This window comes from Anabrus simplex, chromosome 1, assembly GCF_040414725.1.
Source record: "Anabrus simplex isolate iqAnaSimp1 chromosome 1, ASM4041472v1, whole genome shotgun sequence".
NCBI lineage: Eukaryota > Metazoa > Arthropoda > Insecta > Orthoptera > Tettigoniidae > Anabrus > Anabrus simplex.
In genome coordinates, this window is record NC_090265.1 from 958890359 (window position 1) to 959034537 (window position 144179).

General features: G+C 39.7%; 1 protein-coding gene across 1 annotated transcript; it reads right to left on the reverse strand.

Moving 5' to 3' along the window:
- Positions 1 to 63939: 63939 nt before the first annotated feature.
- On the reverse strand, positions 63940 to 120962 carry viaf (viral IAP-associated factor). Its single transcript, XM_067136743.1, has 5 exons — positions 120801 to 120962; positions 106154 to 106283; positions 93862 to 94090; positions 93233 to 93441; positions 63940 to 64205 (listed from the first exon to the last, which is right to left on the reverse strand). The coding sequence occupies exons 1-5, from the start codon at positions 120804 to 120806 to the stop codon at positions 64069 to 64071; spliced, it is 711 nt and encodes a 236-aa protein (XP_066992844.1). The 5' UTR covers positions 120807 to 120962; the 3' UTR covers positions 63940 to 64068.
- Positions 120963 to 144179: the final 23217 nt, after the last annotated feature.

The following is a 144179-nucleotide window of genomic DNA, read 5'->3' on the forward strand; positions in this document are numbered from 1 at the left end:
GTCCCTGCCTCTTACCTGGAAGCCCTGGGTTTGATTCCTGGCCAGGTCAGGGATTTTTACCTGGATCTGAGGGCTGGTTCAAGGTCCACTCCATCTACATGGTTACAATTGAGGAGCTATGTGATGATAAGATGGCGGCCCTGGTCTAGAAAGCCAAGAATAATGGCTGAGAGGATTCGTTGTGCTGACCACACCACACCTCATAATCTGCAGGCCTTTGGGCTGAACAGTGGTTGCTTGGTAGACCAAGGCCCTTCAGGGCTGTTGTGCCATGGTTTTTTTCTTTCTTGTTTTGATGGGAGGATGTTGCGTTCAGAATGATCTCTTTCCTTTTCTTTAAATATTTTGTCTTTTTCGATTTGTTTATTCTCTGTAACTCAGTGTTTGTGTATCTGTTCTGTGGACAATGTTATGAATGATGGTATCTAAGGATAAATGTGATATTTGATCGTTTCTTATTAATGTAATGAAACAAAACAGTTGGTTACACCCAAATCAGGTAGATTCTGGTCCGGAACAGCCCAGTTAGTGAATAAAGGGGAGAAAAATAAATCTTGATAATAAATACTGCTTGATAGAAAGCATTGAAATAAAGTACAAAATGCAACTCTTGGTTCACCTTTGGATTTATTACCACTACAAACATTCTGCAGGAAATTTCCTTTGATTATTCCAAAACAAATGAAATAATGGAAAATGACAAACAAGTGCAAATCAAGTCATATAAAGAAATGTAGGAACACATAATAGGATAATCACAATGACAGGTGTGGGAAGAGGGAGAAATAGAAAGAAAATAAAAAAGGACAAGGATAATTTCTTCAGATGCTCTCCCTTTCCACACTGACCTGCCATGTCTTCCTATTTTTCTTTGTATGATTCGCACTTTTCTCCATTACATGTATTGACCTGTTGGGTTCCTTTTCTCCTTTTATTTTTGTCCTGTGTTCCTTTTCTTTTACCACCTGTATTCTTTACCTTTTCCTGTGATTACTTGGCTTTCTTCTTTCCCAAATATGTCAAGATGGCCCTTCAATGAGTGTTGAATCCTACCCTCCTGATGAAGCTGGGAAGCAGAAATGAGATCATCAGGGACTGAGAAGAAATGAAAGTAGAAGAATTGGGATTGATGACAAGAGGACAAATCTATCTGAAGATGGCAGCATACGAAGATGTGGCGATTGTCCTTATCCTATTATGTTTTCTTTCTATTTCTCCCTCTTCCCACATTTCTGGCTGTGGGCGGTGGTGGTAGAATAACGTCCACAGTATCCCCTGCCTGTCATAACAGGTGACTAAAAGGGTCCCCAGGGGCTCTTAATTTGGGGGAATGGGATGGTGCCACAGGGCCCATAGCTGAGTCTTGGCATTACTTCCAGTTACTTGTGGCAGACTCATCACTTTCATCTATCCTATATGACCTCCCTTGCTCAACTTTTGTTCTTCCCCGACCCCGATGGTATTATGTAAGATAGGTAACCTAAAGGGTCCACCTTTTCAATACAAATAAATGTTATAATGTTTAAGTTACAACACATATTTACTTGGAACTAGTTTCAACGCTATTTAGCATCATCTTCAGCCAAAATGTGAGAAATAGACATGTACATTACACAAAATGTAACATTATGATTCAATAAGAGTAAAAGAGACATAAAATAGTGAATTACAAGTTCAGAAATTGTCAGTCATCAAAATAGTCCATGAAGGGTGAATCAAAACTGTACGAACATGAGTTAGGACTCAAAAACACAATCCCCCCCAAAAAACCCACAACAAAACCACGTGGAAGTTCGAGATGAACTTGGCAGTTAAAGATTCAAATTTTTGCAGACACTCTTCCATTAATTGTCGCCTGCCATGAATGTAGTACAAACATAAGTTAGGATTCAACAAACATAATCGTCTTAAAAATGCACATAACGTTTTTAAAAACTTAGGACTGAGATGATCTTGGCAGTTAAGGATTCAAATTTGTAGTCACTTTTCACTAGGAAGTCTTTCATTTTTACACCCTTCATTCCTCTCATCTTCCTTTGGCCAATATCTTCATATTTCAAAGTTTTGGACCCTGTCATTTTTTTCCCTTTGATTAGTTTTAATAGAGGATGGTTAGCCAGCTGTATTTCCTTTTAAAACAATAATCACCACCACCATCTTCCTACACTGTCTTTTCAATGTACTTATCCTATTTTGTGTTCCTTTTAATGTTCCTATCTTTCTTTTGTATCACTTAAAAACAAATGTTGATTCTTGTTCAGAAAAGTGTGTTAACATACCTGAAATCTTTTGAAACTACTGCAAAGTAGTTCCAGAGACATACATCGGAACTGTCTGGTTTGAACCATAAAGATTTCAGTGAAAGTTGGATGAATGATCAATTAACACATCCTTAAATTTAATAATAATAATCATTTTGCCATAAAAATCAATCAAAAAATTTCTCTCACTTGTATGGAACTCGAAAATTTGATGATTTGGGTCTTTTTTTTTTTTTTTTTTTTTTTTTTTTTTGGAGCAAAATGCTATTCTCAATTTCTTTAAAAAAATTTAACTTGTTGAACAAGAACTGATATGCATCTGTGAAGCCATCTTAGTAGACTATCAAAATCATCATTCGCCAGATATATACGGGACTTTAAGAAAACGTAATGTAAATTTGTGTCCTTGTCCTGAGGTGGTGCAGAACTTTTCAGGCACATCCCCAATGGAAGTGAGCTGCATGTACCATTTTAACCACATACCAGCCATCCTGCTACTTCTTAAATCTCTAACAGTACCAGGAATTGAACCTGAGCCTCAAGGATGACAGCTAACGGCGCTAACTGCTGCACAGCGGACGGGAATTAAAATCAACTCTAGAGATCAAATACACTGCCTATCAAAAAAAAAATTTGTAGCACCCAGAAGGGGAGGAAACGAAATGAAACTTCACGTGCTGAGGGGGTATGTGATGTTATTTCAGTGATTACAAAATCAAGTCAAATGTATAAAGAACTTGGCAGTCTGAGCCCAGTTATTAGTAAGACGTTGTACTCCTCTGGCCTGGATTCATGCACTGATTCGGTTGGGAGGGGTATCATAAAGCTGTTTTACCCTCTCCTGAAGCAAGCTGGCCTACAACTGTTGTAACTGGTCATAGATATCCTGGATACTGGCATTGGGATGGAGTTGACGTCTGAGTTGGTCCCACACGTTCTATCGGGGACACATCTGGAGATCTTGCTGGCCACGGGAGTTCCTCAACATCATGCAAACAATTGATAGAGACACGTGCTGTGTGTCTAGCTGCTGCTAGTCTCTGACCGATGGTGAGGGATGACACATAATGTTGCAGAGAGTCCATTACTTGTTCTTGGATGGTAGGCGCAAATATGAAGGGGTTACGATGGGCTTGGTGCACAATATGGCAATCCTCCCTTGTGGTGGTCAGACAAGGTTGACCAGAACCTTGACGATGAGTATGCCTGCCTTCATGTTTCCATGCTGTCCAACATTTGCATGCCCCACACATCTGGACATAGCACGATTTGACCAGCCGTCCAAATGGAGACACACAATGTTGCGTTGAAAAATGGCACCTCAGTACTGTCCCATAAGAGGTAACACATGATGATGCAGGATGTCCGCGACATACTGTTGTGCGAACAAAAGTTCCCTTAATCACTACCAGCCGTGACCTGAAGTCATATCTGATAACTCCCCATACCATGATGCCAGGAGTAACACCTCTGTGCCTCTCCAAAACATTGGAAGAATGGGACCTACTCACAGATGAGGGTCATCTGGAATAGTGCAGAATTGCGATTCATCGCTGAACACAATGTGATGCCAACAATCAGCAATCGATGCTTCCCAGTCACGACATCACTCCAAACACAGCCTGTAGTGATGTTAGCGGCAGCCTACACATGGGACAGTAATTCCCTAGTCTAGCTGCTGCTAGTTTCCGACCGATGATGCAGGATGACACATAATGTTGCAGGCAGTCCATTACTTGTTCTTGGATGGCAGGTGCAAATGTGAAGGGATTACGATGGGCTTGGTGCATAATATGGCAATCCTCCCTTGTGGTGGTCAGAGAAGGTTGACCAGAACCTTGATGATGAGTATGCCTGCCTTCATGTTTCCATGCTGTCCAACATCTGCATGCCTCACACATCTGCACATAGCACAATTTGACCAGCCAGCCAAATGGAGACACACAATGAGGCCTCTTTCAAACTCTGTCTGGTGCTGATAACATGGTCTCACATGATTATGTGGAATCTCTGTTTTCTTCACTGTGATCACTCAAAATCTGATGCTGTTCATGCCCCTTATGTACCCTACCAGGCCTGGTAACAACACTAATGCATTCTGGTGGCCGTTCTACGTATCATAGAGAATTGTAACTCTAATAATTTACATATCTGCCGATGATGTGTACATGTACGAAGTTCCATTGACATCCAACCATTTCTTCTGGAAGCTTCAATTTTTTTTGTCAGGCAGTGTATAAAACTATTTGTAGTTACAAACTGTAACAAATGTACATTTAATTTTAGTTTTCTCTTTATTGTTAAGATTTTTAACAGATCAATAAGCTGTGTAAGAGCCTCCATGGCTCAGGCAGCAGTGCACCGGCCTCTCACTGCTGGGTTCCGTAGTTCAAATCCCAGTCCCTCCGTGTGAGATTTGTGCTGGTCAATACAGAGGCGGGACAGGTTTTTCTCTGGGCACTCCAGTTTTCCCTGTCATCTTTCATTCCAGCAACAATGTCAAATATCATTTTATTTCACTGTTAGTCATTAATCATTGCCCCAGAGAAGTGCGACAGGCTTTGACAGCTGGCACAATTCCTATCTTCGCCGCTAGATGGAGGCTTCATTCGTTCCATTCCTGACCTGGTCAAATGACTGGAAACAGGATGCGTATTTTCATTTTCAGTATGCCATGTAACAATGCTTTCCCTGATTGGATCAGCTTCACTTTATTTCTGAATAAAGTTGTTTCTCATTACTCGAAAATAACGTGGCAGCTTTGAGCTGTCAGCTGATGATGACATAGGAAGACCTTGCATATGCACTGTAGAAATATACCGATAGTTCTGTTTTAAAGTTACACAAAACACTTTATACCGAAAATAGGAGTTTGATAACATGGATAGAATTTCATGCTCTACAAACCTATTTTACTAATATGCACAGCATATATCAAAATATTAAGGTTTTATCATTTATAATGAAAGCTAAAATATTATGTAGAATGAAATCTTGGACATCTTGGTATGGTTCCCACAATTCCTCTAGTTTAATGGCTTGTAATTTGTATTCTGAGAGAACTTTAAAAGATGTACAAAACAAAATCTGCACATATTACAGGGGAATAAAAAGCAACATTAGCTTTAAGATCACTTTCTTATCTTACAGGGAAATTACCAAACAACGAGTAGCTAAAATGCTCTCTTATTTTGGGGTAGCTTTCTTATCATTAACAAATAAAAATTCCCTATGAAGTAATTTCAAGACAGTTTGTTACTGATCAACAACAATCAGTAGTATGGTCATCAGAAGAAAATAAGCTGTAAGGTAATACCAAGTACAATGGAACCTCGTTATTTCAAGTTATCGAAAATTCGAGATATAGAGAATATCTTTTTTGAACATGTATAGCACATCATTGAATTGTATCTATGGGCTTATACTGAATACATTATTTTTAACAGTATTTAAAAATATAAAAACAACTCTATTTTACGGCATCTCTTTAATTATAACCCTTATTATAGTAACTTTTTAGAAGACAGGATACAGTACATACAGTAGTGAAACAAGGTTAACACTTTCGGAAAAAATCTGTTAGTCTCTTCTGTTTGTTACTGTTAACCTTTCCTCTCTTTACATTGAAACTTCTCGTCAATACAACGCAGCCGAGATTTGTAAATGGAGCTTGTCATCCGCAACTTCAGGGGTTGCTTTTGTACGTGACCACTAGTTAATTCACACCCGAGAAACAGTGAGGCTTGGCTTCGCCGATTTTCCAATCAGAAGTTTTAGTTTTTAGTTTCCCGTGATATTAGCTCCCAGCATCACTGTAAACCTTTCATTACTTGTTAACTGTTCCTCAAAAACCACAAATGCCATATTGCACAATTAATTTTGCACAAAATTCAAGTTAGAGAGTATTTTTTGCTTCAAGGGAGGAAATGTTTACTTCGAGAAATCGAGAAATTTGTGTAACCAAATTTTGAGTAATAGAGAAATAAATACACGTGAAGAATAAGACATACTTCGAGATACTGAAAATTTGAGTAATGGAGGTTCGACTGTATGTTATGTTTGGAAACAGAACTCATAGGACATGTGTGAATATTTTGTTCCAGGACATGGCCAGTATAGCACTGCAGATGACCAATTATACAAAGGAATGTGGGAGAATGATCGCTTAGTATATAACGCCAAGATTTGCTTTCCCGATGATAGTAGTTATGTGGGTCTAGTAGACGACGATCTCAAGTACACTGGAAAAGGAATGTACAAGTTTAATGACTCTTCCTCTATACACTGTGAATTTTTGCACAGCCGACCTAAAGGGTACATCTACTTAAAAGATCCACATAACAACACATGGGAAGGTTCAGCAGAAGATGGAGTAGCCTTCCTACTACCAGTCAACAGGTTTCTCCCTCCTCAGGATAAAATGTAACTTGCTGAGTTTATTAATTTAAAAAATACTGAAATTCTTTTCAAAGAAATTATTCTGATATTGAAAGAAATCATTTTTGCTATTCACTTATCAAACAACAGATTTTTCAACAAGGATCAATGAAGACATTTCAGGAGAGAACAAGAAATTATATATCTTTATCATTTAGAATTAAAAATAAATTGTGTAATAAACTCATCAATATTCATATGAATAAAGAATAAAAATGTAAGATGTGTACTCTTGTAGACTTTTACAGTTGGTGTCAAATATATACAGTATGTGGTGTGGAAAAATTATGGAAAAATGGGCTTTATAAATACTTCCATTGATCTTCAATGGCCCTAGTCAACACAAAAGCACATGAGCATGATGGGTGCCCAAACATCTGTAGCAATGAGAGGGCTGGATGCATCTCACATGCTCAACAGACGTCTCACTTACAGTATTATCAGTAACATGGTCCAATGCAAAATGTCTTTTACAAAACTGTCCAATGTACAACGAAGTCCAAGTTATTATAATGTCCTGTAGTACATTAGGTACAGAAATGTCCAGCCCAGATATAAACATAACAAAATGTAAAATTTTGAACATACATGTCTGTCATGCAAATATTGAATTTTTATGATATTTTATTCATCATCCTTCTGAAGATTAGGGTCGACTTTTAATTTCAAATCACCGAGCTCGATAGTTGCAGTCGCTTAAGTGTGGCCAGTATCCAGTATTCGGGAGATAGTAGGTTCGAACCCCACTGTCGGCAGCCCTGAAAATGGTTTTCCGTGGTTTCCCATTTTCACACCATATGTGAAATGGAGGTTCGACTGTATGTTATGTTTGGAAACAGAACTCATAGGACATATGTTTGTATTATTGAATACATTAAAAAACTTCCAAATCATATCAGGTACCTTGTATAAAATTGATCTAAAATCTACTACAAAATTGAATACACTATAAAACTTCACTCAAAAAAGCCATCATTATATGAGTAGCTTGATTTAGGTACAAGAGAGAATTAACAATATTGATGACCTAGAGCGAATGTTGAATATGAAATGAAAGTTTAAAGAAACTGTTACAATTAAGGCCACGGCCGCTTCCTTCCCACTCCTAGCCCTTTCCTGTCCCATCGTCGCCATAAGATGTATCTGTGTCGGTGCGACGTAAAGCAACTAGCAAAAAAAAAAATTTCAAATGGGAAGATAAAGCAAGGAGGTATTGTTTTGCTGAGTTTCTCTATTTGTAGTCATTATATTGACGGACAATTTCTTCAACCCTTCATTGGTTAGTAATATATAATTTTTGTTCACAGGGTGTCATGTTAATAGGCCCTGCTTAAATTTGCAATATCAAATTTTTGTTGTCATTTTGGTCTTGTCTATTGTTTTATAAGAACCTCCAAATACCAACATAGGACAAGATATGATTTGCTGTAATTTTGTGCAGAAACCTTCCACAACGTTATTTGATATACTGAATGATAAATGTAAGAAATTTATTACTCTTCCACCTGTTCAGTACAACTCAAAATGTTAAAGTTAGAGTTAAGTCCTCATTAAAATGAGAGTTGGGACATGTTTCGCCCTTTCCTATGGGGCATCATTAGTCGTATCATTATCTCAAACCATATCAGGTACCTGGTTAAAATTGATCTAAACTCTACTACAAAATTGAATACATTAAAAAACTTCCAAATCATATCAGGTACCTTGTATAAAATTGATCTAAAATCTACTACAAAATTGAATACACTATAAAACTTCACTCAAAAAAGCCATCATTATATGAGTAGCTTGATTTAGGTACAAGAGAGAATTAACAATATTGATGACCTAGAGCGAATGTTGAATATGAAATGAAAGTTTAAAGAAACTGTTACAAAATGATGAAAATGGGTATAGAACATCCAAAATAATAAGGAAATGCATTCCAACACCGTGCCAATTTTCGTAATATTGGACTTTGGCCTGTGTACTTGATATAGTCTTCTTCAAAAGTAATGAATAAGGTTTTTTTTTTTTAATAGCCCAGAATAACGTATTTATGTCATAGTTCTACTTGAGCACCTATGTTGAACAGTTTATCAGAGACCAACTAAATGGGGCTGTTGAAATGTCATTAGACCATCATCATCTGTTGAGCAATATTCTGTGTTGATAGTGTGCCTAGCACAGAAAGACGTTAATTTCATGTCGTAATTCTACTCGAGAACTTATGTTGAATAGTTAATTAAAGATTTAATGAGGACTGCTGAAATGTCATTGATTATCTTCTTCTGTTGAAGAATATTCTATGTTGATGGTGTGCTTCTGTTGTTAGAGTGTTCAGATGTTGGTTTACTAGTTGAACGGGGCATTCAAAATGTGGTGAAAGTTATTATGTTAAGTTGTCCAAAGTATACAAGCTCTTTAGTATTGTTGGACTGTTGTCTTGTTGTGTTTTTGAAATAATGTATTTTAGATCAATTTTATACAAGTTACCTGATATGGTTTGGAAGTTTTTAATGTATTCAATTTTGTAGTAGATTTTAGATCAATTTTAACCAGGTACCTGAAATGGTTTGAGGTAATGATATGGCTGATGATGCCCCATAAGAAAGAGCAAAACATGTCCCAACTCTCATTTTAATGAGGATTTAACTTTAACATTTTGAGTTGTATTGAATAGGTGGAAGAGTAATAAAATTCTTACATTTATCATAAGATACTTTTAATACAGATTCGCAATGATTTTCATTACTTGCAATACTGTATGATGTCAATGTAATGTGATTCATATGCATTCCAAACTGGTGGAAGAAAATTTGGCAGTCACTCTTCATTTCCACTAACATATGTTTGATGTGTATAATTTGCAAAATCCAGAACATTTTCATGGATTTCATTGTAAAGATCTCCAAAAACCATTATGTCATCATTAGTGAAAATATTTTAAGGTGCAGCACCTTTTTAAAAATATAGCTATATAAGTCAAAATAATGAATGTGCGGACATGAAATGGGAGCAAAATAAACACAATTTGTTGCACTTTTTTGTAAGGTTACTTAAAAAATTTTGTCACCTTTTTTGCTCCTATTTCATCTTTCAGCACCTTTTCATCCCAAATTTATCTGCGTTCTTAAAATATTAGACTTTTTTTCCCTTTCTTGAACAGATTTTTAACATTATGATTGAACATAAGTCAACACTAGTCAATAAATATTAAAATATAATTTATGGAAACCACCAGTAATTCATATCCCAGCAACAAAGGCCAATCTCAGCAAGAATGGCCAATCTGCAACTATGAAATCAAATTAAAATTTAAACAATGATGTTGCAACAGTTTAAACTAAGTTCAGTTAGTACTGGCACAAATTTAACGGTTCCACTTATCTACTGTGTACTCACTTGTTACCCGTGTTACAGTTTTACCAGTCTGGACCAGAGCGTATTTTTTACAACACAAAATCATGTTGAAGGTTAAAAAGGAGGTATGGAGAAGGAACAGTGGAAGAAGTTAGGGACAACCCCGATAAATTTGCTAAAGTCAAATTCAAATTAAATTTGAAGAACAATCCAGATGTGGAAACCGCTGCAACTTCGACTGAACTCTCTTTATGAGTGCCGACAAGATATTCTCCATTGGTTTCTGTAGGATGTTGAACGGAGTTTCTCGCTTTATAAGGATCTACTGAGCTCAAAGTGCCAGCGACTTAGTGTCAAAAACTTGAAATGTTGTGTATAATTCAATATAACACGTTGATTAATTATTAGAACCCAATAAATGTGATAAAGAAAGTTCATTTAACAGGTTTATACCATAATAAAATTATTTCATCAACACCCTTTTGTATTTTTTTTTTGCTTTACGTCGCACCGACACAGCTAAGTCTTATGGCGACGATGGGATGGGAAAGGCCTGGGAGTTGGAAGGAAGTGGCCATGGCCTTAATTAAGGTACAGCCCCAGCATTTGCCTGGTGTGAAAATGGGAAACCACGGAAAACCATCTTCAGGGCTGCCGACAGTGGGGCTCAAACCCACGATCTCCCGGATGCAAGCTTTGGATGTATTTTCAGAACCATTTTTGCCCCTTTTCTGACCATACCTTTCACCTTAAAATCCTCTCCCTAGTCATCATCTAGTGGAACAAATGTCAGAACAAGGATTTCTTGCATTTTTTGCCTCTTAGAAGGTTGCTTTAATTACAGGAAGGTATCTTGTAATAATTGGATTATTTTCCTGTATACAACCGTGGTACAATGAAAAAAAGGCAACCCGTTCACAATGCTGTTTGGAAAATGTCTATGCACTACATTCAACTCTCGATTTACTGTAATCGGATCAACCGTGGCACGTCTTAACCGCGGTATCAAAAACACTAAAAATGCAAGAAACTGGCGACATCGCTTCTGCGTGCCATCTAGCGGTTCAAGAGGCTAACTACTCTTGCTACTGCTGTCAGCTGTGTATGCCAGAAGTGTCTTATTTGTCCTTCAGATAGTTATGTGCTTGTTATGTATGATGATTTTGGAAATGGCAGGAAGAGGAGTTATTTGTGCTATGTATGGGTGTTTTAATTACAGAAGACAAAGTGATCGCAAGTCGTTTTACAGATTTCCTAACAACAAAGTGCTGTGATGATGGTGGTGGTGGTGATTATTGTTTTAAGAGGAAGTACACCTAGGCAACCATCCTCCAAAGTGCTGTGAGTGTAGACCTACCTATTAATGTTTACATGCCTGTACTCTTTTTCTATTTATGAGAACATACTTTCTTTAAAATATTGTTATGATTAAACCTATGCATTTAATCGATTTTTAGGTGTACTCAGTGGATTGTAAAAAGCAGAAGGGCAGATTTAGATGAAATTCTGAAGACCAAAGGACCAGAACATTTAAATAAGAGCTATGTAGTCTGCTCGGACCACTTCTCAGAAAAGGATTTCAGAAACAAAAATCTCTTAAGCCAAGGGTAGGTATATAATATTTTCTTCTGGTTTTGCTCATGAACTTGCTTGAAGTACAAACTTTGCTTTTTTCCATCATTATAACTTTTATCACTAGTGAATGCCTGATTATTAAATCTTTATGTTTGTCACAGAATTTGGCCAGGTGCAGTGCCATCACTGTTATGCCACAATGTCAAACAGACGAACTTGAGGAGTAGCCCGAAGAAAAGGAAACGAGAGCATGAATCTACCCCAGAAATTTCAGACGAGTTACCGGTACCAACAGAAAGTGCAGTCCAGGAAGATGATAAAGTGCCCGCAGAAGAGAGACTGAGTAAATGCTGTTCAAACTTGATGTTGAAATGTAGGAATTCTCAGAAGTTGCTATCCAAGTACAGATCAGTGAATAAAAGTTTGAGAAGAAAATTGTGTGTGCTGCAGAAAAATCAGTCAAAGTGTAACTGTGAGAAAAGTGTTATGGATAACAGTGTTGCTCAGAACTTTATACATTTTCAGCTAAATCAAAGGAACCATAAAGCTCAGGGTCAAAGATATTCAAGTAATGGCAAAAGTTTTGCCTTAGCTTTGCATTATTGTTCACCAAAGTCATACAAGTTCATGCAAAAGCATTTTTCTTTGCCAAGTACCAGGTCATTAAGAAGCTGGTTACAAAATGCTCAAGTGGAACCTGGAGTAAATAAAATGGTTCTATGCTTGCTGGAAGTAAAAACTAAGAAAATGAGAAGGGAGGAGAAGGTTATTTCACTGGTATTCGATGAAATTTCCATCAAGTCACCACTGTCATATGATCCTCAGAAGGATCAGCTGGAGGGCTATGAATATTTTGGTGTTGATACTCCTGTACAGCCACTCACAGCTCCCATGTGCCAATAATGCAACCAGGCTATGGTATTCATGATTAAAGGTTTGTACCTAAATTACAAACAAATAATTGGGTACTTCCTAACAAACAATGCTATGGCAGGACACTACATCAAAAAGCTGGTACTATTTATTGTCAGTCAACTTCAGGCAATAGGGTTAGTCCCTAAAGCAGTTGTGTGTGATCAAGGGAGTAATAATATGAATGTGAGGAAACTGTTAGGTGTTACTGCAGAGAAGCCATTCATTGAGGTAAATGATGGGAAAATTCATTTTTTTCATGATCCACCTCACTTAATCAAGTCAGTGAGAAACAATCTGAAAAAGTATGACTTTGTTTCTAGTGGTAAAATATGTAGTTGGTCTCGCGTAAGAGAATTTTACCACAAGGACTCAAAAATGATTCCAAGGTTAGCCCCAAAGTTAACAAAGAAATGTACCACACTTGCCCCCTTTTCAAATATGAGGGTATGTTTAGCCACCAGGGTCGTCAGCCATTCTGTAGCTTCTGGAATGCTAGTTCATGTGTCATTCATTTCTTTGCAATCAAGTGCTGCAAACACTGCAGAGTTTATAGAAATGTGTGATACTTTGTCTGATATTTTTCATTCTTCAGGTCTTAGTAGCCCCAAAGAGTACAGGAGACCCTTAAGCAACGATTCAGGGCATATAAAAAAGCTGGATGAAATTTGTGATTGTCTAAAACAACTCAAAGTTTTGAATAACCGCAAAGGCAACCCTCTCTGTATTCAGGGTTGGATAGACAATAATTCTGCACTGAAACTATTGTGGTCTGAATTATATACTGATTATAGGTTTCATTATTTGCTAACAAGGAGGCTCACACAGGACTGCATTGAAAACAATTTTTCCATTATCAGAGCAAGAGGAGGTAATAATGTAACCCCAGATGCAACAAAATTTTGCAGTGCCATAAGGAGTGTTATGATAAATCAATTGCTCTGTGCTTCTGATGACAGCAATTGTGAATCTGATGTTGCAGACTTTCTACTGACTCATAATGATGTGATGAAGTGCAATTTTGATGCTAATGTCACTCGACATTGTGAGTTAAGTGATCAGGTAACTGATTATGACCATGATATAATACAGGAAAATGCAAACCATTATGTCATGGGCTGGGCATGTAGCAAATTTCCGCATGCTGAGTGTAGGGATGTATTGTCATCTTATGATAATGATTATAGTATGGGAAACTTGCACATAGAAATGAAAAAGTATGACAATTCTGAAATTATGTTTCTGAATATTTGTGGGGGAAAGTTAGGTGCTAAAATATCAAGAATATTTGAAGATAGTTTTTATAAGTTTTTGTTAGAAATCACCGATGGAATTAGAAGAAAATTAACTGACAGGTTTTTGTCATTGAATGAATGTGGTGTAGGCATATGTAACAGCTGTGTTAAATTACTGACTGACAAGTACTGTATTTCAAAGTCCTTATAAAGGCATATGTGAATAGAACCAGTGACTCAACAGTGAAAAATATTGCCTGTAAAAATACCAAGTTTAAAAAGATACTGCATATGTGATTTGCTCTTGAAGACTGTAGGCGCTAGTCATAACATGATGATCTAATGTTTTAATTTGATAATACATTTGTTTTATTCTTATCACTGGTTCATTCAGATCAACATCCACCTTTTTCCTTCCTTATATTATGTTACAAGAACGACGCAAACGTCTTAAAATCTGTATTTCGTTGGGTTGGAAGTCGAAATGTGTAGTGTTTGAATAGCACGTTATGTTAGTGTTCCCTGCGAGCCGCTAGATGGCAGCACTACGTGCTGTCACCGCTGCTCTGTGTGCTAAGTGAGGAGAGTTTCCACTATTATCATATTAAACTATTTGGTTACAGTAATACAGAATTACAAAGGGTAGAGATGAGTCGTAATAGTAGCAAGGGTGGCGCGACCTTGAAGTTATTTGTAGCTGGTTTGTCACCAGCTGCGAGCACTTGCTCTACTCCACACCGCCCCACTCTCAGTCATTATCTTGTTTTTGTTCAGTGCAGTTCAGTTCACAAAGAATGGCAACCAAATAAAAGTGTGTCATTTTGACGATTCAACAGAAGTTGAATATTGTACAAAATATAGAACGAGCTTTTGCTGTTATACAGGAATGTCCAGTATAACATTGGTGATTCTACTGTGCGGGATATTCTACGCAACAAAGACAAACTTCTATCATTTGCTTGTTTGATGCAAACAGTGGTATGGAAACCGAAGAACTATGAAAAAATCTACGTTTGAGGAGCTTGACCAATGCATGTTGGAGTGGTTTTCACAGCAGTGAGCTCAAGGGTCTCCAGTATCGGGACCGATCTGTATGACTAAAGCAATGTTTTCCTTCGAAGCTCTTGGGATGGAGGGTGCTTTTGATGCGTCATCCGGATGGTTTACATGTTTTAAACAGCGATAAAGCATCCGTGGTGTCAGTGTAAAAGGCAAGTTGTTAGGTCGAAATACAGAAGTTGCTCAACAGTTCAATTTGGATTTTGAAAAATTTGTTCTGGGTGAGGGTTTGGTCTAAGAACAAATTTACAATGCGGATGAGTCTCACTTGTATTGGAAATGCCTACCAACTCGTACTCTTGCTTTCAAACAGGAGCGTTGTGCATCAAGCTACAAAGAATCTAAAGAAAGGATGACGATTATGACCTGCGTGAATGCAACGGGCACTCATAAATTACCTTTGCTTGTCATTGGAAAACCAAAAAATCCTTGCTCTTTCAAAGGTACAGAGGCCAAAAATTTGCCTGTTGTGTACAAGAACCAAAAGTCTGTTGAGATGAACTGTGGTTTGACAATAACTTCGTCCCCCAAAGTTTGTAAATATTTAAAGTCAAATGGACTCTCAGAAAAGGCTGTTCTATTGATAGATAATGCACCCTTCCACCCAAATCAAACTGTTTTAAAATCAGCTGCTGGCAACATTTATGCGAAATTTTTGCCTCTCAGTGTCTGCAATAATCCAGCCTGTGGATCAGGGCATAATATCTGCACTTAAAATAAGTTATCGGTCATCTCTTCATCAAAAAGAGGATTGAAGAAGGCAATGATCTCAAAACTTTTTGGAAAGAATTTACAATTCTTGATGCAATTTATGAGATTCATTTGGTTTGGGGAAAAAACAAACCGTCAACAATTGTGCAGTCTTGGAAAAAATCATCCCAGATATTTCCAAAGACAATGGATTTCTCGGATATATCAGCACTAACATTTTTATGTCATCCCTACTTGATTTCGAGTTCCCTGTTCACTTATCACCACTCACTAGGCCATCCCGTTTCCCTGAATGTACCTCCCTATTACCCTTCTAAACAAATTTCCTAACTTATAGGTACCACTGCGGTTTAAGTGAAGGCCATTTTTATCCTCCCCTGGATTTTCTGTTACCTCTCGTCAAGGTCAAATTCTTGCGTTTCGCAGTACTAATCTTCATTCTGAAATTTCTTATCTCCTCATTTTATAAGTCAACTTGTGTCTGTACTTCCTCTTCATTATCTTCCCAAACTACAATATCATCAGCAAAGAGCATAGACTTCACTCGCTCACCCATCATCTTCTCCTTGATATTATGTAGAATTCTATCCATGATGATAATGAAGAGTAAGGGAGACAATATACTTCCCTATTTTAAACCTGTCTCAACTCTGAACCTTTCAATTTGACCCACTTTGGTTCTGACACAGCTTTTGCAATGTTGATACAATGCTATTACCACCTGCATTGTTTCATTCCCAATCTGTGTCTCTGTCAATGTTTTCCATACCAAATTCCTTGGGACACTGTCATATGCCTTTTCACTATCTAGAAACATTACTATCATGTCCTTTCCATATTCCCAATACCTTTCCATCATTTGATGCAATGTAAATATTGGGTCAAATGTGGACCTGCTCTTCTGAATCCATACTGGTTTTTGCCAATTTTCCCTCTACTCTGTCTCTTATTTGTTTATCCAAGATTCTTTCAAGGATCTTAGCTGTATGAGGTATCAGTGTCACTCCTCTGTAATTTTCACATTGCTTCCAGTCTCCTTTCTTGAAAATTGGTGTAATGACCCCTTTTGTCCACTCTTTTGGAACAGTCTTTTCTCTCCATATCACTTTGAAGAGTCTATACACCCACTGTAGACCAACTGCTCCTGCTGCTATTATAATTTCTATAGTGACCTTGTCAATTCCAGCTACCTTGTCTTATTTCATTCTTTTAGTGGCCCACTCAATCTCTGCCATGGACACCTCATTTTCCTTATCTTCCCTCTGCACTAAATCTGATTCTTCTTGTACCAAGGTATTTTGCACATTGTAAAGCTGGTCAAAGTATTTTCCCCACCTCTGCAATATATCCTGCTTCTGTCTCATCACTTCTTCCTATTCATTTTTAATGAAGTTAGCACCTTCACCTGGGTTTTTCTTCTTTTTTACTCACTGGATAAGATCTTTTTGCTTCCGGTTGTATCTTCTGAAGAAATTCAGTGAATTTTTGCCAGCATTTCTTTTTCTCTTTTTGAACCACCTTGGAGCACCTTCTTGTAGTGCCTGTATTCTGTTTTGCGTTCTGTTACTCTGTTTCTCAGCCATCTTTTCCAAGCTTGTTTCTTCTGTTTAACTGTATCTTTTACCCTGTCATTCCACCAGGCATTTCTTGATCTTTCTTCCTTCCTGATACTCTTCCACAGGTCTTATACTATAAGGGGAGAGTAAAGAGATTAAGAAGGAAGTACAGATTAGAAAGAAATAGAGTTTGGAATGGTTGCAGAAGTAAGGAGAGAGTGAAGGAGCTTACTAGGAAACTGAATTCAGTAAAGAATCAGCTAAGGATAACATGATGTCAAACATAATTGGCAGCCATATGAATTTTAGGGAGTAAGAGAAGGATATGTATAAATACTTTAAGGCAGAAACAGGTTCCAGGAAGGACATTCCAGGGATTGTTTATGCGAGGACTAGGTAGTTGGATATAATGTCCTGATAGAGGAGGTGACTAATGCTGGTGAAATACTGAAATTTACCTTTGATAATAAAGACATTTATAAAAAGATACAAAAGTTGAAAGGTAGAAAGGCACCTGGGATTAATAGATTTCTGGGGATATATTAAAAGCTACAGGTTGGGATATAGTGCCATATCTTAAATACTTATTTGATTACTATTTTCATGAAGGAGCAATACCAAATGAATGGAGAGTTGCAATAGTAGCCCCAGTGTTCAAGGGAAAGAGTGACAAACAAAGAGGATCCCAGTAATTACAGGCCAGTTAGCTTGACATGTTGTTTGTAAGCTCTGGGAAAGCATTTATTCTGATTATATTACAGTACATATGTTTGCAAAATTACTAACTGCTTTGATCAAAGACAGTTTGGGTCTAAGGAAGGTTCCAGTGAAGCTCAACTTGTAGGATTCCAGGAAGATATCTTAGATTCAGAAGGTCAAATGGACTGTATCGCTATATTGACCTATCCAAGGCTTTTGATAGGGTGTCATGAGAGATTACTGACAAAAATGAGGGCTTCTGGACTAGACAAAAGAGTGGTTAAATAGGTGGCCAAAAGTTCTAGGAAAGAGAACTTGGAAAATTAGAACAGGTTAAGGGTTGTCTGATCCTGTAATGATTAAGAGAGGAGTCCTGCAGGGTAGAATTATTGGACCTTTTTGTTTTCTTATGTATATAAATGATATGAGGAGGAACCGGAATCACCGGTAAGACTATTTCCGGATGATGTTATACTGTATAGAGTAGTAAATTAGTTGCAGGATTGTGAGCGACTGCAGGGGGACTTAAAAAATGTTACATGGACAGCAGACAATGTTATGAATGTAAATGGGATGAAAAGCCAAGGTGTTTCACCAAGAGGAAAAGTTCTCTCAAGTTTTAATTATTGTGATGATGGGAAGATAGTAGCACATGGTGAACACTGTAAGTATCTAAGTGTTAATATGAGGAATGATCTCCATTGGGGTAATCATATTAACGAGGCTGTTAAAAAAGGTTACAGTTCTCTTCACATGGTTGCGAGAGTATTTAGGGATTGCAGTAAGGATATAAATGAGAGGGCGTTTAAGTCTCTGGTAAGACTGCGGTTAGACTATGGCTTCGGTGTGTGGGACTCTCACCAGGATTACTTGATATGAGAACTGGAAAAAATTCAAAGGGAAACAGCATGATTCGTTCCAGGTGAATTTTTTTTTCTTCTGCTATTTGCTTTATGTTGCACCAACATAGATAGGTCTTATGGCGATGATGAGGATAGGAAAGGCCTAGGAACGGGAAGGAAGCAGCCGTGGATTTCACTAAGGTACAGCCCCAGCATTTGCCTGGTATGAAAATGGGAAACCAGGGAAAACCATCTTCAGGGCTGCCGACAGTGGGGTTCGAACCCACTATCTCCCAGATGCAAGCTCACAGCTGGGTGACCCTAACCACATGGCTAACTCGCCCGGTTCTGGGTGAATTCTGACAAAGGTGAAGTGTTACCAGTTAGAAACTTCATCCTTGTTCTGTATTGACTCCAAAATTTAAAATTATAATGGTTGGGGAGATCCACCAAATCAGTACAGCCTTACAGTCACCCTTAGTGATCAATTATGTTCACAAAAATACAGTACATGTTTCAGCTCCTACGAGCCTATCTTCAGCTGTTACAAATAGTCTAAATTTAAATTCCCATAAATATGACATTGTATACATGATGGTGAGCACAAAGATAATAAACAATTACAACAAGGTCTGACACATTAAAAACACTGTACAGATCAAGTACATTCAACTTCAGTCTTAAAATTAATTCATAGTCCATATTAAAATCGAAGGACATCATTTCTTCAAATTACAAGAGTCCCATTTTTAAATACTTCTTAAAGTTAAAACATATGCCTCTGATGCAATGTTTGTTAAAAAACTTCTGTTGTCAGCACACGTTAATGGAAGAGGGAAATACTTCTAAAAGAAAAGAATCTAACTAATATGGTGACAACCAAATTCTTCTTCTTCTTCAACCACTTTTTCCCACATCTGTGCAGTTGCAAGTGCGAACTATGTCGCACATGTGGATTTGGTCCTGTTTTAAGGCCGGATGTCTTTCCTGACGCCAACCCTATATGGAGGGATGTAATCACTATTGCGTGTTTTGGTGGTGGTTGGTAGTGTAGTGTGTTGTTTGAATATGAAGAGGACAAATACAAACACCTAGTCCCCGGGCCAGAAGAATTAATCAGAGGCGGTTAAAATCTCTGACCCAGCCGGGAATCGAACCCAGGACCCTCTGAAACGAAGGCCTCAGTGCTGACCATTCAGCCAATGAGTCGGATGGTGACAACCAAATTATGGAGTGTATGTAATACATTCTGTACAAGAGCTTGGCTAGCTGTAAGTGGGAGGAAGAGATGGGGAAGATGGAGAGGGAGGGGTAGCTGTGTGGCTAGCAGTAAGTAGCGGAAGATAAGGGGAAAATAGAGGAGGAGGGGTCAGCTAGGAAGACGTCTGGTTATGCATGCGCTCTTTGGACGATCCAGCATAGTGCATCCACTCCTAACAGAGCTTCTGCTACAAGGACAGTTCAGTGCATAAGTTTACACTCAGCTGATGTGCACTGCTTTGTTATTTCTCATTGCGTAGTAAGTGTGGTTAGTGGTGGTGTACGTTAGGCCTATCTGTGACAGTATGGAAGGCGTTAAAAGTAGCCTGCATTGTAAGGTGCTAAAAAGTCAGACTCGTGCAGCAATCTCAAACGTTATAGACTTTATGGAACGAGAGGCAGTGGAAGAAAAGTTTGTGATAGATTGTAAGAAAGTACAGGAAAGAGTAGCAGCAGCTGTTGGAGTGTCAGAAAGTTCTGTGGCATGGATTAAGAGCGAAAAACAAAAAGCGATAGAATTAGGAAAACCTATGGATAGTCTGTTTGAAACACCAAACAAAAAAATAATATGCATAAAGAATGTTACTGGACTGGACGACTTTGACGAAGGTGCCGTACATGGTATTGTTCACAATTTTTATTTAGTTGAAAAATGTTTACCTACAGTTTCAAAAATTCGTGCAATGTTAGAGAAAATCTTAAAGTTCAAAGGATCCAATACTAGTGTCAAGCGAATCCTTCGATCATTAGGATATCGTTGGAAAAACTAACACTAAAAAGTGCATCCTAATGGAGAAACATTATATAAAATACAAAAGATTTGTTTATTTGAAAAAAAAAAAAGCCCTGTACCAGACGAAGGATAGGCCTATAGTGTACAAGGATGAAACCTATAAACATGCGTCCCATGTATCCAGCAAAGGCTGGTCTGATAATTCAATATCCGGTATATCAGCGTCAAAAGGAAAAAGACTAATAGTTGTACATGCTGGCGGGGAAATGGGCTTCATTGAGAACTGTCTGCTAATTTGGAAGTCTGACAGCAAGAGTGGGGACTACCATGATGACATGAATAGAGACAATTTTTTTAAGTGGGTGAAAGATATGCTTATTCCTAATCTTCAATCTTGCAGTGTTCTCGTGATTGACAACGCGTCATATCACAACAAGGAAATAGGTCGTGCTCCAACCTCCAGTTCACGGAAAGTGATGATGATCTCCTAGCTAGTGAATAGCAACATTCCACACTGTGAGACGATGTACAAACACGAGCTTTATGAGCTTATCAAATTGCACAAGCCGGCACACAAAACCTACGTTCTAGATGAACTCATGGAACAGCATGGACACTCCATCCTTCGACTGCCCCCATGTCACCCTGAATTAAACAGTACTGAAATCATGTAGGCAGAAGTGAAGAACTGGGTAGCTTCTCACAATGTCACCTTCACTATTGACGACGTAGAGAAACTCGCTAGACAGAAATTCGCGTCAATATCCGCCGAAGACTGGAAGCGTAAATGTGAACATACAAAGAAGGTGGAGAAAGATTTCATGAGGGATGACGAACCTCTTGAAGACATTATAGATTCCTTTGTGATCCAGTTGGGAGGCGAAAACACGTCATTCGGTGAGGACGACAGAAGTGATGACGGGGGACTCGGCAGAATTGAAGAGCTGTAGAAGACATTTAAAACAAGTATGTGCTCATTTTGTGAATATAGTGTCATTATTTTATTATTTATTATTTCAAGTGTCATTCAAGTTATCTTTGTATACATACGTTGTTGCCTTTTACTTAGCATATGTAGACACTTTACGATGTTTCTTTTTATGAATTATATTTTGTTTCTGTACCTGAGAACCATTATATCGTTATATATATCATGTCATATCGTTAGGTCACATTTCTTATTTTAAAAGAGCAACAAAATCTTGGCATTAAGGAGCTAGGGACAAATGATCATATAGTCGAACCCTGCTTTCTTGCCTTATAGCAAAAGTAATTATTATTATTATTTCGTTTCACCCTCTTTGGGGTACGTTGAATCAATCACTTCTTTATGTGTTGTTCTTTTCTTAGTGCCCAGTATTTCTTCATTCTTTCTGATCTTCGTTTCCTCCCATCTTCCGAGATAATAGATATGGCTTTTAATGTAGATTTGTCTTGGAACCTTATATTTTCTTCTTTAGTTATTACTTTAGCTGTTTGACTGAATAGTGAATTTTTGGTAATTTTTAATTCTACTAGGTCTTTTCCAGTTTCTTTAAACCAATTCAGTTTTGTTTCGCGGTTACGGAAGAAGTAAAAGATTTGTTCGGGTACTCGTGTTTTTTTTTTGCTAGTTGCTTTACGTCGCACCGACACTGATAGGTCTTACAGCGACGATGGGATAGGAAAGGCCTAGGAGTTGGAAGAAAGCGGCCTGGCCTTAATTAAGGTACACCCCAGCATTTGTCTGGTGTGAAAATGGGAAACCACGGAAAACCACCTTCAGGGCTGCCGACAGTGGGATTCATACCCACTATCTCCCAGATGCAAGCTCAAAGCCACGCGCCCCTGACCGCACGGCCAACTCGCCCGGTCGGGTACTCTATTAGAGTTCATTCTGAGGAGAAGATGACCGTAAAAAATTATCCTCCTTTTTTTTTTGCATAGTATCTGAGAGTTTTTCAATTTTCTTGTAGGGTGTTTCATTCTTGATGTATATTATCTTCTTCTTCTTATTATTATTATTATCAACTTATTTTCCATGATATGGCTCAGGTTATGAAGCCTACTTTTATAGCAAATCATATTCTACACTGTGCAGTACATCTACATCGTCGTAAAGTTAATTTTAAATTACATTATAATTTAAAATAATGACTACACAAATTGATACAGGAAAACGATTTTGAAAGCTACTATAATAAGAGGTTAAATTATGTTCTAACTCCTTAAATCTATCTAGCATCTGTAACACTTGTAAATGAATTCATTTTGGCTAGGTATGTCTGTAATTTACAGCTGGAAGAGAATTCCACTAACTAAAAATCTGCGGAGTGTTACATGTCAGTCAGAACAAATATTTCGGGTCAACGTTGCCACAACAGTGAGTGAGAAGGCGTTCTCGCTCCCACGGCTCTGCTTTCTCAGTCACACACTTCCCCTCATCGGCTGCCTTCCTAGCTGGCCTGATCTCTAGCTGCGTTTGTAAATGAAGTTACATGGGTGACCTTCTTAAATGATTGAGTTTTTACAATACCTAGTGTTTCCAATAAAGAGGGTATTTGAACAAATAAAGGTCCAATGCTTCCTGCCGCCTTAATCATATCAGCATTGAATTCGTCTTTTCCACTTGCTTTACCTTTAGTCAATGCTTTCACTGCCCTTTCAAGTTCCAACCATGTTATCAGGTTCCCTTCTTTTTCTCCATCTATTATTTCCATTTTCTTATCTCCTTCTTCCTCCGAGCAGTCATAACTATTATAAAGTTTTTCAAAATACTTTGCCATCACCTTCTGAAGGCCCTTGTCAACATGTACTATGATCCATCTTCCCTCTCTAATGGCTTGATTTTTTCTTGATTTATTCTTTTCAATTTTATTACTCTGTATAATAGTTTCTGATTACCTCGACTATCTTGCTCAATTTTGTTGGTAAACTCTCCCCGACATTTCTCCTTTTCTTCCTTGATAACTCCTCTTTACTTGTAGTTTCAATCTTTTGTATTCCAAATTTAACCTTTCTATCTTATTCTCATCCCTCTGATACGTTTTTTTGCTTTTCCTTATCCATTTTTTCCTTCACCTTGTTCCTATCTTTTTTTTTATTTTGTCTGCGCACCACCGTGTCTCCTTTTCCTTAACCTTTGCATTTGTTTTCCTGCATACCTCAATTGCTGCTTCCACAAATGTCTGTCTTAAATTGTCCCACTTTTCTTCTCCACTTCATATTTCCGTGTTAGGCAACTTCCTTTTTATACAATCTTGGAATGCCATTCTTTTATCCTCCTCCTCCAATTCCCAACTCCTGATCTTTGATTTCTTCTACAATTCAATATTAAGGATTTTTACTTGTTTTAATTTCACAATCAATAATCTATGATCACCTTCCATACTTTCACTGGGGATTATCTTCGTATTCATGACGTATCTTCCAGTGGCGGTTCATGACATTTTACTCTGGCAGGGCTGTGCCGTCATCTCCTCCCTCCCCCCCCCACCAACGACCCAGTTTTCACTGTCTAGCACCACGATAATTGTAGATGAAATATAATAATAATAATAATAATAATAATAATAATAATAATAATAATAATAATAATCCGATGACACTGGCTAAATACTGTATCTTCTTCCGAGGCAGAATGATCACATAGCAAAAATCAGATAATATTGCGAAGCGGAAAAAAGTAGAAACTTAAAGCATCGCAAATCCGGAAGCATTGCAATCTACATATCCTTAAAACATTGATAATAAACATATACTTATGTTCACAAAACCACTAAATTCATGACTCGATATACTTTTCAGGTTGAGGTTAAAAAAAAACATAGGCTAATATATTACAACACATGTAGGGAAGTAAAGTGAAGTGAAGTGAAGTGAAGTGAAGTGAAGTGAAGTGTGAAGACATCTAAGTGAACACCACTAACAAGAAAACTCAACAACTGTATCCGAATAACAGTTCTAGTAGATTACGAAATGTCAGTCAATTGTTATTATAAGTATACAGTTCGTACTTTGATGATGATGATAATGACGGGATGAAAATACACATGAAAATAATACAAGAAAGTAGGTAACGATACCTTAGCTGACTTGCTTGTATACAAAATCCATTCTCCTCTCCTTCTGCTCTGCGAAGTGGTTGACGACACGTTCGTTGAAGTTAGGAACTGCCAACAGCTGTTTCTCGATGGAGCACATAGCAAGCGCGTTAAGTCGGTCTTCCTCCATGGTATTCCTAGTGAACGACTTAATCCTTTTCAGCGTAGAGAAGCACCTTTCATTTTCTGACGTTGTCATGGGAATTGTACAAATAATTCGTAATAACTTAATTGACTCGGGAAGAAGTACTTCCACGTTGTTATCACAAATGCATGTCAGAAGAGTTAGGGCACCTGAAGCATTAGCAAAATCACTTCTGCCGTATAAAACTGAGAGTTCATGTCTTAGTTCAATTTGGTTAATAGAAAATAATCTAGCAGCAATTTCAAATTCAGTTTGCGGGAACAGTATCCTATACCTCGGAAATAAACTAGGCTGGAAAAGTTTAGCAACAGACAGATGGTCACTGAACAAAAAACGGTCCTCTATCCCGGATAAAATAACATCGCACACCTCTCTCGCTGCAATCTTTCTATTATCTTCAAACCATGCACGTTTCTGACTTGAGCCTGCTGGATTTCCATCGGTGGTGTCTGTGCCATTAAGCCAGTGATGGTCGTAATCAAGAGAGTTTCTGACTCGTTGCACCGATAACTTGAAATCAGATATACTTTTTTGAGCTTTTATACTATCAATTTCGCGGTGCTGAAGCTCGTTGAATAGAAAGTGACAGTGAGGCATAACTTTAGAGAATAGCTCTAGCCAGAATAGAAAATCGGGATCCTTCAGTAGATTCCTTAGGCCTACAGCTTTTCTCACTGTCGAATAGTCATTATTGTCATCGGCGATCTTCTCGAGACACTCCGATATTTCATTTCTGTACATAAAATCCGTACTTACACATCGTGCCTTGAAGTTCCACCTTGTGGCGGCATTTTTTGGGATGCGCCTTTTTACCACTTCGTCCAAAACAGCAGTTCGTTTCGCAGATTTTGAAAAAAATGATGAAAACCCTTCTAAATTACTAAAAAAGATCCTGACCTGCTTATTCTGAGTAGCACATCGCTCAACAATTAAATTTAATTGATGCGCATAGCAGTGCACAAAATGAGCATTTTTGTAAACGACCTTGACCCTTGCTTGAACGCCAGTCTGCCTTCCACTCATTACTGAATGGCCGTCGTACGTCTGCGCAATGACTTTGTCTGGAGTTTGGTCCAGCTTAAGTTTTTCCAACTCCTGGAATACTGCAGAGGTAATGCCTTCTGCTGAGTGATTATCAGGCGACACAAAACTTATGAATCTTTCATTTATTTTGCTACCCAGCTCATACCGTACAACAAAACCGAGTTGAGATAAGGTGGAACAATCGGTGGTTTCATCAACTTGAATTGCCACAAAATTTGTTTGAGAGATTTCTTCCAAAATCATTTGATGGCACACGGCATAGATTGAATTCAGAAGCTCGTTCTGTATGGTATTAGATAATCCAACAAATACTCTGTTATTTGCTCTTTCGATATGTTCTTTCAGTGTGCTGCCTAGCTCTGACATTAAATTGACTAAACCTCGAAAAATGCCTGGGTTATCAGACGTGTATGTCTCATCGTGGCCCCTGAGCCACAGAACTTAATAGCATCAATTAATTTACTAAGAATGTATCGATTCTTTGAAACCTGTTCATTTGATTGTTTAATTTTAAGTCTGTATGCACTGTCTAATTGGCATCGAGTATCTACTCTACCAAGCATAGCAAATTCAATACCAGCGTTTATATGTTTCTCGCTCATTTTATGCTTTTTCACTTTTTCACCTAGGTGTTTTATGTCTGATACCCCGACTGATGTCCATGGAGCGTCAACGACATTCATTGCTAAACAAGAGTAACAGAAGAACGCATTCCTTATCTCACATCCGCACAGCCAGTCAGCCTGCTTATAAAGTGACGGACTGAATTTTCTAGTATATGCATTTTTGTTCTTGTAATCCTTCTGTTCTTGTGCAATATTTAAATTCGGTCGAGGAGGCCCTAATTTCTTTAATTCTATCCTATGTTCAAAACTTAAATTCCCATCAGTACTAAAAATACTATTTACAGAATTCATCTTCCTTGTCTTCCTAAATTAAGACTGTAACATTTAGTTTTCAAACGGGCAGGTAAGTACTAAACACACGAATGAAGATATTAAAACGACACTTAAAACTGAAGGTAGAATTTACAATGTTATTTAAACTATTATGGTGCCGTAGTTTTATCTACTGAACACTTGCACAACAACACTACACTACAATGGCATTTAAACACACACACATTAGCCGGCTAACAGCTACTGCAATCATGGCTACTCCTGTTTCACTGATCACAAACGACAATGACATTCATGAGAACAAATAAACAATGCACGCCAGAATTCCTCTCGGCTTCCTCAAATCTCAAAGCAATGTGACTAACGTACAAATAGTGCTGTCACCTTATGATTAGATTTTAAATCTTTATTTTACTTTTTTTTAGAACTGAATTGTTTAAATAGCCAGTCTAATGGAATCCATTGTTTTGTAAACAGTTTTAGAATTAACCTCTAACAACAGTTAACGTAAGACGTGTGGGAAAAGGCCTAGGTACATTGTAAAGTGGTTGGCGACATTGCTACGGGCTCTGCTGGACAGACTAAGTATTAAATGCTCTAAGCATACACCCTGCCTGCACTCTTCCTTCCCCTAACAAGCCCATATCGTCTTCCAAGGCTCCTCCCGCACCCCTCACCCTTGTTAAACTCTAAGAGCTTACTGAGGGCTCTCCTGCCAGCACCCGACCGCCTAATGTCTAAAGAGAAAACATTGTGCTGGACTAAAGAGAAAACATCGTGCTTGCTGAACGTATGCCACGGTCAGACAGCCTTTAATACCAATATAAATGGTCCGTCATTGGACATTATAAATTTTCCAGCTAACTCATTCTTGGTTGCCAGCGTTTCGCCCTCGTGTGCTAGAGTGGGCTCATCACTTGGTACCTAGCACACCTACCAATACGCTGGCTAGTACATACCGTGGAGGCCACTGCGTAGGCTAACTGGAGCCACCGGCAGTGCCAATGCACTAAGAGACTTTGTCTCATTATAAAAAATTGATGCCTGCTTGGCCATCAGATGACATAGATGTTGATTCCCGTGGGGAATCTGAAATATTTGTCCTGAATGAGTAAATTTATAATACCAATATAAATGGTCCGTCATTGGACATTATACATTTTCCAGCTAACTCATTCTCGGTTGCCAGCGTTTCGCCCTCGTGTGCTAGGGTGGGCTCATCAGTTGGTACCTAGCACACCTACCTATACGCTGGCTAGTGCATACCGTGGAGGCCACTGCGTAGGCTAACTGGAGCCACCGGCAGTGCCAATGCACTAAGAGACTTTGTCTCATTATCAAAAATTGATGCCTGCTTGGCCATCAGATGACATAGATGTTGATTCCCATGGGGAATCTGAAATATTTGTACTGAATGACTAAATTTATAATACCAATATAAATGGTCCGTCATTGGACATTATAAATTTTCCAGCTAACTCATTCTTGGTTGCCAGCGTTTCGCCCTCGTGTGCTAGGGTGGGCTCATCAGTTGGTACCTAGCATCTGTCATCTGATGGCCAAGCAGGCATCAATTTTTGATAATGAGACAAAGTCTCTTAGTGCATTGGCACTGCCGGTGGCTCCAGTTAGCCTACGCAGTGGCATCCACGGTATGCACTAGCCAGCGTATTGGTAGGTGTGCTACGTACCAACTGATGAGCCCACCCTAGCACTCGAGGGCGAAACGCTGGCAACCAAGAATGAGTTAGCTGGAAAATTTATAACGTCCAATGACGGACCATTTATATTGGTATTATAAATTTACTCATTCAGGACAAATATTTCAGATTCCCCATGGGAATCAACATCTATGTCATCTGATGGCCAAGCAGGCATCAATTTTTGATAATGAGAAAAAAGTCTCTTAGTGCATTGGCACTGCTGGTGGCTCCAGTTAGCCTACGCAGTGGCCTCCACGGTATGCACTAGCCAGCGTATTGGTAGGTGTGCTACGTAGCAACTGATGAGCCCACCCTAGCACACGAGGGCGAAACGCTGGCAACCAAGAATGAGTTAGCTGGAAAATTTATAATGTCCAATGACGGACCATTTATATTGGTATTATAAATTTACTCATTCAGGAAAAATATTTCAGATTCCCCATGGGAATCAACATCTATGTCATCCGATGGCCAAGCAGGCATCAATTTTTGATAATGAGACAAAGTCTCTTAGTGCATTGGCACTGCCGGTGGCTCCAGTTAGCCTACGCAGTGGCCTCCACGGTATGCACTAGCCAGCGTATGGTAGGAGTGCTAGGTACCAACTGATGAGCCCACCCTAGCACACGAGGGCGAAACGCTGGCAACCAAGAATGAGTTAGCTGGAAAATTTATAATGTCCAATGACGGACCATTTATAATGGTATTATAAATTTACTCATTCAGGACAAATATTTCAGATTCCCCATGGGAATCAACATCTATGTCATCTGATGGCCAAGCAGGCATCAATTTTTGATAATGAGACAAAGTCTCTTAGTGCATTGGCACTGCCGGTGGCTCCAGTTAGCCTACGCAGTGGCCTCCACGGTATGCACTAGCCAGCGTATTGGTAGGTGTGCTAGGTACCAACTGATGAGCCCACCCTAGCACACGAGGGCGAAATGCTGTCAACCAAGAATGAGTTAGCTGGAAAATTTATAATGTCCAATGACGGACCATTTATATTGGTATTATAAATATACTCATTCAGGACAAATATTTCAGATTCCCCATGGGAATCAACATCTATGTCATCTGATGGCCAAGCAGGCATCAATTTTTGATAATGAGACAAAGTCTCTTAGTGCATTGGCACTGCCGGTGGCTCCAGTTAGCCTACGCAGTAGCCTCCACGGTATGCACTAGCCAGCGTATTGGTAGGTGTGCTAGGTACCAACTGATGAGCCCACCCTAGCACTCGAGGGCGAAACGCTGGCAACCAAGAATGAGTTAGCTGGAAAATTTATAATGTCCAATGACGGACCATTTATATTGGTATTATAACTTTACTCATTCAGGACAAATATTTCAGATTCCCCACGGGAATCAACATCTATGTCATCTGATGGCCAAGCAGGCATCAATTTTTGATAATGAGACAAAGTCTCTTAGTGCATTGGCACTGCCGGTGGCTCCAGTTAGCCTACGCAGTGGCCTCCACGGTATGCACTAGCCAGCGTATTGGTAGGTGTGCTAGGTACCAACTGATGAGCCCACCCTAGCACACGAGGGCGAAATGCTGGCAACCAAGAATGAGTTAGCTGGAAAATTTATAATGTCCAATGACGGACCATTTATATTGGTATTATAAATTTACTCATTCAGGACAAATATTTCAGATTCCCCATGGGAATCAACATCTATGTCATCTGATGGCCAAGCAGGCATCAATTTTTGATAATGAGACAAAGTCTCTTAGTGCATTGGCACTGCCGGTGGCTCCAGTTAGCCTACGCAGTGGCCTCCACGGTATGCACTAGCCAGCGTATGGTAGGTGTGCTAGGAACCAACTGATGAGCCCACCCTACCACACGAGGGCGAAACGCTGGCAACCAAGAATGAGTTAGCTGGAAAATTTATAATGTCCAATGACGGACCATTTATATTGGTATTATAAATTTACTCATTCAGGACAAATATTTCAGATTCCCCATGGGAATCAACATCTATGTCATCCGATGGCCAAGCAGGCATCAATTTTTGATAATGAGACAAAGTCTCTTAGTGCATTGGCACTGCCGGTGGCTCCAGTTAGCCTACAGTGGCCTCCACGGTATGCACTAGCCAGCGTATTGGTAGGTGTGCTACGTACCAACTGATGAGCCCACCCTAGCACACGAGGGCGAAACGCTGGCAACCAAGAATGAGTTAGCTGGAAAATTTATAATGTCCAATTGCGGACCATTTATATTGGTATTATTAATTTACTCATTCAGGACAAATATTTCAGATTCCCCATGGGAATCAACATCTATGTCATCTGATGGCCAAGCAGGCATCAATTTTTGATAATGAGACAAAGTCTCTTAGTGCATTGGCACTGCCGGTGGCTCCAGTTAGCCTACACAGTGGCCTCCACGGTAGGCACTAGCCAGCGTATGGTACGTGTGCTAGGTACCAACTGATGAGCCCACCCTAGCACACGAGGGCGAAACGCTGGCAACCAAGAATGAGTTAGCTGGAAAATTTATAATGTCCAATGACGGACCATTTATATTGGTATTATAAATTTACTCATTCAGGACAAATATTTCAGATTCCCCATGGGAATCAACATCTATGTCATCTGATGGCCAAGCAGGCATCAATTTTTGATAATGAGACAAAGTCTCTTAGTGCATTGGCACTGCCGGTGGCTCCAGTTAGCCTACGCAGTGGCCTCCACTGTATGCACTAGCCAGCGTATTGGTAGGTGTGCTAGGTACCAACTGATGAGCCCACCCTAGCACACGAGGGCGAAACGCTGGCAACCAAGAATGAGTTAGCTGGAAAATTTATAATGTCCAATGACGGACCATTTATATTGGTATTATAAATTTACTCATTCAGGACAAATATTTCAGATTCCCCATGGGAATCAACATCTATGTCATCTGATGGCCAAGCAGGCATCAATTTTTGATAATGAGACAAAGTCTCTTAGTGCATTGGCACTGCCGGTGGCTCCAGTTAGCCTACGCAGTGGCCTCCACGGTATGCACTAGCCAACGTATGGTAGGAGTGCTAGGAACCAACTGATGAGCCCACCCTAGCACACGAGGGCGAAACGCTGGCAACCAAGAATGAGTTAGCTGGAAAATTTATAATGTCCAATGACGGACCATTTATATTGGTATTATAAATTTACTCATTCAGGACAAATATTTCAGTTTCCCCATGGGAATCAACATCTATGTCATCCGATGGCCAAGCAGGCATCAATTTTTGATAATGAGACAAAGTCTCTTAGTGCATTGGCACTGCCGGTGGCTCCAGTTAGCCTACGCAGTGGCCTCCACGGTATGCACTAGCCAGCGTATTGGTAGGTGTGCTAGGTACCAACTGATGAGCCCACCCTAGCACACGAGGGCGAAATGCTGTCAACCAAGAATGAGTTAGCTGGAAAATTTATAATGTCCAAATACGGACCATTTATATTGGTATTATAAATATACTCATTCAGGACAAATATTTCAGATTCCCCATGGGAATCAACATCTATGTCATCTGATGGCCAAGCAGGCATCAATTTTTGATAATGAGACAAAGTCTCTTAGTGCATTGGCACTGCCGGTGGCTCCAGTTAGCCTACGCAGTGGCCTCCACGGTATGCACTAGCCAGCGTATTGGTAGGTGTGCTAGGTACCAACTGATGAGCCCACCCTAGCACTCGAGGGCGAAACGCTGGCAACCAAGAACGAGTTAGCTGGAAAATTTATAATGTCCAATGACGGACCATTTATATTGGTATTATAACTTTACTCATTCAGGACAAATATTTCAGATTCCCCATGGGAATCAACATCTATGTCATCTGATGGCCAAGCAGGCATCAATTTTTGATAATGAGACAAAGTCTCTTAGTGCATTGGCACTGCCGGTGGCTCCAGTTAGCCTACGCAGTGGCCTCCACGGTATGCACTAGCCAGCGTATTGGTAGGTGTGCTAGGTACCAACTGATGAGCCCACCCTAGCACACGAGGGCGAAACGCTGGCAACCAAGAATGAGTTAGCTGGAAAATTTATAATGTCCAATGACGGACCATTTATATTGGTATTATAAATTTACTCATTCAGGACAAATATTTCAGATTCCCCATGGGAATCAACATCTATGTCATCTGATGGCCATGCAGGCATCAATTTTTGATAATGAGACAAAGTCTCTTAGTGCATTGGCACTGCCGGTGGCTCCAGTTAGCCTACGCAGTGGCCTCCACGGTATGCACTAGCCAGCGTATGGTAGGTGTGCTAGGAACCAACTGATGAGCCCACCCTACCACACGAGGGCGAAACGCTGGCAACCAAGAATGAGTTAGCTGGAATTTTTTTTTTTTTTTTTTTTTTTTTTTTTTTTTTTTTTTTTTTTTTTTTTTTTCGTTCCGCCATCTGTGGCAAAGGTTGTAGTGAAGTTGTGCTGCATAATATATCGAACTAAATGCAAGAAGTATGCTTCTGTTGTGATTTCTGTTGGATGTTTATGGCTTATTTTGATGTGCTGACCTAGTGTTGGTGTTATTTAGTAGTTTTACGATCTCTATTTGCTGTTATTAGGTTTATATTTGTGAAAGTTTTACGCCCTAAGTGACAGCCATATTGGATTTCCCACAATCATTCCATAGATAACACTAGATAGAACGGCAATTTATTAAATCTATCTATAGTCTCTTGCCCTAAGTGTCAGCCATCTTGTCCGATTCAGCATAATTGCCATAGAAACCACGATTCACATAGGAACTTCACACTACATATCCGGTGTTACCTAGACCACAGAATCTGTTATGATATATGGAGTAGACCGTACAGCTAGTGTCTCAACGCCGAATGTTGGGCGGCGGGAAATAACCCGACCTTTAGGGAGGGATATGGCCCTCAGTGGAGGAAATGCCACTGGAATCCATAATGACGGAGGGCAGCAGCTTCGCCATTAGTGCACGTTGGCGTCAGCCAAGGTACCGGCTGATACGGTGATGTGACACACATTTGGGAGCGTAACCATAGTGGTGTAAGCGGTCTCAAAACTGCGCGAGGAAGGCAACGGGAAACCACCTCGTATTTAATCCCCAGGAAAATCTTTAGCATGACTGGAAAACATGAAACCAAGGCCCCCAGTCCCCGGCAGCCCTTCAGTGGGCAGGGGGTGCTAAGAATCTCCGGGCCAGTCATGAGAAGGATAGCAACGTGGAATGTTCGCAGCTTGTTTCAAAGTGGAAAGACTCATAACGCCATCAGAGAGATGGAGAGACTCAAGATCGACGTTCTTGGCATTAGCGAAATGCGTTGGCCTCATTCAGGAAAGTGTGTGGTCAGTGGTTATCAAGTATACTATTCTGGTAATGACGATCCTCGCCATCTTAATGGCGTGGGTTTCATTGTACATCGAGATATCAGTAAGTCTGTGAAAAATTTTATTCCAGTATCAGATAGGGTATGTTTAATACAGCTTAATGCACGACCAATTTTAGTGAATATCATCCAAGTATATGCTCCAACATGTGATGCGTCAGACGTTGATGTCGAAGATTTTTACACGAAAATCGAAGCAGCCCTGTCATATACCAAACCATCTGAGATAAACATTGTGATGGGCGATTTCAATGCTAAAGTCGGCCATGGTCGACGGGCTGATGTAGTCGGTGACTACGGATTAGGAACAAGCAATACTCGAGGTGATCGACTGGTCCAGATGTGCCAAGAGCAGAGCCTTATTATAGCAAACACGTATTTTCAGCTACCTCCACGTCGCTTCTATACGTGGACCTCTAATGCTGACAACAGTATTAGGAACCAGATTGATTACATCACAATTAACAAGCGATTCAGAAATTCCATCAAATGTGTGAAAACATATCCAGGTGCTGATATCAACTCAGACCATAGCCTACTGTTTGCTTCCATGAATCTCAGGCTGAAGAAATGTCATTTAAAGGGGAGTTTTAGTCGGATTGAGATTCAGAAGCTTCAAGATCAAGCACTGAAGGATGAAGTTCAGTCAGCTTTACGTGTAAAACTTGCGGAAGTTCAAAACAGCGTTAATATAAATGATGTTGAAGGCACTTGGAATCACATCAAATGTGCAATTAACGACGTAAGTCAAGTAAAATTAATGAATGCTGGAAGAAGGAAAAACAAGCCATGGATGACAGAAGAAATCCTGAAACTGATGGACCAGAGAAGGTCTTTTAAAAACAAAGATCCTGTAAAGTACAAAAGTTTGCAGAATTTAATACGACAAAGAATAAGGAACGCAAAAGAACAACAACTCTCTGAGGAATGCAACGAAATAGAATTAATGAATTCCAAACATGATTTTTTTAACATGTACAAGAAAGTGATACAAGTAACTGGTGCATATAACAGGAAGGGTAGTGGAGTCCTCCTTAATAAGAATGGTGACATCTTAGCGAGCACAGAAGAGAAACTTAAGGAATGGATGGAATATGTACAAAATCTCTTCTTGGATCGCAGAAATGTGGATCATGGTGTTTGGGCAGACGATGGTGTGGAAATCACACGTGCAGAAGTAGAATATGCCATAAGAACAGCGAAGAATGGGAAGGCTCCAGGCCCTGATGAGATGTATGCCGAGATACTGAAACTCCTTGAGAAAGAAAAATCCCTTTCATTATTAGTTGACCTATTCAACAGTATCCACCGCATTGGAACCATTCCTCGAGACTGGCTCAAATCGACTTTCGTAATATTGCCTAAGAGAGCCAATGCAAAATTCTGCAATGAATATAGAACAATTAGTTTGATGAGCCACGTTCTGAAAGTATTCCTAAAAGTCTTGCATGCGAGAATTTATCATAAATGTGAGGAGAATATCGGAACCTCGCAGTTTGGCTTCAGGCATGGTTTTGGTACTAGAGAGGCATTATTCAGTCTGCAGATATTAGTCCAACGGTGCCGAGATGTCAATGTCGATGTTTTTGCTTGTTTCATCGATTACGAGAAGGCTTTCGATACAGTCCGCCATGATGAACTTATGAACATTCTTCGGGAATTAGGACTTGATGGACGGGACATTCGTATTATTGGTAATCTCTACTGGAACCAGTGTGCTGGCATAAGAGTTGATGGTCGTGTCTCGGAAGAAGTCTCAATTATGAAAGGAGTTCGCCAAGGCTGTATTCTTTCCCCCATGCTTTTCAACATCTATTCAGAAAAGATTTTTCGAGATGCTCTTTACGGAAAGAGTCAAGGAATTGTGGTTAATGGTTTCATCATAAATAACATCAGGTACGCCGATGACACTGTGCTACTTGCAACCAATCTCCAGGATCTACAGGAACTACTTAATGCTGTCACTGAAGCCAGCAGCGCAATGGGCTTGAAGCTTAATGTAAAGAAGACCAAGTGGATGGTTATAAGTAGGAATGAAGATGGCATTCGAGGTAATCTCACAACAGCGAAGGAACAGATCGCGAGAGTGGCAACATTTAAATACCTGGGATGTCACATCAATGATGACTGGGACCTTACTCACGAGATCCGATGCAGAATTGAGCAGGCCAGAACTTCTTTTCAGAGACTTAGGAAACTTTTGACAAGCCGTGACCTTTCCATTTCACTACGGACACGACTACTCCGGTGCTACGTTTTCAGCATTCTGTTGTACGGCGTTGAGGCATGGACACTAACTGAGACCATGTGCAAGAGATTGCAAGCATTTGAAATGTGGACGTACCGAAGGATGCTTAAGATACCTTGGACAGCTAAAATGACCAATATAGACGTTTTGCACCGTATGAACAAAGAACCAGAAATTCTCACTACCATCAAGAGAAGGAAACTAGAATACTTTGGTCATATGATGCGGAACTCTAAATACCACCTTCTGCAAGTAATACTCCAAGGGAAAATTAATGGAAAACGTGGTCCGGGGAGAAGTAGGACATCATGGCTCGGCAACTTGAGCCAGTGGTTTGGGGTGACAAAGCTTACTCTGTTCAGAACAGCTATGAACAAACAACAGATCATGCTACTGATCGCCAACGTTCTGCGAGGACATGGCACATGAAGAAGAAGAAGAATGACGGACCATTTATATTGGTATTATAAATTTACTCATTCAGGACAAATATTTCAGATTCCCCATGGGAATCAACATCTATGTCATCTGATGGCCAAGCAGGCATCAATTTTTGATAATGAGACAAAGTCTCTTAGTGCATTGGCACTGCCGGTGGCTCCAGTTAGCCTACGCAGTGGCCTCCACGGTATGCACTAGCCAGCGTATTGGTAGGTGTGCTACGTACCAACTGATGAGCCCACCCTAGCACACGAGGGCGAAACGCTGGCAACCAAGAATGAGTTAGCTGGAAAATTTATAATGTCCAATTGCGGACCATTTATATTGGTATTATTAATTTACTCATTCAGGACAAATATTTCAGATTCCCCATGGGAATCAACATCTATGTCATCTGATGGCCAAGCAGGCATCAATTTTTGATAATGAGACAAAGTCTCTTAGTGCATTGGCACTGCCGGTGGCTCCAGTTAGCCTACACAGTGGCCTCCACGGTATGCACTAGCCAGCGTATGGTAGGTGTGCTAGGTACCAACTGATGAGCCCACCCTAGCACACGAGGGCGAAACTCTGGCAACCAAGAATGAGTTAGCTGGAAAATTTATAATGTCCAATGACGGACCATTTATATTGGTATTATAAATTTACTCATTCAGGACAAATATTTCAGATTCCCCATGGGAATCAACATCTATGTCATCTGATGGCCAAGCAGGCATCAATTTTTGATAATGAGACAAAGTCTCTTAGTGCATTGGCACTGCCGGTGGCTCCAGTTAGCCTACGCAGTGGCCTCCACTGTATGCACTAGCCAGCGTATTGGTAGGTGTGCTAGGTACCAACTGATGAGCCCACCCTAGCACACGAGGGCGAAACTCTGGCAACCAAGAATGAGTTAGCTGGAAAATTTATAATGTCCAATGACGGACCATTTATATTGGTATTATAAATTTACTCATTCAGGACAAATATTTCAGATTCCCCATGGGAATCAACATCTATGTCATCTGATGGCCAAGCAGGCATCAATTTTTGATAATGAGACAAAGTCTCTTAGTGCATTGGCACTGCCGGTGGCTCCAGTTAGCCTACGCAGTGGCCTCCACGGTATGCACTAGCCAACGTATGGTAGGTGTGCTAGGAACCAACTGATGAGCCCACCCTAGCACACGAGGGCGAAACGCTGGCAACCAAGAATGAGTTAGCTGGAAAATTTATAATGTCCAATGACGGACCATTTATATTGGTATTATAAATTTACTCATTCAGGACAAATATTTCAGATTCCCCATGGGAATCAACATCTATGTCATCTGATGGCCAAGCAGGCATCAATTTTTGATAATGAGACAAAGTCTCTTAGTGCATTGGCACTGCCGGTGGCTCCAGTTAGCCTACGCAGTGGCCTCCACGGTATGCACTAGCCAGCGTATTGGTAGGTGTGCTACGTACCAACTGATGAGCCCACCCTAGCACACGAGGGCGAAACGCTGGCAACCAAGAATGAGTTAGCTGGAAAATTTATAATGTCCAATTGCGGACCATTTATATTGGTATTATTAATTTACTCATTCAGGACAAATATTTCAGATTCCCCATGGGAATCAACATCTATGTCATCTGATGGCCAAGCAGGCATCAATTTTTGATAATGAGACAAAGTCTCTTAGTGCATTGGCACTGCCGGTGGCTCCAGTTAGCCTACGCAGTGGCCTCCACGGTATGCACTAGCCAGCGTATTGGTAGGTGTGCTAGGTACCAACTGATGAGCCCACCCTAGCACACGAGGGCGAAATGCTGGCAACCAAGAATGAGTTAGCTGGAAAATTTATAATGTCCAATGACGGACCATTTATATTGGTATTATAAATATACTCATTCAGGACAAATATTTCAGATTCCCCATGGGAATCAACATCTATGTCATCTGATGGCCAAGCAGGCATCAATTTTTGATAATGAGACAAAGTCTCTTAGTGCATTGGCACTGCCGGTGGCTCCAGTTAGCCTACGCAGTGGCATCCACGGTATGCACTAGCCAGCGTATTGGTAGGTGTGCTACGTACCAACTGATGAGCCCACCCTAGCACTCGAGGGCGAAACGCTGGCAACCAAGAATGAGTTAGCTGGAAAATTTATAACGTCCAATGACGGACCATTTATATTGGTATTATAAATTTACTCATTCAGGACAAATATTTCAGATTCCCCATGGGAATCAACATCTATGTCATCTGATGGCCAAGCAGGCATCAATTTTTGATAATGAGAAAAAAGTCTCTTAGTGCATTGGCACTGCTGGTGGCTCCAGTTAGCCTACGCAGTGGCCTCCACGGTATGCACTAGCCAGCGTATGGTAGGAGTGCTAGGTACCAACTGATGAGCCCACCCTAGCACACGAGGGCGAAACGCTGGCAACCAAGAATGAGTTAGCTGGAAAATTTATAATGTCCAATGACGGACCATTTATATTGGTATTATAACTTTACTCATTCAGGACAAATATTTCAGATTCCCCACGGGAATCAACATCTATGTCATCTGATGGCCAAGCAGGCATCAATTTTTGATAATGAGACAAAGTCTCTTAGTGCATTGGCACTGCCGGTGGCTCCAGTTAGCCTACGCAGTGGCCTCCACGGTATGCACTAGCCAGCGTATTGGTAGGTGTGCTAGGTACCAACTGATGAGCCCACCCTAGCACACGAGGGCGAAATGCTGGCAACCAAGAATGAGTTAGCTGGAAAATTTATAATGTCCAATGACGGACCATTTATATTGGTATTATAAATTTACTCATTCAGGACAAATATTTCAGATTCCCCATGGGAATCAACATCTATGTCATCTGATGGCCAAGCAGGCATCAATTTTTGATAATGAGACAAAGTCTCTTAGTGCATTGGCACTGCCGGTGGCTCCAGTTAGCCTACGCAGTGGCCTCCACGGTATGCACTAGCCAGCGTATGGTAGGTGTGCTAGGAACCAACTGATGAGCCCACCCTACCACACGAGGGCGAAACGCTGGCAACCAAGAATGAGTTAGCTGGAAAATTTATAATGTCCAATGACGGACCATTTATATTAGTATTATAAATTTACTCATTCAGGACAAATATTTCAGATTCCCCATGGGAATCAACATCTATGTCATCTGATGGCCAAGCAGGCATCAATTTTTGATAATGAGACAAAGTCTCTTAGTGCATTGGCACTGCCGGTGGCTCCAGTTAGCCTACAGTGGCCTCCACAGTATGCACTAGCCAGCGTATTGGTAGGTGTGCTACGTACCAACTGATGAGCCCACCCTAGCACACGAGGGCGAAACGCTGGCAACCAAGAATGAGTTAGCTGGAAAATTTATAATGTCCAATTGCGGACCATTTATATTGGTATTATTAATTTACTCATTCAGGACAAATATTTCAGATTCCCCATGGGATTCAACATCTATGTCATCTGATGGCCAAGCAGGCATCAATTTTTGATAATGAGACAAAGTCTCTTAGTGCATTGGCACTGCCGGTGGCTCCAGTTAGCCTACACAGTGGCCTCCACGGTATGCACTAGCCAGCGTATGGTACGTGTGCTAGGTACCAACTGATGAGCCCACCCTAGCACACGAGTGCGAAACGCTGGCAACCAAGAATGAGTTAGCTGGAAAATTTATAATGTCCAATGACGGACCATTTATATTGGTATTATAAATTTACTCATTCAGGACAAATATTTCAGATTCCCCATGGGAATCAACATCTATGTCATCTGATGGCCAAGCAGGCATCAATTTTTGATAATGAGACAAAGTCTCTTAGTGCATTGGCACTGCCGGTGGCTCCAGTTAGCCTACGCAGTGGCCTCCACTGTATGCACTAGCCAGCGTATTGGTAGGTGTGCTAGGTACCAACTGATGAGCCCACCCTAGCACACGAGGGTGAAACGCTGGCAACCAAGAATGAGTTAGCTGGAAAATTTATAATGTCCAATGACGGACCATTTATATTGGTATTATAAATTTACTCATTCAGGACAAATATTTCAGATTCCCCATGGGAATCAACATCTATGTCATCTGATGGCCAAGCAGGCATCAATTTTTGATAATGAGACAAAGTCTCTTAGTGCATTGGCACTGCCGGTGGCTCCAGTTAGCCTACGCAGTGGCCTCCACGGTATGCACTAGCCAACGTATGGTAGGTGTGCTAGGAACCAACTGATGAGCCCACCCTAGCACACGAGGGCGAAACGCTGGCAACCAAGAATGAGTTAGCTGGAAAATTTATAATGTCCAATGACGGACCATTTATATTGGTATTATAAATTTACTCATTCAGGACAAATATTTCAGTTTCCCCATGGGAATCAACATCTATGTCATCCGATGGCCAAGCAGGCATCAATTTTTGATAATGAGACAAAGTCTCTTAGTGCATTGGCACTGCCGGTGGCTCCAGTTAGCCTACGCAGTGGCCTCCACGGTATGCACTAGCCAGCGTATTGGTAGGTGTGCTAGGTACCAACTGATGAGCCCACCCTAGCACACGAGGGCGAAATGCTGTCAACCAAGAATGAGTTAGCTGGAAAATTTATAATGTCCAAATACGGACCATTTATATTGGTATTATAAATATACTCATTCAGGACAAATATTTCAGATTCCCCATGGGAATCAACATCTATGTCATCTGATGGCCAAGCAGGCATCAATTTTTGATAATGAGACAAAGTCTCTTAGTGCATTGGCACTGCCGGTGGCTCCAGTTAGCCTACACAGTGGCCTCCACGGTATGCACTAGCCAGCGTATTGGTAGGTGTGCTAGGTACCAACTGATGAGCCCACCCTAGCACTCGAGGGCGAAACGCTGGCAACCAAGAACGAGTTAGCTGGAAAATTTATAATGTCCAATGACGGACCATTTATATTGGTATTATAACTTTACTCATTCAGAACAAATATTTCAGATTCCCCATGGGAATCAACATCTATGTCATCTGATGGCCAAGCAGGCATCAATTTTTGATAATGAGACAAAGTCTCTTAGTGCATTGGCACTGCCGGTGGCTCCAGTTAGCCTACGCAGTGGCCTCCACGGTATGCACTAGCCAGCGTATTGGTAGGTGTGCTAGGTACCAACTGATGAGCCCACCCTAGCACACGAGGGCGAAACGCTGGCAACCAAGAATGAGTTAGCTGGAAAATTTATAATGTCCAATGACGGACCATTTATATTGGTATTATAAATTTACTCATTCAGGACAAATATTTCAGATTCCCCATGGGAATCAACATCTATGTCATCTGATGGCCAAGCAGGCATCAATTTTTGATAATGAGACAAAGTCTCTTAGTGCATTGGCACTGCCGGTGGCTCCAGTTAGCCTACGCAGTGGCCTCCACGGTATGCACTAGCCAGCGTATGGTAGGTGTGCTAGGAACCAACTGATGAGCCCACCCTACCACACGAGGGCGAAACGCTGGCAACCAAGAATGAGTTAGCTGGAAAATTTATAATGTCCAATGACGGACCATTTATATTGGTATTATAAATTTACTCATTCAGGACAAATATTTCAGATTCCCCATGGGAATCAACATCTATGTCATCTGATGGCCAAGCAGGCATCAATTTTTGATAATGAGACAAAGTCTCTTAGTGCATTGGCACTGCCGGTGGCTCCAGTTAGCCTACGCAGTGGCCTCCACGGTATGCACTAGCCAGCGTATTGGTAGGTGTGCTACGTACCAACTGATGAGCCCACCCTAGCACACGAGGGCGAAACGCTGGCAACCAAGAATGAGTTAGCTGGAAAATTTATAATGTCCAATGACGGACCATTTATATTGGTATTATAAATTTACTCATTCAGGACAAATATTTCAGATTCCCCATGGGAATCAACATCTATGTCATCTGATGGCCAAGCAGGCATCAATTTTTGATAATGAGACAAAGTCTCTTAGTGCATTGGCACTGCCGGTGGCTCCAGTTAGCCTACGCAGTGGCCTCCACTGTATGCACTAGCCAGCGTATTGGTAGGTGTGCTAGGTACCAACTGATGAGCCCACCCTAGCACACGAGGGCGAAACGCTGGCAACCAAGAATGAGTTAGCTGGAAAATTTATAATGTCCAATGACGGACCATTTATATTGGTATTATAAATTTACTCATTCAGGACAAATATTTCAGATTCCCCATGGGAATCAACATCTATGTCATCTGATGGCCAAGCAGGCATCAATTTTTGATAATGAGACAAAGTCTCTTAGTGCATTGGCACTGCCGGTGGCTCCAGTTAGCCTACGCAGTGGCCTCCACGGTATGCACTAGCCAACGTATGGTAGGTGTGCTAGGAACCAACTGATGAGCCCACCCTAGCACACGAGGGCGAAACGCTGGCAACCAAGAATGAGTTAGCTGGAAAATTTATAATGTCCAATGACGGACCATTTATATTGGTATTATAAATTTACTCATTCAGGACAAATATTTCAGATTCCCCATGGGAATCAACATCTATGTCATCTGATGGCCAAGCAGGCATCAATTTTTGATAATGAGACAAAGTCTCTTAGTGCATTGGCACTGCCGGTGGCTCCAGTTAGCCTACGCAGTGGCCTCCACGGTATGCACTAGCCAGCGTATTGGTAGGTGTGCTACGTACCAACTGATGAGCCCACCCTAGCACACGAGGGCGAAACGCTGGCAACCAAGAATGAGTTAGCTGGAAAATTTATAATGTCCAATTGCGGACCATTTATATTGGTATTATTAATTTACTCATTCAGGACAAATATTTCAGATTCCCCATGGGAATCAACATCTATGTCATCTGATGGCCAAGCAGGCATCAATTTTTGATAATGAGACAAAGTCTCTTAGTGCATTGGCACTGCCGGTGGCTCCAGTTAGCCTACGCAGTGGCCTCCACGGTATGCACTAGCCAGCGTATTGGTAGGTGTGCTAGGTACCAACTGATGAGCCCACCCTAGCACACGAGGGCGAAATGCTGGCAACCAAGAATGAGTTAGCTGGAAAATTTTAATGTCCAATGACGGACCATTTATATTGGTATTATAAATATACTCATTCAGGACAAATATTTCAGATTCCCCATGGGAATCAACATCTATGTCATCTGATGGCCAAGCAGGCATCAATTTTTGATAATGAGACAAAGTCTCTTAGTGCATTGGCACTGCCGGTGGCTCCAGTTAGCCTACGCAGTGGCCTCCACGGTATGCACTAGCCAGCGTATTGGTAGGTGTGCTAGGTACCAACTGATGAGCGCACCCTAGCACTCGAGGGCGAAACGCTGGCAACCAAGAATGAGTTAGCTGGAAAATTTATAATGTCCAATGACGGACCATTTATATTGGTATTATAAATTTACTCATTCAGGACAAATATTTCAGATTCCCCATGGGAATCAACATCTATGTCATCTGATGGCCAAGCAGGCATCAATTTTTGATAATGAGACAAAGTCTCTTAGTGCATTGGCACTGCCGGTGGCTCCAGTTAGCCTACGCAGTGGCCTCCACGGTATGCACTAGCCAGCGTATGGTAGGTGTGCTAGGAACCAACTGATGAGCCCACCCTACCACACGAGGGCGAAACGCTGGCAACCAAGAATGAGTTAGCTGGAAAATTTATAATGTCCAATGACGGACCATTTATATTGGTATTATAAATTTACTCATTCAGGACAAATATTTCAGATTCCCCATGGGAATCAACATCTATGTCATCTGATGGCCAAGCAGGCATCAATTTTTGATAATGAGACAAAGTCTCTCAGTGCATTGGCACTGCCGGTGGCTCCAGTTAGCCTACGCAGTGGCCTCCACGGTATGCACTAGCCAGCGTATTGGTAGGTGTGCTACGTACCAACTGATGAGCCCACCCTAGCACACGAGGGCGAAACACTGGCAACCAAGAATGAGTTAGCTGGAAAATTTATAATGTCCAATTGCGGACCATTTATATTGGTATTATTAATTTACTCATTCAGGACAAATATTTCAGATTCCCCATGGGAATCAACATCTATGTCATCTGATGGCCAAGCAGGCATCAATTTTTGATAATGAGACAAAGTCTCTTAGTGCATTGGCACTGCCGGTGGCTCCAGTTAGCCTACACAGTGGCCTCCACGGTATGCACTAGCCAGCGTATGGTAGGTGTGCTAGGTACCAACTGATGAGCCCACCCTAGCACACGAGGGCGAAACTCTGGCAACCAAGAATGAGTTAGCTGGAAAATTTATAATGTCCAATGACGGACCATTTATATTGGTATTATAAATTTACTCATTCAGGACAAATATTTCAGATTCCCCATGGGAATCAACATCTATGTCATCTGATGGCCAAGCAGGCATCAATTTTTGATAATGAGACAAAGTCTCTTAGTGCATTGGCACTGCCGGTGGCTCCAGTTAGCCTACGCAGTGGCCTCCACTGTATGCACTAGCCAGCGTATTGGTAGGTGTGCTAGGTACCAACTGATGAGCCCACCCTAGCACACGAGGGCGAAACGCTGGCAACCAAGAATGAGTTAGCTGGAAAATTTATAATGTCCAATGACGGACCATTTATATTGGTATTATAAATTTACTCATTCAGGACAAATATTTCAGATTCCCCATGGGAATCAACATCTATGTCATCTGATGGCCAAGCAGGCATCAATTTTTGATAATGAGACAAAGTCTCTTAGTGCATTGGCACTGCCGGTGGCTCCAGTTAGCCTACGCAGTGGCCTCCACGGTATGCACTAGCCAACGTATGGTAGGTGTGCTAGGAACCAACTGATGAGCCCACCCTAGCACACGAGGGCGAAACGCTGGCAACCAAGAATGAGTTAGCTGGAAAATTTATAATGTCCAATGACGGACCATTTATATTGGTATTATAAATTTACTCATTCAGGACAAATATTTCAGATTCCCCATGGGAATCAACATCTATGTCATCTGATGGCCAAGCAGGCATCAATTTTTGATAATGAGACAAAGTCTCTTAGTGCATTGGCACTGCCGGTGGCTCCAGTTAGCCTACGCAGTGGCCTCCACGGTATGCACTAGCCAGCGTATTGGTAGGTGTGCTACGTACCAACTGATGAGCCCACCCTAGCACACGAGGGCGAAACGCTGGCAACCAAGAATGAGTTAGCTGGAAAATTTATAATGTCCAATTGCGGACCATTTATATTGGTATTATTAATTTACTCATTCAGGACAAATATTTCAGATTCCCCATGGGAATCAACATCTATGTCATCTGATGGCCAAGCAGGCATCAATTTTTGATAATGAGACAAAGTCTCTTAGTGCATTGGCACTGCCGGTGGCTCCAGTTAGCCTACGCAGTGGCCTCCACGGTATGCACTAGCCAGCGTATTGGTAGGTGTGCTAGGTACCAACTGATGAGCCCACCCTAGCACACGAGGGCGAAATGCTGGCAACCAAGAATGAGTTAGCTGGAAAATTTTAATGTCCAATGACGGACCATTTATATTGGTATTATAAATATACTCATTCAGGACAAATATTTCAGATTCCCCATGGGAATCAACATCTATGTCATCTGATGGCCAAGCAGGCATCAATTTTTGATAATGAGACAAAGTCTCTTAGTGCATTGGCACTGCCGGTGGCTCCAGTTAGCCTACGCAGTGGCCTCCACGGTATGCACTAGCCAGCGTATTGGTAGGTGTGCTAGGTACCAACTGATGAGCGCACCCTAGCACTCGAGGGCGAAACGCTGGCAACCAAGAATGAGTTAGCTGGAAAATTTATAATGTCCAATGACGGACCATTTATATTGGTATTATAAATTTACTCATTCAGGACAAATATTTCAGATTCCCCATGGGAATCAACATCTATGTCATCTGATGGCCAAGCAGGCATCAATTTTTGATAATGAGACAAAGTCTCTTAGTGCATTGGCACTGCCGGTGGCTCCAGTTAGCCTACGCAGTGGCCTCCACGGTATGCACTAGCCAGCGTATTGGTAGGTGTGCTACGTACCAACTGATGAGCCCACCCTAGCACACGAGGGCGAAACGCTGGCAACCAAGAATGAGTTAGCTGGAAAATTTATAATGTCCAATGAAGGACCATTTATATTGGTATTATTAATTTACTCATTCAGGACAAATATTTCAGATTCCCCATGGGAATCAACATCTATGTCATCTGATGACCAAGCAGGCATCAATTTTTGATAATGAGACAAAGTCTCTTAGTGCATTGGCACTGCCGGTGGCTCCAGTTAGCCTACGCAGTGGCCTCCACGGTATGCACTAGCCAGCGTATTGGTAGGTGTGCTACGTACCAACTGATGAGCCCACCCTAGCACACGAGGGCGAAACGCTGCCAACCAAGAATGAGTTAGCTGGAAAATTTATAATGTCCAATGACGGACCATTTATATTGGTATTATAAATTTACTCATTCAGGACAAATATTTCAGATTCCCGATGGGAATCAACATCTATGTCATCTGATGGCCAAGCAGGCATCAATTTTTGATAATGAGACAAAGTCGCTTAGTGCATTGGCACTGCCGGTGGCTTCAGTTAGCCCACGCAGTGGCCTCCACGGTATGCACTAGCCAGCGTATGGTAGGTGTGCTAGGTACCAACTGATGAGCCCACCCTAGCACACGAGGGCGAAACTCTGGCAACCAAGAATGAGTTAGCTGGAAAATTTATAATGTCCAATGACGGACCATTTATATTGGTATTATAAATTTACTCATTCAGGACAAATATTTCAGATTCCCCATGGGAATCAACATCTATGTCATCTGATGGCCAAGCAGGCATCAATTTTTGATAATGAGACAAAGTCTCTTAGTGCATTGGCACTGCCGGTGGCTCCAGTTAGCCTACGCAGTGGCCTCCACGGTATGCACTAGCCAGCGTATTGGTAGGTGTGCTAGGTACCAACTGATGAGCCCACCCTAGCACACGAGGGCGAAATGCTGGCAACCAAGAATGAGTTAGCTGGAAAATTTATAATGTCCAATGACGGACCATTTATATTGGTATTATAAATTTACTCATTCAGGACAAATATTTCAGATTCCCCATGGGAATCAACATCTATGTCATCTGATGGCCAAGCAGGCATCAATTTTTGATAATGAGACAAAGTCGCTTAGTGAATTGGCACTGCCGGTGGCTCCAGTTAGCCTACGCAGTGGCCTCCACGGTATGCACTAGCTAGCGTATTGGTAGGTATGCTAGGTACCAACTGATGAGCCCACCCTAGCACTCGAGGGCGAAACGCTGGAAAATTTATAATGTCCAATGACGGACCATTTATATTGGTATTATAAATTTACTCATTCAGGACAAATATTTCAGATTCCCCACGGGAATCAACATCTATGTCATCTGATGGCCAAGCAGGCATCAATTTTTTATAATGAGACAAAGTCTCTTAGTGCATTGGCACTGCCGGTGGCTCCAGTTAGCCTACGCAGTGGCCTCCACGGTATGCACTTGCCAGCGTATTGGTAGGTGTGCTAGGTACCAACTGATGAGCCCACCCTAGCACACGAGGGCGAAACGCTGGCAACCAAGAATGAGTTAGCTGGAAAATTTATAATGTCCAATGACGGACCATTTATATTGGTATTATAAATTTACTCATTCAGGACAAATATATCAGATTCCCCATGGGAATCAACATCTATGTCATCTGATGGCGAAGCAGGCATCAATTTTTGATAATGAGACAAAGTCTCTTAGTGCATTGGCACTGCCGGTGGCTCCAGTTAGCCTACGCAGTGGGTCCACTGTATGCACTAGCCAGCGTATTGGTAGGTGTGCTAGGTACCAACTGATGAGCCCACCCTAGCACACGAGGGCGAAACGCTGGCAACCAAGAATGAGTTAGCTGGAAAATTTATAATGTCCAATGACGGACCATTTATATTGGTATTATAAATTTACTCATTCAGGACAAATATTTCAGATTCCCCATGGGGATCAACATCTATGTCATCAGACAGCCTTTGCCATGTCTTTGAAAATAAAAAAGCAAAACGTTTACAGCCAAAACAATAAAGATAACATTGTATAACTGAATAACACACTACCAAAAGTTAGACTTGGTTACATTGTCCATCTCTTTATATAATCAGCTACGGAGTGAAATTATGACGTGTTTAAGTAAAGGCGGCGCCCAAAAGCCCTTCATGCACGAACCGCCACTGGTATCTTCACCATCCTCGGTCTGTTATTATAAAATTGATGAGTGTTCCATACTGTCCATCCCAACTACATCGGCTTACATTATGGCTATTCCTCTTCATAAACCATGTGTACTTTATTATCAGGTTATTTCTGATACAAAAGTCCAAATGTTTCTCTCCATCTTCATTTCTATTGCCATATCCATGCGGACCCAGAACATTATCATCATCATCATCATCTTCATCATCAATGTCCCACTCCAGTCGCCCGGTTAACAAGCTTCCTCCACTCCTTTCTGTCCTTCCACTTTCCTGCTCCATTACTTCTGCCACATCCAATCCAGCTTCTCTAATGTCCTTCCAAATCTAATCCATCCACCTTTTTCTCGGTCTTCCAACTGGTCTCTTTCCCTTAACTTCTCTTTCCAATTCCCTTCTTGCTACCCGTTCCTTTCCCATTCTTTTTACATGTCCGAACAATCTCAGTCTTGCTTTCTGTATGTTTTGTAATAACGGTTCTATATTTAGCTCTTCTCTGATTTTAATATTTGAATTCATCTTTGTCTTTTTAACTGATGTTATTAAAAATTTCATATCTACTGCTTGGATCTTACTATCTTGTCTCTTATTAGTTACCAGTGTTTCTAGACCGTATGTTACAATTGCTATGAAATACTGTTTATATAATGTTAATTTCGTTCTCTTGGGTACTGTGTCATCCCATAAAAGCTCTGACTTGATGATAAAATGTTGTACCTATAATAATTATAGGTTATTAATTTCAAGATTGATTTCATTATTGCCATTAATAATGTTACCTAGATATGTAAACTGTTATTCTTTTCAATTTTATTACTCTGTATAATGGTTATGGTTCATGTTTGTGGGTTACTGTAGTCACATCCTAGTTCGTGAACCATGGGCAACGGCTGAGTGGCCTAGTAAGTGGTCCTGAGAGTCGCGATATCAGTTGCTATGGAATGGGAGTGGGCATCTCGGACATATTCTGAGTCGTGGCCCTCCTTGTGCTCAGGCGGCTAGGACTATAAAATTCACCGGTGGTCCATAACCCGTTAGAGGAGAGATCCTCACTTGGACTATGTGCAAGTAGGGCAGCATCCTGCTTCATGAAGTTACCGAGCTCAGAACACTTTAAGCAAGCCTCGGACCTATGGGAGTAATGGAGTCCCACTCCCATTTGACAGGCAAGGGACTCCTTGGAAACAACTTGGAGAACGAAATGGAATTCGATGGGGAGCTATCAATATTAATGGGGCTTACGGAAGAAAGAAGGTAGAACTGGCTGAGTCAGCAAAGAGGATGCATCTGGATGTGCTAGGAGTAAGTGATATTCGGGTAAGGGGAGATAATGAGGAAGAGGTGGGAGATTATAAAGTGTACTTGACGGGTGGTAGAAAGGAAAGGGCAGAGTCTGGGGTAGGGCTCTTTATCAGGAATACCATTGCACGCAACATAGTTTCTGTTAGGCACGTAAATGAGCGAATGATGTGGGTAGATTTGTCAGTGGGAGGAATTAGGACAAGAATTGTGTCCGTGTATTCACCATGTGAGGGTGCAGATGAGGATGAAGTTGACAAGTTTTATGAAGCATTGAGTGACATCGTGGTCAGGGTCAACAGCAAGGATAGAATAGTGCTAATGGGTGATTTCAATGTGAGAGTTGGGAATAGAACTGAATGATACGAAAGGGTGATTGGTAAATGTGGGGAAGATATGGAAGCTAATGGGAATGGGAAGCGTTTGCTGGACTTCTGTGCTAGTATGGGTTTAGCTGTTACGAATACATTCTTCAAGCATAAGGCTATTCACCGCTACACATGGGAGGCTAGGGGTACCAGATCCATAATAGACTATATCTAAACAGACTTTGAATTCAGGAAATCTGTTAGGAATGTACAAGTTTTTCACGGATTTTTCTATGATACAGACCACTATCTGATCTGTAGTGAACTAAGTATCTCTAGGCCTAGGGTAGACAAAGTGAAATCTGTCTGCAAACGAATAAGGGTAGAAAAACTCCAGGACAAGGAAATTAGACAGAAGTACATGGATATGATTAGTGAGAAGTGTCGAACCGTAGACAGTAAGCAGGTTCAGGATATAGAAAGTGAATGGGTGGCATACAGGGATGCTGTAGTAGAAACAGCAAAGGAATGCCTAGGAACAACTGTGTGTAAAGATGGGAAAAGGCGAAAGAAGGCTTATCAGAAATGACTCCAAACAAGGGTCGAGGCAGACAGGGATTGGTACGTAGATGAAAGAAACAGAGCGAAACAAATAGTTGTTGAATCCAAAAAGAAGTCATGGGAAGATTTTGGTAATAACCTGGAAAGGCTAGGTCAAGCAGCAGGGAAACCTTTCTGGACAGTAATAAAGAATCTTAGGAAGGGAGGGAAAAAGGAAATAAACAATGTTTTGAGTAATTCAGGTGAACTCATAATAGATCCCGGGGAATCACTGGAGAGGTGGAGGGAATATTTTGAACATGTTCTCAATGTAGAAGGAAATCATCCTGGTGGTGTTGCAAACAGCCAAGCTCATGGGGAGGAGGAAAATGATGTTGGTGAAATTATGCTTGAGGAAGTGGAAAGAATAGTAAATAAACTCCATTGTCATAAGGCAGCAGGAATAGATGAAATTAGACCTGAAATGGTGAAGTATAGTGGGAAGACAGGGATGAAATGGCTTCATAGAGTAGTAAAATTAGCGTGGAGTGTTGGTAAGGTACCTTCAGATTGGACAAAAACAATAAATGCACCTATCTATAAGCAAGGGAACAGGAAGGATTGCAACAACTATCGAGGTATCTCATTGATTAGTATACCAGGCAAAGTATTCACTGGCATCTTGGAAGGGAGGGTGCAATCAGTCGTTGAGAGGAAGTTGGATGAAAACCAGTGTGGTTTCAGACCACAGAGAGGCTGTCAGGATCAGATTTTCTGTATGCGCCAGGTAATTGAGTGTTTATGTTTCGTAGATCTAGAGAAAGCATATGACAGGGTACCGAGGGAAAAGATGTTCGCCATACTGGGGTACTATGGAATTAAAGGTAGATTATTAAAATCAATCAAAGGCATTTATGTTGACAATTGGGCTTCAGTGAGAATTGATGGTAAAATGAGTTCTTGGTTCAGGGTACTTACAGGGGTTAGACAAGGCTGTAATCTTTCACCTTTGTTGTTCGTAGTTTACATGGATCATCTGCTGAAAGGTATAAAATGGCAGGGAGGGATTCAGTTAGGTGGAAATGTAGTAAGCAGTTTGGCCTATGCTGACGACTTGGTCTTAATGGCAGACTGTGCCGAAAGCCTGCAGTCTAATATCTTGGAACTTGAAAATAGGTGCAATGAGTATGGTATGAAAATTAGCCTCTCGAAGACTAAATTGATGTCAGTAGGTAAGAAATTCAACAGAATTGAATGTCAGATTGGTGATACAAAGCTAGAACAGGTCGATAATTTCAAGTATTTAGGTTGTGTGTTCTCCCAGGATGGTAATATACTAAGTGAGATTGAATCAAGGTGTAGTAAAGCTAATGCAGTGAGCTCGCAGTTGCGATCAGCAGTATTCTGTAAGAAGGAAGTCAGCTCCCAGACGAAACTATCTTTACATCGGTCTGTTTTCAGACCAACTTTGCTTTACGGCAGCGAAAGCTGGGTGGACTCAGGATATCTTATTCATAAGTTAGAAGTAACAGACATGAAAGTAGCAAGAATGATTGCTGGTACAAACAGGTGGGAACAATGGCAGGATGGTACTCGGAATGAGATAAGGGCTAATTTAGGAATGAACTCGATGGATGAAGCTGTACGCATAAACCGGCTTTGGTGGTGGGGTCATGTGAGGTGAATGGAGGAGGATAGGTTACCTACGAGAATAATGGACTCTGTTATGGAGGGTAAGAGAAGTAGAGGGAGACCAAGACGACGATGGTTAGACTCGGTTTTTAACGATTTAAAGATAAGAGGTATAGAACTAAACGAGGCCACAACACTAGTTGCAAATCGAGGATTGTGGCGACGTTTAGTAAATTCTCAGAGGCTTGCAGACTGAACGCTGAAAGGCATAACAGTCTATAATGATAATGTATGTATGTATGTATGTATGTATGTATGTATGTATGTATGTATAATGGTTTCTGATTTCTTCGACTATCTTGCTCAATTTTGTTGGTAAACTCTCCCCAACATTTCTCCTTTTTTTCCTTGATACTCCTCTTTACTTGTAGTTTCAATCTTTTGTATTCCACATGTAACCTTTCTATCTTATTCTCATCCCTCTGATACGTTTCTTGCTTTTCCTTATCCATTTCTCTCCTCTTTTCTTCCTTTCAATTTCTTTTTTTATTTTGTCTGTCACCACTGTGTCTCCTTTCCTTTTTTCTTCCTGCATACCTCAATTGTTGCTCCTTAAAATATCTCACTCTTCTTCTCCACTTCGTATTTCCATGTTAGGCAACTTCCTTTTTATACACTCTTGGAATACCATTCATTTATCCTCCTCCTCCAATTCCCAAACCCTGATCTTTGGTTTCTTCTTCAATACAATTTTAGGGAATTTTACTTGTTTTAATTCCACAATCAATAATCTATGATCACCTTCCATATTTTCACTAGGGATTATCTTCATATTCATGATGTATCTTCCCCATTCTTGGTCCATTATTTTAAAATCGATGAGTGTTCCATACTGTCCATCCCAACTATGTCGGCTGATCTTATGGCTATTCCTCTTCATAAACCATGTGTTCTTTATTATCAGTTTATTTCTGATACAAAAGTCCAACAGTTTCTCTCCATCTTCATTTCTATGGCCATACCCATGTGGGCTCAGAACATTCTCATACCCCATTCTATCAGTTCCCACATGAGCATTTAGATCTCCCATTATCATGATCTCGAACAATATGTTTCCAGTTCATTGAGGCACTCTTCTTTTTCTTCCATGCTACATCCTGTCTGTGGAGCATTTACCTGTATTATTTTCAGTAGTTCCTTGTTTACATGTATGTGCATTAAGCTGCCTCTGTGGATTAGTGGTAGAGTGTCGGCCTCCGGATCCCAAGATAGCGGGTTCAAACCCGGCAGAGGTAGTCGGATTTTTGAAGGGCGGAAAAAAGTCCATTCGACACTCCATGTCGTACGATGACGGCATGTAAAAGATCTCTGGTGGCACATTTGGTGTTCACCCGACAAATTCATTAAAATCTCAGCCATAGACGCCCAAGAGAGTTTTGGTTTACTTGGTCTGCTATCTAGTGGGCCTAGAGTAAAATGGAACGTCGAAATTGATGAGCAGACAGCCGGATGGCGTCAAATTGAAATGTCTGCACACGGTAGTTGAGGCCATACAATTATTATTATTTTATTTTATGTATGTGCATTATTATAATTATTTCATTTACATACTCAACTTCAGCTATTGGTTCGACATTCTGATTCACTACAAATCCCACTCCATTTCTTTTCTCTTTACAGTTACCCCTCCAGTACAAGGTGTACCCCTTTCTTAGTTTCTTCATTCCTTTCCCTTTCCATTTTACTTCACTTAATCCCAAGATGTCAAGTTTTCGTCTCTCCATTAGGTCAATCAATTTATTTTCCTTCCCATTCATTGTTAAAATATTTATTGTTCCAAATCGGGTTTTGTTCTCTGATCTAACACTTGCACGAACATCAGGATTACCATCATACTGTGCAACTGTAGTCAGAGACTTGTCAGTTCCATTTCCATTTTTAAACTTCCATCCGAGGCTTGTATTATAGTTGAAAGCAAGTACAAATTTACTCATCTGCTGACCTGCTAAGCCTAACGCACCTGAGGATTTTCTTTCCCTTAGCCTTTGAAGATCCCTCTTCTCCACAAGGCAGTGGTTTCCTCTTCTAATTTTCGCCAGAGAGAATGGGTTACCTCATCCACCATCTGTGCCATTCCGAAGTTCTCCTTCTCTGCATAAGATGCTCTTAAGGTCTTCACCCGTAACCCTGGGCATGGGTTCCACATTATACCCCGTGAGACTGAGTCCCTGCCTGAACTTAGCTCTCCTTCACACCGGTGCACTGATGTGGAGGATACCCATCCCCGCAACATGGATGTGCCAGACAAGTGAAGGATAGGGGAGATGACCCTATCTCCCTAGGGTCAGGTTAATAGTTGTGTATGATTCCAGTAACACACATCATTCTGGAAAGCGACAGATAAAGGTAAGGTTTTTAACAACGTGTATATCGATAAGTATTACTACTTATCAATATATCGAATACTATATCGATATAGGTTAGGATGTCTGTAGTTAAAGCCTACATTGGTAGATATGTGTTAATTCAGAATATATTAGATTCTCGCAAGTGATTATTTATGCCAATGATATAAGGGAATAGGTAGTCTTCATCAAAAATAAGAACAGATTCTGATGTCATCACTTCGTGTGCGGTGACCAGTAAAGAGTGTAACACCCCCACACCAGCCAATCTTTGCATTGCGATGGAACTGAGTGGAAAATATAGAATCGAGATGGTACTGTAAAAGATAGATTTGGTGTACAAAATGTCATGAAGGATAAGAAAGGACCTACTCCATAAGCAAAGAAATTGATCAGCGGTTTATCTGATATTTACCCTCAAAACGATGCCTTTTCGGGGATCCCCCATCTGGAGTCTGCGTTCTCAGCTAGCGTGGGTACGCTACTGGTGCTTATAATCTTCTGGTGGCGTAATTTTCCATACGTTGAAATTTTACAAATAAGTATAATTTTGTAGGAAGTCTACTAAAAAACATATGACATACCGAGGTTAATATGCTTATCTCGAAATCTTACAATACAAATCAAGCTTGTACGTTGGCATTACCGTGTTTCAGCCATTTTTAGTGGGCGGAGTTATTGCTATATATTTTCCTTCCTTGTCATTTTCATAGCTCGCTCTCTTTCTGGGGATCTCTCCAGCTATGACGGACTCATGTTTGCACCACCAAGTCGGAAGTATTGTGCAATTTGATGCAACTTGACTTCGACATGGACAAAGGAGCTTGACAAAAGTTTCCACTGCCTAAGCCAATTTTCAATTAATTATATGTATGACCGATACGGTTACAGTACATTACTCAGAATCTTTTAAACAGGACATAACACTACAAGAAAATGGGAATAATTTTTTCTCCGTAGATTTGAGATTACATGGTAACATAAGGACTATATATTTTTAAAAATATTTTGATATGTCATCATGTTTTAAGCAATAAGTTTTAAATCCAAGACTAAATATAGTTAATTTCGTTTACCTTCCTCCTCCTCCCCTCCCCCCGGCCTCTTTAAAGCTTAACAAAGTCAAAGTTTTTATGGTGGTGTGAATGTTTTAAGTACTTAAGAAGTAGGATGTATACATCGCCTTACGTTTCAAATTGCTACCGCGTGTGAATAGCCCTACAACTTGTCCCGGATTTCAAGTCGAATTACAATAAACAGTCGAATGAAAGTCACTTCTTTTCAGTCCCAAAAATCCCATTCTATTCTCCAAAATGCCAAAATCATGAGTACAGGTACAGCTCATGAAAAATTCGCAGCAAGTTTACCTTTGATCAGCCACCATTATCCAGTTGATAAGATGAACCAACAGCTTCTTTCAGCAATTAAAAAATGAGTGTAATTCATCACTTCAGTGGATATATTATTAAATATGTAACCAAAGTGACAAACTGTGCAGCATGAGATGGTTCTCTGCAAAACAATTCAGAGGAGGCAAAAGGCAGTCCATTTTTAGGTCTAACAAGTTTTATAAGAACATAGCAAATCATCAACTGTCTCATTCACGTATCAAATGAATTATTTATGTTTTCTCATGAAGAGGAAGTTGTGAGAAATCTTACTGTACTAGAAGTATTATCAGGAGAAATATTGCAATAATGCCTGGATAATTTATTTTAATTACTGTTTCTCATGGACTAGGTTGCTGTACTGAACGTGCTCAGGACTTGGATCCACAATTAATTTCCGCTATATAAGATGCCAATTCTACTTCCGAATAAAAGAAGTACATGTGTATGACATATGTAAAAATCATGTACGTGCCTGCAGAGGTTTAATATGTTTATATTACATAGCATATACACTAAACAGTTTAACAACTTGTGTTTTTTTTTTTTTTGGGCCACATGATAATTGCAACTGAGTTTGATTTTGTGGTGAATTACTGAAAGAACACTTAGCTCAACTAGGCATATAAACATTTGAGATATTGATTACATTATTGATGAACCAATTTCAAAAGTAATGCCCTAATGCAATTACTAACTGTAAAATATTTAGTATGTATTTTTCATGTAATTTAAAAGCTTTTCAATCTGTCGAACACACAAGTTCAATATAAATATTACACTATAACATATCTGTAAAGAAAAAAAGAACCACTATTAAGGAATAAAAATACACGCAATTAAACAAAGAATGACATGTTTCATTCGTAAAAGAACCTCATCAGATTCTATCATGTCACACTCAATATTTGGAAATCTTTATGTTTATTTCTATCCAAACCCCTACGAAATTGAAATCTGGAACTTATCTGAATGAAGTCCTGCCTTGTCTCCACTCCAGCATACAATATGAGGCGTTGTGGCTCAAATCCAAACCGGCTACCAGTCAGCTGATCCTTATTAAGTCACGCCCCCAATCCTGGTCAGGTCAATGACAAGCTGCACTTCTCCTTCAGGTGCTTTACCCCTGGTGTTCCCTAAGTATTATCATTTTTGTTGCTATCCTTATCATTACAAAATTACTAGTATTATTTACATTTTATGGCCTTTATTGGACCACTCTAGCCAACTTTATACAAAGAGTTTCTCAGTTTCCTGTCAGCCCAGTACTTCTTCATTCTCTCTGATCTTGTCCTTCTTCATCAGAATTCACCCTTCCTATTGTCTGTTTGTTGATTCTGATTTGGAGTCTGGTTTGTTTGTCTATGAGTTTCTTGATTTTGTTTCTTAGGTCTTCCATTGTAGTTTGTAGTTCATCCATATCTTCCTTGATTTCTGTAATCCACTTAATGTTGCACTTACTGTTTCATAATTTTTCTATTATTCTCCTGATGATCCTGTTCTCTGGTGTCCTGATTAGATGTCCAAAAAATGAAATGCGTTTCTTCCTGATTGTGCTCATTACTGGTTCTATTTCCTTGTAGACTGTTTCATTAGAAGCTACTCTCCAGTGTCCATCTTTTTGGTATGATTTGTTGATGCACGTTCTAATGATTCTTCTCTCTATCTTGAGTATTTTGTCTATTTGTGCAGTGTTAGTTGTTTCGAAGATGGTTTCGCTTGCGTATGTTATTTCTGGTTGAGTGACTGTTTTGTAATGTTTTAATTTTGTTGCTATTGACAGGCCGTTTTTGTTGTAGGTATTCTTGGTGACATATTGTGCTCTGGTCAGTTTATGTATTCTGTTATGCCATGCTGGCTTTTCATTTAAGTTATATGTTATGATTTCTCCCAGATATTTAAATTTATCTACAATTTTGATTTCTGGTTTCCTATGGCAATTTTGTTTATGAGTGGTGGGTCAGTAAACATGATTACTGTCTTTTCAAAAGATATTCCAAGACCAATTTTCTGTGCTATTTCCTGTAGTGATATAACTTGTTGTCTGGTTTCCTGAATATTTTTGGACAAGAGAGCAAGGTCATCAGCAAAACCTAGGCAATTTAAACTTATGTTGTCTTTGGGTCTTCCAATTTGGATGTTTTTTGGGTTACTCTTGTACCATTCCCTCATTATATATTCCAAGGCACAGTTGAACAGCAGTGGTGACAAGCAATCTCCTTGTCTTAAGCCTGTTTTTATGATGCATGGCTCAGAGAATTGCTCTCTGAACTTGACTTTTGATTTAGTGTTGGTTAATGTGAGTTCAATCTGATTAATTTTGGATGAAGCCCGAAATTTCTTAAAATTTCCAACATTGAAGGTCTATGGATACAGTCGTAAGCTTTTTTAAAGTCCACGAAGGTTATTGCAAGAGGTTTGTTTTGCTTCTTGTAATATGCTATGGCTAATTTTAAAGTGATGATTTGTTCTGCACAGCTTCTCCAAGATCTGAAGCCTCCTTGGTATTCACCTAATTCTTCCTCTAGTTGCTCTCTGATCCTCCTGTATAGGATTCTAGAGAAAATCTTGTATGTGCAGTCTAAGAGAGAGATACCTCTGTAATTATCTGGATTGCTTTTATCTCCTTTTTTGTGGAGTGGGTGGATTATGGCTGTGGTCCAATGTTTGGGGAACTTTTCTGTTATCCAGATTTTTGTTAGGTCTATGTGTAAGGATGTTTGAACTGTATCACTGGCATATTTCCACATTTCTGCGAAAACTTGGTCTTCTCTGCATGCCTTATAATTTTTCAACTCTTTGAGTGCTGTTTCCACCTCTTGGATTGTTGGGGGGTTTATGAGTTCAGGCAGGGTTTTGATGGGCGTGTCTGTATTAATTGCTAAAAGTTCCTGGGGTTCTTCACAATTCAAAAGTTTAATGGATGCTTTTGCCATGATTTCGGCATTTTCCTTGTCATTATGTGTCATTTTTCCATCCTCACCTTTCAGCATTAATGTGGGAGGGGCAAATTTTTGTACTTGTCTTCAAAACATTTTGTAAAAGTCTCTGGAATTGGTTTTGTGGTTAGTTTTCTTCTATTGAGTTGATTAGATCTTTCTGTGATTGTCTCTTGGTTTGCCTGATAATTTGTATGAACTTTTACCTGATATTTTTGAGGTTGGTTGGACTTTCTTCTGTTTTGTGTGTTTGAAATTATAAATTACTAGTATAATAGGTAGAACATTATATGATCATTAAGAACCTTTGTGTAGTTTTTAAAAGGAATCATAATACGAGAAATAATAATAAGGATAGCAACAACAATAATAATCTTAGGGAACAACACTAGGGGTAAAGCACCTGAAAGAGAAATGTAATGTGTCATTGACCTGACCAGGGCGGGGGATGTGACGTAATGAGGATCAGTCGACTGGCAGACGGTTTGGATTCGAGCCTATGAGAGAGCAAAGGTTTTTTCAAATGCCCTCGCACTGTATGCTGAAGTGGAGACAAAGCAGGACTTCATTAAGATAAGTTCCAGATTTCAATTTCATAGGGGTCTGGATAGAAATAAACATAAATATTTCCAAATATTGATCGTGACTTGATAGAATCCAATGATATTTTAAGAATGAAACATGTCATTCTTTGTTTAATAGTGTGTATTTTTATTTCTTTTCCAACAGTACATTTTTTAACAGGTAGGTTACAGTGTAGTATTTATATTGAACTTGTGTATTCGACAGACATTCAACCGAGTCGACACTGGAAAGTATGGCTTCCTTCTTAATAAAAGAAGTATTTTTCAGATTTCTTTCAAAACAAGAACACTACCATATATCTTACTTTGCATCAAGCACATATTGCACATAAACACAGTTATCCATCAGTGAACAGAATGCACATTCCAGAAGCACCACAATAATGAATACTGTAATGGACTCGCCTCATCACCAATATATTTCCAAGAAATGGAAAAACGCCGCACACACACAACTTTCATCTTGGCCGCTGATAGTCAACTGTTTTGCATGTCAGCTGATATCCCGATGACGTCACGCTACGCGGATGGACAACTGTTTCTACTGGCGCATGCTCTCGTAATGTCTAATACCTTCGAGAAAGTGCTAGTCTCTCTTCCCCAATTCCTCCCCCTCTACACTATAGTATATATTTGCGGCTTCGCTCATACCCAATTGAGATGGACAAGTTTGTGTAGAGGTTGGAACTATGGCTGTTTTATTTTTCTCTTATGAAGCAGTGTATATAATTTATCTTCTTCTCGTTCCGGAACGATTGGCATGGACATGACTGATATTTAATTATGTTTTATTAAAAGCTGCAATATGAGGATTTGTATTCACCTAGCGACTACTGGGGAGCATGCCATTTCCTAGTAAAGACTTTATTCTTCTTCACCGGTCTATATCTGGTGCATAATGTTTCAAGCTTTCTGAGGTATGTGTGTCTGGCATATATGGCTCTTTTTTTTTTTTTTTTTGGTGTCATCTTCAACTTTGAACATGAACTATTTATTCATCAACCCTGGTCTTGATCCATACACTTGTTCTCGCGTTACTTGGTTTTGAACGATTCAAGGTTAAGTGGGACTGGGTTGACCTGTTTGGGATGTCGCGATGGTTAAAATTGCAGTCAAATCATTTACCTGGTATTCCTTGGCATCAGACAACTTGTATTCTCATTCTCGAGGTGTGTAATGTTTCCCAGAGATCATTCTGCAAACCAAGGGTTTCGTAACATATATAAGCAATTAACTTCTATTAGAAGTGTTCAATGGATAATTTCTGCAAGAAACGGTTTCTTCCGTTTGGTATTTAAATTTGTGTAAAGTGATAACTTGCTATTTTGCCTTTGGGCATGTATTTATCTCCTTTATCCCCCCTCCCCTTTTTCTCTTTTTTGTCCCTTTCTCTACAATGTATGTACTGTAGAGACAATGGTTGGGAAGGAACAATATTTGTATGAATTCCTTTCTTTTCTATGGCACTATTGTAAACATCACTACATTTTCTTGTAAATATGGTACAGTATTGTGTTTTTCAAATAGATTTTTGTGTCAAAGGTATCGGTGTTCTCTTATCTTGCCTTGGCAACCCTATACCTGAACTTAACGCGAATCCTTAAGTGCAACATTTACTTATTGTACTCCTTATTTGATCCGACGTTGACCTCAAACTTTATCCTTAGTATTCCCAGCTATTGCTTCCACTGCTTTGCTCTTAATTTTCTCTCATGCAGTTACATATTTAGAAGAATATATTATGTGGGTGTATCCCTATTACACTTAAATGCTAAACCTCGGTAATTCTGTGGTGCCAACCCCCGCGCCCCCATGACAATACACTGTTTCAAATCAATTATTTAAATGAGAAGTCACATAAAATATCCCATTTAGAAAAACGTGTTCAGTCAGCTGATGCCTATACATCTACAAGAACACCACGTAGTGAAGGAACATTTAAAGCAGCGCAAGTCATCCGACTATATATTTCTATTCATCCTGATAATAGTGAACTGCAAAGGCTGGTGCTATTAAAACAACTGAAGGTTTTGTAACGGAAACAACATTTTGTTACTACAGCTAAAGGAGAGCGAAAGAGATATGGAAAGAAAAAGGGAACGGGAAACAGTAACAGTAGAAACAGGGAAGGAGAGGAACAAGTAACGGATTGTACAGGTGCTGTTAGCGTACTCTATTGTCAGTTGTAAGCCTACTGTGCTATTTAAAAGTAGAAGTTCTTTGTTGCTAATGAATTGATTAGTAAAATAAAGCTAAGAACTAATACTGTTGTCATAATCATCATCATTTCCCCTTTTCCAGCTGATACAAAAAAAGCAGAAATACTGTTGTACTACACTGAAATAACTAAAAGCTTGAAATTATTCCTCCCCACACAGATTTACAGGAACATTATACTGTATATAGTAAGTTATGGATAGATATAATATAATTAAATAATGATTGCACAATAGACAGTTTTTTAAAATATACTGAACACTAAACATCTCATGATTAATGAAAAAAAAGTACAAAGTCAACTGATAAATGTTGCCAAAGTTATTTCACTTACCTGATCTTGTAAGCCATATATTACTGTTGTTATTTCATTTCACTTTTGCTGTCCTCACTCTCTAACATGAACACCATCATGTTTAACAAGCACGTTATCATCTACATCAATAAAAACTCTGATTTCAACATCTTCGTTCTGGATATGCTTCGCAACGTTGTGGAGAATGAAACCAACAACATGAAATGATAGACGGAACCATCTCCATGGCTAACTTAATCTTGTTTTGCAAAATAGTAAAGTGCTGCCTTAACTGACCAAAGCATCTATCACAACTCGCTATCTTGTGATACAAGCATTATAAACCCTCTGTTCAGGAGTGACAGAGTTTTGAAATGGTGTCATGAGCCATGGGAGAGATTCCATAACCTACATCACCAAGCAGAAGTGCATCTCCATGACATCTAGTCATAACTCTGCAAATATCAGAGTTTCTCCAAATTCGGGAGAAATGAACAGAGCCAGGCCTTGATACATCTACAGTGAACTCTTCTTTCTTTCCATTGCAAATGGCCTGCATGTTGATGTTAGGGACACCTTTCCTGTTAATAATGTACTCATCCCCATGAATATGTGGCTTTTTAATTTGAACAAGAGTACAGTCCACAGATCCAACAGTATAAGGGAAGGTAAAACGTTCTTGCCACACAGCCTGCGCTTCCTGGATCTCGGCAACATTTGTTGGAAATTTTATCTAATAATCTGCTTTCATTTTTATTGATGTAAAACCTGCGAAAATATTTTTGACACAGTGCTCTGACTTGCATCGATGTCTTCACCAACTCCACTCTGAAACCCAGGGTCACCAACATAACGCCAGATGGTTTTAATTTTTTTCTTTGTTTGTTAGTGCATCGCCTCGTTTCTTAGGAGTACCCAAGGAAATGCTTCGCTAACCATTGATGAGGCTTGTTGTTTAAAGAGGCCTAACATCTAGGTCATCGGCCCCTCTGCTAACCATTAAACATGTTCCTTACTGAACCTATATAACACTTTGTAATCAACTTGAGATGATTCTCTGCAAAGTATATATAATTTCCTTTTCCAGTTAACCACCATCATAAACTCTGTCACGTTATTGAACTTGAGACCATCGCCTGGAGTCACCCACTGCATTAGGTCAAGGAAACACGAGCAAGCACTAAATTGAATGAGTGCCTGCTTTACATGTATTCATCAGGAATCTGGAACACCTACGCTGCTACTCGAGTAACTGGAGTGTGTGTTCAAGGGCACAGGTCTGGTGTGATTGACAGATATCGACCAGCAGTTTTTATTCACCTAACCCACTGAGGGGGTATCATGACCAGTCTTCAAACAAATAGTGGTTGCATGTAGCTGGAGATTTGCATTTTGCCAGTGCAACTGTTCTAACACATTTTCTTTGGTCTCAGCTATGTCAGTTGATTCATGAGGTGTAAATGGGTCATAAACATAAGTAGAAATTTCCAAAGATGAAAAGGGTTCTTGAATAATTTAGTTATGTTTTTCTACTTAACAATAAATATATTTTAGACTTTCTTCTTGTATAAAATCGCTTTAAAACAGAAGGTTATGATAGAACTTTACAAACATTTGGTTTAGTATAAATAAATAAAATAAATATTCTTAAACATAATGCTACCAATCATTATCATCACTCAAATCATCATCAGATTTCTTCAGCTTTGAGAACATAACATCCCTGATCTTGGGCCTTGGGTCTGCTTCCAGCTCAGTGGTCACAGCTCCTGTCTGAGCCAAGATCCATTCCAGTTCTACAACAAAGATGAATGACAATTAGGTCAAGGATCAGTGTGGCCACACATCATTCACAGTCAGGCAGAAAAGAACCGGTGTACTTTAAACAACCTCCTTATGCATATTTACAAACGTCAAGTGATCATATTTTCTAAACATAATTAACATAATCAACATAATTATAAAATAAATAAGCTCCCAGAAAGATTCAAAATAGCAAACAATTTGGGCATTATACTTGATTCAAAGCTTTTATTTAACACTGATATTCATAAAATGACACTGTGGGTTTGAGCGATTAGGATACATTACTAGAAATTCTCTAGAACTTCATAATCAGTATACATTAAAGATCTTATTTGGCTCCTTTAAAATAGACTTGAATAAGTATGTATATTGTATGCTTCTCATAATGTGTGTGATATTAATGAAATAGAAAGAAAGACAAGCCTTCATGATGCGTGTGTATTGCTCTACCATTTATTTTGACCTTCAATGTTAGGCCCCTTAAAACAACAAGCAAGTTTTTACAGTTCAACGATTCAAATATTACAGAGTTCCATATAGAACCTATTAAATAACTTTGATTTATGTAGTCTGCAGTTTCTTCTGCATATCAAATTTAATGCAAAAAGTATAAGCCTTTGTTTAATACAAATATTTATTGCATCTTCTCAAACATTTCATTCCAAACAACAGTATATAAGATTTAATAAAATAGCTGCAGGAATTGCAGAAGTAGATTTTGCTTTATGATTTCCTTGGCTTTTAACCATTTAAAAATATATATTGAAACAATGAACACTGAACAGCAGAATTTAAGCAGACCTTGAAATAAGATGTATTAAATGCTACAGCTGTATGTACACAAGTAAATAATAATAATAATAATAATAATAATAATAATAATAATAATAATAATAATAATAATAATAATATGATGCATTGTTTATTATTTCATTTCTAAATTGATTTTAATTTCAGTTCCCATTAATCACTTTAATATAATATTTTATGTAATATCTTACAATGACAATATCTCTAATTGTAAATCATTATTGTCTTGTATTATATTATTTACATGCAATATATACTGAACGTATCTAGTACCATCATTGCTATTGGGGTAATGTACTCTGTTACTCTGCTAAAAAAGAGAGGAAGAAAGTTTTTTTTTTTTTACTTGTGGCTTTACGTCGCACCAACACAAGATAGGTCTTATGGCAATGATGGGATAGGAAAGGCCTAGGAGTTGTAAGGAAGCGGCCATGGCCTTAATTAAGGTACAGCCCCAGCATTTGACCGGTATGAAAATGGGAAACCATGGAAAACTATCTTCAGAGCTGCTGACAGTGGGATTCGAACCCACTATCTCCTGGATGCAAGCTCACAGCCTCGTACCCCTAACCGCACGGCCAACTCGCCCGGTGTAAGAAAGAAAGAAAGAAAGAAAGAAAGAAAGAAAGAAAGAAAGAAAGAAAGAAACTAATTCTTGTAGATAGATCTGATTTTGCTTCCTATATTTGAGTCAGATGGTGGTTAGTAAACCCGCCAAGGACTGGTTGACACCAAACAACAGAAATGGCTACAATGGACATCCATAGAATCCTCGCTTTCCTTGTGCTCAGTTCTAGCTAGCCAATTAACTACCATAGACCTTCTCTTACTTTCTTCTTAATTTGCCAAAAAAATACTCCTCAGCTTAGAATTGGTATAGATGACACGGCTGGTAAAATACACAACACTCTTTATTGATAATACCACTGATATTATAAATTTACTCATTCAGGACAAATATTTCAGGTTCCCTATGGGAATCTTATTCAATGCAATACAAAAAGGTTTCCAAAAAACAGAGCCAGAAGCCGCCATTAGTAAGCATTTGACATCATGTAGATTCAAGCCTGGTATCCATTATCTAACACCATATTATGATTCTTGTGTTTCTTAAAACTTTTCCTGAGAAATGTTGACTAACATGTTGTTAACCTCACGAGAGTTACAAACAGTGCGAATCTAGAAGGCAGTGGCAGAACCAGCGGTTTTGGAATTTGTTTGAATACAGCCGTAAAACATGGGAAGTGAAATCAGCATACCAAGTTTGCTCGAATAATTTCCCACTCTTTCCTTAAAAATTAGAGGGCAAAACTCAATGGAGGAAAATACATCGATATTAGGCAATGAATAAAAAAAAATTGTACATAAAATTGAGATGTACAACTTCAAAATTAATTTATTCTTTAAATAAATATTTAAAAGCAAAGAAATGAAAATAACACATTTGAAAAGTTGTGCGGCTTTTTTCAAACACTTGATCCTGGGATCAACCCTAGCAACAAAAACAATGCATAATAAACATCACCCAAAAAAAATGTGTGGACCAAAATTAGTTCATTAACCAATGGCATATTTAATTTCTAGCCCTTTGCATGCCCACGATTAGCATTTAATTTACGTAAATCACAGTTTATGAGAACTTTTCAATTAGTTATTACAGTTATCGCATGGAAACTATAATTTGGAAAAAAATTAAAATCCACATCCTACCTCCAGTCACTCGACCGGGTCAGGGATGGAATGAATGAAGCGCCCATCTAGCCCCGAGGACAGGAATGGTGCCGGCTGCCGAAGCCTGTCGCACTCCTCAGGGACAATGACTAATGACTGAGAGATAAAATGATACTGGAGAGTGTTACTAGAATGAAACAAGACAGGGAAAACAGGAGCACCCAGAATTTGAACCACAGAACTCAACAGCGAGAGGCCGGCGTGCTGCCACCTGAGCCACGGAGGCATACAAACTTCAATTTATGAAATGAAAAATATCATAAATCTTATATTTGTATATTTTGGCATTTCAGTAGTTTTCATCTTTCATCTCTTTAGCACTTCTGGCACCCGGCACTTCAACATTAGAGACATCACTATCACCATCAGAATTTTCTTATTCACTGTCACTTTCCTTGGATCCACCATTGTTACTATCACCACTGACACTAAATAATTTTTCAAAATCTGAAGTTTCTGACCACTTTCATTATCACTTCTGTTCAGAATATCTGATATATCACTGCTAGCTGACAACTGTTTCTATGCACCATGCTACTCATCTACTCACCTTGGATAGGGATAGACATAATGGGGACTAACTTTTCAAGATCGATTATAATCCTAACTGTTCAAGATAATCACACGCAATTACCATTGCGAGAAAGAGAGACTCATCCTCTTTCTGACGGTACGTAACATTTTAGTTCCATCTATTGATGAGCGTCTGAAATACACCCTCAAATATACTCGTGCTCGCCTCCACGGAGGGCCATCAAGCTACATCGTTTCAAGGTCGATTATAATGCAAACGGTTCGAGATAATCGAATGCAATTACCATTGCGAGAAAGAACAACTCTTCCTCTTCTTAACGATATATAACATGATACAGTAATTCCATCTCTTGATGAACGCCTGAAATACGCGCTCAAAGCTACTCGCCCTCAGCTGCAAGCAGTCAAGCTACGTCTTTTCAAGGTCAATTGCAATGCAAACTGTTCGAGATAAGCGAAAATAATCGCTATTGAGAGAAAGAGCAACTCTCCCTCTTTCCGACAGTATAAAATATGTCAGTTCCATCTCTCGGTGAATATCTGAAATTTGTGTACAAAACCACTCGTGCTCAGCTCCATGGCTGCCGTCATTATATGCCAATGAGTTACGTGTGTAAATAAAATCAATGTACCTGTCCTTTACTCCCCACAGCTCACTTCGGAAGATGTATCATTAGACAGATAAACTTCATCAGCGGAGTTGTTTGTATCCATTGCATCATCCCACATGACGTCACTTCTGTACCATACATTTCATTAGATTGCGGAGATGATCTTTGAATCACTCATTCACAGAGACGTCTAGCGGCTGTAAAATCGATGTTAGCCTGCTTGGCATTAAGACACGAATGTTAAGACATGAAACTTCATTTTTAATGGCCTCCGCTAAATCAGAATGAAAATTGTCAAGTAAAAGCATGAAATTTTTATGAAGTAAAGCTCCAGGGCATCAATCCCACCCAATTTTTCACTACATCAGATGACATCCAACCTTGTTCCTGCACTCGAATGATAATGCCAGCTGGAAGATTGCACTTTGGCAGAGTTTTTCTTTTGAAAATGACAAAAGATGGTAGCTTTCTATCATCTGCTGTAACTGCCAACATAACTGTACACCGTAATTTCTCTGCAGTTGTTTTAATTAATACGCTGGACGCATCCTTCGTATTATGACCTTTCAGTATTGCGAGTGGTTAAGACATATTTGGAACTGTGAAACTCGAGGTGGGTCAGTAGGATGGCAAGGTGATGTCATAGACTGTGTTTTGGAGTTCAGAGAATAATTATAAGAGTGCATTTAATATGTTCCGGTCGGACACCATAACCGAGTGTCTAAATAAGGACAAGTATTCCCAGAGGTTTAATCTTGGAAGCCCATGTTGAGATAAATATTGCTGATTATTTCTGAGGGAATTTTTGAGGACAATAACATGCATAAAATACTAGCAGTTTCCCGCTGGCACCGCCCGCAATGTACAAAGTATGGTGTTGTTCGTTACTATCCTCACGGATGTATTTGCAAAGTTTCGAGTTAATGAAATAAAGCACATGATCTGCTGTGGTAATAGAATGTAATATTGTCAACAAAACACTTGAAAATACATCACACAAAGAAATTGAATTAAACGTTCCTTGGAACAACACTACGTACCGAACTGTTAAAAAGTCCTTCAAAGATCTTCGTCAGGGAGACAAATGTACTCATAACTTTTCTCAGAATCTACCAATTTAAGTAGTTATTACCTCAAAAGAAAGCGCTTGATCCACTGAGTGTTTTTAGACCAAAACGAACTATGTACCTCAATTAGAACGAAAGATATGATTGCTTCAATGGGAAAAAATGTTGAAGAAATGAGACGTCAAATTGAATGTGCACTCATAACATTCCTCAGAATCAACCAATTTGAATAGTTAAGAACTGAAATGAAAGAGCTTGATACACTGAGTGTTCTTAGGCCAAAACTAACTCCGTACTTCAATTAGAACCAAAGATATGATTGCTTCAAAGAGACAAAAAATTGAAAAATTAAATAATTTGAGGAAGACGGAAGTTAAGTGATTTATAGTACCTGATGGCAAATCTGTGCATGAATACCTTTCAGTTAAAGAAAGAGTGAAGGAAATTGACTGGATAGAATGGCCGGACTGACACTTTAGTTTTCATCAATTTTTTTAATACATAGATTGTTAATGAAAACCATATGGCACAGTACGGAACTGATTAATGTAGCATATTAACTTTCTTTCTAAAGGCTTAATATGTACCCAAACAATTATGAAGGCATACCGCAATGTGACAGCAGAGCTAAAATTAACAGAAAGCAGTTGCAAGATGAATTACGAACAAGTTATACTGTTCAAGAGCGGAATGTTTATTATTATACTCCCCATTGTTCGTCGAGCGCTTCCACAGTTGAACCCTCAAAGTTAGAAGAAGGAACACAGTCAAGTCATTTATGTGTCTTTATAAGAAGTTGTTAAAGGCAGATTACCCAGTTGTTAGCGTCGGAATGGCACACATGAGAGTCCTACATTCGTGTGGAGGCATAAGGCCTGGAATTTGGAACTGATCAACAAAAGAGGAACGGAATAAGAAAAATTTACAGAAATGAACAGCTCAGACCTAATGAAGTCAACAGAACATAATATTTCTCACAGCTGACAATTTCACATGAACATGCGATGGACTCGGACTACCTCAGGTAGCTGTTCGTTATTTCTTATTCACCAGGATGAATAACACGAAAACTGCAAACAATAAAATATAAAACAATTTTTAAAATCTACAAACTCACACCATATAAAAAACCAACGAGTGAATAAATGTATCTTCGTTGAAAGAAAGAAGCCTCTTATAAGTCCAACCCCTCGTCCACGTCGTGGGAGGTGGGCAACGGCATGAAGTAAGGGATTGCCTGCAGGGGCGATGTACAGCGGGGACTGTGTGTGCCCCATGACTGCTTCAGTAGCTGCGAAGGCCCTACGGGAACCCTGACAAGTGACGGCTAACGGGGCTCTGGTGAAGTCCCCAATGGCAGATGCGGCGGAAAAAGAGACTTTTGGAACGGCAAAGCTGCCAGACGAGGCAACCCTCTTCCTGTGGGGTTTAAAGAAACAAGGGGAACCACTGCCTTGTGGTGAAGAGGGAACTTCAAAGGCTAAGGGAGACAATCCCTACAGAAAACAGCAGGCTTGGAGGCTTAGGTGGCAGTCCCACACCAAGCTTGGGTTGCTGTGGGCTAATAACTCGCACAGCCTTAAATATAAACTGTTAAACAAACCAAAGTGAAACACAACCGGATGGATAATAAGTTGACAACTTTTGGCATGAAACAGAAAACGAGAATAGATTTTTGGAATGTCGGAACCCTGAGAGAGAGAGCAGTAAATTGAAGCAAGTGGCTAAAGTGATGGAGGAATACAGGCTGGATATCCTTGAATTAAGTGAAGTACGGTGGCCAGACTTTGGAGAAATACAGACTCTTAATAGATGCACATTCCTGTATTCTGGGCAAATGGGGGAGGATGCAGAACATAGAGAAGGTGTAGGATTGTTATTGAATGAAACTGCAAAGAGGAGCCTCCTTGATTGGAAACCCATCTCAGAAAGACTGATGACAGCTCGATTCAAGACCCGGGTTCGCAATGTGACCGTGATCCAGTGTTATGCTCCCAAAGAAATATCAGAGATTAAAAAAAAAAAAAAAAAAAAAAAAAAAAAATCTACTGCCAGCTAAATGAGACTATTATGAGAGTGGGAAAGAGGGATATTATTGTGATGGGGGATTTAAATGCAAAGGTTGGTTCTAACAATGAGGGGCTGGAACAAATTATGGGCATGCATGGAGTTGGTGACTGTAATGAAAATGAGGAGCTTTTCATTAATTTCTGTGCTAGCCATGATTAAGTAGTGGGTGGCACTTTATTTCCCTCATAAACGATGCCATAAGATTACATGGGTGTCGCCAGATCAGGTTACAGGAAACCAGATAGACCACACTGCCTTAAGTAGAAAGTTTAGAAGATCAATGACTGATGTTAGACATAAAAGAAGGGCAAATATTGGAAATGATCATCACCTGGTAGTTGCAGAGTTTAGAATGAAAATTGTGGCAAGTGGAAGGAAATTTGAAAGGTGAAACAAGAAATTTGATTTAGGTAAATTGCAAGATGAAAGTAAAAAGAAAGTATTCCAGATAGAATTAAGAAACCGCTTTGAAGCTCTTGCTGTTGAATAAGAACTTATGATGGACATTGAATTATCATGGAAGAAAGACAAGGACACATATTTAGAAGTTAGTGAGAAGGTGCTTGGATTTCACAATTATCACAAGAAGGAATGGATGTCTGATGATACTTGGAAAAAAAAAAAAATAGAGGCTAGGAAGCTAGTTAAGATTAATATGTTTAAAACAAGACAACAGAAAGCCACAGCACAAAAGGAATATGTGGAAGCTGATAAGCGTGTGAAGAAATGCGTAAGAAAAGATCACATACAGTGAGTAGATAAACAAGCACGAATGGCAGAAGAGGCATCAGCAAGGGGAGATGCTAAGAAATTGTGTAGTATCACGAAGAAACTCTCAAGGAGAGGATTTATCAGGAATAAACCCGTTAAAAACAAGAGAGATGAACTACTGACTACCCGGGAAGAACAGCTACAGAGATGGAAGGAACATTTCTCAGAGGTGCTCAATAGAGGTATAGAACAAAATGGTAACTAACAAACAGAACCAGTAGATAGTGACCCAAGAATAAGTTTACATACTCCAACCTGTTCAGAATAGAGAAGGCCTTGAAACATATAAGAACTGGAAAAGCACCAGGTATGGATAATATCGTGCCAGAAATACTTAAAGCAGATATTGAGACCTCGGCAAAATTATTGCACCCCTGTTGGAAAGGATCTGGAAGGAAGAAAAGCTACCAGCTGAATGAGAGAAAGGCCTGATTGTTAAGATACCAAAGAAAGGGGATATTACTAAGTGTGATAATTGGAGGGAAATTACATTGTTGTCAGTACCAAGTCAAGTGCTTTCAAGGATCATTTCAGAGCAGGTGAAGGATGTTGTGGAACTGCGCCTTAGAAAACACCGTATTTAGAAAAACTAAGCTACGACTTTTTAACACAAATGTTAAGTCCGTTCTGCTCTACAGCTGTGAAATGTGGCAAATTACCCAGAAGATGACTAAACAACTGCAAGTCCTCGTGAAGCGCTGTCTAAGACGTATCATCAACAGAAGATGGCCAAATGAAGATCTATGGGAAGAAACTAATCAGCAGCCAATTGAAATGCAGATAACGGAGAGAAAATGGCGTTGGATAGGACATACTTTAAGTAAGTCTGCTGGAGCCATTGAAAAGACAGCGCTTGACTGGAACCCCCAAGGCGCTAGAAGTGCGGACGTCCGAAGACGACCTGGAAAAAGACGATCGAAGAAGAATGTCTGGCAGTGGGAAAAACTTTAAACGAAGTGAAGAGGTTAGCCAACAATAGGAACAGATGGAAGTGTTTCACGGAAGCCCTATGCTCCAGGAGGAGCAACAGGAAATAAGTCAAGTAAGTCAAGTCAAGAAAGAAAGCTCTTGGTACTTATGAAAGGTGGAAAAACTGGCTTATTTCTCTTGAGGTTCAAAATACAGGACAACTGCTATCCCGGATAGGAACTGTCTTGGGACACAGGACATTTACCACAAATACGGTACTGTCCTATAAAATTCGGGACGCCTGGCAACCCGGCCGATGAGTGAAGCTGTGGCGTATCAAGAAACCTAGAGAAAATTTAAAAAATGAAGAGATGGATTTAACTGCTAGTACAGGTTTAGCACGTACCATCATATTTTGTGTCATATCAAAATAAACATGAGTTTGGTCCATATTTCCAATTTGAAAAATAAGAAACTCATTTTCTTGTCTACGTTTGATGATGAACTTAAAAAATCTGATAATTTTTTTTACATCCCACTAACGTCTTTTTGAAAGTTTTCGGAGACGCCGAGGTGCTGGAATTTTGTTCTGCAGGAGTTCTTTTATATACATGAAATTTGATTACCTTTCCCATGTAATTACACAGTAGATGCTGACAGTGTGGTTCGTCTCTAAGACTAAGGCCAGGTCTCCGGACAAAACCGAACACCCCATCGCATGCTCGCCTTAAATGCGCACTTGTAATACCAAGTTTTTTTTGCTGCGTCCTTTGTTTTCAACTGCATCATCTCACACAATACAGCAACAATGCTGTCGTTTCTCAATTCCACTATATAGTAAAGCACATCTTTCTGGACCTCGAGAAATTTCCCACACTTTGGGCCATAAAACGACTGACACATGATGTAGCTTTCTTTAATACAAATTCATTTTTTACAGACCTCTGCTATTCTTTCCGCACTGTAAAGAATTCCTTTGTAACTTATCCCCACTTCAAACCATACTCGGATATGGGAGTTATTAAATATTATACCGTCATTTAAAGAACCCAGCCAGAATTAATCCCTGATTTCGAGGTTAAAATCATTAATCACTTGAACATTAATAGAAAAATTATCCCTTCCAACTGTGGCAGATTTTAGCTCTATTGTTTCCAGGTGACTAGATTCTTGTGAGTGTACTGTCTGTTGTACGTAAAACATCAGCAAAACGGCATATTTCATAGGAGTTGTGGATGGCCTGTTGATGTCCTTCTACTGAAGGAAATAGTAAGTAATCTTAGTATCAATGCTATTGCTGCAGAAACTCTGCTAAAAATTCCACTAACTGAAGATTTTGAAATTCTAGCAATTTGTCTCCAAACAATACATGAAAAATCATCTGTCGTGCCTTTAAAAAGTGTGTTCTTGAATGCACTTAACGGCATAGAAGACAATACTCTGTATGAACACAATGACAAAGAAATACATGACAACAAATATGATTCATCTGATGGCAATGACTACAGGAACCTATTTTTTGCAAAGCGCAAAATTTTTGTGAAAATTTGCAAATTTGGTTCAAAACACAGAACTATTTATCTTAAAAGTAAAATCGCAAAACAACTGACAAGATTATGTGGAATCACTCTTTGATCCAAGAAACAGAATGAAAGGCGATTTAGAAAATTATGAAGTCTCTCATCTACTAAAGAAAATTCCTAACCTACAAGAACTTTCAACATCAGAATAGCCTATCTTGAATCATTCACAGTGTTAAGGGAACTAGTTGGTAGAGTATGTTCAGCAGGTAAAGATATTGATGCGATTGCAATTCTTCTTTTGCTGAAATAAGAAAATGAAAACCTGCAACCTGTTTTTCCAGTCTTTGACCGGGTCAGGAATGTAATGAAGGAACCATATATAGGCTATTAGTACGATGGGTTGCTACTCCCAAATTGATATATTAATGACTGATAGATGCTATGAAATGAGAATGGAGAATGTAGCTGGAATGAAAGATGACAGGGAAAACCGGAGTACCCAGAGAAAACCTCTCTCGCCTCCGCTTTGTCCAGCACAAATCTCACATGGAGTGACCAGGATTTGAAACACGGTATCAAGTGGTGAGACGCCGACGCGCTGCCATCTGACCTTCGGAGGCTTCCCCCTGAAATAAGAATATGGGCATTTTGTGGAATCTGCAGTGAAGGCTTAATGGATCTCTCTCAGTAATGTTGACAGTGAGAGCTCATTTTCAACATGTTGTTGTTTGAGTAATCAGTCCACAGACTGGTTTGATGCATCGCTCCATGCCACCCTATGGTGTGCTAACCTTTTCATTTCTACCTAACTACTACATCCTACATCTGCTCTGACCCTTTCAGACCTGAAAGAAAACTGGCAGGGTGAATTTATGTTTGTACGTCAAAAACTGACCAAAATGCTCTTAAATACATATATTTTTAGTTTAGTCAACAAAATAAAAATTAACATCTGAAAATTGTACGTGTCAGGACTTAATTCACTACTTACAAAAAAGAAAAATTACCTAAATGCATGTTAATATACGAATGTACATGATGAAATGTTCTATTTTACAGTGGGGAATAATTTAAAAGAACTAAATCTTTGTTGAAACACAAGTAAACATTACATTTTCTACACTGAGGACGAGTTTTGCTTTTACTGCCCTATTGGCAGCAGCACCGTCAGACCTGAAAGAAAACTGGAGGTGTGAATTTTTGTTTGTACAGCAAAAACTTACTAAAATGCTCTTAAATACATGTTTTTGCAGTTTATTTTATAAAATACGAACTATCGGCTGCAAAACAAAACCCACACAATTGTGCATGTCAGGACTTAATTCACTAATTACAAAAAATAAAAAATTCAGCTCAGTACATATGAATATACACATGTACATGATCAAATGTTCTATTTTACAGTGTGGAACGATTTTAAACAGTTAAAATCTTATACGTTACATTTCTCATGTAGAGTACGAGTTCTGCTTTCACAGTCCTTTTGGTGGCAGCACCCAGCACTCTCGCATGCATTGCCTGTAGGGAAACCTAGCCCACACAATCGTGCGTATCAACATTCAAAACCTCATGGTATTACATACGATGTTGTAAGTTCACAATTTACGTTCGCTAAACAATTTACACACTTCATTGATTATATTCTGATATTTTGCCTGCTGCCATTTCATGATGGATACAGTACTTTTATATCCATCTCTTGGCACAGGCCAGAGTAAAGTGTAGCTTCCACTGAAGTCCCAGTCTCATTCATGGCTGTGACAATATGGAAGCTGCTGGGGTATGGGTGGTGCTGAGTAATGACATTCAGAACACGACTAGTGCATTTGAGTGTTATGAAAGGTGTTGCTCATGGGGTCAGTCGTGCTGCAATAGCACTTTCTGACCCAGTGAGGAAAGCAATGGCAAACTACCTCACTCCTCATCTTGCCTAGTACGCCTCATTTTGGTGCTGCCATTGGTTTTTGTGGTTTCCTTATAACCGCATAACCTTTGGTGGTGCTATCTGAGGATCCAACCAGCCTCTGGGCTGATGACCTAACAGACATATTCTGATATTCAGTAAAGCTCCTAGATTAATACGTATGCAATAAATAAATACTTGCTTCAGGCATTACTGCTTCCCACCATCTTGCCGACGAACTGTATTTTTAAACTCTTCTTCCTGCCCCCCTGGTGCTCAAGCGCTAAATAAAAACAACTGAAATACATGCTACGTGTCCCGCACAAGCACTCCAGTCCGGTCTAGCGACAAGAAAACGTCAAATAAGCTCAGACATCGTACACGGTCTGAAAGGGCTAATCTGCTTGTGATTTTCACACCTAGGTCTACCCCTACCATTCTTACCATTCCCTCACAAACCAACTGAACAAGTCCTGGGGGTCTTAAGCTGTGTCCTATCATTCTATATCTTCTTCTGGTCAAATTTAGCTAAATCAAATTCCCCTCACCAATTCGATTCACTATCATTTCATTCGTGATTCGATCTACCCATCTCACCTTCAGCATTCTTCTGTAATACCACATTTCAAAAGCTTCTATTCTCTTTCTTTCTGAGCTAGTTATGGTCCATCTTTCACTTCCGTACAATGCCAGACTAAAGTATTCAAAAAATCTTTCTAATTCCTATATCAATGTTCGAGAGCAAATTTTGTTTCTTAAGAAAGGCCTGTGCTAGTCTGCAGTTTATGTCATCTTTATTTCTCCCATCGTTAGTTATTTCACTACCCCAGAAACAATATTCATATACTTTAAGACTTCATTTCCTAATCTGATATTTCTTGCATCACCTAGTTTTGCTTGGCTGCACTCCATTACTTTTGTTTTGGATTTGTTTGTTTTCATCTTGTATTCCTTCTCGAAGACTGTGCCCATGCCTTTTAGCAATTTCTTCAGATTTTCCGCAGACTCTGGTAGAATAACAATATTATCGGCAAATCTCAGTTTTGATTTCCTCTCCTTATACTGTAATTTCCTTTCCAAATTCCTCTTTGATTTTCTTTACTGTCTGTTCTATATAAACTTTGAAAAGGAGAGGAGATAAACTTCAGCCTTGTCTCACCCCTTTCTGGATTGCTGATGTTTTTCCAAAGCCCTCTATTCTTATCACTGCAGACTGACTTTCGTACAGATTGTAGATAATTATTCTTTCTCGGTATCTGATCCCCATCATCTTCAGAATCTCTAATAGCTTCATCCAATCAACATCATCAAATGCCTTTTCTAGAGCTACGAAAGCAATGTACGTGGTCTAGTCCCTCTTAATTCGGTCCTCTAAGATCAGACGTAAAGTCAGGAATGATCACGTGTTCCAACATTTCTTCTGAACCCAAACTGATCTTCCCCCAACTCAGTTTCAAATTGTCTTTCCTTTCTTCTGTAAATAATACGTGCTAAAATTTTGCATGTGTGAGATTTTCTTACTAAACTAATGGTGCACTAATTTTCACACTTGTCAGCACCTGCTTTATTGGGAATAGGTATAACAACATTCTGCCTAATATCAGATGGCACTTCTCCTGCCTCATATATCTTAAGCGGGCCTTACACGATCAATATTATTGAAGCAATATTATTGACACAATATTGGTAAAAAAGCTGTAACCCTCACACGACTCAATAATATTGATCAATAAAGTGTCAGTTTCAATTGTGCAGTCAGGGAGGATGAATCTACCGGTCCTAATTGCGTCTGCTTTGGTCATCAAGAAGAGAAAAGGAAGGAGGCAAAAAACAGTGTGGACAAAAAGCTGGTTAAATAGACGTATGAGTCACGGATATGGGGAATTGCTTCGAGGACTCAACAGTGAGCTAGATGACTACAGAAATGTTTTAGGAATGGATGAACAACTGTTTCAACACCTAGTTGCATTGGTTTCACCATTTATAATAAAGCGGGATACGGTTATGAGGAAGGCCATTTCACCGGCGGATCGACTTGCAGTCACGTTAAGATTTCTAGCAACAGGCAACAGCTTTGAAGATTTGAAATTTTCATGTTACATGGCTGCAACTACCGTAAGTGAAATAACTGAAGAAGCCTGTGACGCACTGTGTTTGAGTCTCAAAGATTACATTAAGGTAAGAAAACAAGCAACTTTCTTTGAAGCAAAATTTATTTGAATTTAACAACTTTACAACTATTATACTATACAACTTAGGTAGAACAAGAAGTTCATTACTGAAAAGATGAAAAAAAAATTAGGCAACCGTTCAGAGTTCCGAGATGTATATTCAGCAGGTAAAGGTTGCATTGTATGTAATGGAGACACAGTTGAAGTTGAAAGTGAACTGTGAGATACGGGGGTGTCAAGTCTGTCAGGTTCATTAATTTTTACTTAATTGTGGTTTAGTGTCCCCATTTGCCCTTCGAATATAATGTCATTAATAAATTTTTTGGCAAATATTTTTTGCTCTGGAGCCATAGTTTTAAGTTCTGCGACCCAAGTGGAAACTATACGCGAGTCATCGCTAGGCGATTCCTGCAGTCGAGTGCAGGCTAACTTAATAAATTCGTCGGTTGGATCCCTTTCCCTTGGCTGAGATTTCCTTTTCTTGGCAGTCAACGGGGTATTCACAGCTGTGTTAGCATCAACAGTTGGTGTTCTGGAGCATGGCTGTTCCTCCTGTTCGAATTCCTGAAACGTAAAACGAGAACTAGTTGTAGTAGTAATAATAATAATAATAATAATAATACGAATAATAATAATAATAATAATACAATCTTTTGTCTAACTAAATATGTTAGTTTCAGATGCCCCGATGTTCTGAGGAGTGGAAGGCTTTGCTACGCGATGGAACTTCCTATTATTGTGTAGACGCCATTGATGGGAAACACGTATCAATTGTTAAGCCTGCAAATTCAGGTTCATTTTACTACAATTATAAAGGAACTTTCAGTGTAGTATTGATGGTTGTAGTAAATGCCACCTAAGAATTTATTATGGCTGATTGCAGGGTAAATGGACGTGTTTCGGAAGGTGGTGTTATTGGCTACACATATTTGGTGAAAAATTGGCTGAAGGCACCCTTGGTCTTCCCAATAAAGAAGAGTTGCCCAATTTTGCAGTCAAATTACCATATGTTTTTGTTGGCGATGATACGTTTTCACTAAGTAAAAATTTAATGAAGCCCTACAAGGGAAGCAAGCTCACCAATGAACAACGTATATACAACTACCGTTGCAGTAGAGCCCGAGGAGTCTCAGAAAATGCATTTGGAATTCTTGCTGCCAGATTCAGGGTCTTTCAGAAAGCCATCCACCTATCCCCCGAAAAAGTTTGAAAAATCGTAATGGCCTGTTGTTATCTACACAACTACATAAGAAAAATGCATTCAAATTACTACATGCCAAAAGGATCCGTGGACACAGAACTTGTAGAAAATGGTGAAACAGTACTTGGCTCTTGGAGAAACGAGCGTTTTGTAGTACACCCACTAAATGTTAACAGAAATGCACATCAACACTCTATCAGTGCAACATCTATCAGAGATAGCTACTCAGAATATTTTAATGGACCTGGATCAGATAGATAGATAGATAATGCCTTTATTGGTGGCGAAGTTAGGGCTCGAGGCTCTCTCTTACACTTAACCACTAGATGAGTATACATATACATAACTTATAATTTCGAATACAAATAAAACAAATAATACTAATAACAATAGCAGCAATAATAATAATAATAATAATAATAATAATAATAATAATAATAATAATAATGAAAGAATCCTTAATTTTAAAATATACAAAATAACGTACACTTAAATTATGTAACTGCAGTAATCCATTCATTCATCCCATTCATTCCTTCATTCACTCAACAATTATCCAGCAAGTCAGCGGGATCTACTTAGCAAATGCTCCCGGCAAGCCACTTTAAACTTGCGATGAGAAGGATTTTCTCTGATGTTCGCAGGTAGCGAATTCCAAGACCTAGACACAGAGATTATGAAGGAGCGGTTGTACACAGCAGTGCGGTTTACAGGTATGGCAAGAGAGGAACCAGATCTTGTATTGTGTTCATGATAGGACGAGAGGTAAGAAAAAGATGAAGACAGATAGTCGGGAGTATTAGTGGAAAGAACTTTGTGCAGAAGTGATAGCATGTGAAGTTCACAGCGCTGGTGCACTCGAAGCCACGACAGCTCCTTATAATAAGGTGATATATGAGCATCATATTGTAGATTAAAGATATATCTTATGCAGCTGTTCAGGCTCCGGTCCAGTTTCTTGTTACTGTCCCAGGTTATTCCAGTCAACACAGTGTCCTTGGCAGTGTAAAAAAAGTAATGCTAGAATGTTATCTGCAAGATCTTCCAGAATGAAGAAACATTGGGAACAAAAAATTATTAAGTGCTAAAAACTGAACTTATGTATTTGAACACATTGTTGTATATAACGTTTGATTTTGGTGCTCCAATGTTGGCATAAACAGTGTAAATAAATACCACCAAAGAAAAGTTCATAATAAAAGGCTCACAACTCTATATAAATGTTTCAATGACAATGACATTGCAACCTACCTCATGTTCATCATCAATAGTGTTTATTGAATCGCTTGGAGTTTCTTGGTCGACGAGGAAGCTCATAGTGTCAAAATACCACAACGTAGATTCATTTATATCACCTCTGCTCCTGCCCCTGATTTTTTTGAATCCTTTATTTTTTCAATTCCTTCCTAAATTTGGTTCGTAGGGAGTTGAATTTTTTTACATCCTCTGCCGTCGCATTGGGGTATTTCTCTTGATAAAAATGAAGCAACCGTCCCATTGCTTGAGCTTTCTTTTCTCTGTCCATGTAATCGTCCGATTTAATTTTCCATAGAACCGGCATGGACTGATATACCTAAAACAAGAATTAATAACAATTATTACCCCTGTTGGAGTGACGAAATAACATTTAATTGTTATTTTATTATTTACAATAAAACCGCGTTTATCCGGACCCCTTTAATCTGGATATCGCTTAATCCGGACAGGCTAAAAATAAATTCAATAAATAAATACATTTTTTAAACATACTATTCTACAACGAATTACCGCAAAGCGATGTCTTAGTTTTACAATATGGAGTTCTTATGTCTGGAATGTAGACTACTGACTACTGTAGAATGAAATCACGAAGATGTCTCATACCAAATCAGTCAAGATGGGTTTTCTCAAAACGGGTCGTCTTCTCTCCATTTATAGATCAGTCATTTGCCCGTTTCAGCCCCAATTAGTCCGGATAAACGCAGTTTTACTGTATTTTCAAACTCAATGTTAAGACAGTACCTACTTCGATGCATCTTAAAATTAATTTCTTCTCTTCTTTGTCTTGCGACTTCTTTCGCAACTTACTCTTTTCGCTACCACCTGTACTTTTATCAGGTTCCATCGCAAGGAACAAAGAACATACACAAGCAACTCAAACAAACACTCGCAGGACACGATATAGAAACAACCTCTTCCGCGTCTACAGACTGACTGACGTTTTATTGCACCATACGGCAATATACCCCTCACACGTGGCAATAATATTGAAGCCACCGCAATATATTGATGGGCGTTCAATAAAAATCAGACGGATTTTATTTTCTTCAATATTATTGTTTCAATATACTCCTTATACGGTCAATATATTGATCAATATCGATATTGACTCAATAATATTGACCGTGTAAGGTAGCCTTTACACACTAAATGGAATAATCTCACCATGGTGGTTACTCCTAAAGCAGTCAGTAATTCTGAGGATGTCATCAATTATAATTAATATTTATTTTCTACAAATTGTAGGTACAAATCAGGGATGATGAATAGAGAAAGGGCATAGCCCCACATGCATGAACTTTCCTCAATTCCCACTTAAAATTACAATATTGAAATATACAATTATATTCTACATAGTGTGCTTATATACAGTTACCGTATTTCCAGAGACATATATTTACACATATGTCTTAATATTCATACACCTAATGTAGTTTTTCTTCCTCCAAAGGTTTCCTTGATTTTCCTGTATGCAGCATCTTCCTTTCCTACAATCATACAACCTTCAACATCCTTGTTCTCTTTCAGCCATTCTTCCTTAGCTGTCCTGCACTTTCTATCTACTTCATTATTTAATCGCCTGTATTTTCTGCTCTCCTCGTATTTTTACTTTCTTGTGCTTTTGGTATTTGTCAGTCAGGTCTAGTATCACCTGAGTTATCCTCTGATTCTTAGTTGATCTTTCCTTTTTTCCTTTCTTCAGCAGCCCTACTGACTTCATTCTTCCTCTACTGAGGTTCCTTCAGCCTTTTCATTTAGTCCTTGTGCAACATGTTCCTTGAAACAACCCCTCTCACTCTTTTCTTTCAACTTGTCTATATCCCACCTCCTTGCATTCCTTCCTTTCTTCAACTTCAGATGAAATTTCATGACCAACAAGTCGTGATCGGAGTCCACGTCTGCTCCTGGAAAGGCTTGCAAACCAACACCTGGTTTCTGAATCTCTACCTAACATAATGAAGTCTATTTGATACCGCCCAGTGTCTCAAGGTCTCATCCACGTATACAGCCATCGTTTGTGGTGTCTGAATGAAGTATTAGCGAGGACTACATTATGATCTGTGCAGAATTCAACCAACTGACTCCTTCAGTCTTTTCTTTGACCCAGTCAGAATTCTTCTACTGCATTACCTTCTCTTTCTTTGCCTACCACTGCAATCCAGTCTCCCATAACAATTAGATTATCGTCACCTTTAACATATTTTATTAAATCTATATCTTCATATATTCTTTGGATTTCATCATCTTCTGTTGGACTAGTAGGCATACAGACCTGCACTATTGTGGTGGGCATTGGCTTGGTGTCTCTCTTGATAACAGTAATCCTTTCACTATGCTGGTCGTAGTACCTTACCGCTGCCCTGTTTTCTTATTCATTATTAAACCAACTCCTGCATTTCCCCTGTTTGTGTGTTGATAATTCTGTAGTAGCCTGACCAAAAATCCTGCTCTTCATGCCAATGTACTTCACTTATACCAACTACATTTAATTTTAACCTATACATTTCCCTCTTCAGATTCTCTAACGTACCACAATGATTCAAGCTTCTAACATTGTAACTTGCAGAATGTCAGTATCCGTCTTCCTGATGATCACCCCCTCACGTGTAGTCTCCAGCCGAAGATCCAACTTGGGAACTATTTTACCTCCGGAATATTTTACCCGGGAGGAAGCCATCATCAGTACATCATTAATACAGAGAGAGCTGCATGTTCTTGGGAGTTAAGTTACGGCTGTAGTTTCCCATTACTTTCAGCCGTGTAGCAGTATCAACATAGCTAAGCCATTTTAAGTATTATTACAAGGCCATATCAGTCAATCGCCTAGACTGCCAACCTTGCAACTTCTGAGAGGCTGCTACCCATTTTTGATGAACCATTCGTTAGTCAGGTCTTTCGACAGATACCCATCCGGTATGGTTGTTCCTATGGCTTGGCTATCTGCTTCACTGGAACGCACAAGCCTCCCCACAGCGGCAAGATTACATGGTTCGCAGGGAAGTATTTTCAACATACAGTATTGCAATATAATGTCCGACAGGAGAACAGCTCTGACTCCTAGTAACATGGAACTCATGGCAACTCTTGTTTAGATTGATGAATAAATTATGTATACAGGCTAGGCCCTACTTATCGTGACAGGATAAAAATTTTCCAAACATACAAGGTTCGCATATATGCAATGTCTTTTTGGAAGAAGCATGACACTCGTGTTTCTTGTGCACAAGTAAAAATAAAATATATTTTACTGCAAATAAGCCATCAACTATCTTTTGGTTTAGCTTTTATTGTTGAAAAAAGTTGAAATAAAATTTTATGATATTGTGATATAGATGAAATAAAGTAAAAGTAGTGAAAAATATACCAAAAATAATTTTTAAATGACTAAATTAGGCAAACATTTTTACCACAAACAGGTGCCTCTAGGAATGGCTTACTAAACAATCAAATGGCAGGAAACGTATTCCTTATACGAGGATTGGGGCAAAAGTCATAGCAACTATTTTTTTTCTTGAAGATACCAGTCCGGTTGGAAAATGTGATATATATAGACGAAAGAACTGAAATATTGTAACACACAAATTTATTACGGTAGTATACAGGTCAACAGGGACTTCCCGGTGCAAAAGAAAGACAACACAGTACACATAAAGTTGACATGACAAACCTGGGCCTAAAGAATCTCAAAGTAGTTCCCTGCTCCTGACACCACACGCTGCCAAGGATGTGGGAGGCGCTGAATACCATCTGCCTCAGCATTTGCCGCACCATGTGTGAATCAGGTCACCTATTGGTGCACAGCATTAACAATGTCCTCTTGTTTTGCAAACCACCTACCACGTAGTGGTTCCTTGATCTTTCGAATGAGATCAAATTGACAGGGCGAAATATCGGGAGAGTACGGTGGGTGCTCCAATTCTTCCCATCCCCAACGTCGCAGTAGCTGCCCTACACACTCTGCTTTATGCGGTTATGCATTGTCATGCAGGATTATTGCACCGTCCACAAGATCCGGTCGTTTCTCCCAAACGCCACGTCGCACCTGTTGCACCAGGAAGTCCCTGTAGTACTGCGCGGTCACTGTTCTGCCATGTGGAACAAAGTGGCAAACAATGACACCCCTGACGTCATACGCGATGATCACCATCAATTTGACTGGGTAGGGATTCATTTTTTTGCTAGTTGCTTTACGTCACACCGACACAGATAGGTCGTACGGCAACGATGGGACAGGAAAGGGCTAGGAGTGGGAAGGAAGCGGCCGTGGCCTTAATTAAGGTACAGCCCCAGCATTTGCCTGGTGTGAAAATGGGAAACCACGGAAAACCATTTTCAGGACTTCCGACAGTGGGGTTCGAACCTACTATCTCCAGAATACTGGATACTGGCCGGGGAAGGATTCTGACAGACCTTCTGTCTCCTTGGTGATCCAGCATATCGCCACTCCGCTGACTGACGTTTCAGTTCTGGTTCGTATGCCCTGGCCCAAAAATTCATCGATGGCAATTATTCGTGACAAGAACTGATCGCCGCCCTGTTGCCAGCGTGCAAGGTGGTTGGAGCATATTGCATAGCACACCCACCTTTGAACTTCCGTCAGTGCATGCGGTACCCACCGCGATGCGATTTTGCGCAGTTGCAACTCATTACGCAACATCCTGTGGACGGTACGTTTCTCGATGCCACTTGCCCTCTCTAACTCCCGTAGCGTCCATCGTCTGTCTTCATCCAGGAGGTGCTCGATGACAGCACGTGCCACGTCGGTCCGCACAGTGACAGGTCGTCCCGAACGTTGCTCATCACTGGTTGACACATGTCCTTGCTGAAACTTTCCTACCCACCGTGCTACTATACACTATGGTAGGACATTATTCCCAAGGGCTTCCACTAATTCACTGTGACATTCCATCGCATTTCTCCCTCGGAGAACAGCTATTTTGACGTAAGCGCGCTGCTCAACATGAGTTACTTCCCTCTCGCACGACACTCACCAACTGACTGATTTCACAGCCCTCGCTCCGCTACCACCAGCTATCACAGATCCATCTGTTGTTCTGTATACACACTATGCCTGCAGAACTTCCACACGACACATATACGTTTGTGATCCGTTCACATATCTACAAGAAAAAAATAGTTGCCATGACTTTTGCCCCAATCCTCGTACTTTGTGTGCTACATTATTTTTTTTTAAATTTCTTTTCTGATGTCCTGGGAGTTGGCTTAAGATCAGTCTCGACCTATAATCAAATAAATACAGTAACTGAAGTCCTATGGAATGCTGTTGACTTAAGATACAGTATTGTGGTCCAAAGCCTATTTTCAATAACAATTAAAGGGCAAGTCAATTAAAAAATCATGTTATAGGAAAATACAAATTTTATAAATACAATGGTGAAAATTCAACATTGAAAACAAAAACAGTTCTAGACTCACATATCTTCGGTAGTTTGGAGTTGTACGGTGATGACGTCACTTTGCAACAAGAGAGCCTCCAGCCAACCATGCAAGACTTTCAGACCAAAGTATCTTTCTTCAGCTTCCTCTTTACTGGGTTTTACATTTTATAGTGACCCAAGTTTTTGTGGACAATCTTCTCGTCTGTTAGATCTGAAATGATGTTGCTGGTGCATTTGTTATGAGGTATGTCAATTAATTTACAATTTTTTATTTTTATTTTTGTAACCAGTTGACAGGCTTCTTAATGTACAGTACAGTAGAACCTCAATAATTCGAAATCGGTTAATTCAAAATCCCGCCTAATTCGAAGAAGCTCTCGTTCCCGGAAACATGAGATATAGTTTTGCATGTTATTTCAATTGTTTAATTTGAAATACGGATAATTCGTAATTCGAAGTACAATGTCGGCCCCATTACCGAAATTCAGACTTTTAATTCGAAACTTCCTTTACATTTAAAAACAATAGTATGTTACAGAGCAATTTCAACTCGAAATTTATCTGTTCCGCGTCAAAATAGAGCGCGCGTTCCGGAACGTGGAGGGGTAGCTTTCCGCACTTACACTCACTTCGGTGGGTCTACAGTGCGCTTCATGATATCATACAACAGGCAGTGTGCGGGAAAACAGAATCCGCGAACACTGGCGATGCCGACAGTTGACGAAAAAACGTGGCTCATATAATAAATTCGTAGGCACCGAACAATATTGTCATTTCCGGTGAAACTGCATTGCTTTATTTTTATGCGAGCCCAAACGGTCTTATGGTTTTAAAGGAGAAATTGCCAGCCGGGAAATCGTACAAGGGTGAGGGATGGGGGTCATAGTAGTGCGTTGCAATGCACATGGAAGCGAAATACTTTATCCCCTCATCATAGGAAATTTCGATAAGCTACAATGTTTTAAGGGCGTCGGGCACTTTCCATGCCAGTACAAAGCATCTAAAAATGCAAACAGTACAGAAATCCAAAAATTAATGCATTTGCACAGGGGAACCGGAATAATTTATCCTCGTCTTTGAATTGTGCGATTTTTTTTCTTTCGTTGCGTGAGGTTATGTTTGTCAGTGATTTATCGAAGTGCATTATTTGAACATTGTAAATGCACCTTGTTGGATACGGTACATTTCGGAAATAGTTTTTTTCCATGGCATTTGAAAGGTTTAAACTGTGAATCGAGGTGATTGCATGTATTAATGGGTCTTAGAATACTTTGTGACGCAGCAAGTGTTTACATTTCTGAAGTACGAGAGAAGTGCCATGGCGGGAAATCGTACAAGGATAGAGTCATAGGAAAGTTCGATTTTAAGGGCATCGGGTACTTTCTGTGTAAACACAAGGCATCTAAAATGCATACAGTATAGTAATCCAATTAATAAAGCACTTGCACATGGGAGCCAGCATAGATTTCTCCTCGTCTTCGAATCGTGCTTTTTTTTTTCTTTCTTTCGTTGCGTGAGGTTACGTTTACCAGTGAGATATCCAAGTGGATTATTTGAATACTGTAAATGCATCTTCTTGGATACATTTTGGAAATAGTTCTTTTTTTCATGGCATTTGAAAGGCATAAACTGTGAAGCAAGGTTAACTGCATGCAGTAACGGGCCTTAGAATATTTTGTAACGCGGCAAGGGTTGGTACTTCTGAATTGCGAATTGGCGGTTAATTCGAAGTCCGATTTTTTAGTCCCAACGACTTCGAATTAACGACGTTTTACTGTATTTTCTTTTATACACCCGGTTTGGCAATACCACAGTTCACATATTACTTCGTTCTTTTCGTGGGCATTGTGGTCAAGTCTAACATTCACACAGAACTGCACCCTTTTAGGAACATGTTTCAATCTGATATAGATGTTGATTACCATAGGGAACCTGAAATATTGGTCCCGAATGAGTAAATTTATAATACTTTTTTTTTCTTTTTCCTTACAATTTGCTTTACGTCGCACCAACACAGATAGGTCTTACGGTGACAATGTGATAGGAGATGGCTAGGATTGGGAAGGAAGCGGCCGTGGCTTTAATTAAGGTACAGTCCCATCATTTGCCTGGTGTGAAAATGGGAAACCGCGGAAAACCATCTTCAGGGCTGCCGACGGTGGGGTTCGAACCTACTATCTCCCGAATACTGGATACTGGCCGCACTTAAGCGACTGCAGCTATCGAGCTCGGTAATTTATAATACCAATGGAGTTGGTCCGTTACTGGACATTATAAATTTTCCAGCTAACTCATTCCTGGTTGCCAGCGTTTCACCCCAGGGTGCTAAGTTGGGCTCATCAGTTTGTAAATAGCACACCTACCAAGACGCCATCAGATGATATAGATGTTGATTCCCACAGGGAATCTGAAATACCAAGACACATGGTAGGAGTGCTGTTTACCAAATGATGAGCCCAACTTAGCACACTGGGGCGAAACGCTGGCAACCAGGAATGAGTTAGCTGGAAAATTTATAATGTCCAGTAACGGACCAACTACACTGGTATTATGTTTCAATCTCCCATGAAAACGTTCCGACTGCCATTATGTAGAAAATTATTTGTACAACTCAGATCTTTCAGAAATCTTTTATTACTCATCTCTTACAGAGCAGAATATTCTTTCGAATTTGTCTTAATCCTCTTATGGTCTCCAATCTGGTTGCTGTGCGCATAGGATGTGAATTTATTTTCATTTCAAGAATGGATATCGCATACGTGGTTTAGAATCGAAGTAAATTTCCTGAAAAGTTCAGAATTATTTTCACATTTGACTGAGTACCACCAGATAGGGTTATAAATGAATTTCAATTCATGACCATAGAATCTTTGCTATGCCTGTTAAATTTTTCATCAACAATTTTGAGAAATGCCACACATCAAACCCATAATGAACTTCTTTTTCATCATACAGACAGAAAAATTTTCAATTGTAGTTTTTGACATATCTCGCTAATAGTGTTATACAAGCACGTATTTCCCTGTCTCCTTGTGTCATGTCCCTTTGAGCGACAATGAAGTCCAATATTTTAGATCCACTCAGGTTCATGATAGTATTGACATATTTTTCCAAAAACCCTGGGTAATGTACAGCCCATCTCCTGCTAAATACATATTTTCTTCTTCTAGTGCAGTTCCAAGTTAATATCCTTCCACTCAAACCATGTGCGGTGAGTGGTATGAAAGAAATATAGTTTAGCCAATGTATTTGCAAGCCTTGATAGTTTCTGCAAATGATCTGAAAGCACTGAAAATAAGTCCACACAAATGAAGCCCTGATGCAGTGTAAACATTACCAGTAAAGGCTTTTTTTTTTTTTTGCCTGAAGATTGCCAGCTAAAGGAATGGCTGCTGGTGCAAACAATTTTTACATGAAAACACACACCTGACCAATATGTACGAGTTTCAGTCACAGGTCTTCCACACGATATAATTTAAACGATGACAACAATGTACTAGTAAACACTAGTTAGTTTCAGCAGACTGAAGAGCCTGACAGTTACAAATTAGCAGAGTCAAAACTGGAGTCAGATATTACAAAAAAAAATCCATGACTTCTATCTTATTAAATTCAGATGTATCACATTCTGATGTGGTGCTAGTGCCAGGCTTAATGGCTTTCTAATAGATGTGCAACAAGTCTTCCATATGAAAGAAGTTTTTTTTTAGGAAATTTTTCGGCTGAGGCCCTAGAAAATCTGATGGAATAGCATCATGGACATTTAAATTTACAATGTGTCAGAAGCCTTTTCTTCATTTCAGAAATGTATGCCACAGATTATAAAACCTGATGAGGGAAGACATTTTTTGTTTTGCACTCAAAACCCATTTCCTGTATACACTTGAGAATTTGTCCTCATTTGGAAAAGAATAATTCCCCCCCCCCCCCAATTAGTATTACTACAACCATCAGATTCATCAAACAAATATATGTCTTCTCAAGTGGCTGATTAGTCCAATTCTAGACCCACAGACTCCGTTACAGTAAAAGCACATACCATATTTCTCCGAATCTAAGACAATTTCTTTCTTTCCCTCAGAATCTTATGTGAAAAATCAAGGGTTGTCTTGCATGAATGCCAGTAATGAACACACTGGCAGTTACCACAGTTACCACGCTGCATCCCTTCCCCACGCCCTGCCTTCCAGCGTGCATAAAACTCAACCTTCAATGTTCGTGTCTTTATTTATTTTTTTTTTGCTAGGGGCTTTACGTCGCACCGACACAGATAGGTCTTATGGCGACGATGGCATAGGAAAGGCCTAGGAGTTGGAAGGAAGCGGCCGTGGCCTTAATTAAGGTACAGCCCCGGCATTTGCCTGGTGTGAAAATGGGAAACCACGGAAAACCATCTTCAGGGCTGCCGATAGTGGGATTCGAACCTACTATCTCCCGGATGCAAGCTCACAGCCGCGCGCCTCTACGCGCACGGCCAACTCGCCCGGTCGTGTCTTTATTAGGTCTACAGGCTACATCGCTAGCCGCAGCAACCGGTTGTACAGTGCCTCTAAGTAACATCACTGGTTCTCGGTACACAGTGAAGAGAGAATGACATTCTACTTGGCAAGAGACAGGCTCGTAGCACAGGCGACTGGGTGAGTGACAATCTCTGGAATGGATTTTAAAAAAGAATCCCCGTATTAGGCTCTTCAAAAAGGTTTCTCAAATCTGCAGAACGGAATCAAAACATGCGAGACTTTGAATTCTTAGAAAGGCCATGGCTACTCGGTGGCAGAGTTATAACGCATCTGCTGTACCTGACACTTAGTAAAACTAACAGTTTTACAGACAGCAGGAATATTTTCGTGATGGATCGTCGTACTGTAAAGACACGTGGAACAGCTATTGCCGGCAAATTTTCAACGGGATCTCGTCAATATTATGATGCCAATTTTAACTTAATGGTTATTAAAAACACAGAAATGAAGAATAATTGTGCAGCCACAAGAAAATATGACACAACTAAAGCCAATGTTCAGTGTTAGCATGAAGGCAAAGATAGGCTAAAAATGCATACTGTCAAAGAAAGGCATTCATATGATTTCACAAAGCACTTTTTAAGCCTGATTGAATTTTCTTGAAGGATAAAGCAAGGGTGTCTTGGATTCGGAGAAGTACGGTACTAGTTGTAACAGCAGAGGGTCATAAGGGAGCACATTTCTTCGTTCTTGCTCATTGTTTCCTGTGATTCTGTCTTCAGATTCTAATCTTCTACTCTGTTCAAAATTTTGAACTCCATCATATACAACTTGATGGTATTTTGCCTTATAACTGGCTATAGTTTCCCCATTTGACAATGTCACAGCGAAAATAATCAATAACACTGAACTGCTGGCTGGCAGCTCTCTTATCGTGGAATGATGTCATTGCATGTAGCTTTGGTACGTTGTAGGTTGAGAATGGTATCGTATTTTGAGTTGCGATCTGCAATACTCAACATGAGTCCTGTACATTATATGAAAAAAGATTTATTTTGTACAATACTCCTATAACACTTTTATTCATATTTGTACCACAAAGCAAACCAGTGAGTCCACTGTATGTTTTGAGCTTTTACCACCGATGACCACCACCTCTTCCTTTTAAACTGAAGATTTTGTTGTGGTCCTTTAGAAACTAAAAACAACAAAGACTATGACCCTGCAAATTGTGTGACTATTAATCCTGTGTATGATAGGAAACAGATGGATAGCAGTGACTTACCCTGTAAGCATACATGGAAAATCAGCACACGTAAAAGAAACACAGGAGTCCAAAATTTTTGGTTGTACACTTCGTCAGTGGAGGATACAACAAGAATGGTAGTAAATACTGGAGTAGTGGGGGCAGGACTAGATAACTGCTGCTTTTTTTTTTTTTTTCCATATGTTTAAGTCATGTACTTCCCAGGAAATAAGCACCAGTTGAAGTTCCAACTTCAGAATCTTCAAGGATAAGAGAGTGGGAAGATGGGGATATATGTTTACAGACTTGAACTGTGAAACAATCATAAAATGTGGTTTAATGAAGCCAGGAATGAACGAGAACAGGAAGATCAAGGTTATGTGTGGGGTTTTTTTTGGGTCCAATTTTCACATGGGATATCTAAAAATGAAAAATCATGCCCTGCTGTTTCAGATTTCATGTAAAACTTGAGGTGGTATGGCTCCTCATAAAAATTATGAGGTAGCTTGCTTTAATATTTCTGCTCTTTTGGTTTCTCTCTCTCCTATCTATGTACCCTTGCAGTGTGGTGGCATGTCGTGTGGGTGCATAGCTTTTGCCATGCTTTCCTGTCTTGTGCTATGTGCTTTGCTTTATGTAGAAACCTTCCAACCAATGCCTTCATCTGGTTAATCCACCATGTTGGAAGTCTTCCTTGGGACCTTGCACTTTGCCCTGTAACATTAGCTTCTCCACTGCTCCAGTCCTTCTTGCTATGAGACCAAAGTATCTGAAATATACCTGGCCAATGTGCATGAGCTTGTCCTTGACCTTGAGCCCTACTAGGATAGAAGCATTTGTGCTGTGCTTGGTCCAAGATACTCATAGGACTCAATGGCACACCTACATTTCCATTGCTTCAATCTTCTTCCTGTTGACTTTATTAAGTGTCCATGTTTCAGCTGCATATACCTGCTTAAGTTTGGTGTTGATAGTGATCGCTCTGTCCTTTGAAATCTTGGTTAGCTTGTTTACAGGGTTAAACTGATATAATTTTTATTTTGGACTGTTGAAATTTCGTAAACATATACTGTGTACTGTGGGTTTCTTTTGAGTTCAAGGTGAATTTCATTCCCCAAGAAAATATCTTTCTTACTCAAGAATTTTTACTTTATCCAAGAAACTAAGATATTTTACTCAAGAAATTGGAGGGTATCTAAACAAAAGTCTAGGTAAATTTTGAAGTATTGCTGTCCAAAAAACATCTTAAACACTCCCTTTAGTTCTACATTGATGATAATAATAATAATAATAATAATAATAATAATAATAATAATAATAATAATAATAACAACTTGTAAATGAAACATACCATCCTGTGTTAAATTCATTCCCCGGAACTCGTGAGGTCCCACCAATTGCTTTTTGAGGTCTCCTTCAAAGTACACAAAAATAGTAGGTAAGTTGCTGTCTGGAAAGTTAGGAATACACGTGCTTGATATACTCTTCAGGAATTTGGTGGCAGGGAATTTAACTGCAAGGTTGGCCAAGTGCTGATTGACTAGAGCACAGAGCGGGATCCTGAAAACAAGATACCACAGATGCTATAACAACTGGCCATTATAAGATAGTCTCCAAATTAGTTAAAAGAGAATCAGCGAGCAAGGTGCAAATTGAAAGCCAGGATTAAAGTAAGTTGTGAATTAGCTGGCTACATAGAATAACTGGGTACCTCTACAATATGAGGAATAACTGTGTCCGACTGGGAAGAATGTAAATTTACAAAATAATATTTTAAATTACAATAGACTCAAAGCTACAAACACTTTCTCCTGCATCTTCTTAGAAACTGCTTTGATGTAAAAATCAAACAAGATATGCCATCAAGACCAAGATGCCTGTCTTTCCTACTTGATTTTATCAGCATACTTAAACAGATGAAGTGGTCTGATTTTATGAATATTTTAGACTGCTGAATGAAGCAGAGAAGTTACTTCTTACCCTTGTTTGTAGAGGTGTAAGATAACCCAGACTCCTTCCCCAGCCTTATTAACAGCCTGGACATAGTCCTCTGCACTTATCTCTAGTACTTCTCCATAACGAGCCTTATTAGCAGCGGCTTTTATTTCAGCAATCCGTTTTCTCCGATACTCAAGAATAACTCTCTCATCTTCTTCATCTTCCAATTCGTCGAGTTCGTCTAATGTCAAATTCTCCAATGTGTGACCACCTGAAAGTCCAAGAAGTGTTAACACTGAAGATACAATTAAGGCCGAGGAGTACAATCTTGGATATAATGAAGAGATCTTTGTTTATCTGCTCACTAAATGTTTTCATACAACTGAGAGAAAGCAAATATTACAACTTAAAACAACTGTCTTTGTTAAAATATACAGTATTTATAAACAATGTGCAGAGAGTACAACAGGAATCAGAATACACATAAACAAACTAGGCCATCGGAACTAAAATGTAAGCTCTGAAACTTCTGACTTTAAAACACTTGATTGTAAAATACCCAGTTCTTATCAACATAAACAAACAGAATTCTAGTACACATATAAATTAGTGTCAAATCAAGTCATATAAAGAGAGATAGAAACATGAAAAGGAACACAATAGGATGAACACAATGACAGCTCAATGTGGGAAGAGGGAGCAACAGAAAGAAAATGGCTTCAATTCAGTAATCTGTTTTCTCTGATACTCGAGAATAACTTTCTCATCTTGATCTTCCAATTCATCTCGTTCATCTAATGTCATTGACCCTATCCTCTTGAGACCCAAGGCCAAATTTAGACATTTTTAAGAACTTTTTTGAGTTTAATGGGCTTTTAGGGAACAAAGTATGGCAAATATACAAAATATATTTTTGGATGGCAAAAGTTTTGGAGATTTGTAGTGATACACTTGTTCGTCACCACGTGGCTCGCTGTATGCTGGGGGTTCCTAGGGGAAATTTAGATGTTAACATTGTTTGTTTTCTGTTTCGCTTGATTATAAGGGCCAAAATATGACATACATAAAAAAATTGTAATTTGGGTAAATATTTTGCGGGGGGGGGGGAAGGTGTTTCTACAGTAATTTTTGGGGTGTATGATACATCCGGGACAATAATGAGTTTTAACATTTACACGGTGCTGCCACCTGTAACTTTCAACAGAAAACAGCAACAAAATTATAAACATAAACCGCAGAATGCATTTCTTTTACTACTTGCTTTATGTCACACACCGACACAAACAGGTCTTATGGTGATGGGCTAGGAGTGGGAAGGAAGTGGCCATGGTCAAATTAAGGGACAGCCCCACAATTTGCCTGGTGTGAAAATGGGAAACCACGGAAAACCATCTTCAGGGCTGCCGACAGTGGGGTTCGAACCCACTATCTCCCGAATGCAAGCTGACAGCTGTGCGCCTCTAACCGAACAGTCAACTCGCTCGGTGTAGAATATATCAAATATTATACACACACCACCACAAATTACATTTATTTTCTGAGCCAGAAAATAAAATGCTTGATGTACTATATATGATACACAGGTTCACTAGAGGCTATACTGGAGGTTGGCAATAACAAATGACTATGTAAGTTTGCAATTCCCATTAACTCTTCATGCAGTAATGAATTTGTATTTATGTTTTAATTCTCCTGTGAAATGTTTCCATTTTATCTTTTCAAATGCACAGCTGAAGAAGGAATCTATTCTGAAATAGAATGACAAGAAAACTTGAAACCTGTATACTGAGCTAACAACTATATCAGTAGACGTGATATGGGCTTTTGGGTTTATGCCATGTCAAGAAAACAAGGTGAAACTCTATAAGTTTCGCAGAGAATTTTTCTCTGTGTCTTCAGAAGAAAATCTCGACTGTCCATGAGGAAGTCTTCAATAATAATGAGGGTTTGAATTTAAGAATATTTTACCACTGGAGATTTGTAGTGATATGCTCGATTGTCACCAGGTGGCTCGCCGTATGCTGGCACAGCGCTCCAAGCGAGAGCTAACAACATTAAGCTCCAAATGTGATGTTACACATGTATGGAAGTTTGACATAAACACATAGCTGGTGGTGACGAACATACGGATTTGGAAAACACTGAAACGAAATAACAATACAGAAAGGACAGGCTGGCAACCACATAATTATTACTTAATTGATAGCCTGTGTCCCTGTTGAAATTGTTAGGATTTAGGATTTTTATGTTTTTCCACAGCTTCTCGGATAATTCTAGACCTTGATTAATAAATTTCATGATGTTCCGTATTGATATCTATAGTATGTCATAGAAAGAAAGAGATCCACCTTATCAATACTAAATGTAATGTTGTTATTTAAAACAGGACCGGTTTCGACTTATTACAAGTCATCTTCAGCTGTCATTTACATACACATTAGAATACATAATCAAACAGTTGTATCTTACAAATAAACATGTCTTGTTTGATAGACATTAGGTAATATGTCTAGAAGTGAAATTCTGCTTCTTACATCTAGGTTTAAAGTATCAAGAATATTAAAAAGATATCTATCTTTAACACATTAAAAAATTAAAAAATTACAACACATGATAAAATTTGTTGTTTACACCTGACCTTGAATATAGCATTATCGTTCGAGTTTTACTAATAATAGTTCTTTAAAAGGACTTTTTTATTGCATTGTTTTTAGTCGACTAAATATGCTTAAATGTAGCCGCATGTGCTTATACAGATACTTCTTATTAGGCTTAGACTTTGTCAAATGAGTAATGTGAATTCAAAGATGAAATTACAAAAACAAAGTGAAGTGCGTTTGAATTAATAGTGATCTAGGTAATTGTAACCTCTGTTGAATAACTCCTGCAATTATATACTATTTGAAATACATTTCATGCAAAGAAGACATTAGCACACTTCAATATATAAAAGTTGAAAGGTATAAAACAATCATATACGTTTTGTGAAATTCATATGAAGTAATGTTCTTTCCTCATGCGTATGTGTCAATTTCAAATGGAGTAATGTACTTTATATAAACTTTGTCAAATTAAGTAATGTGAGAATGAATTTTGAGATTGCGTTGAGAAATGAAATGCCAGGTAATTAAAACCTGTATTGAATGACCTCTTCAAATATATACTGTGTAAAATACAATAAATTCAACATAAAACAATGGTACATTTCAATATAAGTTAAAAGGTAAGAGGCAGTCCTGCAAATTTGTAAAACTTCATATGAAGTACTGTTCTTCACGTGTACATGCCAAGTTCAAATGGGGCACTATTGGCCACTATTTGCTTAAAGTCCAATCACTATGAATTTAGATTGTCTTGTTGAATATACAGATTGAAGATGAATGTGCTGCTGGAGTTATGAAAGCTGTTGTTGTAGGTGGTTCTTTTTCGGTCTATGATACTTGCTAACTATTGTCGTGAGATGATTGGGAAGTGTATCGCTTGGCGGCTTCCCAATCATCTCACGACAATAGTTAGCAAGTATCATAGACCGAAAAAGAACCACCTACAACAACAGCTTTCATAACTCCAGCAGCACATTCATCTTCAATCTGTATATTCAACAAGACAATCTAAATTCATAGTGATTGGACTTTAAGCAAATAGTGGCCAATAGTGCCCCATTTGAACTTGGCATGTACACGTGAAGAACAGTACTTCATATGAAGTTTTACAAATTTGCAGGACTGCCTCTTACCTTTTAACTTATATTGAAATGTACCATTGTTTTATGTTGAATTTATTGTATTTTACACAGTATATATTTGAAGAGGTCATTCAATACAGGTTTTAATTACCTGGCATTTCATTTCTCAACGCAATCTCAAAATTCATTCTCACATTACTTAATTTGACAAAGTTTATATAAAGTACATTACTCCATTTGAAATTGACACATACGCATGAGGAAAGAACATTACTTCATATGAATTTCACAAAACGTATATGATTGTTTTATACCTTTCAACTTTTATATATTGAAGTGTGCTAATGTCTTCTTTGCATGAAATGTATTTCAAATAGTATATAATTGCAGGAGTTATTCAACAGAGGTTACAATTACTTAGATCACTATTAATTCAAACGCACTTCACTTTGTTTTTGTAATTTCATCTTTGAATTCACATTACTCATTTGACAAAGTCTAAGCCTAATAAGAAGTATCTGTATAAGCACATGCGGCTACATTTAAGCATATTTAGTCGACTAAAAACAATGCAATAAAAAGGTCCTTTTAAAGAACTATTATTAGTAAAACTCGAACGATAATGCTATATTCAAGGTCAGGTGTAAACAACAAATTTTATCATGTGTTGTAATTTTTTAATTTTTTAATGTGTTAAAGATAGATATCTTTTTAATATTCTTGATACTTTAAACCTAGATGTAAGAAGCAGAATTTCACTTCTAGACATATTACCTAATGTCTATCAAACAAGACATGTTTATTTGTAAGATACAACTGTTTGATTATGTATTCTAATGTGTATGTAAATGACAGCTGAAGATGACTTGTAATAAGTCGAAACCGGTCCTGTTTTAAATAACAACATTACATTTAGTATTGATAAGGTGGATCTCTTTCTTTCTATGACATAATTCTAGACCTGTAGTGTTTAGTGTGGGTAAGAGCTCGAACATCTTGGAACACGACATCATGACCTGACAACATGGCGTCCTCAGCCACTGCTGATTTGTTTGGCTTGTTGAGACATATTTCTTTGGTATTCTTGATGCGAGTCAAACTAGCAGTTTCTATTTTTGTATGAATGGTACACTGCTTTGATGATGATGTTGTTTAAAGGGGCTTAACAGCTAGGTCATCAGCTCTAAAGGTACGAGGTGCAACGAAATGAAATGATAATGAAAACTTCAAAATGCATCCACTGACTAAAATATAAAACGAATTATGATGAAGAAATGACCTTGAATCCAAAACAATCAGTGCAGTGTTCTCAGAAATTTTCATCAGCCGGGTAGCAGAAATGTCTAAGCCGAGCGGGGAATACTATGTAAAAAATTAATATGATAACATTTATTCCCCTCAGAGAATTAACAATAACATCGGACAGGTAAACATTAAATGTAAAACGGTGTTATTATCACAAACTGAACATAAGAGTATTTTGAACTTCTAGTGTTCTATTGCTTGTTCATAATCATGTAACATCAGGGCTTGCCACTCTGTTGCTGTGGAGTGCCATACGGGTCTGAAACACCCCGCGGAAGAGTGCTTGCATGCGATTGCGCGCTAATCCAGACACCGCTCGCGCATGACACTACATTATAATCATGCTAAAGATTTAAACTCTGAAGTAACTGATGAAATTATGCCGACAATAATGAAGATTCATCATTTAAACAAACACTTTTACTGTATTTACATTTTAAATTGGAGCATCTACTGACTCAAATATGTATTATATGTATTCATATTATGTAACTACCTTGTATCTAGGTTATGTTAGTCAGGTGGTCTGTGAAAACAACAGGGCGGTGCACACATTAAAAAGATCCTAATGAGAACACTGCAGTGGATCCTATTCACAATGGCTTATTTTCTGAGATGACGCTTGTTATAAAAAGGAGTCCAAAATCCAGGTCACCGGCCCCTCATAATAGTACCTATCACTGGTAAAGCAGAATCATGGTGTTCCTCCTGTAGTGGTACTAATAACTGGTAATGTAGACTCATGGTGTTCCTTGCATGGTGGTACTAATCACAGGTAATGCAGACCCATGGTATGTCACACATAATGGCACCACTTGCAGGCAACACAGACCCATGGTGGTCCTCACATAAGGACACCACTTGCAAACAGTGCAGACTCATGGTGTACTTCACATACTGGGACTAATCACAGGCGTTGGTATTCCTGTGGTGTTCCTCACACAGTGGAGTTAATTACTCTTGGTGCTGCTTACCTAGTGATACTAACCATAGGCAATGCAAACCTACAGTGTATTACACATTAAGATACCACCCACAGGCATCACAGACCCATGGTGTTCCTCACATAAGGGTACTACTCCTAGGCAATGTAGATCCATGGTGTTCCTCACGCAATGCTACTAATCACAAATAGTCTCATGGTTCTAATCTCATCATCCCTTGATTGCCCCTTTTAGTCGCCTGTTACGACAGGCAGGGAATACGTGGGTGTATTCTTGGTCTGTGTCCCCCACCCACGGGGGGGAGGGGGTGGTACACCACTTTACCATTGCCTGCGGCTTTACGTAAATTTTTAATGGAAAATGTTGATGCCTTATCACTTGCAGTACCTATATAGTACTGGAGCTCTGTAGTAACAAAAAAAAAAGACCTGTCGAATACGCTGTTATTGCTGTACTATAGACTTATTTTAACTTCAGTCGTACCACACCGATTTAAATCACCTTATCATAAGAACAGTTATTGGCAATATCTTTATTAATGTAAACGTACTGTTATTGTATATCCAGAGGCAGTGCAATTCTGGACTCAAAACATGTGAGTTTCCTTTGTGACGTTGTATGGACACATTTGTGGTATAATCCAAGGACTGCCTTACGAATGTCCCATCCCTCTTTCTTAATGGTGGTTCTCAACAATTTCTGCAACTCTTTAATATTCTGGGTATTTCAGAATCATCAAATCGCACAAACAGCCTGGTGAATGTACCCCTCCCCTCAAAGCTACCTATACATCTTCGACCCATCAGTACATAATAAATGACTAAAAGTGATAGAAAAAAACAGAAGTAGAGGAAGAGGAAGTCCAATAATTTTTTACAAATACACACACAAAAAAAGAACCATATCACACCACAATTCCCACAGTCCTCTATAGATGCTCATAATGTAACGACTGTTACCAAGTCAAAATTAAGCAGCAATGCCTCAAAATATAGCCAATCAGGAGAAGAGGAAAAATCATCAATTATCACATACATCAACAATACTCATAACCATCCCTACCACTGAACTTAGCAGCAGGAAATCTGTTATTTACAAAGTAGATAATAAAATATAATTTGAGCGAACAGGACCTAACCATTCACTATCAGTAATTTTGACATCATCAGTAAAAGCCGCCCCATGATCTAACCAAACTCTATAAACTAACCCTGTCACAACAGTAATTTCTAGAAAACTAGAATCTAACTAGTCAATGTCAGTTTTGTCATAAACAGAAACCTAACCCTCACAAACAGTATATTATTTGTTATTGACAGTAATCTAACCGTATCAGTAATTCTAATACTGCCGGTAATTAATACAGCGAAACCTCTCCAGATGACCACTCCTTTAACCAGATCCCCTCTTTCCATGGCCATTTTCCTCTGGAGTGGAATTATTATTCAGTTAGACTAACAAACTCTATATAGCGAACACCCCTTTTTCCAAATGACGGACACTAATTTTAGATTTAAAATGTCTTATGTAACCCCTTGGACCACTTCGGTTCGCAACGCCATGTTGCAAACCGCTTGCATAGCATGAATTTTATTTTCTCCTAATGGAAAGCTGCATGTACAAGTAAGCTGTTGCTTGTAACTGCTCACTGCAGGCCACCCCGTAATTCCTTTCATTCATCCTAATGGTAATGAACTTTTGATCCCTCTAGACCTCTAGAAAACATCTGCTGCTCTGTGTAAAATCTTCATTTGTAGGTTGACCACTTAATACATGAGAAGCCTAAACTTTAAACTTCTCTTGTAACGGTGTGGGACCAGGTAATAATGCACGAATGATTGTTGTGTCTTCAAAGTGAGGGCAAGGAGTCTCTCAAGGAGAAAAATGCATATTCTTTCTGGTGAAACTAGTCACCGCCACTGCCAGCATTTTACCAGTAACATAATCATACCGCGAATTTCTGTGATTAAAGAAAGAGAAAAAGGATGAGTGCATTAGTGAATCACATTGCAGGACAAGTCAAATTCAAAAAACTAAAATTCTAAATAATGCATCATATTGTTTGTTTAAGTACTCCACAGTACAGTAGTTGTAATCATGAGCAATGCTTGTGTTAACATTAAGACAGCCATAATTACAGAATATTGCTGTGTGCATTGTTGTAGTAGTAGTAGTAGTAGCAGCAGCAGCAGCAGCAGCAGCAGCAGTAGTAGTAGTAGTAGTAGTAGTAGTAGTAGTAGTCATTCCCTTTTAAGAAGATCACCCCCTCTAAAAGAACAACTTTATGGGTTTTTCATCTGGTCAGCTAAGGGGGTTTCAATGTATTAAGGTCACTGCACGACCTTGCCAAAATCTAATCTCACCTTGCCACTAATAGTGCTTTTCAGGAAACCAATCACCAACAGTAACCATCGGGGGAGGTCATTAGGAGGACATATGACCTCCCTCCCCCATAGATGCATCATGTGTCAAAGTTCATTCACACTGCGGTTAGTGTAATATATATTTGTTACATTGGCAGAACATCATCCATCAGCATGCCGGGTGGAGAATAGTGTAGTCAAGAAAGAGTGAGAGGGAAGATAGCATCACATCCCCCTGTGGGTGCGGGTGGTAGAATACAGCCATGGTATCCTCTGCCTGCTGTAAAAGGTTATTCAACAGGGCACCAACGGCTCTCAACTCGAGACATGAGTTAACGAGCATGGTTTCCCTACTTGAGTTTGGCATTCTTTCCACTTACTTGTGCCTGGTTTCTCACTTTCAGCTTTTCTGGCAACCTGCCTTGGTCAATTCTTGTTCTCTTCTGAGTCCAACAGTATTAGATTTGCAAGGCCTAGGGAGTCATTCATTTTAAGCACTTCATAGCTCTTTCCTTCCTTCTGTCGATACCTTCATGGCAACAAAAGAGTAGTGTCACAAAAATATTGCAAACTTTGGGCTGAGAAAACTAGGGAGTAAGGAAATGTGCTGCTCCACTAAGCGGTATGTTCTGGGCTGTTAGTGGAGAGATGGCGTAGAATGACAGTAGACAAATATTCTTGAGTGGTGTTTTTAAAAGTAGGAAAGATCACAATATAAAGATACAGTTGGAATTCAAGAGGGCAAATAATCATTTATCCCTAAACCGGGCACGCCAATTTCTGTCACACTACCGGGCGTGCGGTTGACTTTGTCAACCAGTTATGTTTTCAGTCGTTTACAGGCTTCCAATCACATAAACATTTCATTTAAAGGTCTTTTATCTTTTGTTTCAATGTTATTCTTCAAATAAAATTAAAAACTTGTATTAGTGAAAAATATGAATGTATTTAAAATGGATAATCATGAACATGTAAACTAATTTTGATAGGAACATGAATACTTCGCCTATTTAAAATGAGTTATGCAGTAAATACACAATTAAATTACAATAATGGTCACATTTTAATATTTGCACAATTATACAATGAAATTATAAGATATACTGTAATAGCAAATAGACTGGAAGAAAAATAAACTTTGTTGCCATATCTAGGAAATCTTTCACACCTTAACCTTATCCCCCCATGACGAGTCCTCATACAATAGATAAATCATAAAATTAAAACTAAACTCATACTGTAGTGTTCACACAACTATACAATGAGATGATAAGATATAATAGCAAAAGAAATGACTGGATGAAAAATAAACTTTGTTGCCATGTCCAAGAAATCTTTCACACCTTATCCCCCTCGTGACGAGTCCTCATACAATAGAAACATCATAAAATTAAATTCATATTGTAGTATTTACACAACTATACAATTAAATGATAAGATATAACAGCAAAAAAAAAAAAAAAAAAATAAAAAAAAATAAATAAATAAATGACTGGATGAAAAGTAAACTTTGTTGCCATGTCCAAAAAATCTGTCACAGTTTCCTTCATGACATGTCCTCATTGGAAAGGTTCATACCTTCACTGTCACATGCAATATTTTTTATAGCGTTTCTTGAATGTTTCTTACATACAATATTATTACAAGAATATCACTTCATTGTTGTAACATGGTTACCCTGCTGACCACACAGAACACATCGTCCCCTTTTTCCACCTACCCTCTTGTCTTGCAGGCTTGTTGCAGTAATCCTCATTATGAAATTTCTTCAAATATAAACGGATGTCCATTGGCAATGACATAATTTGAGAACGTTCAAGAAATCATTCGTGCATAAATTGCTTAGACAGATTCTTGAGGAAGCACCTCCTTATCAATCGCGATTGTGCAATGTTATTGAATGTGTGAATGACGTAGCCATTTACTGCAGCGATGTTCAGCAGCATATAAAACACACACATGTCCACCTATTGCATTTACGGGCAGCGGAGTACTTCACTTCCATTTGATCTGAAGTGTCCACACCACCTTTCGTCGCATTGTAATCTAATACTGCATGAGGTTTCTGAGTATAGTCATCTACGGAAGCAGAGTCGTGCATAGAGGAAAGCATTATAATGGTTTTGTTTTTCTTAGGCACATGCGACACTATCATCTCAGACTGAAATTCAAAAATACTCGAGCCTACTGCACGGTCCTTATTAGGCAGAAATTGAGCGGAATTTCTTTTTTTTGTTCTTCCTCTGTGTTCCTAGAGTAATTATTTTACCTTCTAACAGCCTTAGCACATCATATGATATGTACCAATTGTCAACAGTAAGGTTTCGAAGTTTTCCTTTGAGATGTTCCACTACACGAACTATGTCATATGGCTTATGTGATACTTCAAAAAGCCTGGGGGTTGTTTGCCACAGTAAATCTCCAAAGACGATGTATAAAATGTTTTTGCATAATTCACTACATATACAATCTGTATTTTGGGGGCTTATTGGGTATAAACTGAATGAAACTGCATTGGCCGCGGAAAGGAACTAATTTCTCATCAATTGTTATCAATTCACTAGGAGTAAAGCTGACTTCACAGTTGTTGACAAATGCACTTAAAAGAGAGCGAAATGTGGCTAGGCGATCAGTTTGTAGCCTTTTGACATGAGTGTTCTTGTCATCGAAGCGTAAGCTTCTCAGCAAAAATAAGAACCGTTTCGCAGACATACTACATCTTGCTACAATTATTCCTGATCCATCAGTAGTCCAAAACTCTTCTACATTGTGTACTGTCCCCCTTTTAGGCCTAACAACAATAACAGACCGACCAATGTCATAATTTCACTGTGGTTTGCAAATTTAGTATCGCACTCACGGCTGTAATTCACTTCCTCCCGCTTCCTAGAAATGTACAAATTAGTCCAGTAGAATAGTTCACCGATCATCTCAGCATTTATCAACTGCACAAAACAGTCAATTTCTGTTGATACCGTCCTCGACTCCCCTTTCGGTCCTGGCAATATTTTTACAATATTCCTCGCTTTTACCCTCAGAGTACATTTTGAAAAGTCTGTCGTGGACCACACTGTTCCTCCATCTCTCCCGAAGATAAATTCCCTTTCGTTACCGTCTTCATAGATCTCACTATCCGAATCGGCCTCCTGCTCTGTATCACTGTTATGATCCTGATCCCATATGTTTATAATTTCCTCCCCCCATCTGAAAAATCCAAGGCAGAGTCCTCTATTTCATCACGGAAAAAACGAGACCTAAAACAGAAATATACTACATGTAATTACGCCCGACTTTGCCTAATTACCTGAAAAGTACAGAGGAAAGGAAATTTTAAAGAAATAAATCTTACTTACATGACCAGGCACGCGGTTGACTTTGTCAACCATCTTCGGGTTCCAAGAGTTCGCTAGAAATAATTACACACTTATTGCTTCCACTGTTCTCAAAACTCGACTGAACTGAAGGTCAAGAGTGAGAGCAAAGGTATTAGTTGTGAGGTGGTGAAAGGCTGACAGTTCTAGGAATTACGGCATCAAATAGCGCGCTGGTTGACAAGAACAACCTGCGCGCCCGGTCTAGGGTTATAGAAAGTGGAGTTAGGGATTGGAATAATTTACGTAGAAAGATGTTGGATAAATACTAAACTCCTTGAAATTATTTAAGAAAAGACTAGGTAAACAAATGATAGGGAATCTGCCACCTCGGCGGCTGACCTAAATACAGATCACTGTCAACTGAATTATTGATAAACAAAACTTGTTCAAATGGTTTGTTTATGGAACAGGAAGACTTCTGAAAATAAGAAACCATAAGCACCAAGAACAGTAAAGAACCTGCCAAAACAATCCAGTTTTTTGACTAATCACAACTTCATATAAATAAGGGGTGTAGTTTGAAAAGAGAGAGAATTAAGTATTAAAACTGTAGACAATGCTGAAACATTCCAATTCAAATTAATTAAATTCTGGACACTACTGTAATGTTTTGTAACATATCAGTTACTCCCATCAAACACCTTAAGCATACTGCAGCCTTACTTTTAGATTTTTCTTCTATAGTTGTTTCCAGCATATGCACAATTTCTTCCTCAGTAACCTCCTTCTCCTTTGCAGGAAGGATTCCCTTGCTGCGGAGGATATCATTCCATTCAGTATCTTCATCTGGATTCTGAAACATTATATGAAATACTCTCAGTGGTATTTATGAGGTCAGAGAGCTGTTTAGGGAGACCAGACTTTAAATAACTTTCTCTTAAAATGTATTTAATTACTGAATATAGGGTAAAGAAATTTTCGTAAAACTTTACTAACAGGGGTGCAGAAGATAGGTTAGGATCCAACATGGCGTGACTTACACTACATATCAACATGCCACACAAGGCTGTCAACTTAGGTGTGGCTAGTGGCAAGACCACTGGTCTGTATTGGTTAGACCATTGGCTAGTAAAAAGACCATTGGTCTGAAGATAAGCAAAGGGGGTCTTGGGGTGTAAGCCCCCCAGATTTGAGGCGCAAAGTCGTCCATCGGCCTCTGGTATTCCCTGTGACAGTACTGGCTAGTGAAAAGACCCTCAGTCTGGCTAAACAATCAATGAATTTCACTTCTTCTGTACTTAATATATTCATGTTGCAGATACATCTAGCACACCCCATGACACTTTCAAACTTTGTAGTTTTGTTATTTTCATAGAATGTGGCAGTCTTGTGGCCACATATGATGCAAACTCTATTGGAGACAATAGCAAACTGCTCCAGCCAGCAGGACAGAAAATAGTCACATTTTCCAGATTGGCATAGTCTGCGTTTTAACTTTTCTGAATAAAAATACTTCTAGGGACAGGCTGGTAGATCCTAGCAAGCATGAAGGAAGCATTGCTCATCTCTGCTACTTACGGTATCATTTCACATCATTTTTGAAAGAGTTACACCTTTGACAGTAAAGTCGTCTTCGTCGTTGCTAGGAAAGCAACAGATAGGGAATCTGCCACCTGGGCAACTGCCCTAAATGCAGATCAGTATTCATTCATTCATCACTGTCATCACAGAACCCCTCCAGCGTGCTGGGTAGGAAGGTGTTGAACGAGTCTTCACCATCATTGTCTGTCCAGAAATGTCTTCTCTCTCACCACTGACTCCCAATTCATTCCTCTTCTCTCCACATCCTCTCTCAGTTGGTGAGCCATCTCTTCCTAGGTCTTCCCATTGGCCTTCTTCCTTCAACTGCTCTATGTAGACATGCATGTGGTGTTCTTGTGCCAAGCATTCGCTTTACATGTCCATACCATGTTAGTCTCAAAGTCCTTAGCTTCTCTTCTATAGAGTCCACTTTCAGTTCCATTCTGATGTCATCATTCCTTATATGGTCCCTGTGTGCTTTTTGGAGGGTAGTTCGTACAAACTTCATTTCACATGCCTGCAACTTACTAACTTCCCACTCTCACTCGCAGTGTACAGGTTTCTAGACTGTGTGAGAATAGGCAAAAGGTATGACTTATGTAGAGTCATCTTAGTTCTCATGGGCACTTTGTTATCCCAAATTACATGTCTTACAAAGTTGTAGAAGGTGGAACTGCCAGTCACTCTGTTTACTATTTCTTTATCTGCAGTACCCCAGGTGGAAATCATACTCCCAAGGTATTTGAATACCTGTACACATTGAATGTTTTCACCTTCAAGCTATATGTGGCAGCCAGTATCTTTCCTACTCATTCTCAGTTTTTGTTGTACCAACTTTCATCTGATACTGTGATGCAAGTGTGTAATGGACTAGTATAACTAGGAAAGAATTCTCTAAATCTATGGGTAAATGGTGAAAGTATCGAGGTCCATTAGTAGGTGGTGGTATTATTATTATCTACGCAGTTATGTACGACAGGTTGTCAGTACGGACTTTATTTAGTATAAATTGTGGTTGTATCATTTATTATTTGTGTGCTGTATGATCTGTCTTGTGTAAGAGAACATGGGAGGTTATGTCACGATACTTCTGCTGTATGTTTCTTAATACATTATTTAATTAAAGAACATGTCATACATACATACATACATACATACATTATCATTATAGACTGTTATGCCTTTCAGCGTTCAGTCTGCAAACCTCTGAGAATTTACTAAACGTCGCCACAATCCTCGATTTGCAACTAGTGTTGTGGCCTCATTTAGTCCTATACCTCTTATCTTTAAATCATTAGAAACCAAGTCTAACCATCGTCATCTTGGTCTCCCTCTACTTCTCTTACCCTCCATAACAGAGTCCATTATTCTCCTAGGTAACCTATCCTCCTCCATTCGCCTCACATGACCCCACCACTGAAGCCCGTTTATACGTACAGCTTCATCCATAGAGTTCATTCCTAAATTAGCCTTGATCTCCTCATTCTGAGTACCATCCTGCCATTGTTCCCACCTGTTTGTACCAGCAATCATTCTTGCTACTTTCATGTCTGTTACTTCTAACTTATGAATAAGATATCCTGAGTCCACCCAGCTTTCGCTGCCGTAAAGCAAAGTTGGTCTGAAAACAGACCGATGTAAAGATAGTTTCGTCTGGGAGCTGACTTCCTTCTTACAGAATACTGCTGATCGCAACTGCGAGCTCACTGTATTAGCTTTACTACACCTAGATTCAATCTCACTTACCATATTACCATCCTCGGAGAACACACAACCTAAATACTTGAAATTATCGGCCTGTTCTAGCTTTGTATCACCAATCTGACATTCAATTCTGTTGAATTTCTTACCTACTGACATCAATTTAGTCTTCGAGAGGCTAATTTTCATATCATACTCATTGCACCTATTTTCAAGTTCCAAGATATTAGACTGCAGGCTTTCGGCACAGTCTGCCATTAAGACCAAGTCGTCAGCATAGGCCAAACTGCTTACTACATTTCCACCAAACTGAATCCCTCCCTACCATTTTATAACTTTCAGCAGATGATCCATGTAAACTACGAACAGCAAAGGTGAAAGATTACAGCCTTGTCTAACTCCTGTAAGTACCCTGAACCAAGAACTCATTCTACCATCAATTCTCACTGAAGCTCAATTGTCAACATAAATGCCTTTGATTGATTTTAATAATCTACCTTTAATTCCATAGTACCCCAGTATAGTGAACATCTTTTTCCTCGGTACCCTGTCATGTGCTTTCTCTAGATCTACGAAACATAAACACAACTGCCTATTCCTCTCGTAGCATTTTTCAATTACCTGGCGCATACAGAAAATCTGATCCTGACAGCCTCTCTGTGGTCTGAAACCACACTGGTTTTATCCAACTTCCTCTCAACGACTGATCTCACTCTCCCTTCCAAGATGCCAGTGAATACTTTGCCTGGTATATTGTTGGGAGATCAGAAGAATGCACATGCCAGTTGAGGCACGGGGCGAAGGGGTTTTCACCAGCAAAGCCAGTGACGCAATGGTTACCATAGCAACTCCGCTACTACCCAGACGAACTTTACATTATCTTCTACTAGCAGCTCTTCGCTCTTGTCAGTTGTAATCCAGCAAACTGCAAAGTGTGAGTCAATGTTTTCGTGTTGTAGATAAGAGCCGATCTGTCTGGGCAGAATGAGAAGTTCGTGCTTGTAGGCCACATTCCTCATTCTTGCATTCTTCTCATCTCTACACAGTACTAATCAATGAGATATCTCGATAGTTGTTGCAATCCTTCTTGTTCCCTTGCTTATAGATAGGTGCAATTACTGCTTTTGTCCAATCTGAAGGCACCTTACCAACACTCCACGCTAATTTTACTACTCTATCAAGCCATTTCATCCCTGCCTTCCCACTATACTTCACCATTTCAGGTCTAATTTCATCTATTCCTGCTGCCTTATGACAATGAAATTTATTTATCATCCTTTCCACTTCCTCAAGTATCATTTCACCAACATCATTTTACTCCTCCCCATGAGCTTGGCTGTTTGCAACACCACCAGGATGATTTCCTTTTACATTGAGAAGATGTTCAAAATATTTCCTCCACCTCTCCAGTGATTCCCTGGGATCTATTATGAGTTTACCCGAATTACTCAAAACACTGTTCATTTCCTTTTTTCCCCTCCCTTCCTAAGATTCTTTATCACTGTCCAGAAAGGTTTCCCTGCTGCTTGACCTAGCCTTTCCAAATTATTACCAAAATCTTCCCATGACTTCTTTTTGTATTCAACAACTATTTGTTTCGCTCTGTTTCTTTCATCTACGTACAAATCCCTGTCTACCTCGGCCCTTGTTTGGAGCCATTTCTGATAAGCCTTCTTTTTACGTTTACAGGCTGCTCTCACTTCATCATTCCACCAAGATGTTCGCCTTTTCCCATCTTTACACACAGTTGTTCCTAGGCATTCCTTTGCTGTTTCTACTACAGCATCCCTGTATGCCACCCATTCACTTTCCATATCCTGAACCTGCTTACTGTCTACTGTTCGAAACTTCTAACTAATAATATCCATGTACTTCTGTCTAATTTCCTCGTACTGGAGATTTTCTACCCTTATTCGTTTGCAGACAGATTTCACTTTCTCTACCCTAGGCCTAGAGATACTTAGTTCACTACAGATCAGATAGGGGTCTGTATCATTGAAAAATCCGCGAAAAACTCGTACATTCCTAACAGATTTCCTGAATTCAAAGTCTGTTAAGATATAGTCTATTATGGATCTGGTACCCCTAGCCTCCCATGTGTAGCGGTGAATAGCCTTATGCTTGAAGAATGTATTCGTAACAGCTAAACCCATACTAGCACAGAAGTCCAGCAAATGCTTCCCATTCCCAACAGCTTCCATATCTTCCCCACATTTACCAATCACCCTTTCGTATCCTTCAGTTCTATTCCCAACTCTCGCATTGAAATCGCCCATTAGCACTATTCTATCCTTGCTGTTGACCCTGACCACAATGTCACTCAATGCTTCATAAAACTTGTCAACTTCATCCTCATCTGCACCCTCACATGGTGAATACACAGACACAATTCTTGTCCTAATTCCTCCAACTGACAAATCTACCCACATCATTCACTCATTTACGTGCCTAACAGAAACTATGTTGCCTGCAATGGTATTCCTGATAAAGAGCCCTACCCCAGACTCTGCCCTTCCCTTTCTAACACCCGTCAAGCACACTTTATAATCTCCTATCTCTTCCTCATTATCTCCCCTTACCCGAATATCACTTACTCCTAGCACATCCTGATGCATCCTCTTTGCTGACTCAGCCAGTTCTACATTCTTTCTTCCATAAGCCCTATTAATATTGATAGCTCCCCATTGAATTCCATTTTGTTCGCCAAGTTGTTTCCAAAGGAGTCCCTCGCCTGTCAAATGGGAGTGGGACTCCATTACTCCCATAGGTCCGAGGCTTGATTAAAATGTTCTGAGCTCGGTAAATTCATGAAGCAGGATGCTACCTTACTTGCACATAGTCCAAGTGAGGATCCCTCCTCTAACTGGTTATGGACCACCGGTGAATTGTATAGTCCTAGCCGCCTGAGCACAAGGAGGGCCATGACTCAGAATATGTCCGAGATACCCACTCCCATTCCATAGCAACTGGTATCCCGACTCTCAGGACCACTTACTAGGCCACTCAGCCGTTGCCCATGGTTCACGAACTAGGATGTGACTACAGTAACCCACAAACATATCATTAATAGTATCTTCCAATGAACGGCAGTAAGAGATCATTGAAGACACGGCTACAAGAAGACCTCGGTAAAAACAATGAAGATCCCGAAAGGTCTTTTATCAAGGTGGACGAATAACTGGACTCATCAGAAAATGAGGTAAATATGACCACAATGTATTCCAACATAGTGAGCATGATACAATCAATTCCACTTTAACAGAACAGATTTCACAAGTTAATTTCGCCTTAACGGAACAGATTTCCAACATTTCAAAAGTAAATGAAAAAATTTCGGACGAAATTTCACAAGTTAATTCCGCCTTAACAGACAAGATTTATCAAGCTAATACAGTTTTAACCGGACAAATATCTCAAGTGTACACACAAGTTTACAAATCAGAACAGTGCCTAGAATCAAAAATTTCAACCACAGATGATAAAATTTCACAGATCAATTCCCAAATTAGCGACGTCACCAACCAATTAACACAGCCGATATCGGACATCAGATCAAAACTGGGGCAGGTTGAGCAGATCGACAGTAGGGTAAGCCATCTGGAAGCGGACATCTCGAACCTCAAGGAGGAGGTAGAAACCCAGGTTTCATACATCAAACAACAGGTTGAGGGGCGAATTTCTGCCGCTGAGGAAAAATTTTGGAAGCCGTATCTCTGCTGTTGAGAGAAATCTTGGGAGCCGTATTTCTGCCATTGAAAGAACGTTAAAAAACCGGAGTTTGACCATCAAGGGAGATGTTCAGGACAAGAAAGAGACCATCCTTCACGCAGTAGAAGATAGATTACTTCAACCTTCAACCCCGTAAAACCAACCGGCAATACAGCACACCTAGTTCCAAAGGTGATTAAAGAGAGCCCTCCGTAATTCCATGGAAGACTGGAGAGAACCCGACTAGCTTCATCGAGGGATTGATCAATCTATTAGGAAGGACTAATCTGCTGGAAGACAACTTTGTTTAACTCGTCACACCGCAGTTAAGGGGGCAAGCCGCTACTTCGTGGAATAACTTGAAAGGCTTGAACGTGAACTGGACTGACTTCAAGAGGGCATTCCTTGCTAGGTTTAATTCCAAAGGGGTGGAGAGCTCTGTGAAAAGGAAGGTACTGACTGATGCACAACCGACCGGTACGAGAGCTAGTGCGTTCGTCCTCCAGAAGTATCAGCTCTTCAAGCGGCTGCATCTAGAGGGAAACGAGAACGACATCCTACCAGACATTGTAAAGCTACTCCACGACAAGATTAGACACCTAGTGAAGGTATCACAACCGAGATCCTTTGATGATCTGCGTAGAATCATCACCCATTTGGAAAAAGAACACAAGAGTAAAGCCACAGAAGAGACCAGCTCAGTTAGGAAATGCTACCACTATGGAAGAACGGGACACCTGAAGAACAAATGCCCAACTTTGGCGTTGGGATCCTAAACTTAAAAGTCGTATTTGGTTCGCATTCAAGCCTCTAGTTCACGGTGATGGGAAAGACGTTAATTTTGTGTGCTTGTACGATCTGAGATGAACTTTATGTACACACTAGCAGTTACGTGCGACTTCTCTCGCGTGGATTTTGTAATTTGATAAAAGTAATCATTCCTCGCTACTGTACTAAGACATTATCCGAAATTCGTTAAGTATAAAACCTCACTGAAAAATTTAGTTTCATTTACCCCAGAAACTCTTTGTAAACCAAGTTTGTGGTAATCCCTTATGAGGCCAAGATGACCATGCAACAAAGAACTGTACACGTGAGAACGTCTTCTCCCAAGTAAAAAAAAAAAAAAAAAAATCTTTATTTTTAAAGAAGATTCCAAATACCTATTTCCATATCTGCAACATCTTCAGGTTTTGAGATATAAGTATCCCCGTAAAAAGAATTCAACCCCTTTATCAGCCCTTCCTCCACTCCCACCTAAGTGGATTTTCTGAAAACAAAAGGATATGTTCCTTTATTTTTAAAGGACTTTCCAAGTAGCAAGTTCCATGTTTGTAACATGTAAAGTTTTTGACATACACTGTAGATATTCCGGTACTCATTTTAAAAATTCACCTGCTTTTTCAATTCTTTTTAGTCCCTTAAGTAGTTTTCCAAAAACCAAAAGTACGTGTTTCTTTATAAAAGAGCTTCCAACTACCAATTATCACGACTGTAACATCTTCAATTTTGAGATATCTGTATCCTCATGAAAAGAATTCAACACCTATTTCACACACATGCACACACACACCCCCAGTTGATTTTACCCCAAAAATGCTTGTTTTTTAATTTTTAAACGTTTTAAAAGGTGATTTCAAGTACCCATTTTCACGTCTGCAACATCTTAAGGTTTTTTAGATATAAGTATCCTCATACAAAGAATTCAGCTAATGTTGAAACCAAAAGTACAAATTTCTTTCTTCTTAAAGGAGACTCTAAATACCAATTTTTTATCTGTGTAATATCTTCAGTTTTTTGAGATATCAGTACCCTAATAAGTTAACAAAGTTAAGTGGGTTTTCCAAAAACAAAACACCTTTTTTATTTTTTAAAATATTAAAAATACCAATTTTCACACCAGTAACAAGTTTTTTTTTTGCTATTTGTTTTACGTTGCACCGACACAGATAGGTCTTACAGCGACGACGGAATAGGAAAGGCCAAGGAATGGGAAGGGAGCGGCCGTGGCCTTAATTAAGGTACAGCCCCAGCATTTGCCTAGTGTGAAAATGGGAAACCACGGGAAAACTTCTTCAGGGCTGCCAACAGTGAGGTTTGAACCCACTATCTCTCAGGTGTAAGCTCACAGCTGCGTGCCCCTAACCGCACAGCCAACTCGCCCGGTGTTAAGTTTTTGAGATGTAGCCTACTGTAGATATGCTCATCTTAAAAATATTAATGTCAACCCACTTTTCAGTCCTTCCTACCTCGCCCCCCCCCCCCCCCTAATAAGGGTTTTTTCTGAAAACAAAATAACACATATTTCTTTATTTTTAAAAGAGATTATAAATAACGCTTCATGTCTGTAACATGTTAAGTTTTTGAGATATATTGTAGATATGCTCAAGGATTGTGTGTACAAATTGTGGTTGGCAGCTATGCCCAAATGTACATGCATAATATGGCTGCTGTAGAATCCTGGAGCTGACGTTGTCATGGTTACAGCAGTTCATTACTTTATCTGATTCCAAGACCAGGGGTAGAGTGGTGTCAATATCTCCACAACGGTTGGTTTTAGGGCCTTAAAACATGGTTTTCGGGTCCATAGGGCTTACCGAGTTTTGTTCTTTGCGTCAAGGGGCTTACAATAAGCTTTGCATCATCCTTGTACAACGAATTCGATATTTCGCCCATATTAGCCTATTATTTTTTATCTCTCCCCAGCCGCCCCCACCTAAACCATTTTGAAAATAAAATACAGCCCATGTCCCTCAGGAACAATGTATATTTACATTAGTAAAATAATTTTTAGACTCGGTCCAGTAGTTTCTGAGATTACCCACCAGATACAAACTAACAAAATTCGCACTCTCTCTTAATTAATATTAGTAGGTCTATAGATTAAAGGAGTCGGAGTGATTTTGTCTTTCCATGATTAGATAAAAAAACTTACGATGAACGAGGTGTGCTTGAATGACGAGCATTCTAATGTTTCCGTGTCATCAGACTACACGACTATGCCACAACCTGCCAAAGTAATGAAGTTTTCTTCGTGGACTGATGTTCATGATGCTCCTATTCCAACAGATGAGCTGGAAAGATACTTAAAGCAAAATTGTGGAATGGAAGAAGACAGATATAGCATCCTGTTGGAGAACAAGTGGACAAAACTATCCAAAATTTCACCAGATCGCTAAGAAAGTATTATGTATGCAAGCATCAAGTTCAGCTTCGGAGAGAAATTTCAGTTCAGCAGGCTTCATTCTCAATGCACGACAGTCTCTTCTATACCTAGACAATGTTGATGCTCTTCTTTTCATTCACAGTAATTCCATTCCACCATCATTATCAACGACCAATAAACTACGCACACTAAGTAAAAGCTATGTTCAGGTTTGTTCTTGTTGTTGGCATACGGCACGTCATTTCAGTTTGTATTTTATTTTGAGGTAAACGTGAATGAAGTCCTATGAATATGCTTCATGTTATTTAGATTCATTTTCAGTTAACTTGATATCAGTTGCAGATGAATAATAGTTTATAATGAAGTTTCTGTTTTTAATTATTATTATTATTACAGTGCAGGAGAGGTCTCTATCATTTTATTTCAAAATGCGATTAGCCTACTTTGGAATACATTATTAGCGTACAGGAATTCGTATAGCGAGTGATCCGAATAGAAGTGTGAAGTGAACATTTCGTTGTACACAGCGCTCGCATGATTGCAGGGAAGTAGTCAAGGTTATTCTACTGAGCCCGCCCAGTGTGGTGGACTGCAGTGGGCTGTATGAGACCAGTGCTATGGGCCAGTAAGCAGCCGCGTCAGAAGGGAACGATACTGCACGGGCTGGGCTGCCAGAGCCCATAGGTTTGAAGTGCGGCGCAGTGGTCCTCGCTGCAGGACTCTGCCCTAGAAAACCCAGGGGTAAAACAGGACTCCTAGTAATCACCGACCTCCTCGCAAGATGGATTGAAGCCTTTCTGATACCAGAAGCCACAACAAGACGCATCACCAGTCTTCTACAGGATGAGGTATTCAGCCGCTACGGTTATCCACGGTGCATTCTAGCAGACAACGGAGGTCAGTTCATGTCAAGGAAAGGCAGCAAATGATGACTGAATGGGGTGTGGAACACTGGCCCACCCCTATCTACAACCTAAGGGCCAATCCAATGGAAAGACGGAACCAGGAGCTAAAAAGGATGCTATGGGTCTACCTAACAGACAAGGAACATCAACTGTGGGACCGTCAAGATACCGCAGTCACTCTTGCCCTGCGATGATGCATCAACCATTTCACTGGCTATTCCCCAGTGGAGCTGTTCCTTGGTCGACAGCTATACGGCACCGGGGATTGGGAGATTCGTCCACCACCCACTTCTGGTCAAGATGATGCAGATGTTTCCCTAGCAGAGTGGCAGCATAAGCAGCAGCAGGACATCAAGGAAAAGCAAGCATTGGCCGAGAAGAGATCCCTTACCCAGGCCAAGGCTCAAGATGTCGAAGAGACCCAGATCTTCTTACCAGGTCCAAAAGTATTGTAATGTAACCACCCAGTCAGTAATGCTCTTTGCTTTACGTCGCACCGACACAGATATGTCTGTTATTGGACATTATAAATTTTCCAGCTAACTCATTCTTGGTTGTCTGCGTTTCGCCCTCGTATGCTAAGTTAGGCTCGTCACTTGGGACTTAGCACACCACCCAAGACGCAAGGCTAGTGCATACCATGGAGGCCACTGCATAGGCTATTTGAAGCCACCAGCAGTGCCAATGCACTATGAGAGCTATGTCTCATTTTCAAAAATAGATGCCTGCCTGGCCATCAAATGATGTAGATGGACCATTATATTGGTATTATAAATTTACTCATTCAGGACAAATATTTTAGGTTCCCTATGGGAATCAACATCTACAAAACAATGATAAGTCAAACATTAAAAATACGTCGAAATTTCAGTCAGGCAAACGGAAATTTCAGCAATCGTGGCTTGAATTACTACTGTGGCTGCGCTATGAGGAAGGAATTGCGAAGTGTGAATTATGCAGTAAATTTCCTAGTATTGCCGACCAAAATTCTAAAGTTGTATCCGGATTTTCAGGACCATTTAAACTGGAAACTTTTAAAAAACAAGAAAAATCCTATCCTCACTCCAAGTGTCAGGAGGCTGAAAGTTTCAAGAAAAATCCCGAATGTGCACCCTTAGCTAAGTGTGTAAAGAAAATGGATGCTAATATGTTACAGCATATGAACACATTGTTCATGGCATCTTACCATATTGCAAAAAATAACAGACCCTACACTGATTTTGAAAGTTTGGTTGCATTGTTGAGCAAGTTGAATGTTACTGATTCTGAGAAGTATGTGAATGATAAACAATGCAGAGAATTTATTTCATACATTGCCTCAGATCTTCGTGAAGATTTGGTATGTGAAATTAAGGAAAGTTCATATGTCAGTATCTTACTCGATGGATCAACAGATAAATCTGATGATGAGGAGCTCATACTTTACGTTCGTTTTTTAAAAGAAAATAAGGTGAAGGAGACATTTCTTTCTATTGTGTCATTGGAGGATGCAACAAGTGATGGCTATATGGAAGCTCTGGAAACAGAATTGCTTCAGTTAGGGCTTGGAGAACTCTTCACAGGTACAAAACTAATCGGCACAGGAACTGATGGAGCACCATGTATGATTGGTGTTCGTAATGGTTTGGTAACAAAAATATCTGAAAAACTTGAGAACTTGGTAAACGTTCATTGTGTTGCACATCAACTCCAACTCACCGTTCTTCACTCACTGAAAAATGTGAAACTTAAAATCATTGATGAAATTGATTCTATACTCAGGAAACTATACAAGTTTTATCGACATTCGCCGAAACGACTTTGCGAACTGAAGAAAATTTCGGAGTTACTGGAGTGTGAAATATCTAAATTGCAGTACTTACACCAAGTTAGATGGATAGCAAGCAAATTAAATGCTTTGCATGAAGTTGTCAAAGACTGGGAATGCCTAGTGGTGCATTTAGAGAATATTACTGAAAGGAAAGGTGAAGAAGGAATCACGGCTAAAGGTCTTCTAAAGAAGATCAAGGACTTCAAATTTGTCATCACAATTCACTTCTTGTATGATTATCTGAGTATATTCAAAAGACTTTCACTTGTATTTCAGAGGCATGATCTGATTTTAAGTCAGATAAGAGTGCATGTAAATAATGCAATTAAATCATAATGGTACTTATCACTATGAAAGTAGAACCATGGCATTTATCATGTTGCGGTACTAATCAAAAGTAGCGTAGACTCGCGGTATTACACACATTATGGTACTACTCACAGGTAATGTAATATGCACATGTAATACAGACCTATGGTGTTTCTCAAATTGCGGTGCCATTTACAGGCAACGCAAACCTATGGTGTCCATCACATAGGTGTACTCATCACAAGGACTCGTACTATCCCGTGGTGTTCCTCACATAGTGGGTATTAATCATAGGCAAGGCAGACCCATAGCGTCGCTCATATAGTGGTACAAATCACAGGTACTGTAAGACCCACCCTGATTCACACATTGTCACTACTAATCACAAATCTATTGTGTACCTAACATAGTGGTATTATGCGTAAGTAAATGTGACCCATGGTGTTCCCCGCGTGGTGGTACTTAATTACAAGTGGTGGGCTCTAATTCGATCATACCTTGGTCGCCTCTTACGACAGGCAGGAGATACCATGACTGCATTCTTCGCTTGTGTCCCCCACCCATAGGGGGATGTGTGTTTGGTCCGGGAGAGCGATTTTATTTCGCTCAAGTACGCCGGCAAGCCAGTTAGGACCCCCCTATCCGCCACCTGAGAGTATCGCCTCTCCGCCTGCTACACCAGCGTAGTAGGCTCGTGGTTGTGACATAGAAAAAGAGTAACTATACTGGATATGATAAGAAATGGGAAGTTTGGCAAATTAGTACAAGTGGAACTATTATAGGGCAGGATTGAGGAATCATGGCTTAGATGATACTTATGAAAGATGCATGAGACGAGAGTGTAATGTAGGGGACCAAGGGACAGATGGCTGAAAGGAGTGGGTGAAAAAAATAGGAGAAGACTCCAGCCAAAGTGATATGGAAGACTATGGAGAGGCTTATATTTTAAAAATACCCAGCATGTGGCTGAAAGCTGTTCAAGATGATTATGACCTGTCTCACTTTCATCTTGGAAATGCTAATATTTACAGGCTTTCAACACAGTCTCCCATTAAGACCAGATCATCAGCATAGAAGAAACTGTAGCCTTTCTGTAAGGAAGAAATATGTGGGTTTACAGCCAGGATTATTTTTACACTGCTCTGATTTTAGGTCGATCGGCACTAAAGGCTGGTGGTCTCAGGATATCTTATTCATAAACGGGAAGTAACTTAACAGACATGAAATGAGAACTATTTCTAGTACTTACAGGTGGGAATAACAGCAGGGTGTTCGCAATGAGGGAATGAAGCCAACTTAGGAATACACTTGTTAGATGAAGCTGGGCATAAAATCAGCTTTGGAAGTGTGGTGATGCGAGGGCAATGGAGAATATGGAACCTAGGAGAATAACGGACTTGGTTATGAAGGTACCCTAGTTAACATCTGTCTAGGGAACAAAAGACACATAGTGGAGAAATATAGAGAATGCATGGATATGAATGTTAGTCACACTTTAATAAGTTACATAGTGTAGAAAGAGAGAGAGCATGGATATGAATGTTAGTCACACTTTAATAAGTTACATAGTGTAGAAAGAGAGAGAAAGCATGGATATGAATGTTAGTCACACTTTAATTTTTAAAGGAACCAAGGAAGTGAAAAAAATGTGACAAACAGTGCATACGAAACACTGAAAGTCATAACAGTGAATAATGACAATCTAAGATGCCCTAGGTATTTTTCTAAACGCTACCTCGCAAATCGTCTAGGAAGGGTAGACGTTTCTCACAATCCCTATGATAAAGGAGGAAATAATAACCCCACCCTATACCATAATTTATAATTGCAATATCCCTTTTGGTCAATTGCGGAAATCCACCCTTCCGTTACGTGAAAACGCCGAAACTTCTGACGAGGTCAGGCAGAGTTCCTCGATAGATAGCAACTTCGTACTCTTTAGATCCTAAAAATTACTAACACTCGTAATGAACACTTGACAAAGATTTACAGAACACAGCTAAGTTCGTTCACTGTCCTTTTTATTTCAAGTAAAGCTTTTATTCTGCTTATGGGAGCACCTTAATGCAACAAATTTACAACATAGCCAAACGTACTATATCTTAGAATATAATTCCATGAACACACACGCACACATTAAAAAAAAAAAAGGAAAGTAAGAAAAAGAACCAATCGTTAGTTTACACTCACGAGCATTTGTGCAAAATTGTTAGTTGACCTAAAACACGTGCTCGACGGAAAGGTACGTTATATTTTGCTTCTACTACTTCTTATTCTTCTTGCTTGTAAAACGACCTATAAAATTCTTCTTCTTCTTGATATATGATTGGACTCAGTGACCTATAAAATACACACGACCTGATTTGGTGGGCCTAACCAGCCAACCAAATCAGTTCTTGTTCTTGAAGTGGATATGGGCTCGTTATTTCACCTAGACACAGTACTTGTTAAATTACCAACACATTTGAGTCTGTAAAGGCCGGTCTCCACTGTTTAACATTTAACACCAACATGTTTAATTTAACATGTAACAGTTGACATGTATATTGTGATTGTGTCTTCGAATTGACTTTGCATGTTAACTCAGAATGTTGAGTTAACACTTTTAACATGTTGGCGTGTTTTCCGCTCCAAGTGGAAAACATGTCAAGTCAATTCGTTGTTCGTGCGATGTCGGCACAGCTTCGGCAACTTCCATGATGTTTCCATGCCAACACATAACCTAAACGACGCGAACGACGTGCTCCTCATATAGTAGGATTATAATTAAAACACTCCGCAACACTCCTTCTCTTTGTTATAAGCTACAAATACAGTACACGCACGTGTGTCGTTTTTTCTGCACTATACTAAAATGTATAGTCAGAAATGGAGTAGAGCAAGGAGATTACTCTGGACTTAATTAATGATATAATAGAAAGGTCTTATTTGTGGGATGTCTCATCAGAGGAATACAGATATAAAGCGAAGAAAGCCGACAGTTTCCTGGAACTCGAAAATATCTATAATTGTTCCCGCGAGTAAATCGAAAAAAAAAAAAATCTAGCGTCCTTCCGCTCCCAGTACAGTCAAGAATTGCAGAAAGTTCAGAAAATTCGGTAGTCGGGAGCGGACGAAGTTTATACTTCAAAGTGGTTTGCTTTTGAAGCAATGAGCAGAGTGAGGGGAGAAAAGGTGCCTAATAAAACTGACTTTCTAAATCATAACAAGAAGCAACAGTGGCAATAACAAAGGCCAATTCCTCTTCATCTGAGTCCATTGTCCTTATTTAAAAATACTAGACACCATCTAAATGTATTACCATAAACTGATATGATGAACTACCTGTATATAAACAAAGGATGTCAAGTTTAACATGTTTATTAAGTGAGGACACAATGTTAAATGAAACAGTTTTTGACATTTAACATTTAACATGCTAATGGTGTCACCAGTTAACATTTAACACTTTTAACATTTAACATGTTGTTGTTAAATGTTAACTGGTGACACCATCAACATGTTAAATGTTGAATTCTGTTTCATTTAACATTGTGTCCACACTTAATAAACATGTTAAACTTGACTTTCTTTGTTTATATATAGGTAGTTCATCATATCAATTTGTGGTAATACATTTAGGTGGTGTCTGGTATTTTCAGACAAGGACAATGGACTCAGGTGAAGAGGATTTTGCCTTTGTTATTGCCACTGTTGCTTCTTGTTATGATTTAGAAACGCAGTTCTATTAGACACATTTCCTCCCGTCATCCTGCTCATTGCTTCAAAAGCAAACCATTTTGAAGTAGGTATAAATTTTGTACGCTCCCGCCCCGACTTTTCTGATTTTTTTATTTTTTTGCAATACACGACTGTACTGGTAGCGGAGGGACGCTAGGTTTTTTCCGATGCACTCGCGCGAACAATTAACTTATAGATAATTTAGAATTCCTGGAAAATGTCGGCTTTCTTCGCTTTATCACTGGATTCCTTTGATGAGACATCCCACAAACAAGGCCTTTCTATTATATCATTAATTAAGTCCAAAGTAATCTTGCTCTACTCCATTTCTGACTATAAATTTTAGTATAGTGCAGAGAAAACGACACACGTGCGCGTATCGGTACCAGTACTGTATTTGTAGCTTATAAAGGCCGGTCGCCACTGATTAACATTTAACACCAACATGTCAAATTTAACATGTTACAATTGACATGTATATTGTGATTGTGTCTTCCAATTGACTTTGCATGTTAACTCAGAATGTTGAGGTTAACACTTTTAACATGTTGGCGTGTTTTCCGCTCCAAGTGGAAAACATGTCAAGTCAATTCGTTGTTCGGGAGATGTTGGCACAGCTTTGGCAACTTCCTTTTCGTTTCTATTGCAACAGATAGCCAACCGATGCAAACGACGTGTTTCTCGTGAAGTAGGATTATAGTTACAACACTCCGCAACACTCATTCTCTTTGTTATAAGCTACATATACAGTACTGGTACCGATACGCGCACGTGTGTCGTTCTCTCTGCACTATACTAAAATTTATAGTCAGAAACGGAGTAGAGCAAGATTACTTTGGACTTAATTAATGATATAATAGAAAGGCCTTGTTTGTGGGATGTCTCATCAAAGGAATCCAGTGATAAAGCGAAGAAAGCCGACATTTTCTAGGAATTCTAAATTATATATAATTGTTCCCGCGAGTGCATCGGAAAAAACCTAGCGTCCCTCCGCTACCAGTACAGTCGAGTATTGCAAAAAAAAAAATCAGAAAAGTCGGGGCGGGAGCGGACAAAATTTATACTTCTAAATGGTTTGCTGTTGAAGCAATGAGCAGGATGACGGGAGGAATTGTGTCTAATAGAACTGCATTTCTAAATCATAACAAGAAGCAACAGTGGCAATAACAAAGGCGAAATCCTCTTCATCTGAGTCCACTGTCCTTGTCTGAAAATACCAGACACCACCTAAATGTATTACCACAAATTGATATGATGAACTACCTATATATAAACAAAGAAAGTCAAGTTTAAAATGTTTATTAAGTGTGGACACAATGTTAAATGAAACAGTATTCAACATTTAACATGTTGATGGTGTCACCAGTTAACATTTTACACTTTTAACATTTAACATGTTGTTGTTAAATGTTAATCAGTGGAGACGGGCCTTAATAGTAATGTTTCTTGATTTGTGAGGTGTCCTATATGGAGCTAAACTCTTATCCAAGTAGCACGCTATGCCACCAATTGGTCCTCCCAATTGTCCCTGTTCTGCAAAAACATTTAGTGAATATCGGACTCTGAGGTTGTATTCTGTCTTAAGAAACGTCTCTGTCACAATTATAATATGGTATTGAAAGAACATTTTATCTCAGATTGTTGTCGCCAAGCTCGATAGTCCTTCAACATTCCATAAGAGTACGTTCAATTCTTGTAGTGATTCTGGATTAGATAGCACTGAACATTCTGTTGTGTTTGGCACGAAAACGAAATCGTCTAACGATAACCCGTTCAGCAGGCCATAAATCAGATCGTTCGATATAGGCTCGATTCTTGAATGGTATGCCGACTTTGAAGGCCTTACTTATACCTGTTGTCTGAAGCTCCTCCCACTCTATGTTTCCCTGTATTCCGTTCTTTTTAATGTATTCTTGAATGAGTTCCTTGCTGGCATTATCTTTTAGTCTTCCTATGTACATCCATGCCATTTTTTCTGCTGCTTGCAATTCACCTATTTTTTTGCTTTGTCCCGATGAAATCATGTCTTACATAGGTATTCGTTTTCTCTCTTGCTTGGTAGAAGTGTTGTTCTCTTCTAATTCTTCTCGATGACACCTGCGTCCCTGTTGCGTCTATTGTTTCCGTTTCTTCAATAGAGTCATCTATAAGGACATCTCTTGGTTCTTCCTTCCTTGATGTGTCTGGTTCTGTGATCTTACGAGCTGCATCACCTGAGGCCCATGTGTTACGACTTTCTGTACTGTCTTTCGAGTAGCGTCCTCTGATGATAGTCCTTGCCCTTACTGTCCTCCTTTCATTTGCTGACGGTCTTCTGATGTTGGTATTAGCAGACTTTCTAATTCTGTTAAGCCTGTCTTTGTCATCATTTGTGCTGTTTCAGCTGGAGGAGGATTTGGAGCTACTTTTTTGTGTCCCCAGGTATTAGTTGTTGGCCTTGTTTTACGTTCCAGAACATTCACTACTGTTTCTTCGATGGCTTCGGTCATATCTTTGGACAGGAATGTCATTATGGCTTCAAGCTTCTTCGTAAGCTGGTTTAAGAAACTATTTTCCCTATTTGGTTCTGAGATTTCCGATTTACATGTACCACAGATCCATGAGAGTCTAAATTTAGCGCGCTGCGCGTTTCATGATTTCAAACTCGCCATTAGTCAACACCACCTAGATATAAGGCCTCACAACTGTTCTGGGAATATACTCTGACGTCAGCATCGGCAGGCAAGCTTGAACCTTTTCAGTAATTACACAGCAATGAGTTTGGCCATGTAACGCTGAAATTAGAAGAGTTTTAATTAATTTAATGGTGCCAATTGCTAATACCGTTGTACATAATGGTACTGATGTGTTGGGTACTCAACTGTAAGGAGAAATGCGACAGTGATAACGAAGTGCATGCATTTAGTTTCCGAAAGACGAGGTTATGCGGCAGATTTGTTTACGTGCAATTCCAAGACAAGACTCCAGATTTACTAATAACTCAGTGGTGAGTAACTATTATTATTACATTCTCACACAATCATAATGAGCATAGGCCTATGACGTATTTAACTACACGCAACAGCTGGTGATATGTGGGCATATTTACTCTTCAATGATATAAGGTTATGTTAGCCCACGGTCATGGAATACATTATTTCAACGGTATTATTATTATTATTATTATTATTATTATTATTATTATTATTATTATTATTATTATTATTATTATTATTATACGCATTAAAACATACCGCCTACAAGAACTGCTGGTGTAGGCCGATTCACTCAGTAAATACATGAATTTCGCTCACGGTGATAGATTATTTTAAGGTATGCCACAGACATTTCAAAGTCGGTGATATTTTATGGGAAATAACTGATATTGATCGTCAGGAAAAACTTTTAACTACTCCTTTTCCAAGTCCATGACTGCCCATCATATTTATCGTCACATTCTGGCAGGTGAAGAGAAGAACCAGGCAAAAAATTAGAATAGAAAGAGAAGCAATAAACAGAGCCGTTGAAGATAGTACATATTCCATACCGTACACAGAATTTCAATCCACAATCTCACATATCTGAAAAATACAATAAACATGTTGTTACCTGATGGTTGTTGTACTGTGATGAAGTACGTCTGTACGTCGATACATCAAGGCAATCATACTACATAGCATATGTAATCATCTAATAGGACATGGCCTTTATTCTAAACGGGTTTTATTAAACTATAAAATATTTCTAACGTATATGTGAACAAAATTACTAATACAAATGCGGTATATTCTTTAGTTAAAACACATCGTAGCTGCATTACAAGGAATGAGTGTAACAATGTGTAGAAAGATTCAAGAAATAAGTTAATTCTAGTCCTAGTTGGTGAATTGAACACCGAGGATGATGTCCCCGCAGTTAAATTAATAGTTGCAGTTAAAACATTTCTTAGTTCATAAAGGAGTATGTGTATGATTTTCTTGTTATTTGTTCAACCTTCTGCCTGATATCTCCTCATGTTTACAAATTTACGGCCGACCCCGTGGTGAAGGGATATAATGCCTGCCTCTTACCCGCAGGCCCCGAGTTCGATTCCAGGCCAAGTCAGGGATTGTTGTTGGTTCGAGGTCGACTCAGCCTACGTGATTACATTTACGAGCTATCGTACGGTGAGATAGCGGCCCTGGTCTAGAAAGCCAAGAATAACGGCCGAGAGGATTCGTCCTGCCGAACACAAAACACCTCGTAATCTGCAGGCCTTCGGGCTGAGCAGGGCCAAGGTCAAGTCTTTCCGGGCTGTTGCGCCGTGCGATTTTTACAAATTTATGAGACATAGTAGCAATTTAATGTTGCCACATGTCAGTACGTTTAAAAAAGTAGGCTCCGATCGGAATGGTAGTCCAATATTAGGACAGAAACTTACATACTTTCTGGAATACATAAAACATAAAGTTCAAGGTTTCGAAGAGAATGACAAATTGGTAACATCGATGGTAGGTGAAATTCGTATTAAACCATACATGAACTTCAAGGGAGGAAACATTGTAGGGTCATGTGCAAATACTGCCAGTGATGTTACGTCAGCTTAGATGTCAGGCCTACGCTAATATTATACGTGCTAGTTTTCTTTTAATATCATGTAATGCCTATTTAAATTGAAATATATTTGTAACATCCTGTTGTGCTGTTAGCAATTCGGCCTAAGTTAACATTGCAAGATGCTGTCGTGTTTTACAACTGTTTGCTATTTATCTTTAATGGCAGAGTCACTAAAATACGGTAATAACGACAGTATAATTCAGTATACTTTAAAATGTAAACGCTATTTGTTAGTAAATAAATTATTCCATTGGCAAAAAATATTAAAATCATGTCTGTGTTTAACTATGTTCCGCGTTTCTCTGCATTGCTATCGCGTCCGTAGCGTGACGTCACCACGCTGTTGTTAGGCCTTATTATCTAGGAGGTGTTGCATTAGTGAGTTTTGCACACTCTTTTTGGTACCATGTGGCGCATAAGCCTTCGCACTGTACTGCAGCGCAATCTGTAACAAATACCTTGTTGCAGTAGCCACACTTTTCCACAAGCGTCTCGGTATAACACTGCGATAATACGACCTAGCCAATCACAACGCATTCTCTCAGTGTCAGTGGCCATGGCCACTCACGTTCCCATAATTTCCTTGCTTTGGTAATGGCGATTTCGCGACTAGTTTGTTTACGATGATCAGCTGATGAGGGCATCAGTGATCGAATCCAGCCTATTTATGCCACTCTATAAGTTTGCCTGATAACCTGAAACGGTTGAATGAAATTCATCGAACTAATAATTAAAATTCGAATACGGAAAGATACGATTCTTTTTTCGTTTTACTATGAATTAATTCAGGTTAAGTTGCTCAGAAAACCGAGAAAGGGTTTTTATTGTCCACGTTAATAATTATGGAAATATTTCAGGCTGTTACACAGAAATCCGAGTCAGTATTCTTCTTTGTCCACGTTTAGAATTACGTAACCGATAGTTTTGCATAAGGTATTCGACATTTCAAGCTATGTTAGCAGAAAAACGAGGATTAGGTGTGTTCTTTATACACGATAATATAACTGATGAATTATGAAGGATTCTATGAAATCAATAATCATTGATCTGCATTTAGGACTGTCTATACTTCGAGAAATTCGTGGCGTTGCTTTTCATTATTCACATTTACAACTGCATAATCTGTAGTTTTGTACAATTTATTAGCCTTTTCAAGATGGTTAGCCGAAATAATAAGGATTCGGGATTTTTTACGTGTTATAATTTCATTGATGAAATATGAAGGATTCTATCAAGTCCGTGATCAATGATCTGCATTTAGAGCTGTAGCCCAGTTGGCAGATTCCCTATCATTTTACCTAGTATTTTCTTCAACAATTTCAAAGAACTCTGAAATATATCAAACATTACCTACGATAAATTGAACCAGTCCCTAACTCGTCTTCTTATAAATAAATATTTGCCCTAATTTATCCTCTTGAATTCCAACATTATCCTCATATTGTGACCTTTAAAAGCTCCACTCCAAGCTTATTCGTCTACTAATGCCATTATACGCCAGTTACGGATCAACTTATGGGAGATGGATGAAAGTTACAAAGTTATGAGAGAACATAATGAAGGTGCTTGTGCAGCGCACGCATGCTTGAGTGTCATCATAAAGACATTGATACAAATGAATTATGTTGATATTCAGATTGCAGTACACTACAGAATCTTACATTAAAATACAGAAAAAAACAATACGATCAAGCTCAGCAGTTTTTACAGCAAATGGTATGTTCAGTTTATAATCTAAAATCCAACTTTTTAGGCTTCTTAGAAGACAGATTCAGATATCTGTTGGTTTTACAATTATGTCTCTGTGAATGCTCAAAAGAGCCAACACATCGAGTCGACCTTCACTTGTTTATTGTCAGTTTCGGTTTATTTTTTATCAAATTTTCATGTGGTTTCTAACCCCCAGTGAACCCACCACTCCTGGCTACGCCCGTTACATGCCATCTCTTCGCTGACAGCTCAGAGCATCCCGCTTAGTTGAGCATCTTGTCTCCTTACTCCCAAATCTTTTCCTTGCAACATATTCAAAACACTACTCTTTTGTCGGAAATCACCAGAACAACTTATGCTGCTTTCCTTTGGATCTTCTCCAGTTTTTGTATCAAGTAATCCTGGTGGGTTTCTCACACACTGAAACCATCCTCTGATTGGCGGTCTTACCAGAGACTTGCTGTATATACCCTCTGGTTTACCTCCTGACTACAACTCTTAAATACTCTCATAACCATATGAAGAGATGTGTAACCTTTATGTACTACCGGTACCTCATTCATGAATGAATATCTTTCCTTATATTAAGACCTAGACCGTGATCCCCATGAGGTACAGTCACCTGATCAACAGTAAATCTGAGAGGACTTTTCCTCTTTGTGAAAATTACAACCAGACTTTTCATCCCATTTACCATCATATCCTTGCCTCCTGTCCATCTCACAACATTGTTGATATCTTTTTGTAGTCGCTTACAAACTGCAGCTTATTTAATATATACAATGTAACATCACCAGAAAAAAGCGTTATCTTTGATTCCAGATAAACATTTCAGGATCAGATAATGCTTCAACTACTTTAATTCTATGAGTTCTTTCTAGAAATTGAGCCACCCATTCACCACTCTTTTGTCCATTAGCCCTCATTTTCGTCAGTAGTCTCTAATGATCTACCCTTTCAAAATCCTTGAATCGATACCTCCTGTGGGTGGGGGCAATAGAATACACACATGGTATCCCCTGCCTGCCACAGGAGGCAACTAAAAGGAGCCCAGGAACTCTAAACTTGCAAGCACGGGTTGATGACCGTGGGGACTTTGACTGAGCCCTGGCATTGCTTCCCTTTACTTGCACACCAAGTTCTTCACTTTCATTTATCCTATACAATCTCCCTTGGTCATTTCGACCCCAGTGGTATTAGGTTTTCTGAGGTCTAGAGTGACTTTTACTTTACCAGTCTTCACCTTCCTTTGGCCGCTACCTTTGTTTTCGAAGTGTCGGATCTCTTCCCTCTGATTAGTGTTAATAGAGGACGGTTGCCCAGTTCCTCTTAAAACAATAATCACCACCACCACAACCACCATGAATGGATACATATAGTCCATTCCACCTGAATCTAAATTATCTGCTATATCGTGTTGGAATCCTACAAGTTGAGCTTTTCTGGAATCACTTTTCCTAAACGTGAACAGCCTTCTATCAAACCAGAGCTTATATGCAACACATTTTAAGCAGACTGACCTGTAATTATCTGCTTTATGTTTATCGCCATTTCCTTTATACAGTGAAGCTAGAGCTCCTTCTTACCATCAGCGCCCATATATGACAGTTTGTAGGGGGGGGGGCTGGGGGTACGTAGTATTTTTATATTTTGGAAGATAAATGGCGACTTGTATTCTGTGGTAGAATAATCCATGGTGTTCCCTGCCTCTTGGTGAGGATCCGTACTACCACTTCTACGTAATACTGACTTTTAAATCATTTTCTTGAAACGAACACACCTGACTAGACTACATTTTTGCCTTTCCCTGAGATCTAGGGGAGGGGGACGGCCCCACCTTGACCCCGGGTATGGGCGCCCTTGCGTCTTACAAACAGTAAATAAACATTTCAGATATGGCAGCATATTTCTACTGATCACCCTGAAATCATAATAAAGCCAACTGCTTTTTTTAGCTTTCAGATTTTGTACCTTTTTTTGTAAATGTATTTATTATCATAGGTAAATTCCACTACTTTGCCTGTATTAGTCACCTCCTCAACCTGGAAAATTAATCTTACATCCAACTATCTTTGCATATTGCTAACTGAAATATTATGCTTTCTGGAAGTCCTCACATATACACTCTCCTAATTCATTTATTTTTCCAGGAATGTCCATCCTGGAACTTGTGTCTGCCTTTAAGTACCTATACGTCCATTACTCACTAAAATACATATGGCTGTCAATTATGCTTGACATCATGTTATCCATAGCTGACTTTCTTGCTAAATTAAATTTTATAGTAAGTTCTTTCAGTCTCTTCTTACTTCCTCATATATCCCTATTTCTTTCTAACCTGTACCTCTGTTATAATACAGTGGGTCTTTACGATTACTTACCACTTTAGAAAAATACCATACTTGTTTTCAAACTCCCCAACAATTTCATTAAACCCATCCCATAGTCTGTTTATATTTTCATTCACCATTTTTAACTAATCATAATTTTTAAAAACTGCCCTATGTCTTTCTCATCAACCTTATGATTATTGCCTAATAGTCTTACAGCATTCTATTCTCTCACATTTATTTTAAACTACCACAGAAAATATCTTCATGATCACTTCAATTTTTTTTGTAGTTCTCATCTGGTTTTATTAGCACCATGTCTAGAATATTTTTCTCTCTATCTTGTTTGTTCCATCACTTTCTGATTCAGCTGTCCTTCCCATATTAACTTATTCACCATTTGTTGGACATGTTTACTGTCATTTGCATCAGTCACCACTGATCTGCATTTAGGCAGTTGCATGGTGGCAGATACTATGTCTGTTGTTTACTCATCTTCTCTTCAAGAATTGCAAATAATTTTTAAATTTATTACACGTCTTCCATGGTAAATTATTCCAATCACTAACTCCTCCTTTTATAAAATAATATTTGTCCCAGTTTGTCCTCTTGAATTTCAACTTTATCTTCGTATTGTGATCTCAGACTTATTCGATTACCAATGTCATTCCACACCATCTCTCCACTGACAGCTCAGAATGTACCACTTAGTCTCCTTACACCTAAGTCTTCCTAGCCCAAATTCTTTAACATTTTTGTAACGCTTCTCTTCTGTCAGAAATCACCCAGAAGAAATTGAGCTGCCTTTTTTTGTGGATTTTTTCCAGTTCTCGAGTCAATTAATCCTGGTGAAGGTCCCATACACTGGAAACTTACTCTTAATTGGGATATTACCAGAGACTTATATGCCCTCTCCTTTACATTCTTATAGCAACCACTAATTACCCTCACAACCATGTGCAGAAATTGGCACCCATTATTTACAATCACATTGATGTGATTACCCCTATGAAGATCTTTACTTATATCAACACGTACATACTTACAATAATCTTTTTGCAGTTGCTCACAATCTTGTAACTTATTTATTACTCTATACAGTATGACATGATCCACAAAAAGCCTTATGTCTGATTCTAGTTCTTTACTCATATTATTTAAGCTCCAATAATACTGCCTTGAGAATTCCCCTCTTAATGATTGCAGGATCATTATCAGCATTGAAACACCAAGTGCATTTTACAGTACCGGTACGGTAATATGTAGGAATTATTTTCAATAAATGACAACTCATTATTTTTATGTACATTCATTTATTAAAATATTAATACAATAGTACATGAGAAGACTCAAAACAATACACTCCTCATCTTGCAGCCACTAAGAACTCATTGGTACTGTTTTGCATTAAAACTAAGCAGGATATTTCGGAAGGCAAAGAAAGGTACGCTGCTATTAAATAATTGTGTAGAAGACATATTGACAAATGAAAAATAATTGCCAATGACAATTTCATTAGTTCCAAAAATAAATGCATGGCAGCTTGTGCTGAAATAAGGAAACTTGTAGTAAGGTAACAAAGGAGCCCATAGCCATTGTGCCAAATTTACTGAATGATTCGTTTGAAAATATTGTAAAAACATGTCTAAACTGGAAAAGAATCTTGGCTAACTCAAGGAGAATGAAGATATGTTTACAGATATGCTGAGTAAACTACAAACTACCATGAACAAGTGAAATAAAGTATACATGGCATGAAGTTGCACCTAGGGAAAATTTTCAAAATAGTTAAAGAAATCAGGAACTCCAGGGCAGATGAGTACAGTGGGCTCCCCACAAAACCAAATGAATATGTTTGCATATTGTAGAGTGCAAAGAATAGTCACAGCATGTACATGGATACTCATGAATACATATTTTATATTCAGAGCAAATCAATGGGCAGCAGAATGACCTGTTACACATTCTTTCCTGATGCTATAAAACTCATTTGTCCTCCAGCTTTTAACCTTACATGAAGTGGAACTTTCCACTGTCACATCATCAATACACATTTCTGGACTGTTTTTGTGCCTCTGCCTTATATGTTGCAGAGCTTTGTTAAGTTTTCCTTTATTTACTTTTAGCAACCTATCTAACACTTTGTGTTTGACCACTGACATCACAGCATTTATGCTCTTATCCGTCCTACTGACTCAGAGACCTTTCATTACCACTTGTTTTAGGACTTGGTGGAAGGGTTCTAAATGCATACTGGTATTAATGTGAATTTCTAATCAGTAACAATAGGCCCACAGATCACACTTTCTAACATATTCCTTTTCGAAGTACACACTAAACTCTCTAAATTAATGTGTCATCATTTTCACAAGGATATAGGTAGTTGTTGAGCTCACTATGGAATTCACCTACATCTCCACACTGCAACAATATCCTTAGGTGTTTGTACACAGTTGCTTTGAATTCCTGGCTACCATGTATTATATTTTGTTCCTCGCGAGGTACGACCGTTCAAAAGTTATAAACAAATCCCTTTATTATTGTTAGTAAGTACAACTCTCTGGTTTACAGATAGACAACTCCCTGTAGTCTCTGTCATAGAATGCTACACTGATAGAGGACATAAAGGGCGTCTCAATCCCTGACATCCTCCCCACCCTGGTCTATCTCCAGGGGGATGACCAGCTGCACTGGACGAGTTATCACAGTCCCCTTTGAATCCTTAAGGATCACAGTTCTGATCACTCCGTCTCTTCCAGCTCGGATTTCCACTATGCGGGCCTTCTTCCACATGTGTCGTGGTTGGTTGTCTTCTTGAAGGAGTGCTACGTCTCCAACTCTCAGATGTGGTCTGTTACCTCGAGGACGTCGAACTTCGTGAAAGCTCCTCAGCTCCATGAGGTATTCCTTAGTCCAACGCTTCCAGAAGTCGTCTGAGATCTTTTGTCGTACTGCTAACTCCTTTGTCAGGTTTGTCCTTAATGCTGGTTCTGGTCCAGTTGGTATGGCCGTTAATCTTTGTCCGGTCAAGAAATGGGCGGGAGTCAGAGCTTCTGTTTCATCTTCATTCTGAGAGATGGGTCGTGAGTTGATGGCGGCTTCAATATTTACTAGAATGGTGTTAAGCCTTTCCTCGGTTATCAACGCCTTGCCTAACACCTTCCTCAGGCATCGTTTTGTAGTGCCAACCATCCTCTCCCACCATCCTCCCTACCAAGCCGCCCGTGGAGGAATGAACCTCCATTTGATAGAATGATGTGCTAGGTACTGGTGGACGGATGATGCGGTGAGGTATTGCCAGAGTGAAGACAATTCTGTGTTTGTAGCGTGGAAAGTCTTAGCGTTGTCCGTGTAGATTACATGCGGCAACCCTCGTCTTCCTGCAAATCTTTGTAATGCGAGGATGAATGTTTCAGTGGTCATGTCTGAACATAATTCTAGGTGTAAGGCCCTCGTTGATGCACACGTGAAGAGAGCAATATAACATTTCTTCGACTCATTCCCCACCTTGATATATAAGGGGCCTGCAAAGTCAATGCCAGTCACTTCGAATGGTCGTAAGGGCTTTACACGGTCAGGTGGCAAGGGTGCTTCAATAGCTTCACCAAATTTGTTGTGCGCCATTTTACAGGGTAGACAAGTGTGCAGAACTTTCTTTATGGCTTGCCTGGCGCGAAGAATCCAATATTCTGATCGTAGCTCTGACAGCACTATCCGTACACCTAAGTGATGAAGCCTGATGTGTGTCTGCCTTATCAGAAGTCTGGTGAAAGTGTGGGATCCATCCAAAAGTATTGGATGCCTTTCTCTATGCGTCAGGTCTGCGTATTGAAGTCGTCCACCAAGTCGAATGATGTCGTCTTGGATGTATGGATTGAATCTTGCAATCTTGGACTTATTTGGAAGCGGAATGTTTCGCCTCAAAGCGGTGAGTTCCATACCGAAACATTCTTCTTGAGTCTGACGTATCCAGTAAAGTCGAGCGTTATTTATATCTATTTCTGTGAGATACTTGGGGTATCGTACTCTTTCCTTCATCACTCTGACAAAACGTAGAACCCAACAAGTAACATGTATCAGTTTCCAGTACGAACTGAATTGTGATGTGTCTAGCAGTGATTCATGCGAAGTGATTAGTAGAATTTGCTTAGTTGGTTTTTTCGCATCTGGTAGAGATGTTATGTCTGACGGGTTTTCCAATGGCCATGATGTGTGTTCACCAACGAGCCAAGAAGGACCATGCCACCAAGTATCATTTGAGCGTAAGTCATTTGTCGAGAGTCCCCGCGAGAGGTAGTCTGCGGGATTAGTGTCGCCGGGGCAATGTCGCCATTGACTAGGGGCTGTGTAGCTTAGAATTTCATTAACCCTGTTAGCAACGAAAGGTTTCCACCTATTTGGGTCACTGCGAATCCAACCAAGCGTTATCTTACTGTCGCTCCATAGCGTGCTCTTGTTTATGCTGAGATCGGTCTCCGTGCAGATGTAGTAGAGGAGGCGTGTACCAATTAGAGCAGCAAGCAATTCTAATCTGGGAATCGTTGCTTTCCTCACAGGAGCTAGTCGTGCCTTGCTCCAAACAAGGCATACGGAACACAACATATCAGACTCTGACCTCAAATATAGTGCAGCACCATATGCCTTCTCACTTGCGTCACAAAATACATGTATCTCAGTGTTCCCTTTGCCTTTTGAAATGCCAATCCATCGGGAAACGTATATTGGTGATAAGTGAATCAGTTCTGACAACCAACATTGCCATCTTTGCGCCAGATCTGGTGGGTGAATTTCTTCCCATGCGAGTCCTCGACGCCAAGTGTCTTGAAAGATGATCTTCGCCGTGATGAGTATCGGTGCAAGTAAACCTAAGTGATCATAGAATTTTGCTGTTCCCTTTAAAACGCTACGTTTGGTTCCAGGCTCTTCTGCCAGATATTCTAAGATGTGCTTGAAATCGAATGTCAGGGAATCTTTGTCTGTATCCCAACTAACTCCAAGTACAGTAGTTTCGTTTTTTGTTTCCCTGCCCTCTGCTTTCCATATCTCCTTAAGTGGTATTGAGTTCGTAGCCCATTTTGAAAGCGGGAGTTTTATTAGTCTCAGAAGACTATTCAACTCGTAGTAGGTTGTGATCACTTCGTTGTTATCTTCTAGGCTGATTGTGAAATCATCCATGAAGGTTGATTTGTCAATAAGAGCTGTCGCTAATGGGTACGTTTCCTTATGAAGTGAAGCTAGTTCCCTTAAAGTGGCAGATAATAGAAGTGGGCTGCTTGCCAGACCGAAGGGAAGGCGTGTGAAGCGATATGCTATGATCTCTTCCGTCACCTGATAGTCTCCGGAGCCATCTGAATTTATGCGATACCACAGAAATCCAGTTAAGTTGCGGTCTTTCTCATTTAGATAAAGTTGGAGAAATGCTTGGCTTCCATCTGAAACGATTGCATTACGATACTGCCGAAAACGTAATAGGGTAGCAAGAATTTCGGGCAGTAAGTTTGGTCCGGTTTCTAGGGCATCATTTAAGGACGGTGACCCCTTTTCATGTGATGACGCATCAAATACAATCCTGAACTTAGTAACATTACCAGTTTTCTTCTTCACGGCATGATGTGGCAAGTAGAACACATTTTCAGATGAATCGTTTGCAGGCACGCTCTCTATCTGGTCTTTAGCAAAGTAGTCTAGCATATGCTTGTGATACATGTCGCGAAAATCTCCATCTCTCTTCAGTCTCATCTCTAGGGCTTGAAACCGTTTTCTTGCTATGGGGAGATTACTTGAAAACTGAACATCCTTCTTCCTAGGAAGTGACACTACTCTCCTTCCATCTTTAATGCAATAACTGTCATGAAACTCTTGAAGGATAAGCTTATCTTTCGCCAGGGGTGTCCTGGTGGCCTTCTCTTGTATCCCGATAGACTCTAGCTCCCAGAACTGTCTAACGACGTTGTCCAATATCACGTCTTCGTGCAATGAAATGTGATGTACTGTGGTTTGTTTGACTGTAGTACTTGATCTGTTCCCACTAAGTATGTGTCCGAAAATTGTGGAAATCAGGACCAGTGAAGGTGACACTCTAATTGGCTGTTTTGAAGTCACGATCTTCCAATAGTAATCCGCACCTATAAGAACTTCTATAGGTAGGTCTTCGTTAGATTCGTCTCGTGGATCAGCTAGTTTTACCTTCCTGACCGCAGCCAGAACTCCGATGTTTTGCGGCGGTGTTGGTTGCGCTGAATATGTGTTATTACTTTCGAAAGCCTTAACGGTAATCAAAGCCTTTGTTGAGAATCCCATGATGTCAAAACTGACTTCTCTTCTTTTTTCTGCAGTGCTAGAGGGCGCTTCAAAAGCAGTGATTTCTAGACTCGTGTTACCGGTGACATTACGTTCCAGTGAATATATTAAGGAACTATGAATGAAGCTCGACTGGCTTCCCGAATCCAGTATGCAGCGCGTTAGTTTATTTCTCCCTGTTGGGCCTTTGATCCATATGCGTGCTGTTTGTAAGTACGTGAAGTTTGGAGTCGTAACTGAAATCTTGCCAACTGATGTCTGCAAGCTGTCGTTTCTATTGCAGATGGAGACATGATGTTGCTCTTTACATTTAGTGCAGAATGCCTTCCCGCGTTTGAAACATTGGCCTTTGTTGTGGCCTCGCCTTAGGCATAGAAAACAACGATTCGTAGCTCTCAGTTTTTCGGTTCTTGACCGGATATCTTTCATTTGATGACAGTCTTGACCCCAATGTCCGGAATTCTTCTCACAATACACGCAGAAAGGCTGTAGTGTGGAATTGACCCCTTTCTTACTCTTATTGGTCTTCGTATTTACTTGAAGAGCGGCTGCCGTTGGCATGTAGTTCAGTGGTTGAGTAGCATCACCACGTATCTTTTGAGCGGCTAGAGCTTCTCGAATTTCTTCATTTAAAAATTCCATTAAACGTGTAAGGTTGACTTCTTGTAAGCCATTTCTTTTTGCATGAATTAGCCAGCGGCGGCAAAGGTCTTCTGGGAATGCTCTCAACAGTTTGGGTGCTAATATCCGTCCGAACGCGTCTATGTTTTCCCCTAGTGCTCTTAGTGCTTCTAATCGTCGATGGCACTCAATGTAGGTAGTGTTTAACATCGCTGGGCTATCCGAGGTGGCAGGTTCTAAATTTTCCAAGAAATCTAGGTGGCTTTGTATGATTCGGTCCGTGTCGCCGTATCTCGAGTGAAGAATCCGCTTCGTTCGGTCGTAGTTATCTGCCGTGACCGCTATTCCGTCAACCAGGAGCTTAGGTTCACCCTCTAGGTAACCTCGGAGAAACACGTGTTTATTTATGGTTGAAAGACGCGCGTTGTTGTCCACAGAAGACTGGAATTGTTCCCAGAACCTGGGCCATGTCTCGATATCGCCTGTGAAAGGTTCAAGTCTGATAGTAGGTAGTTTAACGTCTTGAGTGATTGGAGGTTGTGTAACTGAATCAGCGGTGGCTTGAGTGATGTCCTCACGCTTCTCTTTAATGAGATTAGTGGCCTTCCGTATTGCACGCTTCGAGCAGTAAATATATTGCTCGCAATCCTGTGCGTCCGTCTCGTACTCATCATCATTCAACAAATCGTGTACTTGTTCGTCTAGGATTAATAGTTTTTGTAGAGTGTCTTGTAAGCGGTCAAGAGCATGAGCTATTTCATCCTGTTCCGTCGGGTCGTTAACTTCATTCAGGTACGTGGAGAAACGTGTAACAGTCGACCGGTGGGTCTTTCGTGTCCTTTTAAGTTTTTTAAGAAGCTGTTCATTTTCCGTCATCGTGAAACTCAAGGGAAAGTTGACCTGAGGTGGGCTAGTATGGCAGTGATGGAGAAGTTTGTGAGTGTGCGCTGATAGACGTTTATGAAATGTAATTGTATTGCTTTCCGACAGATGGCAGCACCTGTACCTTACTGATTCGTGGATGACCTTCGTATAACAACAGATTACGTATGTAATAATATTCAAGATGGCTGCTCCCTGCTTCTAAGATATCATGCACTTATAAACTTCTATTGCGATGTAAGCTTGACCATTTCTCAATAGGCATGCTTCCCTTTACTACAACCCTTTTCATTCAACGTTATTTCCTTTACAACAACTTTCCTAATTAACTATTACAGAATAAATAGAATGCGATCTACTCATCTGCCGTCTGTCGTGATGTTGATTCTCTTGTGATATTAATACTCGCGGCGTGAAGGAAAGGAAAATCTCTTACAGATATCCGTTCATTGTAGTCTTCTTTAATGCCAGTGTTGATGATTCTTCGTTCCCGGGGTTTTCGGCACCAGTATTATATTTTGTTCCTCGCGAGTAACGACCGTACACAAGTTATAAACAAATCCCTTTATTATTGTTAGTAAGTACAACTCTCTGGTTTACAGATAGACAACTCCCTGTAGTCTCTGTCATAGAATGCTACACTGATAGAGGACATAGAGGGCGTCTCAATCCCTGACACCATGAATTTGAGAGGAAATGTTCTTTCTCCAAGCCCTATCCACATGCATAGAAGTTTCTTTAAAGGGGTGCACGTGACTTCCACCCATGCATTAGAGAACGAAGCCTAATTATCAGTTATCAGTATCTGCACATGAAAATCAATTCCAGATATTGATTATTTGACAACATTTAAAAAAAGAACATTCCAGCACATTGCAGTCTGTTTAATTAGAGTAACAGATTGCAAGAGAGAATCTCTCATTGTATTCATCTAACATCAATGATGTTGTAAGTGAGAATCACAACCATTTGTCCCATTTGTCCATACAAATGATTTTTTCCAAACTCCACAAGCATTTCTTTTTGCACATCAGTCATAATTATTATTACAAAATCATTCTCTGTCAATCCGTATTCTGGGGCATACTCTTACCTTGTTCTTTTAACCTACACTGACTGACAGAGCAAATGCAACACCAAGAAGGAGTGGTTCGAAAGGGATGAAAGTTGGGGAAAAAACAGAGACGGCACGGACGAATAATTGATGTTTATTTTAAACCGATATGCAGGTTACACAATGCGCACGGCATCGACTCAGTAGGATGTAGGACCACCGCGAGCGGCGATGCACGCAGAAACACGTCGAGGTACAGAGTCAATAAGAGTGCGGATGGTGTCCTGAGGGGTGGTTCTCCATTCTCTGTCAACCATTTGCCACAGTTGGTCGTCCGTACGAGGCTGGGGCAGAGTTTGCAAACGGCGTCCAATGAGATCCCACACGTGTTCGATTGGTGAGAGATCCGGAGAGTACGCTGGCCACGGAAGCATCTGTACACCTCGTAGAGCCTGTTGGGAGATGCGAACAGTGTGTGGGCGGGCATTATCCTGCTTAAACAGAGCATTGGGCAGCCCCTGAAGGTACGGGAGTGCCACCGGGCGCAGCACATGCTGCACGTAGCGGTGGGCATTTAACGTGCCTTGAATACGCACTAGAGGTGACGTGGAATCATACGCAATAGCGCCCCAAACCATGATGCCGCGTTGTCTAGCGGTAGGGCGCTCCACAGTTACTGCCGGATTTGACCTTTCTCCACGCCGACGCCACACTCGTCTGCGGTGACTATCACTGACAGAACAGAAGCGTGACTCATCGGAGAACACGACGTTCCGCCATTCCCTCATCCAAGTCGCTCTAGCCCGGCACCATGCCAGGCGTGCACGTCTATGCTGTGGAGTCAATGGTAGTCTTCTGAGCGGACGCCGGGAGTGCAGGCCTCCTTCAACCAATCGACGGGAAATTGTTCTGATCGATATTGGAACAGCCAGGGTGTCTTGCACATGCTGAAGAATGGCGGTTGACGTGGCGTGCGGGGCTGCCACCGCTTGGCGGCGGATGCGCCGATCCTCGCGTGCTGACGTCACTCGGGCTGCGCCTGGACCCCTCGCACGTGCCACATGTCCCTGCGCCAACCATCTTCGCCACAGGCGCTGCACCGTGGACACATCCCTATGGGTATCGGCTGCGATTTGACGAAGCGACCAACCTGCCCTTCTCAGCCCGATCACCATACCCCTCGTAAAGTCGTCTGTCTGCTGGAAATGCCTCCGTTGACGGCGGCCTGGCATTCTTAGCTATACACATGTCCTGTGGCACACGACAACACGTTCTACAATGACTGTCGGCTGAGAAATCACGGTACGAAGTGGGCCATTTGCCAACGCCGTGTCCCATTTATCGTTCGCTACGTGCGCAGCACAGCGGCGCATTTCACATCATGAGCATACCTCAGTGACGTCAGTCTACCCTGCAATTGGCATAAAGTTCTGATTACTCCTTCTTGGTGTTGCATTTGCTCTGTCAGTCAGTGTATCTATCCAAATGCACCCACTTCCTACATCTATCTGACTGTTTATCACTATCAAATCTAAAATCACGTACAATATTACTCATGTCATATCTTTGCAGAAGGTGCAGCCTGGTAATCTGCTTAGTATCTAAATTGTCTCTGATATTTTTCAGAACATTGTCAAAGGGAAATTTCTGAGCCAAATGGCCAGCAATCTGCTCTCTCTCTTCTTTTGACAACAGGATATGACCAACTTCTCTGCAATGTCCAAAATGTACATTATTGTAAATAACGTGCACATTCGATTTATTTATTTTACATGAACCCTGAATTTTCATATGCCGTATTCCCTTTCCTCTTCTTTTGACCAATCCACTGCGATGACAAATAAGTAGATACAGTTGTCGATGTCCTCTTGTGTCTTCGTGTATGAGTTAGAATATATCTGGGTTGAGTGTATTTTTCTTCCTTTGATTTCCATACCTTAGATTCCTGAAAAGTATAGAAAAATTGAATTACTAATTATTAACATTAAGATAATAATAAACTCATTGCACAGCTCATATTGTGTTATGGTAAGGGTCATTCCATAAAATCAAAAACTACGACAACAAATTAGACATTTACTTTTTTTTATTTACTAAACTTGTTTGTAGAGTACTCGTGCCAGCCTGGTGGCATTAAATGTTAAGGTGTTGAAGTCTACACGGTATAACACTGTGGTTAGCCGGTTCGAGTCCCGTTGTTCAAAAACATTTTGGCCATCAGTATCTTTGGCCACCAGGGTAGGAGAGGTGGTGATATACAATTTCTAATCACTAGATTGCGTGCCAAAAGCCTGGATTAAATTTTTCAAACCTCTCCGCAGTGCTCATATGGAGTGAGAGCATATGACGCTGTTGATGGTGATTCGTTCGTCGGATGGGGACGTTAAGCCTCGGACAGACCCCTTGGTGCCATTTGACAGGAGTAGGCTATGTGCAGGCACCGGGTTTCACCCTCTCCCTTCCTACTATCATATATCGCGTCATTCATTTCATCTCATTAATTACTCTGATGAGGCTGATGCCAGGAAGGACATCTGGTCATAAAAACCGGCCACGACTGATTCATCTCACCACATTCCCGACCCCGTCGATAAAACGAGACAAGGTTTGGACAAACAAAAACAAAAAAACATTGTTTGTAGAGTACTGTTTTCGTGATATAATGTTTATTGTTGCTCGTCCCACCCTTGTCCTGTTTCTCTACGGGATCGGGTATGAGATGAGACGAATCTGTCGTGGCGGGTGTTTATGACTGGATGCCCTTCCTGACGTCAACCTCATGAGAAGAGTTAATGAGATGAATTGAACGACGTGATATATGATACCAGGAAGGGAGAGGGTGAAACCTGGTGCCGGCACGTAGCGTACTCCTGTCGAATAGCACCAGGGGGTCTACTCAAGGCTTAACGTCACCATCTGATGGACGAATTACCATCAATTGCGTCATATGCCCTCACTCCATATGAGCATTGTGGAGAGGTTTGGAATTTAATCCAGGCTTTTGGCAGGCCATCTAGTGGTTATAAATTGTATACTACCCCCTCCACTACCCTGCCGGCCAACATTCTGATGGTGAAATTTTTTTTCGACCAACGGGATTCGAACCGGCTAACCTCGGTGTCAGACAGTTTAGACATCAACGCCTTAACAACCACGGTCACCAGGTGGGTGGATAAAGTTTGAACTTGATAATTTTATTGAGCCACAGATAATTTTGATAAATACCTCTGACTATGGTCTGTCTGTTACCTTGGATCCTCAAAAAGCATCATTAAATTCAATTACCACTGGACTGGGCTAGCATCGAACATACCAACATTATCTCAGAAAGCCAGTGCTCTACTGGCCTAGCTACTCAGCCCAGCCTGAACAGCTGATCAGTATAGCCAAGCACTGAATTACTCAGGAATAAATGACTGGAAATCACTCCCAAGTATGAGTATCCACAGCCTGTTTCCAGTCATTCAACCTAGTCAGGAACAGAACACATGAAGCCCCATCGAGTGGTGAGGATAGGGACTGTGCCGGCTGCCAAAGCCTGTCGCACTCCTCTGGGGCAATGATTAATAACTGACAGATGAAATGATATTGGATAGTGTCGCCGGAGTAAAAGATGACACGGAAAACTGTAGTACCTGGAGAAAGACCTCCTGCTTCCTTTTTGTCCAGCAAAAATCTCCCACGGAGTGACTGGGATTTGAGACACGGAACTTAGCGGTGAGAGGCTGGCGCGCTGCCGCCTGAGCCACGGAGGCTGGAAATTACACTTCAAGTGCTAGTATTGACTCAATCACTCACCAAGACTTGTGTAACTTGCTCCATCAACAGGTTTATTATTCTGGAAACAAATTATTTGGAAGAAAGTAGTGGTTATACATTATTTTCTGGAAAACTATACTTCTATTCTTCAAAATGCAATTCTTTACATCTGGAATAAACCACTCACTATTTTATTTCCTTTTCCAGAGTTTCAAGTAGACTTACTGAATGACAAAATAGTATTTCGTTAGCAGTTACCTCAAAAGATATTAATTTTTTTCAGAGAAAGTTGATGAATTACATGAGGATGTAACAAATATTAGTTCATAAATTTATGTAAACACCTGGAAGGTTTTGGCAAAGAAATGAGCAAATTTCTTGCCACTTCAGAAAGACAAAGATAATTTAATGTTATTGGTGGTGTTGTCAATGATTTCTTTGAACATAAAAGATGATAAAACAGATCTTTAACTCCCACATGATCTATATTTGTGCACAAAATAAATTATAAAAGATGTAGCCTAAACACCCAGTTTGTCATGAACTGGGGAATGGAGCAAATGACAGGTTATAGACAAGATTAAAAAAGTAGGTATTCAATCTTACTATGCAAACATT

What these genes read in the sequence shown, in the direction of transcription:
- viaf (XM_067136743.1), bottom strand. An exon ending in TATAGAAGAAAAATCTAAAA is followed by an intron (nt 94,091 to 106,153) that starts GTAAGGCTGCAG and finishes TTGGACTTTCAG; the next exon opens with GTGGTCACACATTGGAGAAT. An exon ending in AATGAATTTAACACAGGATG is followed by an intron (nt 64,206 to 93,232) that starts GTATGTTTCATT and finishes TCTTTGTTGTAG; the next exon opens with AACTGGAATGGATCTTGGCT.